The following is a 142,385-nucleotide window of genomic DNA, read 5'->3' on the forward strand; positions in this document are numbered from 1 at the left end:
CTTTTTCAGACAGTTTTTGTGCAGTTCAGAACAGCTCAGCCCCTTACTTGGACCCTCATTAGCCTGGCATCCCTCAACACCATGTTGTGCTGCAGGACTCACTAGTCAGAGGCAGACAGGGTCAGTGGAGTGCTGCTTTGCTAACTTTCAATAACAACCCTCTGGCCACTCCCCAAAACATTTAAGTCCTTCCCTTTGCAAAGGAAAACATGCTGCAGGGACATAAATAAAAACCAGTGGCAAATTTCAGCACTGAACTGCGCTATCAGTGCATGTTTGGGCACAAGCTAGCGACCACTGAAGTCAGCAGAAGTTTGGAAAGACAAAACACCTCCCACACAAAGGAGAGACAGAGGCAGCAGTCAGAGCTGCGAGGCAGATAAGCTGCCTGTCAGAACAGGCTTGGACTGTCCTAGCAGGAAGAAGAAGTCCAATGAGAGGGAAAGCTATTTGGGGAATGAATGAATAGTGAAGCTTCTTGTTGAAGCTTCGAAAAAAAAAAAAAAACACACACACACACAAACAAACAAAAAAATCCTTTCCCAAACATCTCTCAGCTTTCTGCCAAATGGATGCAGGGCCAAGACATGCAGGAGCCTGCGTGAACCTCTAGCACAGGATCACTTGAAGACAACAGCCTGGATGGGGGCAGAAGGAAGGTGATGAATGGCGGAGAGGATACAGACAGAGCTGATCCTTGCTCTGTGGGAGGAGAGGGCAGCTTTCTCTGGGCTCAGCACCCAGAAACCCTTCAAACTCACATCCAGTATCCTGCTTTGAACACCTTCAAGAGGATCCTGCCTGGTCTCTCAGGGGGTCCAACCCTGCACAGACTGATGCCTGCTCCAAACAGTCTGGAGTCAATCCTCCAGGCCATTTTAGAGCAAGAACCAAACTGCATCACTGGAACAGGGAAATAAAATGATGGGTGCAATTTAGAACCACATTTGGGGAAGGAAGGGGGGTGGGTGGAGGGAGGATTCTTACCCCAGACCCACAGTCACACACACCCCCCTGGACTCACATTTCAATTCAAAATCTCCCATACAAAAAAAAAAAAAAAAAAAAAAAAAAGCTGTGTTGCTAGGATGTCACATCCACAACCAAACCTCAGAGCTCAGCTCCTTGCTAGCACAGGGCTTTCACTCATGCCGTATCAGTGACCAGTGTCTCACCAACACACCCGTCTGGTCCCTCACACTTTGTGCAGGGTTTATCACAACTCACCTCTCAGGAGGAAAAAAAAAAAAAAAGAAAAGAAAAAACATGGGAAAACCACCAGCCAAACTCGAGCTGCAGAGGAAGGGACGAGGAAGAAAAAAATAATAAAAGCAAAACTCTGAATTACAAAGAATCTACCCTTGAGGCAATGATAGAAGATGAGAAGAGCAGAGTGCCTGAATGCAGAGATTTTCATTGCTACCAAAAGGCAGTGAGAAACTCAGCAAATGACTTTACATAAGACAGATATTTCTCCAGGGAAAGAAAGTAGGAAAATAAATAAATCTGTCTGGATTCCCCTTCTTCCACTCACACTTGGTTCCCTTACAGGCTATGTTTAATGCCCTACATGCTATCGGATTCCTTGTGCCACGGAGCAGCACTGACCATCTCTGCTGATCTCTGTAGTGCATTTGGTCTCCATTTCCAGCAGGCCCCAATGTTTAAGAGAAAGCCAGGACTCCAGCCTCCTGCTGGAGGACCCCAGCTTCACAGGAGCAGCTGCCAGGTGAGAATACCTCAAGTCCCAGCTGTTTGAAGCAATAAAAAGCAGCGGAGAAGCCAGGGAAGCAAATGAGGATGATGCAAAACGAGTGCAGTTTCAGCTACGAGCACCAACAACCAGAGCAGAACAGAAAGAAAGGGCAGGGAGCATTGGTGATCTCGTCTTGCACCATGTGCAGAAAGGGGGCTACACCACACGGGTCTGGGGGCGGCCACACAGCCCAGCAGCATCAGCAGTCTGGAGCTGTGCAGCCAGCCTGACTGTCTGCACCTGCCACATGATTAATTCCCAACCCCATAATTAATCCCCAACCCTTGACTGCGCCATCAAAGCCCAACCACAGCTTCCGTCCTGACCCGGCTCCCAGCCCAGCACTACTGCTGGGACACAGCCAACCGGGGGAGCGTGGAGGTGGCAGGAATGCGCCCACAGGTGCCACAAACTCACCCAGATCCACTGGAAGCAGCTCCTCGTCTCCGACCGCTCGTGCCAGCGCCATCGTGGGCTGATTACGGCTGCACCAAGGGCTGCCGCCAACCCCACAGGCAGAGGCATTCTGCAGCCACCAGCCCCTGAGAAATGATTTCTGGATGGACATGTTTCTCCCACACCTCCTTCACAAGATGCAGCTGCGTTTTTGTAGCCGCCACAGTGGCCACCAGCAAGCCTGCCAGGCCTTCCCAGGCCACCAGCCAGCTAGGGTTCCCCTACGTGCTACCTGAGGCAGTGAAACCACCAAGGGTATCAGTGCAGCTCCTGAGGTGTTTTGGAGAGGGAAGGGGTGAAAGCAGAGCCAAAACCAGATTATTAAAAGGAGACGGTGGCTACCGAGGCAATTCCCCCATGCTCCAAGCCCTCCCAGTCCAGGAAGAGGCCCTTGTCCCACCACCCTGGGGCTGCAGCGGCTGGCAGCCATGACAGGAGGGGTGGGCTGTGAAGGGGAAGCAACAAAAGCAAGAAAAAAATAAAGAAAAAAGCCCCTTCCCGAGTCAAGGGAGCACCACCACAGGGTCTGAGCCTGCAATGCACACCCAGCTGCAGCACCATGGGGGTTTAAGGCCAGGAAACACAGCCTCAGGCATATTTGCTGCTTTGTCACAGCGCTGGCCAAGCTGTATGTGCTTGGCCCACCCCAACAGGGCGGCCCCCAGCAGCTCCTGCCTGTCCGAGCCTCCTGGGTGCAACCCAACCACCAGCACACAGCATGAATGTCTCTCACAAGTGCTGCTTTTCCAGCAGCTGCCAGTAGAAGACCATCAGCTTCAACATCTTTTCTGAGCAGAATCCCTCCTTCTGGTCCACAACCTCCCTTCCTCCCCTGCAGTGGTCATAGCCTCCGCTAAAGTCCTCAACAGGAGACCTCATCTTTGCTGAGGAATCTTCTGAGCAGCGTCCCCCCACAACCATTGGTGCTGCAAACTATCTCCAGCTGTTTCCACCCTCAGACTGCCCACAGCCAGCCAAGTTTGCTTCAGGCAAGCCGTGTCCTCTCCATGAGGGTCAACCCACCAGAAGCAGCATGGAGGAGCAGGCAGGAACCTCCCACCAGAACAGGATGGCTCCTGCAGGCTGGGGAGGGAAAGCCATCAGCAACAGATGGACCAAAGGGGCAAGAAGATCCTCACACACCAAGCAAGTCAAATGACAGGCAACAAGAGAGGAATTTTGCAGCTTGAACAGAGGAACTCAAGGAAAGGACAAGGAGGCATGAAGGGCAGATCCAACTCTTCCCTACTTCTGGATATTTCACTACTGGCCCTCTTATCCCAAATTATATTTAATCAACCCAGCACTCAGATTTCAAGCATGATGAAAAGAAAGATCTGAGGAAGCACAGGAGCAAATGGCTTAAAATCAGAGGAAAGAAAAAAAAAAAAAAAAAAAAAAAACTTTCACACACTTTCTGAGCAGCCCAGACCATGACCATCACAGCCATGCCAGTCAGCTGGCAGGGTAAATACAGGGATGTGGTGATTAGCTGAACTATTTACATGCTCTTGCAACACTGCAAATAACCTGATTTGATCATACTAAGTTTTTTTTTTTTTTTTTTTTTAAAAAAAAACAAGCCACAAGTAACCAGGCTACCTTGAAAATGTGGGCACCCACATTCCGATGATGGCAGGAAGAGTCTGCTTTCCCACGTGCATCTCTGGGTGACATAACAGGAGGCAAGATCAGAAATGTGGAGTTAGACTTGCATCATGCCCTAAGTGCATTTGATGCCACACCAAGAAAGAACTGCCTAAGAGAGGGGTAAGAGTAGACACAAAAGGAAGAAAACTACAGTTAACCCCAAATCCCCTTTCTCCAAGCTCATGTCCTGCTTGCTGAGCTCCTGGTGCTGTCACCAGCCCTTCTGTGGTTGTTTGGGGCCACATCTTCCCCTGCCTATGCTCTGTCAGTGTCTATGACCATAGATAATCCTGACTACACTGCTTGGGGAACCTGCCTTTTAAAAAATACATATATAAAAAAAATAACAAAAAGAAGAATCCTCTCCCATTTCAGAAGATGCCAAACAGTTACCCTTGCATTCAGGATGTACCTGCTTTCCTTGCCCTTCTCTCTCTGGCTGAGGTGAGCAGCCAGCATCTGCCAAGCAGCACTGAAGGAGACAGGCTAGAATATGATGCACAACCTTTAGGTAACTACAGAAGTTCAGAGCTTTGGGCTTCTTCCCTGACTTGAAGCAGAGAGAGAAATTTTGTAAGCATCAACCTGTGGTCCCTGTAGCTGTTCAAGAGAAAGAAGTAAGACAAAGTGATGCATGAGGGAAAAAAAAAAACTCACATTTCCTAATGGCTCATGGCATCACACATGATGGCCCAGAGACAGCAGATCTAGCAGCCAGAGAAGGAGATTATCTGGTTTTGTAGAGCAGACTACCAGAAAGCATCTCAAAATCAGCTTGTCTGAATCAATGGGTTAACCAAGGAGCTTCTCCCTGCTGTGTGTGGGAAGCTTTAACTCCTTGCCAAATTCCACCAATCTGAACATAACCAGCTTTCTCACTCAGCCTGTGCTCCTACGCTCAGCTAACGCTCGTGCCCGCCTCTGCAAGGGAGTGTAGACAGACCCCACACTCTTTTCTCCTGTAAAGATTTCTCCAGCATTGACCCTTTCCTGATGTCAGTCATCTCCTCACTGAATTATCTTGACAGTACAGGACTTGGTTCTCTAAAAAGATCCTAAGGATCCCCCCCCTCCAAAAAAAAAAAAAAAAAAAAAAAAGCCAAGAAGCTCAGTGAAAAGACATTTGTAAAACAATAATGGCTGAGGACCAGCCAGGCTGGCTGCTCCCTGCTGTTGAGGCCGGAAGGCTTGGAAAATGTTCTTTTGGGCCCTGTAGGAAAGAGCACTTGCAGATGGCAAATGCTTTTCAGACAAGCCTTCTCCTTCCTTTGGCAACAAGGCTTTTAAGTGGAGCAGTGGTGGGATACAACAGACTTGCACCTCCCAGGATGAGGTGCTATGCAAGAGCTGCCTGCACACCAGCTCTTCTACCAAGGCCATTGCAAATAGTAGCTGTGCTGTTCCAGCCAGCTACAGCTCAGCTACTGCTCAAACATGCTCACAGAGCTAGTGCTAGCTGCTAATATCCTATTCCACACCTTAGCAGAAAATTGTAAAAGGAAATTAAGAGGGAAGCAAGTATAGCCATATACCTGACAAGCTGTTCCACACCTCTTCAGTGCACAACCAGCTTCCAGTGTTCCTTCATACCCTCCTCAAAAGCTACTCTACCATGTAATTACAGAAGAAAACCTAAAGGTCTTCTTTTCCCCACATAGCACAGCGATTTTTCATTTGTTGAGCCACAAACAGGCCTCTAAAATCAATATATAGATTCTCATCATGCAGCAGAGGAGTAAACAACCGAACTTTCACTCACCCACACACACCTTTGGCTCCTGCCTTTGACCATCTGCCCTGCTCTGCAATGGACCCCCCTCCACCTGCCAGCCTGAGCTCCTTGTGCAATTTCTGGGGCTCAGGCCCTAGGGTTAGGAGAACAAAAAGATGCAAGGTGCAAATGTGAGGTGTTGAATAGATAGTAATTTAATTTGCCACTTAGATAAGAACAAGGAATGCTGGAGGGGAAAAAAAAAAGATGGTTGTCCCCCCACCCCACCCCCTGGTGGGAGAGGGGACACCATCCAGCTTCACATCCAGCACCAGCCAGAGCACAGCTTGCCTGCCCATTTCCAGATGAGTTGCAAGGTGCTGATAACCTTTCCTAGTTGTCCTTAACAATGCAGTTGCACCAGCACCCAGGAAAAACCAATTGCCCTGATCACTGGCAGGGCCTGCTCAGCCCTGCCCTGCTGCCAGCAAAGCTGTGAGACCCAGAAATCACCAGGCAGCTACCCACAAGGCTACAACTTCTTGCCTTCCTACCAAAAGAAAATCTGCTATCACACCAGTTGTGGGCAAGGCTTTGCTGTGCCTTCACAGGCCACACTTAAACAGCAAACAAAAGTGTCTTTAGTTTATCTATTTATTTTTGGCACAGAGGAATGGCTGGGGTCAAAGCCGGTCCCTTTCTCAAGCTGTTCTTTGTTCTCTGGTTTATCCAATACCCCATCCCTCTCCTTGCCCTCCTACTTCCCCCTCTCCATTTTACCACAGGTCTTAAAAATTAAATTGCGCACGAAACCAAACACCGCACTTGAACACTGCCCAGCAAATGCTCCTCGTGGTCACAGAATACTAATCGACCATAAAAAAATGGATAAGAGAACAGCATGCCCTTATATGGGCAGAGGCTAGACAAGCATCTGACACAAACATCATTTTTAAAGAAAAAATAATATTTATTTGCAATATAAACAAAGTCCCAATATTGGATCAGTATATATAGGGTCACTAGTTTTCCTTCATAACTCAGAAAGCAGAACCATTCCTCACTAACAAGCTCTCATTTGTACTAATCAGAAGATGCATCTCTTTTTTTCCTTTAAAGAAGAAAGACTGCTAACAGCACAGGAAGCCTTTACAAACCAGTTTAGCTGTAATGCAATACAGATGCACTGTCAAAAAATCCCTGAAAAAGTAAATTCCTCCATGAGGTAAGATGCAATTAGGATATTCTCAATTTGCTCACTCACAACCGTACTTACACCCATTCTCCCTTCCAATGACCCATGATCCCAACATTGTTGCAAACAAAACCCATCAGACAAACAAAAAACATCCAGAAAACAAGAAAAGAAGCTCATTCCAACATTCTGGTAACATCTTTAACAAAAAGAACAGTTTCAGGATGTGACAGCGTCAAACATTCCTCCAGATGGAGACTTTTTTTTTTATTTTTTTTCTTTTTCTTGAAAAAAGTACAAAAACTGGATATTTAGAAAAATCCGTGGCTTTTTTCAGTTACATGAGTTAAAGTGGCCAGGGAGGGGGGAGAAAGGAGGGACTACATTGCAGCCAATAAAAAAAATCCAAATCCGTTCTGCCCTCCTCCCAGAAATTACCACTTCCTCCCCCTCCCGGCTCAGTATAAGGTGTTTGCCAAACACTAGCCAGAAATATAAACAAGTCTTCTCAGAATAGAAGGCACGGTATAAAGTTATTCGAAAGAGGAAGAAAAAAAAATCAGAACCTCTGTTGAAAGCTCCAATCATCTCAGAATTTGCCAGTTAATATATATATATATATATAAATTCTCTGTTACAACACTCTTGTCATCATTTCCACATCTCTCCACTCCCTTGCACGCTCCACACGTGATGATTCAGTCCCACCCTGCCATGCAACCCTCACTCCGCTCCAGGCTCTTGCCACGTTCCCCCACCCCGCACACGCACATGTGGGAAAGACTCGAGTGTGCACGAGGAATGCCAACATCACGACTCCTTTCTTTACTTGGGAAGCTGGAATGATTTCAGGCCAGCTGGATGACATTAAGTCAGTCAACAGGCAGCAGAGAATGAAGCTGGGCTCAGACATGCTTCTACCAACTCTATAGAGGCTACAAGAGTTTTACCACTGGCAACAGCAAACTGTTTTTGGCAGGGGTGGCATTAAAAAAAAAAAAAAAGCTTGCGGCTTAGTCACCTTGGCTGAATCAGTGCAGAGTTTGTGATTGTGAGTGCAGGAGTGGTGAAGGGGTTGCGTTTAAGCCCAACTGGCCTTCACACATAACAAAGCTTCCTACCAGATGCTAACAACAACAGCAGCAGCATGTATCTCTCTCTGGAGTACCCAGTAATATGCCAGGACATACCAAGGCTTCACATAGTGTGCAAAATGCATTTGGTCAATATAAACATTTGATTAAAAAAATAATAAATGATCAAACAAGAAACAGAATAAAATACTGGTTTTGCAACCTCGTCTGTACAAACAGTCAGGAACTTACACATTTAAAAAGAGTTTGAACCCAAAGCTCGAGTAAGATCTACCTTTCCTTTTTTTTTTTTAAATCAAAAAAAGTAAACTTGGGTTTTAAAACAGTCTCGGCCCAACACCTTTTGTTCAAGGTTTCCAAGTGCATAATCTCCTCACTTTCCACAGCAAGCTAACCCCGGTAGCTCTTCGCACGTGTGCATGCTCTGACAGTCCCAATGCACCCAGGAAAGCGGTTATTGCCGGTAACAGCTGCGTTCAAAACACTGTAACATCGCCCGTATTAAATAACCCCCTGTAAAAAGGCTACCTCTTCAAACCACTTTGATCAGGATACTACTGAACGGCATTAGCCTTCTTAAAGCAGCAATCGGGCACCTCTGCCCAGAGAAGCTAGTCCTTTCAGAGCTGCCTGGCAAGACGGATACTTTTTGTGAGAGTTGAAATGCTCAAGAGAAGCGATTCGATGCTTGAGTTCCCAACCAGACGGCGTCCCCTTCATGTGGACTCCAGAGTGTTGAGCTGGAACAGGTTGTGGTTGGTGGGGGTGGTGAAGTAGAGCTGTTCGCTGGGCGAGCGGTTGTCGCACGGGCTGTTGAGTCCCAGAGTTCTCTCAAAGTCCAGGAGCTGGCCCATGAAGTTAAAGTTTGGGGAGATGTTGGATTTTTTCCTTTTCACAAAGTCATAGGCATCGTTCAGGGACAAGTTGAGTTTTTGCATCAAGTAGGCAACCGTGACCGTTACGGACCGGCTGATGCCAGCGAGGCAGTGAACAAGGATCCCACACTTCTTGGAACGGGCCTCATCTGAAACAAGACAAGGGGAAGGGGAGGGGGGGGTCTATTATTCCGCACCAAAAACACACGGCTTTGGAGCAGGGCCAGGTGGCAGCTGCAGGCTCACAGGACCAGGATGACTGCCAGACCTGGATCCCCTGCTCCCAGTGACACCAGCTTACATCCCTCTGACACCACAGCCCTCCCCAGAGCACTCCCAAGGGATTCCCACCACGCAGCAATGCTGCACAGCCCCATTCAGCTGGGCAAGGCCATGTATCTCAGACGCTTAAGAAGCACAAATCAATCCTGGCAGCAGGCAGCACATCCCTTCCCCAGGGACCTTCAGTACCCTCCAAAGGCAGGCCAGGCTGCAGACAACAGCTCCAGCGAGATGCTGGGCACAGCACAGCCACCTCCACACCAGCTAGAACCAGGCTGCCTGGCACAAAAGGCTACAGCCTGACACCACGCAAGCAATTCTCCTTTGCTGTTCTAATCCTTCCACTAGAAAGTCATCCGAATGCAGTCAAAGTCAATTTAAGCAGTGTCTGAAGTGCAGGAACTTCCCTTATTGTGAAATTGTTCTTCAGGATGGAAAGAAGTGCACTTTACTACAAACAAACGCTTGTGTTGGAGGAGACTCTCAGAATGAATGGTAGCAGGGAGCAGGAATGCAGGCTGCACCAAGAAATGGCGAGAGAACAGCAATGAAATTCCCCCTCCCTGGCCAGTGATTGAAAAGCACAAACACACACACACACACACACTCATCGTCTCTCGCACAGCCAGAACAGCGTGAACCCTTTATGAATTGACATCTTGGTGCTGACAGAGGGACACGCTCTGAGCGTGCTGAATGCATGCAAGTACACGGCTCTGCTTACTTCTGGGCAGCCCTACTTGCGGGCCATCGTTTGGCTGAGAGCTTGGTGGGGAGGGAGAAAGAGGGTCCTTGGGCAAAGCCACACTGGTGAGAGACACACCGGCACCACCAACGTGGCAATGGGCAAAGAAGGTGCAGGCAAAGCAAAATCCAGACCAGAGCCACAACAGGTTTTCTGTCCCAGCCTCCAAAACCAGGCAAGAGCTTCCAGTGCAATGGGCAATCACCCAGCCCTCCCCCCGGTCTCTCCCCATTCAACATTCCCCCTCGAATTTCTGCCTTTCATCTGACTGCGTTTCTTGGAGTTTGGTTCTGGAGTGAGGTAATCCCTCCATTTCCTGCCATTAAACGGGAAGCACAAGTACAGCATTCACAGGGACACCTCCTGACCAGAGCAGACAGGCCCCAGCAGGGACCCCCCCATCTCACTCATTAGGTTTAGCAGCACGCTCTGTGCTGGAGGTGCAGACAGGTCCCTGCTGCCACACCACAGCAGCAGCTCCTGAGCAGAATCAGGATATCAGGGGACAGAAGGACCTAGCACTGCTCTGCCCCACTTCAGCCCTTACAGCACGGCCAGCAAGCACATGCAGAGGGATATGACACTGGGGACATCAAAGCAACATCAAAACTGCCAGCAGAGCTTTCAGTCTGAAGGCAAAGGTCCCCTTCACCCTTGCCAACATCAGTGCATCTTCAACCACATGCAAAGCCATGGAGCTTTTAATAATTACAGTACTAACAACTACCTGTGCCATTCACTCCCCTCAGATCAGAATGGATCAGGCTAGTGACTGTCACCAACACACAATGCAGCTCATGGGGAAGCGTACATCTCTATTCAGCCTGACAGATGCTTCCACCAGAAAATGAAGCAATTTTCCAAGCTAACGCTAGCCTCAGAGAGGGCATCTGCCCCTGTGCCCCTCTCCATGACCAGCCCAAGCTGTCTCAGGGGCTGCCTGCACAGCAGTTTTTCCAGCTGAGCTCTGCAGTGTAACTATAATCACTAACTCATTGACACTTACCTTAGCTTACCCCCCAGCTTTAACCACACTCAGGGCTAAGGAATTGCTGGCACCAGTCACGTTAACGTTGGCCCCTACTGGTGCCCACCATCAGAGCAGGCACCCAGAGCTCCCCACCACCTTAGCTCAGCCATCTCACACCGCTGCAAATCCCCACACAAGGGGAAAAGACACCAGGGCCGGTGTTTGTTACCACTTGCAGGTAAGTTGGCTGAGATGCTGAACGAGGGCCCAGCTTCAGAAGGGAAGGACTCCCCAAATGCAGCCTCTGCAGCGTGCTGCCTGGCTGCTCAGCTAACACCAATGCCACAGCCCGGAGAGGTGAGGCCAGAGACCAGCGACAGCCCTGGGAAGCTGTTTGCCACATTCCCAAACAGTGACTACAAAAAAAATAATAATTCTGCCAGCTACCTACCAATAAAAGCAATGGCCTCGGGAAAGAACTGCGAGAGGTTCTGGCTCCAGTGATCTGAGATGGGGATCTGCTTGTACTTGAACTCTCCGTCGTGCTCAAACATGTTTGGCAGGTTGGGAGTCACATTCAGGATGTATTTAATGCCATATTTGCCTAGGACATCCAAGTTGGTGGAATCTTTGGCGCAGCCCAGGTACAGGTAAGGTAGGATCTGGACTGGAAAGGCAGGCTGATTGTTGGGGATGGGACTCCCGTCCGACTCCGTGGCACTGCTGGGTTCTCTGTCGGATTCACCATCTGAGCAGTCAGAGCTTATCCGCAGCCCTCCCAGGCCAAGGACAGACGCTGGGGGGGAGTTGTTGGGTGAGGAGCTGTCAAGGTTCGTCTCACAGTGCTCCGAATACTCAGTCTGAAACTTGTTAAAGCCACCTGGGAAGGGGGAATGGAGAAAGGGAAGGAGAGGGGCAGAGAGAGAGAGAGAGAGAGAGAGAAAGATGTTTTAGCCTTCAACATGGGACATCCATCTATCCAAACACACACAAACACACACATTATTTACTAAGTCTCTGCCAGCAACTGGCTGCTATGCCTCCACCTACCCAAAAAGCAGCCCGAGAAAGGCATCTCCCTGCTCCTTCGCCTTCCCCAGCCGCCTGTTACTGGGCAAACGGGTCTCAAGCAAAGAAAGTTCCTTACTAAGTTTAACAAACACAGGCCAAATCTCAACTGCATCAAAAGAAACAAACATCCAAAAATAAAATAAATGGCAAGAGACGATCTCGCCTCATTTCGTTTCTTGAGATACGGGGCTAGGGCAGTTTAGGCAAGAGCTATTATGCCACCTAGGCAGAAAAGCACAGAAGTATCCACGTCTGAAGAGATAAAGCAAGAACAACAAGCAAATGCCCAGCTCAGGCACTAAAACCCCATAAAATAATTCACCTTCTAGCAGGGAAAAAAGCCATAAGTTTCACCAAAGAGCCATTCTCACACCTAATTTATCACTGCAAACGTGCTTTGTGACAGGGCAGCTCCACAGGTTCGTTCTTCACCCAACCCAAAGCAGGCTTGGGGAGGGATGGGACCTCTCAAGTACTTCCCTCCAGCTCCTCAGCTCAACATCTCGGGAAGGAAGGCAGGGAGAGCAGCAAAAACCTCACCAATCTGCCTCCTTCCAGGCAACATGAAGCCAGCACCCAGCCACCAGAATCTGACACTGACAAATGGTTTAATTAGAAAGGCCTCCTGGAAACTTTGTTAGTGGGTTCGGTGGTTGTGGCGGGGTCACCGAGCAGGACAGATAGCTCCTGCCACATCCATTCATGAAAAAAAGGCTTCTCCTCCTCCTCCTCCTCCCTCCCGCGCAGCCAGACAGCGCCGAGGAGCCATTTTGGAATTTTAATTGGAAACATTTCCCACCGAGGCTCCCGGAAAAAGGCAGAGGAAGGGGCTCGCCCCCAACCCCCCCGCCCGTTAGGGACAGCTCAGAGCAACTTCAAAGCTGCTCCCTCCTCCCCAGGAGGAGGATGAAGGGGAGAGAAACAAGAGGCGAAGGCAGAGGAGCAGCCGGGCTCGTTGGGAAGCTCAAAGCCAGGATGGGCAGGGGGCTTCACCCACCAGCACAGGCAGGGAGCAGAGGGAAAGGGGACACGGGGAAGGGGGTCAATCCCTATGCTTGGTGCCTGGGTCCCCCCCTCCCCATCACTTTCCAAGAAGCCTGGCGCAGGCGATGTGCAGCGGGGGCTCGTCCCCAAATCCCTGCCTATCTCCCTGCCCGCACCAGGGGCTCCCCCGGCTCCCATCCGAGGGGCTGTTCGGCAGCAGCAGCGTTTTTTTAAAGGGCTGCAAGTGGCAGCTTTCGCACCCTTCCCCCGCACAGCCGCCTCGGCTCCGCTGCTATTCCTGCCCCAACGCCGCCACCCAGCGACCGCCCCGGCAGCGCGGCTGCGGGCTCCGCTCAGCCCCACCGGGATGTTCCTAAAACGGTCCCAAAAATACCCCAAAACCGCAGGAAAGGGCTTGTTGGGGGGGGGAAGCACCCTGAGTACCCCAGCTCCTGCATCGCCCTATGGTGGGGGGAAGGAGGGCAGCCCCCCCCAGACAGGCTGCTGTTTCCAAGGAAAGTAAATGGGGGGTGCGGGCGGCTTTTTTTTTTGGGGGGGGGAGAGGAAATTTAAAGGATGGAGGCCCTTTCCGAAGGGGAGAGGCACCCGTGGGGAGCCGCGGGGGCTGCAGCGACACAGCCGGGGGCTGCTGGGCTCGGGGCAGGGGAGGCTGCGGGGAAGGCAGGGGGCTGCCACCGCTGTCGGGGGGGGGGAGAAGGCAGCGGGGCGCTGGCAGCCTCCCACCATTTTGTTCCGGGGATTAAAACGAGGGGAAAAACGGGGGGGGGATCGCTGCACCCGGCGGTGCGGGAGGGGATGCGGGAGCAGGGTCGGATGGGGCGAGGGGGCTGCGGGGCGAGGAGTGGAGGGGAGGGGGGGGTGGCAGCTCACCTTTCAGGTAATAGGCTTTGCAGCCGTCGTCGCGCAGCTTCTGGAGCAGCAGCCCCAGCACGGAGGTGGCGGCGCCGCCGTCCTGCCAGTCGGCGGTGGCCTCGTCGTAGAGCAGCACGGTGTCGGCCTTGCAGCGCTTGACGAAGCGCTCCTTGTCCTCGTGGTTGGGGATGATGGAGCGGATGGGCAGGTTGCCCTTCTTCAGGCGGCGCAGCATCAGCCCGGGGATGGCCAGGTTGATGGCGGTCTCGATGTGCGAGCTCTCGAACAGCTCGTGGGGGCGGCAGTCGAGCAGCAGCAGCGACCGGCCGCCTCCCGACTCCAGCTCCTCCTGCAGCCACTCGGCGCTCTTGCACGGCATCGCCGCAGCCATGGGCGCCCGCGGGGAGCTCCCCCAGACCTGCGTTTTCATGGGGCTCGGCGGCGGGCGGGCGGCCAGCGAGCGAGCGAGGGCCCGGCCCCCAGCGGCCACCCCCGCCGCGGCTCCCTGGGTTGTGCTGGGCTCGGCTCGGCTCGGCCCGGCCGTGTAGCTGCGCGCTGCCCGCGGCCCGGAGCACGGCGGCCCCGCTCTGCCCTAGGCGGCGCGCCCCATCCCGGCGGCCTCCCTTAAAGCGGGGCTCTCCGCCGGGCCCGCCGGGTCGTGCGGCGGGGGCGGCCCGAGGGGCGGGGCGGGGGCCGGCCCGGCACAGCGCGGCGCGCCACGCCCCGCCATGGCGCGCCGCGAGGGACACGCCCCTTTCCTCAGAGCCACGCCCCCGAAGCCCGCAGGAGCCAATGAGGGCGCGGCGGGGAGGGAGGCGGGCGGCCGTATATGGGCAGGGGCGGGGCTGCAAAGCGCGGGAAGGGGCGCGGGGGCCCGCGGGGTCCCGTGGGGTCCCGTGGGGTCCCCGCCATCCTCTGGGGGCAGCCTCCGGGGCTGCGCGCCCCAAATCCCCACGGGCATCAGCTGCTCCCAGCCCCGGACGGATAGACGGACAGACAGATGGATAGATGGATGGATGGATGGATGGATGGATGGATAGATAGATAGATAGATAGATAGATAGATAGATAGATAGATAGATAGATAGATAGATAGATAGATGAGCCTTTCCTTCGTGGCAATGGCTTCTCCTCGCTCTAGCCCCTTGCTCTAAGCCTTCCCAGAAAATCCTGCCGCAGAGGGAAGGGTTCTGGGTCTGCCCCAGCGCCAGGCTCAGGGACCCGGCTGGGTGAAAGTCAAGGCCTGGGATGTGCCTTGTGTAATGGGAAAGATGTCGTCCTGTAACACCCCCCTTCCCTGCACACGTGCACACAAACACGCATAAACAGCCCGAGTTGTAACAGGCTTTAAGGTGCTGTTGGAACGAAGCTGTGTGCCTAGGCAAAAAAATACGTGCTGGGTTGGATAAAGCACGCAGCCACAGCCTGTCTCCTTTTAGCCCGGTTGTTAAGTAGGGACCCTAACGGGATTGCAGAACCAACGCTGCGCTTGGGAACGTGCTGAACTTCGAGCACGTCGAGCATCCCGTTACAAAACTCTGCTTTCAGCAGGACCGTGCTCAGGGCCGTCCGTGGATTTCATCGCTATCAGCAAAATCAACGTCTGCTTCTACATTGCTTCTCTGTGACTCAAGTGTGTGCCTGAGAAAGCGGAACAGCTGAAGCTGTCCACTTCCCCTTGCCCAGTTTATTTTTACTGCTGGTTGCTGTGGGAAGCTATTGTGATTCAGTGTTGCAGTAGGAAGTTAGTAACGCCACTCTTGCAGCAAAGGATGTTGAGGTTCTTATGCAAGCCACAGTGAAAATAGCTGACCTTTCAGAACATTTCTCAAAGTACCCTCGATTCCTAAGTGGAACAGCAGTGGGCTGTGCAAAGAAGGCACATCTGGGGCTAAAGCCCTTGCTCAGCCTACTGGGTACGCTCAGTGCCATGAATTTTAGGGGGGCTCCTGGGCTCCCCTTTGGGAGGCAGCAGCAACAGCTGTGAAACCAGCAGGGATGCGCTTCACCTCCGTCCTGCGGTCACGTTAGTGAACACGTAAACCCCGAGCAGGACAGGTTCCAGGCACATCACCTGCAGAGACAAGACCAGATTTCTGGCCAGTGAAGGTGAGGGCCAGAGAACATCACCCAGCAGCAGCGTGGCATCCCTGCCTGCCCAGCCAGGAGCCGGGGGACATCGGGAGGGGGGCGATAGAGCCTGCCCCCCGGCTTCTCCCACCTTCCGTGGCAGGAGCACAGGTTACGGTGGGGTTATGGTGAACACAGCCCCGTGGGGGGGACAGGCCCGTGGCGGGGTCAGGGACGGGCAGGGCTGGCAGCTGGAGGCTGTGCCAGCCTGTCGGCTTGCTGCCCTCTTCAGTCAGCTGCTCCAAAATGCAGCGAAGCCAAAAGCGAGACGAAACTGAGTCATGGGGCTCTGGCCACGGGTCCCTGCGTCCCGTCCCCCACCTCCTCCTGGGGCATCTGCCCTGCAGAGGAGGGCAGAGAGCTCTGTGCCCACATCTGGTTTCCTGCAGAGACCAGAGGAGGCAGAGAGGACGCACGCAGCGGGGGCCAGGATGGAGCTTTTGGTGACGTTTGGTCTTGCTGTGCACGTGGCTTTGGTGCCAGCAAAGGTCGGCGTCTGCCCAGAAATGAGCAGCTTTTGGCTCAGCCCTGAAGGTCCCAAGTGCGTGGGGACGAGGACAACGCTGTGCAGTAACACGTCTTGGGTTTGGGGTGCTTTTGTCCTCATCCATTCTCTGCTCCCCTGCGATGCTGAGGCAGCCACCACCTCAGGTTCCTCACTCCCTCACCTCCTGAGCCTGGGGACTGGGTTTTGATGTCTTTTTTTCCACCCAGGGCTGTGTTTTGGTGTTTATTTTCCACCTGGGTCTTTGTCTTCTGTTGTAGAAACAAGGACCAAGAGTCATGGCAGGACAAGAGGTAACAGCACAGTCAGTAGGTTTTCCCACCTGTAGAGCAGAGATAGTGCCTCCCTCCCTGTCACCTCTGCGAGCACATTTAGCTGCTAGGGAAACAGGCAGGAGAGCTGGTTTGATGCCACCATCCTTAGCATCCTCCTTGCAGTGCTGAATTTCTTGGATTGAATCACTTTAAAAAAATAATATATATATATATATATATATATATATATATATATATATATATAAAATTTAACTTTGGTTCTCTTCACTGATCACTTAATTGACGTAGGAGTAAATCTGTCAGGGAAGGGCAGTTGTTGATTGTTTACACAATGTTTCATTATTGCATGTAAGAGGTTAACTCCTGCTAGAGAAATAGATGCATGGCTTTAACAGTCGAATTAAACAAATAAATAAATAAAATAAAAAAGCCCAAATTCGCTCTCTACTCCTGCACTAATTTGTGACTATTTTTATCAACACTAACGCTGAGCCAGGGTAAAAATACTCCCTAGAAAGTTTAGAATTTACATTTGTCTTCATATATATTCAGCAGAAATCTAGCTCCCCAGCCTCCGCACTGCCTAATCTGGATTCATTAGCTTCAGCCGCCCGCAAGAAAAATGTCAGATGACTTTGGCCTGGTGAAGCGCTGCACCCACAAGCGATCAGTGGGAGGATCTACGCGCTGCGACGCTTTCTGCAGCGAGCCCTCCCTGTGAGCCTGCGGGCAGCTCCCGGGGGTGGGAGCAGATTTCCCCTTCCTCGCACAGCCCTGCTTCTCCGCTGGGCTCCATCCTGCGTGGATGCTGAGCCCTGGCAAGTTCATTCTGCCGGTGTGAAGCTGCCTCGTGTCCAGCAGGACCAGGGTCGTGTTGCTCATGTGTAGTCGCCAGTGGAGATGCTGAGCCAGGATGCAGGGAGCTCAGGCTGATGAGTTGCTGGGTGCTGCCACTTTTCCTCTACAAGATGGGACAGCATCGTTTGTCCCTCTCTGGGAGGCACTTTTGCACTAGAGCTGGAGATTTTCATGTCGTGGTGTCTGTGGATTCTGGGCCAAAGACTCCACAATTGTTCTCTGGCATGTTGCTGCAGGAGAATCCACACGGCCAAATGTAAAAGGAGGCATGTGTGGCCTCACAGAGCCTTCGTAGTGCCCGGCCTCCACTTGTGTTCCTCCTTCTTCCGGATTAGCCTCAATCTCCATGGACCTCTGCTCCTGCTTCCCACCTGGCTCTTCTGACATCAACTTTGCCTCTTGTCAGACCTGGAAAGCACCGTCGAGGTTGAGAAAACCCCTCAAGAGCTGCAGTGAGCATCCACGTCCAGATTCCGGCCTTCTGAAGGAGGCTCAGGGTAGGAGGCTTCCCCTGAGGCTGGCTCCCACCTTTCCACCATGCAGATGTCTCCAGGTAGGTCCAGAAGCTCTGTGGCAGCCATGGAGGAGCAAAGCTGTGTGCAGAGTGTTGCAGGCTGTGGTGGACATCATCTTCTCTTTGCAGCAAAAATCAAGGCTCCAAGAACTCTGTCTGTTTTCTGTGATCAGCTCCTAGTGGTTGCACACACCCAGAAGGGCTGAGGCTGGAAGTCTCTCTGGAGAGCATCACAGCGAGGTCTGCTGGAGCAGGACCCCATCCCAGTTGGTTCCCAATATCTCCAAGAATGGAGACTCCACGCCCTCTCTGGGCAACCTGATGCAGTGTTTGACCACCCTCACAGTGAAAAAGTGTTTCCTTATGTTTAACCATTACATGCCATGCTCCAGTTTGTTCCCATTGCCTCCCATCTTTCCACTGGGCACCCGAGAATAGCCTGGCTCCATCTTCAGAGTTTGAGGAATCATCTGCGTTTTTACAGCAAAGGGTTTGCTTCCACCTGGGAGAAAAAAAAAAAATAAAAAAATCCAATCTGCAGAGCCACCACCTAATTTATCTGGAAATATCAGCCCAGTACTTGAGTACTTTTCACACTGCTTTGGCTGGGAGAGCTGTTTCAATGACAGCTTGGGAGGTCCCCACACTTTCTGTAAAATCCAGGAGAGAAAGGGACAAACAGCAGATGAGTCCCCACAGGCTCTGCCAGCCGTCAGGGCAACCTCTGATCCAACCAAACGGGGATAGCAGCAACAACGGCTTCCCTGCTCCCCTCCCTCTGCTTCCCAGGCTCCAGGCTCCTTCCAGAGAGAAAACTGGAGAAAATTTCAGATTCTCTACCCTTTTTAGCAGCAGGCTTTTAATGAACAGGTGTGAAAGCCACATGCCACCACCTTTATTACATCCTCCCTTGTGGAGGATATGTACCTATAGCTACATATCCCTATATATACCTATATACCTACATGACCCATTTCTAACCCTTTCTCACTTATATGCCAAAATAAAATCGTCCGTAGAGAACAGGAAGGCAGAGAAGAGCAAGCAGGGCAGTGACAGCAGGGCCCCTTGGTGTTTGTTCTCCACATGCCTCTGCTCTCACCCATTTGCACACCCAGAGCCTCCCAGCTCCACGGGCTCAGCATCCTCAGCCCTCCCTCCACACACGTCAGTTCCCTGGCTGTTTCTCCCAGTCAGCCAGGCTGGTTGCAAGAAGCGATTTCCTGCAGAGAAGTATTTCTGTTTCAAGGAGGCTAAGTGTGAGCTTCCTGATGTAGGTTTTTTACCAGAACCCATTGCGAAAGCAGCTCCACCACCCACTGGGCACTTCTTAAAATGAGCTCGGGCTCTCAGCTCTGCTTCTCCAGCTTGGCTCCCCAACCCCTGCTCATAGCATCACGGAATGGTTTGGATCAGGAGGGACCTTAAAGTCCATCTAACTCCAACCCCCTGCCATGGGCAGGGACTGCTCCCACCAGCCCAGGCTGCCAAAAACCCCATCCAGCCTGGCCTTGGGCACTGCCAGGGATGGGGCAGCCACAGCTCCCCTGGGCAGCCTGTGCCAGGGCCTCACGGCCCTCAGAGTAAATAATTCATTTGTAATATCGAATCTGAACCTACCCTCTTTTAGTTTAAAGCCATTACCCTTGTCCTATCACTATACCCCTGGCAGAGTCCCTCCCGAGCTTTCCTGTAGGCCCCTTTTGGCACTGGAAGGTGACTGTAAAGTGTCTCTGGAGCCTTCTCTTCCCCAGGCTGAACAACCCCAGGTCCCTCAGCCTGCCTTCACAGGAGAGGTGCTCCAGCCCCTTGTTCATCTTCGTGGCCTCCTCTGGACTTGCTCCCGTAGTTCTGTGTCCTTCTGATGCTGGGGGCCCCAGAGCAGAAGGCACGGCTCCAGGTGGGGGCTCACAAGAGTGGAGCAGAGGGGCGACCTAAGTAGGTCCTAAACCTGCATCTCCACACTGGAGCTCCATGGAGGTAACATCCCCTGTGGGGAAGTCAAGCATGTAACAGCCTCTCTTGACCAGGACAACAGCCAGACCTCCAGGAAGGACACACGAGCATGCCCTGCAGCAGACCTGTCCTTTGACCTTGCTGCGCCTACCCAGCTGCTGAGACCCAGCGAAGTTGTTCTGGCTGCAGCTCCTGCTCCTCCTCTGCCTGGCCTCATCACCCACTTGCTGCAAAGGAAGGGTCCACTATTTCCCCATATTTTCTCCAGGCCCCTTGTTGCAGCATTGAGCGATTTGTCTGTTTCATGACAGCCTGGAAGCTTTTCTGGAACTTCAGTCCAGACTATTCCTCCAGCAAGCAAAGCAGACAAGGCACTTGGTGGTGTTAGCAGGAGGAAACAATGCATAAGCAGTCATTGTTGAAGGCACTTGTTACATCTTGCCCAAGACACCGTGTGCATTATTGTGCCTGCTGACAGCATCTCTGGAGGGTTATTGAGGGCCTGGGCCTTGCTCTGGCACAGCTTGAAGGGACCGGCTTTGGTGGCCAAAGGGGATTTGGGGGAAATGTCCCCCTGTGGCCCTGTTGTCACATGCAGCTGCTATAGCTGGGACATCCCAGGGACACACACAGAGCCTGGGGGCAGGGAGAGCTCACATCATTTATTAGACCAAGGGATGGACCCGGGAGGAAAAGATGGGCTTTAAGACACACGCTCCCATCTGAGAATTACACAGTGGACCTCCAGCTTCCCCTTGACTCGCTTTTACAGCCCGTGATATGAATGTAAAATGAAGTGTGCACCGAGACACAACCCAGTTTTGAAAGGGGGCACACCCTGCCCTGCAGAGTTGTGACCAGAAGTGACAGCACAGCGAGCCCTCCTTCTGGAGGAGATGCAAGGTCTCCCCCACCCTGCCCATGCACCACGCTGACCAGGGAGGAGGGACACGGCCTGGGGACACACAGGCGTGTTGTGCCTGCGTGTCACCGTTTCCTCACTCCTGATTTGAACAGTGAGGCAACAGCAGGCAGAGAAAGAGGTGACCAGGCAACCTTTAAGCAAATACATCCTGGGGAATGAGCTTTACAGTGGAAGCAAGACATCTCTGGACAGTGAGGGGCAGGGAGGCCACCAGGCAAGACAGATGCTCTGAGGAGGTGCCTGCAGCACAACTAGAAGGCTGGGTGGGCACAAGGATGTAGAAACGAGCCCTGGTGAGAGCACAGCTCCTCCGGGTGGGCTGCTGCCAGGAGCTGGAGCTTCCAAGTGGCCAGAACCTTTCTTGGGAAAGCTCGGGAAAGCTTTGGCCTGGGTGGTGGCATTTCTCAGGGGAAACATTATTTCATTGGAAACCACGGGCATTCATGTCAAGTAAAAGCTATTGGAAAAGTGACATCGCACTGAAACAGAAAAAAAATCTCAGAGCCCAGACTTGTTGGGTGAAAGGTGTTGGAAATGCAAATTGTTAATTTAAAGAACTGGGACAGGAAGCAAGGGTGCCAGACTGAGCTGTTATCGGCTGCATCAGCTGCAAGTCTGGCTCACTATTTCAGAATAAAATTAGACTTGCAGTATATGACTTTAAATATTTAAATTACTTTCAGTAATTCATATGGTGACATTTAAACAAAGTACACCAAGCAAACAGCTCCCAGTGCTTAAAGGAAATGTTTGCAGGTAATAATATTTAATTTAAGGAGGAACAGCTGATATCAAGGCAGGATCTTAGCTCTGAATTCAACGTACATTCCTCTTTGAACCAAGAATTGGAGAATAAATCCCTGGGCCTGTGATTGCTTAGACACGTAGAGCAATGGGATTTGAGTGCTTCTGTTCCCAGAGGTGGCACTGGGCAGCACCATGCCAGGGGGCAAGGACCACCAGGCTCGGTACTGCCACCCTGCCTGCCCTCTGCCAGGCATGAGTCCACCCAGCTTCTTCTTGGGCTGTTCCCTGAGAGTTTATTTTAGGATCTAAAGGCTAAAGCCAGCCTGGGTACAAACAAGCAAAACTCAATGAAGTCAACTTAGGGGTTGAGTGCTGCTGCTGGTGCTCCCAGCCAATCTGGAGAGCTAAGCTGGGTCTATTACATCAGTCACACTGGATTTCATAACATTAGACATTTCAATGAGGGTGACTCATTCCCTTTTGAAGCGCATTGTATGTATGAGCAAAGATGATTAACTTTTGCTGAATGGTATGATTTCTGGGACGGGAACTGCTGTTAATTAGGAGCAGATCTCAGATGATCACAAACTCTGTTGTCATGGCCTACTTTGTATATTTCTCTCCATTCTCCTTTTTTTTTTTTTTTTTAATTTATTTATTTTTAAGCTCAGGATAAAGATTAAAGTGTCCTTCTCTGCTGTAAAGCAGCCAGGCATCCAAACAAGGCATCCGACATCTGCAGACAGGCATGGCCCAGGGCTGTCAGTCCCTGTGACCAAGCTTCAGCTACCTGCCCCCAAAATCTCTGCTTTCACATTAAAACCAACCAAAAACAAAACAAAACAAAACAAAACAAAATAAAATAAAATAAAATACCACCACAGGGCTTCCAAACATTGCGATAGAAGCAGATAAAGACAGTAAAAGAAACTTAAAAGGATCAGAGTCTAAAATACAAAGTTACCTTTCCCCACCCCTCCAATATTTTCATTCTCAGAAGAAACTGTTGGAGGGTTGTGTTAATCTCGTGCTTCTGACTGCTGAGTGGAGCCTTTGGGGGTAGCAACACAAGGGACCCTTTGGATAAAGAGCTTCCCAGGTTCACAGAGAAGAATCTTTTCAGCTGTAGTGGCTACAAAGAAGGATGGAGAGGTCCTCCTGACCCCACCGTGGGCATGTGCAGCCCCAGATAGTGCCTGGGGGCTGCAGAGGAGCAGCTAAGGACCCACGGATCCAACGTGGACCAGGCTGCTCAGTGGCATTCTGCCACCAGCTTGTGACTCCCAGTGTCCACGTTCTTATGACAAGGTCCCCTCAAGCCTCTGCCACCATCATCACCAGCTCTTGAGTGCTCTGGGATGCAGCAGGAGGAATAGCCACGAGGCTGGGGGTGCTGGGAGGGGACAGAGCCGAGCCTCTCTCCAGAACCGCTCTCTCCTGCCCAGACCTCCTGCCTCTTTTCTTCTCCTGAAAGAGAAAAAAACATTGAAACTGAGACAAAAGATGATTTCTTGGGTCAAAACGGAGTGGGCCTGGGCATTTTAATGCAAATAGGAGGTGAACAGCCCTAACCCTCACCATGCAACACTCCTTGCTGGCCCAACCACCATCCTTTCAGATGAAAGCTCATTCTCAAAGCAGGGACAAGCTGGTGTGGCAGAAGAACCCAAAAGGGCCATTTAATTCAGACCAGGAAACTGGAGCTGGCTGGGAAGAAGGAGAGGGTGCCTGCAAGCCCTGCAGGCCCCTACAGCATTCTGGTGCTCAGTGGTCACAACCGACTCAGGGGCTCCAGAGCACCGTCATTTTCTGCCTTTTCCAAAACACCAGTGTGAGGGAAGGACAAAGATTTCATGGACACATACTGCTTCCAAAGCGCCTACACCAGCACCTGGGGTATTTTGGAAACTGGGAGGTGTGGGAGCATCAGAAGCCTTGTTTCAGGCACGGTGGTGAACGAGGTGCATCGGATCAGAGACAGGGCTAGCTCCCCTCCAGCTCACAGGCGGACAGCACTTCAGCACACCGAGCCAATGGGGAATTCTTCTTGATTTTTTTTTTTTTTTTTGAGATAAAGTGGCATCTAGCAGTAGGAAAAAACTAATTTTGACTAAAATGGAGCCATTTGTAGTAGTGAGGCACTGCTGGCAGAGGGAAGGACTCCTGAAAACTTCAGGCACGAGCATGGGACACGCAATCCCTTGCCCGAACTGCGGATGAGCAGCGGAGGCTGAGACACGCAGCCCAAAAGGCTCCTCTGGAGGCTGACACAGATGGGGATTTTCCTTCAGAGGCTCCTTCCCTCTGCCTGAATGGGCAAAAAAACACTCATAGCTCAAATCCCCAACAAGCATCTGAGGAAGGGGCAGTGCTGGCACTGCCTTGGGTGCTCTTCCTCTCCTCCGAGTGCTTTTCCTGCTGGTGCTTCTAAAAATGTACGGCAGAGCAACTGTCTCTAAGGCAATTTCCATAACAATGGGTGCAGAAGAACAATCTATGCTGTTATTGTGCCTTGCTTGCTTACACACACGCGCACAAAGAGAAACAGGCACGCTGTAATTCCAGCAATCAACGAATTTTTAACCAGTTTGCTCCCAGTCACTGCTGGAAAGCCACCCAGGGGACTCACTGGCCGCTACCAAGCCAGGGGTTGCTGGCGGGGCTGGGGTGCCCGCACCACCTGAGGCTGGAGGTGTAAAAGCAGCTGGTGTCAAAGGAAGGAAACCACAGAGAGCATTTCCACATCGTCCCCACTGGTGTAGGTTCGTGGTGCTCCACGATGGCCCAGAGAAGTTGTGGATGTCCCGGCACTCCAAGTGTTCAAATGGGCACCTTGAGCAAGCACCTCTGCTGCACCCATTCTTTAAACGTGTTGTCTTACATAAAGGCCCCAAAATGCTACTGTTTTATCTCAATTCTGGGTGCACAGCCCTTGAAAAACCCGCCCAGGTTTGCCCCTTCCCAACACCTTTTTCACCTGACCTGCTAAAGCCAACATTTAGACCCTGCCTCTGGTTTAATCACTTGCATCCTGTGATTTCCAGCTTTGTTTAAATTTGTACAGAGCTCAACCTATTGTCAGACATACACTAATTTGCGTGTTTCTAATTATTTGTTTCCATCTTAAAACCTGTTTTTCGGCAGATTGCAGCTTTATTTTAATACATACTTGGCTAGAACTTGAAACACACACTGCCAGTAGCCCAGACACAAACAGGCCAGCATTGCACAGGAGAGGCTGGGAGAGAAATAAGACTGAGACAACTTGAATTAAAAGCCTGTTTATAAAAAATGAATTAAAAAAATGAATCTAGCAGCAGTCTTGCATCACAGAACATTCCAGTTTTATAATCCTCTGTTTCTGCCCCTCTAAATAAAATTAATCTCAGCCCTTTTGGAGAGAAACACATACTGGTGCGAGACATCTCCTCACACAAACACTTTGACCATCTCCATTTTATGTGATTAAAGCTCTTAAAAACAGTTTAATCCTTTTTTTACTCACATTCTTGGCTTTAAGAATGGGCTTGGAAGTGGGTGACCAAGCCAGGAACATTTCTTACCTGTTTTTCATGAATGCAGACATAAAAGCTCAGGCACAGTCCTCAGCCTCTCCATGCCGGAGCCATTCCCCTGGTGGCTCCACCAACAGTCGCTGCTGTCCCAGCACAGCCTGGCCACTTTATTTCTCCTTAACTTCCACTCCAGCCTTCACAGGGCACATGCTGCAGCTGAAAGCAAGCTGTGGTGCTAGCCCAAGGCAGCCAGCAATGCTGTAACATGCAGGATGACAAAACTGCATCTCCGGGACCCTTTTTTCCCCCCCATTATTATTATTATTATTATTATTATTATTATTATTATTATTATTATTGATTTTACTATCTGTAGCTCTTTCCCCTGTGCTAAAGGTTCTGGAGCCTCTGATCTAAAATGCAGAGTGACTCTGATGCAATAAAACTGAAAGAAAAAAAAAAATGTCATTTGCTGGCAAATGCTGACTTGTAGTGGGGGCCACATCCAGCATAAAGTGCTGATCCAGCCACACATCCATCACAGCAGCTGTTCTGGGAGAGCAGCAAGGGGGCTTCGATGCCTGCAGCAGGCCAGGGAGACCTCCTCAGCTCCTGAGCAGGTCCCAGGCACAACCGAAGCTGAAGCAGCTGCAGAAGGGTCCAGAACAGACCTTGCCTGCAGTCTCAGGGCTGAGCAAGGAGAGGTGCTGGGAGTTAGGTTAGCAGCCATGTGGGTGGCAGCACCAGAGGGTGGCCCTGCCAGGAGCGCTGACGGCTGCAGTGCTGCAGAATCACTTTTGCTGCTGTACACACGGGATTTTTGCAAGCACAGGGGAGCATCGCAACCTTCCCCAGTCTTTCCCAGCCCTGTTTACCATTTCATTAAGATGTGAAGACAACCACCAAAAAGGTGGTTGCAAAGCCCCTTGGTGCTTGCAGCAAGCGGCCAGGAGGAACCGCTAGAAGCAAGTGGCTTTTCTGTGCAAACGAGGTGGTCTGGGCCTTCAACGAGGAACTCAGGCATCCTGCTCATGGCACACAGAGGCCCGTCTGGAAGACTTGCAGCATCTCCAGACAGACACCAGCAGCATCCTCCCTCTTGCAGGTCTTGGGCTTCGCAGTCTTGGACTTTCCGTGGGTACCAAACACCCTCTGTCCACAGCATGGAGGATGCCTGGGAAAAGGCCTTTCACCGAGATGAATTTTGATGTGGACACCACGTTCAGCTACAGGGAGATCTGCTGGAGGTGGCCACTGCCTCTTGGTTGCAAACCGAGCATCTCATCCAGACGTGTCTGCCTCCACCTGCCAGCCAAGGCCAAGGGGCCATGGGGTTCATCACGTCATGGCCCTTCCCCACTTCTGCCTGAAGACACTTTTGGTGAGCTTCCACTCCTGTTTTGCTAAAAAGGAAAGAAAAAGGGAAGAGACTCACTTGATGTTAAGGAAATCTAACAGAGCATGCAGAAATCCAGCTGCTCAGGCACATGTGCTGCCTTCCTTCTGCTCTGTACCAGTGAGGCTGTGCCTTGTTTAGATCTGGCTCCATCTCTCACAGACTTGACCAACTGTCCCTCTGCCATGCCATCTTCACCAGTTTACCCCCGAACTGTTTGTTGACATCCTCAGTTTGGGGTGGGGGAGATGTTTTTTTGTTTTCCATGATGGGAAAAGCAGCACATGTCAAGAAAGCCAGGCAGAGGGGTCAGAAGATCGCTCGGTGAGTCACCATTTTCCTCAGCGACCACCCGTGTGTGCGGGCAGATGCACTTCCTAGAAATTACCGGGCTGTGGAGCAGGCCCGGCGCCTGTCTCGCTGACTCATTTGGCTTCCTCCCCGCTCCGGCATCACTCTTGCACGGCCTCCATCCCAGTGTCCTCCCCTCACCACTCCCCATGCCCGCAGCTGGGTTTTAGGCCATGAGCTGCTGAAGTTTTGTAAGAGCTTTGACTCGCGGCCAGGATCCAACAGGACACTTGCACAAGCAGCGTGTGCCCTGCTGGCACGGATCGTGGCCGTGCGTGAGGCAGAGCTGCAGCCACGGCTGCCCAAGGTGCCACGTCCCCAGGGCCCAAGGTCACTCCGAGCACAGCACTGGCCACCTCTAAAGCAAATGACTGTGTAAGAGAGTCCCCGAGAAGGAAAGGCTGAAAAATCCAGCAAGAGGCAGATGCTACAAGCAGAAAACACGAGAAGATGCAAAGAGACAACAGGGGGCACTTCCCTACCTGCGTTGTGTTAACACCCTGGTGTTTGGGCACTGCCTTTGAGACTGGCAGCCAGGCAATGAGGGATTTGCCCGACGCTTTCACCCATGGTTATGTCAGACATGAGACAGGTGAGTGACCCATGTCCTCTTGCACATGGTGGGGAGCCTTGGAGGCCAAGAAATGCTGTAGCCCTGAGGGTAGCCCTTGCTTCTCCCTGGAGCTCTTCTGCTCATGTCCTGGAGCCCATGGCAATGTACAGCCTCGCCACTGGCTCTGGGATGTGGATATGAACCTTTCTCACGCTAGAGGCAGATCTTACAGAGTTAAGAACGTTTTCTTGGCTTGCTTTACCAGTGGAAGAGCGACTTGCAGCAGAGCAGATGGATACAATTCTAATTTGAGTTTCACATGATTTATATAAATAGGCTGAGACAAGGCTGAGCATAGATGGCGCAGTCATCTGCCAGCTTCGTTCCCTTTACATAAAGACCCTCTCCTCCCTTCCCATTAGTCTCGCAAAGCACATCAGTAACATCTGGTTGCATTTGCAGCAAGCGGTCACCTCAGTCTGTGCCATCCTCCTGCAAAGTGCCCGGCTCACAAAACAGCCCCCTAGCCACCATGACTCCTCTCACCCCCCAAAATGCAGGGCAAGTTGTTGAGAACACCAGAGCCGTAAGCATCTCAGCTGTCTTGGCTCAGGAGAGCAGGGAGGGTCCGATCCATGCCGAGTCCTTCCCAGGCAGGGGGGACAGGAATGGGCCCCCCATCACTCACAGCAGAATGAATTCAGGCTGAGCTGCTCCCATCGCTGGGTACTGAGAGCAAGGGGACACTGGTGGCCCCACTGCCACCCTCAGGGAGATGACACAGCAGCTCCCTCCTCCTCGTCATCCTCCTCCTCACCAGTGCGTTGCAAAGGAGCTTCCATCAGATCCTGAAGAGGAACAAATCAAGAAGCACATCCTTGCTGGGCTTAATTTGGAACCCAACCTTGTCCCCACGCTGAGCAGGGGCTCCCAGTTATTACAAGAACTTAAATTGTGTAAAGTTTGGTGGCTGGCAAGAAGGAAGGAATCCCACTGCTGCCCCGCGATGTTTGGCTTTTATCAGCCAGCGAAAGCCCTCCCTGAAACTCTGCCCCATGACACCAACCATAGGAAACCCGGCTTTGCTGGTTTCCACTGCTTGTGGAACAAGTTGTGTTATTTGTATCCTGGTATCCTAGGAGCCTTAGTTTCTGTCCTGCGTTTAGTCCCTGGCTGAGAGGTATTTTCCAGGGTCAGCCTAGGAGGAGGGAGCAGGCTTTTAACCCCTTCAGTGCAATGAGCACATTCCCACATCAGGCTATTTCCATCCAACATGGGAAAAACTCCACCCTGGGATCAAGGTGCATGTAGAGAGATTCCTTGTCCTTGTGGAGTCCTTTATGGCAGTCTTTACCAGCCAGCCTGAGCCACATCAACTACCATTCCCACTCCTACATGGGTCCATTGTCTGAGATTTCCCTAATTACGGGCAGCAGAAAGAAGAAAGGAGCCCAGGAGAGCTGGAGATTCAAGTCAAAGAGTGGTGGGGTCCTTGGACATCCTGAGAGGAGATGCGAATGTGCTAAAGAGGAGATGGGGGCCAGGGAAGAGTCCATGGAGTGGTCCGTGGAGCCCCGTGCTGTCAGCCATCAAGCTGGGTGGTTTGCAGTGCGGGTCATGCATGGGCCTGAGAATCTGAAACCCAAACCTCTGCCAAGCCTGGAGATTGTTCCACTGCCCTGGGCAAGAAGAAGAAGCGGCAGGTTCACGGCTCTGCCTGCAGAACAGTTTGCCACCAGCTGTTAGGCAAGTCCTCCTGCATCTCTCCAGCACCCACGGCAGCAGCAGATGAGGAGCGCGTCATCTGGAAAATATTTGGGTCTTCTAACCCTAGCTGCCTTAGTGCTGAGGGCATGCGATGAAAAAAGGCTGGATCTACTGTCTGTCAAAACCATTTCCCATCACTGCAATATTTTTGAACAAAACATTCCAAAAAAGACCAAGGAGGAGGAGGCCCATAAAGCAGAGAAAATGACTCGGGGGATGCAGAGCAGTTTGTGGCTCTGGGTGCCCTGTGCCTGTGAGAGGAGTGTCAGGAGGAGAAATCCCTGGACTCAGAGTCTGGCATCCCCTCCTGTAGCACGGTGAGACGGGTGTGCTAACAGCAACGGTGAGGCACCAGGGGAAGTACTGATGCCCCCAGGACGTTATCCCACCACGCAGTACCTCTGTCTGAGAACCCAATACTGGTCTGAAAAGCAACCCTTCCACTGCCAGGACACCTCGGCTGAGGGGAGCTCAGCACCCAGGTCAGCTGCATGCATTTTCTTGCCCAAACAGCAAATAATTTGGAGCTGGGCTTGGAATCTGAAGAGTTGATGACCATTCATCAAGAGGTTTCAAAGAGACATTTTGTCAAAAAGGTGTGGGTTTTGAACTGATTTCAAAACTGGATTTGATTATTACTGGATTTAATTATTCCTGGATTTAATTTCAACTTTCATTTTTCCTAATCCTTGTAAAAAGCACCAACTCAGTAGTAATGGCAAAAACATTCCCTCAGAGAAGTTCGAATAGCTTGTAGCAAAGACACTTGAAAAAAATAAAATAAATAAATAAAAACCCTTTACTAGCTCCCAAGACCAAAGGGGGAAAAAAAAAAAAAAGAGAGAAAAAAGAAAAAAAAAAAGAAAAAGAAACATGTCCAGAAACATACCTATACAGGCAGTATTTTACTAAAATGTAAACCATCTTTTAACAGGGACACAATCCCTGAGGCTTTCCCTGGGTATTAATGATAAAGTGACGTTATTTCAGTCCCATGTACTAGAATTTCTTATGAATCAGAAAAAAATATTCCATGATTAAGCTGAAAGCCTTTATGAATAGCACAGCTAATTCCTGCCATGGATTACAAATCCCTGCTTCCCCTTTCCAAGCCCACGTTGAGTTAAGCGTGGATTTCAGGATGAAGAATTAAGCACAAACCCAGACCTCAATCCAGGCCAGCACAAAAGCTTGAATGGGGCATGAAGTGTCTTGCTTGAGCGAGGGACTTTCCTCACTGGGCACTCCTGGACTTTGCCTCTCCCTGGGGATGCAGGGGCATTGCCTCTGCTCTCCCGGTCCCACGCTGGGTGAAATCATTGCCACCACGGTGCTGTGCTGCCACAGCCATCTCCATTCACAACTCCCGTTCATTCACTCCAAAACATTCCCCTTGGCCAGATATTTATCGTTCTTGTATCATCCTCAAACTATTTTGCAGGGGTGGTAGGAGTGGCTTCTGGAAGACATTTGAGCACACATACACAAATACACGCTTGGGCTGCTGTGTGTTTGGACAAATAAATAAATGCGACTAAATAAAAAGAAACGTTTTTGCAGTAGGCTAGCTACCAGCAGGAAGCGCATCCCAGCCCTGCCAGAAAACAGTCCCTGCGGGGATTTCCGAGTGCGTCCAAAACCAGCTGGTCTGAGACCCACTGACGTGCATGGGTGAGGAATTCAAGAAAATAGTGAGTTCCTTAAAAAAAAAAAATCAAAAGAAAAGTCTTCTTACCTTCATAAACACTGTCTAAACCGCCTGAAAAGTGACACGGCTGCATGAGTCGAGCAATGCGGCCTGCGGGGTGCGTTGGAAGTGCCTGGGAAGGAGCCTGCAGCTCCCAGCACCTGGGGACCAGCAGAACCTGCAGGGCTGGAGCATCTTCATGTGTTCCTCACCATAACGCTGCCAGTAGTGCTTCTTCATCACCTTTGGCCGGGGACAAGAGCTTCTAAAACAAGATTTCAAACACTTACTTTTTTATATCATTTCATTGCATCACTGTGGAAAGCATGGAGTCTGCTCCTAGTTACACCAGCTTGGGCTTTGGGTTTTTCCTTTTAGATTTTTATTTATATATATATGTATATACACATATATACACACACAACCATACCCCATTGATAACACTTTGAGGAAGAACAACCTGCCTGGAAGCGCTTTTCCCAGTTCCGTGGCAGCCCTGGTGCGACGCTGGTGATGGCAGTGCTTTTCCAAGATGGAAAGGTGTCCTCAGATGCTTCGATGTCCAAAACAGCTGCTGGCGGAAGCTGGCATTCACGCTGCCTGCATGTGGCAACAAGCCATTTCTGTGTCAGGAGATGTTCTTGAGAAGGAGCTGAAGGATCAGCAGTGGTTGCTGCTCGGTGAGGTTTCATGGGGGTTTGAGAAGGAGCGAAGCTGTGGCTGATCTTGAGACAGAGAGGGAAAGCTCAGCTGGGGTGCCTGCAGACATCCTAACTGCTGCACAAGTCACCCCACGGGGAAGGGGATGCAGAGGCTGGCAGGGCAGATGTGCTCAATTCCCAGCCCTGATCCCTCTGCAACCAGCAGCTAAAGCTCCCATTTAACTTCAATGGGGCCAGGATTTGACCTGGATCTCAACTAAATCCACACCCATCAATGGATTTGCTTGGGATGTAATTCCCAGGATTAAAGGGACTTTGCCCTGCAGTGCCCTGCACCACGGCTCCCTCAGAGCTCAGCACCCACGCCCCACTGCTGGCCAATGCCAGCAAATCTATATGAGGTCCCCATTTTTAAACAGATGAGAGAGAGAGAATGAAAGAGAAAGAAAAAGAGAGAGAGGGAGAGAGAGAAAGAAAGGGTAAAGAAAAAGAAGAGGAGCATTTATTTCCCCTGCAGCTGTGCTCTCCCGGACAGAGGACTGCTGTGGCAGGACAATAACGCTTTATGTGCTGAGGTTAAGTTTTAGTTACTTGAAACTATCAGCTCTTGTGTTCGAATCATCTTACTACCTCCCCAGTCAAACACAGCTTCCCTGCTGGCAGGGATTCGGTCATGCTGTTAAAATCAGACACGAAGGGCAAGCGGGGCTGGATTTAAAGTGATCTGCTGGGAGCTGCCAAACCCAGCGTGCTGCTCACCCACAGGGCTGCCCAGCCCCTTCCCCAGTGCTTGAGAGGGAGGCACCTGAGATCTAGCTCTGGAGTTGGGCTTCCAACTCCCAGATATTCCCTCTGTTTCTGACAGTGATAGGCAAACACCTGGCGTCAGTTTTGGTCCTCTCCAAAATGCTGAAGACGTCTTCAGGTCCAGTGACACATCGCTGTAGACTTGTATTTTGCCTTACTTCAAACAAATCCTCTCTTGGTTATTGGCTCCCCCTCCCACAGGTCACAGAAAGCAGCATCTCATAAAATTATCCCTCCCAACATGCTCAGTGACCCACGCGGAAAGAAATGGTCCTAATCCCATCAGCCTGAGCTAGGCCCCAGCTCAGCGAGTTACTTAATATTTGGGCACACACCACAGTCAGTGGTGCTAAGCATGTGGTGAAGCCAACACACATTTTGGAGCTGACAAGCTGAAGACAGCAGATGTCGTGGCCTGAGGAGGTGCTACCAGGCTTTGCCAAATGTCACCTGGAGAGGCTTGGAGGTAACAAAGCCTTTGGGCAAGGATTTGCTCCTCCAAATGCCTGCTCTCACAAGGAGGGACAGGGCCACCAAACCGAACATGGGGGATGGGGATTTGTAGCCCAGCCTGGTCCTGTGCAAACAGGACCACAGAGACAAGGGGAACCCCTGTTCTGACATCTCATTACGCAGATGTGGAAGGCAATCTGTAGTGAAACAGGAGGAAAACAAGTTGCTTACACCATTTCATTGCGCCAAAAGCTGCTGCTGCTCCATCCAGCCTCACCCTGCCAGCTCCTCTTCCCTCTGCCCCAGCACAGACATGCTGCTGTGTCGGTGTCATGGTTACGGAGAAGAGAAGGTAAAAATCAATGATACCAAGCAACACCAAGCAACCAGACACTGGCTGTTGTCGGTGTCTTTTGTGGGAGATGGTCTCTCAGTCTCCTGGTCCTGGTGAGCTTCTTGTGGATGAGCATAACTGCTTCAGGCTGAAGCCCGGCTAACACCGTGCCAGCATCGAGTTTGTCTGTCTGTCCATCCCCTAGGTAGGATGCTGAGACTCATTAGCAACAAGGTGCACAGAATGAGCAGGCAGCACTGAAGGAAATGTGCTCACGAGCTGGGGGTACTCCACCCATCAAGGTACCACAGCTTGTCCCCCCACAGCTACCCCAAAGCCTGTGCTGGTCTAAATCACTCCTGAAACTTCACAGCATCAGCCAGCTGGATGTTTCTGTCAGCCAAAACCTGGGTGTCCCAGCATCCCCTACACCAATGCAGCATGGTGTGGGGCTGACACTGTGGACTGAAGCCCTGGAGTTGCTCCAGGTCTGCAAACATCTCCAAAAGGAAACTGTGGAGACCTGTATCTGATCCCTCCCCTCATGCCACTGCAGGATTTGTGCTCTTGAGGAACTGTGGAATAAAGATCTGGTGTGAAAGCAACCAACTAGCCTGCTGCTCTGCAGTCCTGACCACCAGAAGAGATGCTGCTGCATTACCAGTTCCAGCTCTCAGGACTTATACCATGTCCTCGGAAGGCAACACAGAAACCCAGCTGTGGGCAGCCTCCTCAGCTGCCTGCACGTGCAACCTCACCCTGTGCCTCCTTTTGGACTAAAAGGGATTTTCTCCTGCGCAGCTTCCTTCCCGATTGCTTGGGATCTCAGTCCTGGGTGCCCAGGAGAAAGTACAAGTCCAGAGGGTTTGAGCAGAACTTCCTCTTTTCCAGGCCTTTCCAAAGTCCAAGAGTCTCAGCAAACTGCAGCATTGTTTCAAGGCAGGCAGACACTCTGGGAATAGCCCAGACTTCATTTCACCTACCTCATTATTTTCCATCTCCCTTCTTCGAATAACTCCTCAGTAGCATGATGTAATGATCCAATGCATTTCCATCCAAGTCCCAGGCTACAGGGAAATTTGCACACAGGTATGTCAATGTTGCATTATGCAGCAAGAAGCAACAGGTCCCAGGAGCATCCCAGGGCCCCCAGATGCTACCACTGCACTTAACACCCGGTCTCCTGCCTTAACACCCGGTGAGCATTTGCCAACACTCGTCATTGGGTGGAGAAGCAGCTCAGGGACATGTCCCTTGGCAGGGCAGAAGTAGTGGAGCTACTTCTCTACTTCTGGAGAAGAGGAGGCTCAGGGGAGACCTCATTGCTCTCTACAGCTCCCTGAAAGGAAGGCGTGGGGAGCTGGGGGTTGGCCTCTTCTCACAGGTAACCAGTGATAGGACTAGAGGGAATGGCCTCAGGTTGTGCCAGGGGAGGTTCAGGTTGGAGATGAGGAGACATTTCTGCTCAGAAAGAGCAGTCAGGCACTGGGACGGGTTGCCCAGGGAGGTGGTGGAGTCACCGTCCCTGGGGGTGTTTAAGGAAAGGTTGAACGTGGTGCTTGGGGACATGGGTTAGTGGGTGACAGTAGTAGTAGGGTGATGGCTGGACCAGATGATCCTGGAGGTCTTTCCCAGCCTTAATGATTCTGTGATTCTATGATTATTATTTTCACAGATTATTGACCCTGACTTCAAGGAGCCATCTCTCATCTCAGGCACTGCAGGATGCCAGCGTGACCCTGGGTTTCCAGATGGCTGGCATGATGATCAGGACAGTGTGGATCAAAGCAAGGGAGGCAGCTGCCCTCTGCAGCCCCATCAGCCACACTGATCTGATGGGGCTAGTGAAATTAATTAATTAATTGCTTTCGTCCTTTGGTGTATGACAGACAGCTTACAAGAACCATCTGTTTTGCATTTCTCCTCCTTCCCAGTGTGAACAGAACATTTTAAAGCATTTTTGGTGTTCCAGCAGACACCTCTTCCCCTCCTATGGGACCACCCAAGCCACCGCTGCAGCCCTCCATCCGAACAGCACCGTGAGGCTCCTGGGTCTTCAGCAGCGACCGAAAGCTGTGTTAACAACAGAGCTGGCTGGCTCCTGCCTGAACAGCATTGCCTCAGTGTTTGCAAACACTGCCTGTAACGGGGTACGAAGATGAAGACACAATTGGCAGCGCTTGGCCTGGGCTCCCTTCCAGCAGCCCTCGCTGCAGGGAGGGGGTGGCCGATTCCCAGCACAGCTCTGTGAAGTCATCCCCTCCCGACGTGCCTCTTCCCTGACATCAGCTGAGGAAGGCAGACACAATAGTGGTCCTCTGCTACAAAACTGGCTTCGGAAGGTACCAGCAAACGCTGCCTCTGCTCAGCTGGCCTCCTGGGGAGCACCTGACACCAGGGCATGCAGCGGGATGCAAGGACCAGCAAGGCTGAGCACTGACAGGCAGCTGAGCAGAGTTTGTTCCCTGCTGGAAGCCAAATGGGGCTGAATATCTGCAGCCCAAAGGACAGTGGTGTTTCCATAGGGATGCCTGAGCATCCTTTGCTCCCAGTAAAGCAACACAGAGCTGGGTGACACTGGTGGGACAACGCCTGGGAAAGGCAAGAGGGACTCACCTGGTACAGCCCCGCTGCTGTTCTGCAGGCGCTCTCGTTGAGCTTGGCTTGGGAGCATCCTCATGCCTGCACCACAGATACCCTGGAGTTTGTGGGCTCAGCAAAGCTGCCATCCAGGGTCAAGGTCCCACAGTGGAGACTTGCACAGCCCAGAGACCTGCATGTGGATGCAGAAGCCTTCCTTTAAATGAGAGAGAGGTGGCATTCGTGATGAACATCTTCCAGAGGGGTTCTCCAGTCCCTTTGGCACCCAGCAAAACACCCAGACAGAGGGGAAGGCCTCTCCTGGGGGATGGTGGGACCCAGGGTGTGAGCCCTGGGAACTGGGGATGCTGCAGACCTCCTTGTCCACCCCAGCAGCTCCTGCTGTGGTTTTACTGGCTGCTGAGCAGAAGCAGTTCTTTGCCCCCAAAGAAAGTCTGCGCATTGCTTTACCTTATGGCCCTACATCTGCACGGGGCCCTTCGGAAATGTTTTATCCATCCAGTATCCCTCCTGCAAAAGTGTCCATCTGCACTCACCATCCTCCATAGTTTCCAGGTTTAATGTTTTAATTGAGGTGGGATGAATTATTTCAAAAGTGGCAATGGAACACATACAAAAAAGTGGAATTTCTCTTCCTTATTCCAGAAATCAGCACGAGGCACTTCATTCTTTACAAACCTCTTAAGAATTTAGCTGGAAAATGAAGCATTTGGCCTTTTCATCACTTCTCCCCCTTTTTTTCCTTTTCTTTATTTCAGTGACAAATTAAAAAAAAAAAAAGTTGAAATCATCGGAAAACATTTACAAAAAAGGAAGAAACTAAGTGTTTCATTTCTGAACAACAGAACGAGCAAGACATTTTAGTCTTTTTAGCATCTTCATGCTCTACTTTCTTATTTCCACAGCAGAAGGGGGAAACTTATTGGGGAAAAAAAAAAAAAAAAAAGCTGGATTGCAGAGACTCTGGCTCCTCATGCTCTAGAAAAGTTGCCAAAACTTACTGATACCTGAAGACTGTATATTAGCACTGGAACCAACCATATTGGTGGTGGAAATATTCAAGAAGTGATTTAAAAATAAGTAGTGTACCTCTTTGCGTTCACATTCATGCCACCAGGTTTCAGTAGCAGCTGAAACTCATCACGTGGGCTTATGATTCTCCAGTGTCAGATTTAGCTTCTCTCCTCCCCATCTCCAGCTAAGAGACAAGTGGCATTCCTTCAGGCTGGGGACCAAAGCTATGTCACTGACCGCAGCAAAGCTGCAAGTTGGTCATTTGGCTTCCAAACCCAGGAGAAAGTGCAACTTGTGAATAAACTTCCACTGAGCGACTTTCCATCGTGACCAAATCCGAGACAATTGCAGATCTGTTTGCAGATGCTCTGCCAACAAGGGAGGAGATGTTTGTGAGCGTGGCCATTTGTGTCTGGCTGGCTGTATTTATTTGGCTGGCCAGGGAAGCTTTGGAAGAAGGTCTCCTCACATGCCCTGGACCTATGGAGAGAACACATGTACCATGAAGGTTGTGTGTAGTAAAACATGCTTTAGAGATGTCCTTTAAGCAAGCCAAACACACCTAAACACCAAATGACTTTCAACCAAATTCCAGAGGTAACAGCACCAACTCTCATGCCAAAGCGGGGAGCAGACGGCCTCCTAATAAATGTGTCTCCTGCACGAATACTACACTTCCAGAGAAGGAATTTCATGCTTGGGTGGCAGACTGCTGAGAGCCAGCCAGGCTCCACTGGGCCAAGAGGATGCTCTGAACCTGCTGCAAGGGAGATGCTGCAGCTGCCCCCAGCATTTCACGGGCTGGGCAAGTTGGTGCACTACCCAAAAATGCACATGCAGGCTACAAACCGCTGTGGCATTTGCCAGTACCCTTGACTTTTTTTTTTTTTTTTTTTTTTTTTTAAAAACTCACTCACAAATCCTTCCGTGAAACCTCCCTTGAGCAGTGATACCCCACCACTGCATGCCCCAATTTCCAGCTCTCTCTGTAAGCCATCAGTCCCATCCTCCTCCTGTAATTATGCTGCCCAGGGACAGGTTAGTGCAGCTGCATGCTTCGCGCTGGGATGAGCCAGCTCTGCCAGCCCCATAGGAGCCAAGCGGGCAAGATTCCCTTGGCCAGGGCTCCCGCCACTCTCCCACGATGAGGTCTTCATTTGTTTCCATGAGCAGCCTCCTTTGATGTTACAGAGTGGGGAAAGACCAAAGAAACCTCGCTGAGATGCATTTGGTGCTCTCAGAAAGCAGCAACATCCCCTCGGTGTCCCCACTCCCACTTCAGGACAGCTCAGGTGCTCAGTCCTCCAAAAGTCACACAGCACCTAAATCCCACCAGTCTTCTGTATGATTTAGGTATTAAGTAGAAAGCATGCTTCCAAATCCCCTGCTGAATTATCCAGGGAGAGTCAAGTTGGACCACATCAGTCGATCAAGTCGGACCTGCCATCAAATACAACTACAAGCAGCAGTCCCATCACAGCCTCGCTTAGAAGAGGCTTCCAGAGATACCAAATGGACACCTTTGGACTGCAACACATGCTCCAGAGGAGGAGACATCAGGATGCTGCAAGGGCGTCATTTGCCAAGCCATGTAGCCCCTGGTACGTGCACAGAGCGCACAGGGTCCTTTGCTCCAAGGATCCTTAGGTCTACCACAAAAGAAGGTGGCACCCTGCTTGCCCAAGCAAAGACGTGGTGAAAGAGCAATGGAGGGAGAGCTGCACAGACCGGGATTTGCAGAGCAAATAAACCTTTCCTTTTTCCTCAAAGTCAGCTTGAAGGATGCTAATAACCCTGCTGAGGGTTAACAGAGCAGCTCTGGGCTGACCATGGCAAATGAATGATCATGGCTTTGTCTTCATCACTGGCCCAGGCAAAGCATAGTCCTGCCCAGCTCTCGCTCTCAGGAGCTCAAATTCAAGGGCTGTGCATGAGCTCTGCCTACAGCCTGGCTGCTCGCATTCTGCCCTTGAAAAGCGGCCATCCCAGGAGCAGACTCCAGGCTGAGACTGGATCCCACAGTAACCCTTAAAACCATTTCTAAGAAAACACACAAACAATGTTAATGCCCATAGGACAGGCAGAGACTTCAGAGACCTGCTCTGTAGCCCTTTTTGGACAATCACCCTTTAAATTTAGCTCCTAAGACAAGTTTGTAAGACATCTTAGCAGAGCAAAACAAGATCCCAAGATCCAATCTTACTCGAACCATCATCATTAGCACTTCTAGCACGGCACAAAACGCATCCCTAGCCACTGGAAAATCTGCTTTTCCCGAGCCAAAACTGGCTGCTCTGCCTGTTGTTTGTGCTCTTACCTCAGAAAACTTCTCTCCTGCCTGCACACACAGGGAAGCAGCTGCATGCTGCTGTTGCCATGAGAGCTGCAGTGCTCCGGGGTTGTGCTGTGGCACGGCTGGACACACACAGGAGGCAGTGCTGGGCACCCTGGGCAGTGCTGCAGGAGGACCCCCTTGGTCAAGTCACTAAAATAAAAATTAAACAGACAAATAATCAGCAGAAAAACCCTCTCAGGTGGGGGATGAGATGATTTCACAGCTGTCTGAGCGCTGGCACAGTACCAATGGCGCGTACCCCAGGAGGTTCAGTGACCACCTGATGTTTCTCTCAGTAGCAATGCAGCTCTAACTGTGTCATTATCAATGCACCTGCTTAATTGGCTCCACCAGAAAGTCATTAGTGTAAGGGTAAGTTAAGTGACAAATGTCCCCGGCTGTTTCTTGTTCACAAAACTATTCTCAAGCACTTGGTTCCTTCAAGGCTTTGGCCAGTGAAGGATCAGGAACCATCCAGCTTGGGAAGTGCAGCTTAACTCACGGCCTGCTAAGGGCTGCATGCAGGGGAAGGACAGGTCTACGCATGCCTGGGTTCTTCTCTTAACCCCACAGCATCCCTCAGAGTCGCTGTTGGCAGCAGGACGATGTGCCAAGATGCTTCCAGTTGGACCTATGAAGGCCGTGCTTATCTCCTCTGGCCTGTGCTCAAGCCCCATGCTGGGCAGGGCTGGAGAGAAGCCCAAAGGGGAGGCTTTGGCCCCCAGAGGCAGCAGGCCCGGTCCCACAGCCTGCCCCTGGAAGCACAGAAAGGCACGGCAGCACCACGCCGGGGCTCCAGGCCCCTCAGCCCTGGCAGGAGCTGGCCTGGAGGTGTGCCCGGCGCCACCTCACCGAGGTCGATTTCTCTGTCTGGGCAGGAGCGCTTTTAACAGCCCGTGCTGGAGCCAGCCAGTTATTTATCTCCCAGGCTGGGGTTTGGCAGGTAGAAAGCGTGGTGAAGGTAGATCCCACATCAAGCGCATGCCTCCTCACTGCTGCACCCAGCAGCTCGGGCTCCCAGACCACACGGCTGAGCACCCCGCTCGCAATTACAGATCTTCCACTTGCTTTGGCCCTTTCATCATCCAAGACATGCAATACCAAGCAAACCTGGCAACTGCTTCTCATTTGCCTTCAGAAGAGTTGAAAGAACCTGACCAGTATTTATAGCAGCAAATCGAGCTAGTAGTCCACCAGCTGCTTTGAAAAAATAAAATAACTGAGGCTTTTCTGAGCCTGGAACTATTTATTCATCAAATCGGATTCCACTCTTCAGTCTTCTGTATTTTTTCCTAAAATGCAGATTTTTCTTTATTTTGAGGTTTTCAGTATAAAAAGGTGGATGCAGAAAGGAAAGACAGGAGGAAACAGGAAAGAGGATAACAAAAAAAGGAACATTTTTTAAGCTACAGAAAATTTCAGCCAACAAAATTTACCCTCACCAAAAGCTGTACCAAGCTTCAAGACATCAAGAAAAAAAGAAAAAAAATAAATAAAAGAAAAAAAAGCTATGATGCACAAGGTTCCTTTTAACAGGCTCCTCCACAGAGACCCAGCAGGGGGAACAAATCCCCTCACCTCCTCCCCAGGAGGGCAGCGCCCCTCGGGCAGGGCAGGGCAGGGCAGGAGGGGCAGCAGCAGGCGCTCGGCTGATGCAAGCCTCCTGCCCAGAGGAACTTGCTCCTCGACAGAGCCCATCTGACAAAGCCTGTTGACCACAGGGCTGTGAGAAAAAGATGGAACCTGCAACTGAATTACCACATCTACTTTCGCCAGGGTTTGCCCATGAGTGAGTCACGGCGAGAAGAGGCTTTGAGTGTGGCCAGGACCTGGGCATATAGAAGCAGTGTTATTTGTATGTGCTTGCTTGAATTAGTAAGAGAGAAAAGCACACGATGCATCAATCCTACAAAATAAAGACTGCGCTGCAGAGGGCTGGCGTACCCAGAAGAGATTTCCTGGGAAACGATCTCATTCACTAATCACACACCCAGAGAGAAGACACAAAGTAAAGGACCGGCTGCGGCCAGCAAAGAGGTGGTGAGGTGTGGGATGTCCTGGGACACCCAAACCCCGCAGCAGTGGCTGGGGCTGAGCAGAGAGCTGGGGCCATCCCTGTGGGGATGGACAGTGCCTGACCCCGGTGGGGGCTGCTGGCAGAGCCAGGGGACCAGCTCTCGCTGGCAGAGCTCCTCCTGGGTCTTCACCCTCTTCCTCCAAGGCCCCAAAGCAGAAAACATCTGTCTTTGAAAAATCAGACAACGATGGATCATCCTCCTTTCCAACATCAAAAGCAACCATGATTACATCCTGCTCAATACCTCCCCTACACCATGTGCCAAGCTGCTTTGGCCCTCTCTTTGTGGCTGTGATGGGCACAAGGCTCCTTCTCCCTGTGCTGGGGACCCAATGCCCTGGGGCAAGAATTCCCCACTAGCACACAAGGGCACGCTCCTACAGCGCTGCCTGGCCTCAAACAGGGAGGAATATCCCTGCTAAACCAGAGATATTTTTTTTCCTGTATGGAGTCCTTTGGGACCACCACCAAAAGGGCTTGAGTCATGCAGGCGTTCTCCATTTCCCTGGTTACTTTGGCAATGAATACTTTGGTTGCTCCATTTGTGCATGCTCCATGTGTCACGGGTCACACCAGGACAAGCTCTCCTGTCTTGTCTTAAGCAAGTGATAAAGCAAAACCTGAGTGTCTGTCTTTCCCATAGAGGGAAGGGAAGAAAGCAACGAGGATGAAAGGACCACTTGAATGAGGATAGGTAAATTCACAAGAAGAGCACTGCTTCAGGGATCAAGTCCACAGGGAAAAAAACAAACCCAAAACTAAGAAAAAGGCTACAGAGCAGGTGTGGAAAACTGGGGAGGGGGAGAGAGCAGCAACCGCAGAGGGGAACATGTGGGGAAAGAGAAGAACCAGGCTGAGAGAGACACCAGGAAAGGTAAGGGACAAGCAGTGGAAACAGAGGGGACCATGTGATAAGTGGGGGCATCACGTCCAACACAGCTGGTAAATTGTTCACCGCTGACATTTCAGAGCTGTGCAGGGGTGCATGGTCACATCTCAAACCCCAGCAGGGGACACAACCGCTTCACTGCGCTTGTTCCCAGCACCAGAGCTCTGACTCCAGGCCAGGGCCCTTTCCCTGTTCCTGGAGATGCCCCCCGCAGGAGGCCCAGCCACCCACTGTCCTTCAAAAGGGACCTTCCCTTGCAGGGTCTACTAAAGCTCTCAGCAAGTATTAATCTTAACAGCGCTGTGCAGCCTTTAGTGATCTGCTAGTCACTGGGCTCCTGAAGGAGCTGAGGCCCCAGACTTCAGACAAACCAAAACTGATGTAGAAAAATTCCAGTGATGATTTCTGTGGTTCCCTGTACAGTCTAAACAGGCAGCCTGTGTGTGACAGGAAGGCAACTGTTTGTTTGGCTACCTGAAACTCGCTCCCTGGTTATCACCTCCATCAGTTCATATCAGGGCAGAAGGAAATCCTGGCGGGCAGGCTGGAATCGCTGGGGTCCGTGCCTTGCTTTTATCTTGCTGATGCTGGGCGTGATGCCACAGACTTGTGAGTGGCATCAAGTTCTTCCTGCATCCTTCCCAGAAATCCACAAGATGCCTTTGACGGGAAGGAGCTGGTGATGAACTGCTAAAGCCAGGGTCCCACAGGACCTCAGAACTCCTCCCTCCTCCCAGCAGCCGTTGTACCAGGCCCACAGCTAACAAAGATCATCCCCTACACAAGGGAACGTGTCAGAGGAGCCCATGGGAGAAGACAGGCCCCAGCACCCAAAATGCTGCTCTGCAGCAAGCGCATTTGGCTGTCCTCACAGCCTACTGGTGTGCTAGCAGAGAGCCCCTGGCTGAATCCTCTTCAGCTCCCTTGCCAGCCCCAGGGTCACAGCAGCCCGCAGTGCTCATGGTGTAGGGCCACATCCCTTGGAAGGGAAGGCCCCTGAAGCAGCGTGTCCTTTTGTCACCCAAGGCTGGAGCAGAAGCGTGCAGATGGCGTTGCCGAAGCAGGTAACGTCACAGCAAGGGTTTTGCCAAGCCAGGGTGCGTGGTTTAAAAGATCCTTCTCCTTCCTGACGATTTAGAAGTGAGTACTGATGTCCAATGGCTTGATCATTCGGTATTTATTGTCCCGTATCTTCATGGGTTTCAACAAAATACGAGCTGAGAAGCTTCCCACTGAAAAAATGCATCCTCAATTTCCACCTTCAGCGACAAAAATGTTCCCCAGTGCTTTCCGATGGGAAGCCTTCTGTTAGGCTTCAACAACTACAAAAGCATTTGGAATTTTTGGAAGGCTAAGAACAACCGATAAGAAAAAAATATTCAAAAAAAGAAAAAAGAAAGATGTAAGAAAGATGTATTCAAAAAAAGACAATTTTCTCTCTGTCATTAAAAATATCCTTTGATTTTTTTTTCCCAAATGTCAATTTTCTGACTTCTGATTGTGCATATTACACCTCACTTACAGTTCAAAATTAATTCAGACTAACAGTGACTGATTACTCCCCCTGCCCCAAAGCATTTCAATCAGATCTAGAGTCAGCTGGAAACTGAAGGCACTTTGTACAGCAAAGTTTCACAGTGCTCTTCTGTCCACACATGTCAAAATCTGGGGGAAATTAGGAAAGAAAACTAATCGGGGCAAGCAATAGTGTAACTATTTCCACCACATTACTAGCTCTCCTTTGCCCAGTGGGCTACGTGTCCTGGCACTGCCCACAACCCATCTGGGTCCAGGAAGAGGGAAATTTTTGTGCATAACCTGAACTTTTAACACTTCCTCAGGCGCCTTCCTGATGGAGGGGTATTTCATTTAACACCTGCAGCGGGTATGACACATTTCTGAGAGCTGTCATTTTTTTCATTGATCCAACAGTGCTCCTGGGCACGACTGGACGATCAATAACAGCAAAGTGTGAAGATCTTACTGCCAGGACACAACGTGAGCATGGAAAGATTGAATCTCAAGGACCCAGCTGAGGTGGTCAGGAGAAACTCCTGTTGTCCACTGCTCTCGTCTCACGTGCTCAGCATGAAAGCAGCAGCTTGAACCTGGTCTTTCAGGATATCATTGTCTTTAACCAAGTTCCTCGAGCACTTATCAGGCAATATTTCTTTCTGACCACCTCGGTTCCTGATGGAGCTTGCATGACCATGATGTGCACAGCACTCCTGCACCCAGGGAGCTGAGAGAAGATTTTATCCAGCTGTGTCATAATATTCAATGACAGAAACCTTGAGGGCTCTGAAACATGCCACTCAAAATGAGTTTATACAGAAATATTACGTGGGCTTTCAGCAAACCAGACATCTGTCCTGGACCAAGGCAGCTGGAGAGGACAGGCTCATTGCAGCGAAACCAGGCTCCTGTCACTGAGAGCTCAGGCCAGTTGAGTGTCTCCTAACACTGCAGATCACTTCCAGAAAACCAGGGCAAAGCCGAAGGGCCACACTCCTGTCCCGTTGTTCACCACATTCTTCCTGCCACGTTCTGCTCGGTGAAGTGAATCGTTGAAATTGTCAGGCCCAGAGGCTTTCCACAAACGTCATGCACCACAGACCAGCCATTGCAAGCTCGTCTTCACAGCCAGACATCTGCTGCTAACTTATTCACACCCCAGCAGTAAATTCATTTCTACTCAACCCCTAAAGCTTTGTTTGCAGAAGACCCAATTGAGGACATTTAGATAAGAGAGAGCATTTAGATAAGGGAAGCTATAACCACCTCCTGTTGAGGCCTTCCATGCAGCTCTATCTGCCTCCACAATCAGCACAGGGGCCTGATCTGAAGCTACCAAAGCCCTGTCCCTGCTCAGCCCTGGGTGCTCCAGCCACATCACGTGAAGACCCATCCCTCCACGCAGTCAGTGTTTGCAGAGCCCCACCGACCCCCGAGCACTGCACTCAAGACAGGAACCACAGCTGTGGGGCACAACGAAGGGCAGATACATATGCACAATGCTTGACCAACATCATCTGCTTTTGATTTGGAGTTCATAGTCCTGGGGCTGTTTTAGCAAACTAGTTCTTCCCTGTGGTGGATGAGCAAACACTTACCCATGAGCAAGTCAAAATCATGGAAAGTGTTGAGCACATACAATTTTTGTAGACTCCATTCCATGCACCTCCTAAATCCTCCTGCTCCCCAGTGGCCAGTCAGACCTCTTGGTCCTTCTCCCTCCTATTGCATGGGACTCTCCTCATGCCCTGAGGAGAGGGCATGACACCCCAAGACATGGTGAAAGAGAGGGTGTCACCCCAAGCGTCTTAGAGGAGGAAATAAAACTGCCTGAGCAATCCCCTTTGTGCAACTCAGGGCTGGAGGCGTAACACAACTAACCAGCGCTGATCCCGTCACAAGCACGTGGCTATCTCATCAGCGTATGCTGTCTGCGTTGGGTTTGAAAGGTGATTTCCCCACTGTGCGTTAGGCAACTCACTACACAGCAGAGCTCCAGTCACCAGCAGATTTAAAGAAATGCATGTTTGCGCCCTGTTTAGCAACAGCAAATGGTTCTCCTTTAAAACACTGCGCAGCACGAGGGGAAACCACACCAGCTGTTTACCAAACACCAGCTTCTCATTTGGCTCTTCTCCTTCCGCCACTGCTGATGCAGAATATAAAGGCAGAAACAACTCCATTGGGGTTTATAATAGATCAGGATCGGGACCATTTCCACAAGGCTTTGTTTCTTTTTGGCCTGATGTAGCAAAAGCCTGTCTACTTTCCCTTTTTGAAGGAAGGAAGGGTAGAGGAAGGCATAAATGCCTTTGGCTGTGTCCAGCAGCCTTCACACAGTGCCCTGCTCCTGCTCACTGGTACCTCCTCAGTGCTGGGACCTGAGCTTGCCTGCACTCAAGCAACCCGTACCAAAACTTGAGCAATTTTGTGATCAAGACTGTGAGCATACAGGATGTTGTTCTGCAGCCTCTGAGAACAGCTCACTCTCAGCAACCCCGATCTTGACCATCATTTCCGCCTCTTGGACAGAAGAGAGGAGAACATCACCCACATCCACAGCATGGACTACTTTGTAGCTTTCAGACACTCGCAGGTCTTTCAGAATTACCGCTGCTCAGGAGGTCCTGCTCACTCGGTTTTGACTTTTACACCAACACATTGATAGAAATATTATCCCTACCTATAGGAGGAAATGACCCAACTCAGCTCACCAGCTCCAGCTCAAGACAGGGAGTCCAGACCCAAACCAAACTCTCCCTGAAGCACCACATCTCCATCCATTGCCCAAACGCCATGGTGTCTTCCAGAAGGCAATTACAATAAGGATAGTACGGGATGGCATGGCCAAATGGAGTAAGAACACAGATGCCGATCTTGGCTCAGCCTTTCACCAGTTCATATGTTATAGCAGAGCTGCAAAAGTCAGCTGAGATTGTGGCAGAACAGCCAGATGGTCTGGTCATGCTGCACTTCCAGTGCCAGCAGCACCCATGCCAGCCAGCTTAAAGAAACTGTGGGTCTGTGCATCCAAGCTGGAGGCTGTAGTGTGACTGCATGCGGACAGAGCTGGGTTACATGGTCTTAAGCAAGTCACCGTACCTTCCAGAAAGTCAGGATCCCTGTCCATGAGGAGTGGTTTGGGTATTACCACTCCCACCTCACGGAGGCCCAGCTAAGACCTCCAAGACGTTAGCACAGCGCCACAATTACATGACACACTGCCTGTGTGATGCTATGTGATGCTGAGACACCTACCAGCAGGGTCGTGGGGAGCTCTGTGAAGGATCCCCAGCAGGAGGACTGGTTTCAGCACCATCCCAAACTTTTTGGGGTAGGCTGGCTCACTGGTGAGACCCACGTATCAGCACAAAAAGGCAGTACGTGGTCTTCCCTCCAGCCCTGCTTTGTCAGGCCCAGCCGCAGAGCCTGCAAGTCCACAAATGCACACAAAAGGGTGTGCTGAGAAACACAATTTAGCCAGGCTTGCCTCTCAGCAGAGGCCACAGCCCAGTACATAGAGGCAAACCAAACCCGAGCCCTGTGGACAAGCCCTACTGTTTCCCAGAACTGTTTTTTCTGACTTAACCTGGTTGTCGCACCAGAGGGTGGTGAGCTTTTGAGCACGTCATCACTCTGTGACATGGTAGCTCATCAATGGGCTATGCTGGCTGATTGAATTCGTCCCTGCTCAGGATAGGAACAAAGACCACAAAATTAAATACAGAACCTCCTGGGAACAGCACGCTTCTCTCCCACTTCGCTCAGCACCACCACATGTTGCTTAAAATGTGCCAGGACCCATCTGAACGCTATCAGCTGCAGGGACAACGTGCAATTTGTCCCGCAGGGACACGAAGCAGCTTTATGTCCAGCCAAGATGCAAATTCAAGGAAAGAAAAGGCTCAGAGGGAAAAAGGCATTGAAGTCCTCTAGCTCAACAGCTAGAAAGTCCCTAGCCAGAACTTCACTGCAGGCTCTGTGCAATGGGGATGGGTTAAGTCTCTTGCAAAAAAAAAAAAAAAAAAATCATTTAGATACGGGGGCTAGTTTCAATGAACCTCAGGGATTTCAGCTGATTTATTAGCTAACCCAATGCAGATAGACATAGACGGATTATAGCACTCATGGTCAGAGTGCCAAGGAATTGACTTCAGAAGAATCGATGTAAACATTTTTAAGACCAATTTCCATACAGCCTGAAAATGAGCAAGAAATAAAATAAAAAGTAACCTTTGTTAAATAGTCAAACCATATACAGTTTCTCACTGGATGAAACAAGGAGTGTTGGTGGGAAAGAGATCTTAGGAAAAGGTGTGGCCTATGCAGGGCACATATTAATGTAGTGCCTGAAAAAGGAGTGAAAGAGAGAGGAAGATGATTTCATTTTGTAAATACTAAAGACCAGACCAGTCATCCTGAGTGCCCGTCCTTGCTGCTCATCCTCAACACGTGTGCAGGGAGTCATGAAAAAGACTGCAAAGCCTCCAAAAGCTTCTCTGCAGGCTGGCTCAGACAACTCCTACAGACAGCTGTGCCATGCTCCTACAGCACGTCACAGCCCTAGCTCACATCTTCAAACCAGAAACTCTCCTGCTCTAGGCTGTATATAAACTTAGACCAACAAGATCCTTTCTCTTGGGTACACCACTCTCTGACTCCATCCTGCAGCAGAAAGGAGCTGGAAGGACCAGGAGCACCCTTTGTCCATCACCTTTGGCCAGTGCTGCAGTCTGGTGGGTCTGGAATCTTGTACACGTCCTGCATGGTCCCAAGAGCCACAGTTGAGCAGAGGAGCCTGGAGCTGTGCAGGCTACAACTCTCCACCAGCTAAAAACACAGCTCACCAAAACCCCATGGCACTTTATGGCTTGTGGAAAGCCAGGATAGCTTTCAGCTGCCATGGGATGCTTTCCCAGGGGGGAAAGCTGTTTGCCCTTTTTATGTTTTGCTCAATAATCAGCTCTGGGGACACACAGCATCTGCTGTTTGTGCCTCTCCCTTGCAGAACCCCCCTGGGGGTTATTAGCTCCATAATAAGTCTTGCTCTCTGCACCTATCTGCACTTCCCCACCCCACTGATTTATTTTTTTTTTCTGTGTTAGGAGATGAACATGCTTAGGGCAGGCAGCCTTTGCAGTCTGGTGATGGAAGTCTGGTGGTCAACAAGCCCACTCTGTCAAGGGCTGTCCCACTCTTACCTGCCTGTTCAGGGATCCTTCAGCTCCATCCTCTCCTCGCTGGTGTGACAGACGGTGAGGGTCAGCAATGCCTTTTGGTGGAGCCTTGCTGGAAGGAAAAGGAGAGAACTGAGTCCTGGTATTTGTCTTCATGAGCAAATCATGGCTTAGCTTGAGGATGGGATGGGACATTAAATACTGGGATAAGGATCATACTTAACACTTTTAAAGAGGTGTCTGACAAGGCCACAGCATGCGCCTACATTTACTTTGACAGCCAGGTACTCAAAGGTACGGTGCTGTCACGGCTGGGATGGTCTAAAGACCTAAGGCGACACCTCCTATTAAACCCAAGATAGGTTGAGAGGGGAAAAAAAGAGGGAGGCTTTTAGATATACAGACACCCTTGCTCAAAGACCAGGGGGTAAGCAGCACCTTTCAGAATGAAGGCAGGCTGAGAAGCAGCTCTCCTCCTCCAGCAGCCTTTTCCCAGCACAGTCCGAGCAGCAGGAGCAGCACTGGAGCTGCAACGTCTCCCCCAGAGCAGCTTTGGGCAGGGCGAGGGTCAGCTCTGACCAAGCCTGTGCAATGCCACAGTGAGTGAAAGGAAGGCGGCTTTAGCTGATATTCATTTAGCTTCCTGCTGCAAATTTCCCATCACTGCAAATTAGCGAGGTGTTTGCACCTAAAAGGCAGGCAAGCCTCTCACAGCCAGCACAACACTCTGTGGCCAGGGCAGCACTTGCTTGCAGGAAGGAGCAAAGGTGCTTTTTATTTAAAAAGAGCAGGGGGGAAGCTACTTTCCTGAACACTGGGGCCAGGATGGAAAGTCCAGATAACACAAACACAGGGAAAACTTGCCGCTGGCTCTCTCCTCCCAGTGGTGGAGCTGGGTGAGATGGTCGCATGCGATTTCAAGCTGCCTCCAAACGTCAAGAGGTGGAAGCGAGGGAAGGGAAACAGCCCCCAACCACCGTGCCAATTTTCATCGCTATTAAATATAATCATCTCTGCTCTCTTTAATCTTCGCTTCTCCTCTGAGACCTGGCAACAAAGGAAGCCTGGTAATGAGGCAGGGTAATTGTAGTGAAGAATGTAACCTCTGAGACAAGTTTGCTCAGAGCAAAGGGCAGGGAGCACAGGGAAACCCACCAGCCGCAGGGAAATGAAGCATCGCCACCTGACGGGTGAGAAAAAGGGAGCAGAGCCAGAGACCTGCTCACTTCGTTTCTTGAAATAAAGCAAGTGGATCCATTCCCAGCACAGGGATTGATTCAGCACCAACCTCAAGCCTTCCATCAAGAATTTCACTACCTTAAACGTTGCTGCATTTGTTAACAAGCGGGCAGCAAGGTTAGCAGTAGTGTAGGCAAAGCAGGCGGTTAATTGAGGCAACAAATTTTCAGAGGTGGCAAAAGAGCTGGCCACACACCAGAGCCCTGCAGAGCTGGTTGCTGTGGCCGAATCCTCACCCACAGCATGGGAACATCAAGTCATCTCTGAATTAGCCAGCATCGACCTCTGCTGCCTTTTGCCATGCTGGGGAGGTGATGGAGGTAACTGCAACCAGGCAATCGTTCCTGGGGATGTGGGCGCCGGAGGGGTTGTTGGCACAGAGCTCTGCAGCTCTGTCTGGAGATGCAATCAGGGAGAAATCCCGCAGTGGGGAGCAGCACTGAGCTGGGGTTTCCCCCAGGTGCTGCTCCCCACTCCACCCTCGTTACTTCTCTTCTACATTTCAAGTTGGAGTGGTTTATTACCCAGTGCCCAGATTCCTCAATTTACTACCTGATAGAAATATGGGGCAAGTTCATCCCCAAGCTCCTCCTGGTCCTGCAGAAGATGCCTCTATCTGCATCCTGAGCAGGTATTAAACCCACTCTATACACTGGCTGGCTCAGAAGCTGTTTCTTCTGGTGGTTTTGGTTCCTTTTTAAAAAAACAGAGCATGGTTAACAGCTGGCTCTTGCCAACACCAGCTCGTGACCGTGCCCAAGCCAAGCTGAAGTTTCAGACCCCTTCTCCAGCTCACAGCAGTGCAGCTGCAACAGCTGAGGGAAAGCCACGGCTGGGAAAGCTGACGGCCGGTTTGGGGCTCAAGACACTAAAGTTAAAGGGACCTGTGGCATCCCACCAGGCAAAAACAAGGGCTGTTGCAGGTGCATTAGGAAATTACAGCCTGGACAGTCACGGCTTAGATGAGCTTTGTTCCATCTTGTGCAGGGTGCTGTACAGGGTTGGCCCTCCAAAAATCAGATCAAGCAGCCCTATGGACCACTGCGAGTTCAATGCCACCAGCACAGCGCTGGCGAAAGGCATCTCAAGAATCTCCAGCATCCTCAGGAGCACCTCGTCTGGATCATGCCTCCCCTCTCCCACCTGGGCTGCCAAATTGAGAAGACCAATCCCATGGCCCATCCTATTCCTGCTGCTGCTTCCCTGCATGCCCCACAGGCACTCAGGTCAGAATTTCTGCTTCTGCCCCCATCCCCTGGGTTGCTGTCCAGGCACCGAGCTCACGGACAAACCACTCCTTTGTGCTCAGGTGAGCTCCTCTCTGGCACAGATGCTTGACTGATGGGGAAGGCCGTGCCAGCAGGCATGTTTTCATATTCTCATTAAGCACACCTTGCTCCAGACACTTTGCAGCAAATGTTCCTTTTTAAGGTCTATTGATTTCATAAATAATAGAGCAAAGGAAAGAAATACATCACGTAAAGACACAAGTCCAATAGCCTCTCCCTTAGGAAACCAACAGGATCTACAAAAAAAATTAAGCCAGCAGGCAGGCATTGATCTTTAAGCAGAAGATGAAGTAGCATTAAAGATATTTCTTAATCAACTTAGCAGCACGCAGGTGCAGCCGTATTCCAGCAGGTCACCTTGAGGGGTCTTGCTCTCCAGGCCTGCAGGCTTGTAGCCCTCATTTCTCACAAGAAAACGCTTCCCAGGAACCGGACTGAGACACTCGAACACCCTAAGCATGTTTGTCTTAACACAGAAAGTCAGCGGGGTGGGGAGAGGGCCGTGTGTGTGGACAATGAGGCTTAATACGGAGCTGAGAGCTCCCCTGTGGGGTTTTTGCTAGGGGGAGGCACAGACAGCTGTGGAAGCACCCGCAGCATTTTGTCACTGCTGCACTGCTCTCCCTGGGCTTGGGACTGAAGAGACCGACTCCATTACAAGTGCAGCTGGAGCTCTCCCAAACCCTGCCTCTCCGCCACGCACACGAGATCTTAGTCTGCCACTGGGGCCCATTTCAAGAGCTTTTGTTCCTGTACATCCCCCGCTCCCTATGGTTTTATTTTAGCCAGCTGCTCTCCAGCTGTGCCACCGCTGCTGGGGACCACAACCAGGGAGATACCTGGGGAGAAGAGTCTGAGCACGATGCTGCCATCTCCACCCCAGCCCTGTGCCTTGCTCCATCTCTGTATTATAAAATATTATAAAAACATCACCCTACCAGGGACTGCATCCACCAGTGTGAAAAGCCACAAAAACAGATAATGAACGGAGGAGGAGCTTTGCAAAGCTTCTCCAAGTTAAATGCAGCCTTTCCCTAAGACCTCAAAAGCAGAATCCAAATCCAATCGCCCTCTTGACCTGACTGCATTAGCTGAATTTGAAGCTGCCTTGGGGTTTGGTTTCTTAAACTCTGTCACCACCACCACCGGCAGATGCAAGAAGGACGAAATGCCACAGAAGTGAAACTGGTGCACAGCTGCAAAACCAAAGCCTGACCTCTCTTTCCCCACATCTATCCAAGGATCTGTGATTAAGCCAGATGAAACTTTCAACCGCAGCAGGAGCCAGCGGACCCCCGGGCTCTGCTGAGTTTCCTCTGCTCCTGGGCCACCGATTAGTAGGTGATGAGCTGTCACACACGTCTGCCTCAGCCACAATTAGTGCATGGGAACAGCATTCAGAGCTTGCACAACGGCACCGGCACCCCTATCTTGGCTGCACTGCCTGCTCGCAAGAGACCAGGGCAGTGTTAGTCCCTGATTCCTGGAGAAAGCTCTTACCTGGTGAGCCCAACGTGCAGCAAGAGCCTTCCCCGGCCACACGCCTGCATCAGAGGACACTGATAAAGGAAGACACGTCTATTGCCCCAGGACGAAAGCAACAACGTCCTCTGAAGCAACCACAGTCTTTCGGAGGAGATGGAAGGAAAAAGGATATTTCTAGGCTTTCACGGGATGAAAACCATCTGGCTGCTAACCCCTGAGGCAGCCTTCCTGACTGCACGGACCAAGCAGCTACACGTGGCAGAGTGGATTCACAGAAGGGGAGAAGCAACAACCACCCCCCCACCCTTATCACGTTACAAGGAGTTTCTCCTCCTTGCAGGACCTGATGGTGCTCAGCACCCTCAAAAGCTGAGAGGGCCCGCAAAATCTGCCTGTTTCAGCGGAGCAGGGAAGTTTCTCCTCCATTCAGACGATTTGCGTGTTTCAAGCACCAAAGGCTGGCTCTGACTTTCAGCTGGCCTGTGTAAAGGTGACAATGGAAACTTTGCCCAAAACAGTGTGTTTTTGTAGGCCCACACGAGGGGAAGTCTGGGTGGAACAGCTCCCAGACAGCTGCTACATAAATACTCATAGAGGGAGTGGATAAAGGGAAGTGAAGCAATTCAAGAGCTCCATCCAGGCAACTGCTCAGCTTAACCCTTTCATCAGCTGAAAGAGCAGCTGCCACCAACTGCACACGCTGCACAGCAGCAAGCTCTCAGAGTCAGTGGGATCAGCTTTTGTGCTACTACGTGTTGGGCATCTGCTGCAAAACCATCCCGATGGCTGTCTGAAAGCCTCACAGCACGCAGAACATGACCATATCCTCGGCTTGACGGGGGTCCAAAGGACAGCAGCAAGTTACTGGCTGTGTAGAAGATGCCTGCAGGGAGCAGAAATGGTGAAAAATAGACGTGACAGGTTTTTGGCACGGGGTCACCATACCCATTTAGCCTGTTTGGTGACAACATAGCAGTGAGGTTCCAGCTGTATTGGGGTATTGAGGGGGAAAGGCTGGAGTGAGGATAAAAACCTAGAGGTAGTCAGTGAGAAAAGACTTCCTCACAGATGGCAAATTAATGGTCTCAAAGAGTGGTCAACCAGGCTGTCTCAGCTGCTGCTAAACAGGCAATGAAATACCCTCTGCCAGAACATCCCCAGTTGTTCTTGGATTGAAGAATGATGTTTGCCTGCGATGGTGGTTCTCTTGCAGAGCTGGACAAAGATCCCAGCTTTCCCAGAGACACATGTAAAACTTCCAAAAGCAGGCCAAACCCAGTACACAGATGAGCATCAATAGGTGAACATTCTTCCCATCGCATTTCCTTCTCGAAGCTACCGCTGATCAGGTTGCACAATTTGAGAACTTGCACTGTACTGGGAGATGAACCATTTCTAAAAGCAAGGGAAGAAATGTAGCTCCACTTCCACATCACAAGCAAGAAACCTCTGCAAATGATTTGTTTTCCTCCCCTCCTAGTCACTTGCGTTTCAGGAAACATTTTGCTCAAGAGTAGATCTTCAAAGCCATGAGATAATAAGTGTTCCATACCAAAAGGCTGGCTAGTTTAAGCCTGGCTACTTTGATCATAGATGGATTTTATTTTCTAGTTAGTTGGCAGACACGTGTACTGTTATGCAGGCAGAGGATTCTCCTGGCCTTTTCACTTCCCAGCCAGAAGAGCCAATACCACAGTGCTCTGCTGCTTTTGCTTATTCAGTTATGAACTAAACTGCAGTATCTGTCCAATTCCAGCTCCCAGACAGGAAGGAAAGTGGGCAGTGCTTGAGGATTCTTACTTTTTCGCATATCACGGTTATGTTTAACATGCTCCATGCTCGTAGCAGCCAAAAAGCCATTTGCAGCAGCCTTCAGGCACAGCCTGCTTCCCCAGGGGGCCATTCTGGGCACAAAGAACCGTTGCTAAAAGTTGAGTGAGGTCATACATCTGGCAAATATAATGGCAACAAATTAAACTACTTTTTTAAGAACTTGGCTTCCAGTGTGCCTTGGAGATCCAAAACAAAAATCTTTAACTCTTTATAGCCTCCTCATGCAGAGCTCACCATAAGCAGTTTTCAAGGTAAGTTATATCCCTGCATTGTGTAGGAGTGATGTTGGACTAGATACGTACGTGCTCCTCCTTGCTCAGCTGATCCACTGCTCCCTGAGTGATCCGCTTCCCAAATCAACTGCTGTAGATGTTTCCAAGTCAAAAATCATGAGTGTAAAACCAAAGGTAGATTCAAACCTCCAGTATGGATGCTGTCCTGTCCTCACTGCATGAGAAACATGGTGCTTCATAGATGGAGTTGAGCATGGAACATAAGGACATGATGGCTCCTCAGACATTTCTGAGGTTGTTGCTCAATGTTAAAGGGTGAGAATTATAATTTAAAGTGTCGTGCTTTCTGCACCTTGCTTGCTTCTTAAGCAGTACCCTCTCTTTAAAAGTGCTGGTGCATTTTAAGTCCTGAAATCCCACTCAAGGTAAGAGGCTGTAATGAGGGGAAAGAGAGCACATTGCTGAGATGTTGCTGAGATGTGGGAAAACAAAATGATTGAGATGGAGAGAACTGTCAGAAGAAATTCCCTCCGTATTACCCCTCTTGCTACCTAAATCACATTAAGTTTGTTAGATTCCCTCTTCCAGCTCCCCATGCCCACCCACTGTGGGTTACTTTCACAAGAATAGATTGCATTGATCAAATGAGTGCTTTTATGAAGCTGAGTACAGAAAAGCAACCCTCACTGCATCTCATTAGCTTGCCCTTCAGCACCTGAGCATCTTCTATATTACAAGCACAATTATCTTTCAAATGGATTCACTCAGAACATCTGAAAGGAAAAAAGCATCTTTATCAAATGTGCCCAAGTCATTTGTATTGCATATAGTATTTTAGGGAGAATGGCAAATTGCTTCTGTGGTCTCTAAGACATTAGAGATTACAAATTAAAAGGAAAAGAAGTGAAGTTTGAAAACTGATGACTTGGAACAGCTTAAGTTCTCTTCTCCCCTCCCCACCCCCACCCCAAAAAGTCAGCCCACAACTCTGGGGATCAGACTGATAAAGTAGACTCTGACAACTCATTTTTGTCATTGCTTCAGTGGCAGAACGGCCTCCTTCTAGCAGAAAACTGGCCATGTGCACCTCTGAATCCCCTCCTTCCCACCCGTCCTGTCACGACATCAGTTCATTTCAATGAAAATGTCATCAGTCTCTCAACAGAAAGCCTCTGAAAGCTTATAGCAAGAGCATGGAAGAATTTCACTGAATTGATTCCATTAGCGTAATCTAAGAGAAAATAATAATTTATCAGAGTGGGAGCTTAGAGACAGAAAACAAACAGTCTGTGGTGGAGCAGAGAGAAACTCAGCTCTATAATCCACCCAATAAGCATGGAAATGAGAAAGCCCTCATCTTCCTGCAGATGAAAAAGAGTGAAATATTGTGGTGATGCCAACGAGGGGTTCTTAGAGAGGTGGAAAGTACCAGAATGGAAGGAGATCAGAGGCTTCCCAGTGATGACAAGGGAATGCAAACAGCTTCATCCAGATGGGACAAGAAGATTAACACCGTCCGGATTCATTACAGGCGGACACAGCCTCCAACAGGAACAGGTGCAAAAAAAAAAAAAAAAAAAAAAATCAGGCTTGGCCTTAAGACTTGCTAAGCCCTGTGTGAAATAAGAATGCCAGCCAGGTCTCCAGCAAGCATCTGAAATGCCCATGGCACATCTGGAGATGGAAGCACTGGCGAATGCTGTGCAAGTGGGACAGCCAAGGGCAGGGATTGAGGCAAATTCCCTCTTTTAAGAGGTCAGAAAGATGGTAAAGGAGGAGGGCTTCATTAACCCTGAAATGCTCATGTTCCCACAGCTCATTTCTTCAGGAATGTACGTAGTAGATTATTACGAGAAAGGAGATCTCCAGTGCATGTTAGCAGAAGAGGTGTTGGAGAACAGGATCTCCCAGAAGTCCAAATTCTTGTGCAGCTACATATTGAACACCTGCTAAAGCCTTGAAGTCTTAGAGGTGTGATGCGAGGAGCAGGGTGACAGCATAGGTGTGAGTGATGAGCTATTCGACTGCAAAAACATCTGCAAAATGATTGAAAATTAAAGGCAGTCCAGTGTGAGAAGAGGGCAGGTTTATGACTGCAGCAAGCATGCTGCTATTTGGTTGCTTTTTCTCTCCCTGCCTTTAATTTAAGTGGACAAATACAAAGCAAAAGCTGCTTGGCAATCCACTCTGCAATCTGATCTAGTAGAGCTAGGACCTTTCCTCCAGCCTCAGCTCAGCAAACCATTTTTCACGCGCTGCATGAGGGAGCAGGTTAAATCCTTCTACTGGAAAAGCCTCTGCACAAATCCAGGATCTGATCCACTTTGCCAGATTTGCCAGGCACCATTTGGGACTTGGTGGGACAGATCCTTGTGCAGGTGCGAGTTGCACTAGGATATCACATGCTTGCTCTGACCTGAGAACAGAGGTGAACTCCCACTGGCCAGGATATCCTGGGAGCTCTTGCAACATACAGCCAGCAACAAGCCTAATGGCCCAGGCCAGACATTTGACAACTCTAGGACGCTTAAACATTTTAAGGTTAACTCAGCAGCAGCTAAGGCAGAACAGATGCAGCCTTTCTAGCTAGTTGTTACAGAATCTGAAAAACACAAGAAATCACAATCATTGTCCACTCTTACAAATAAAATCTTCCTTTTATTCTAGTAAAGTAACAAAGTTTTGTATTTACAGATACAATAACTGTACATATCAATTAAAAATTGACTGAGCTCAAAATCGTTGAAGTCACACACAGTCTTTTAAGAACACAAACCACTGCAAACCTCCAAGAACCTCCATCTCTGCTCCTTTCTCACAAAATCAGTTCACTTTGTTCTGAATGATTTTCTGCTGGTTCTCCAGGCATTCCTTCAGCTTGTCCTCTGTAAGCGTCAGCCTCTGCTCCAGGATGGAAACTGTCTGCAAAACAAAAGGCAAGCTGCTGCTCAGCCACTCACAAAGACAAGCTATGTATGCCACTGTACTGTCGGTGGGTAATGAAATCCTAAATTCAAATGGGAGTATTTTGAGATATTTCATGACTGTAACTCCAGGATCAAGCAAGAAAACCCTCCCAGTGCAAGGCAGCACAGTCGGGTGATAGAAGGGAGTTAAAAACCAAAGTGGCAGCATCTACCTCAATATAATGCCCGAGTATTTGTGTAATCCAGTTACCTCACAAAGGGATTGTTAGAGCTTTCTCCTAGAGCTGAAGTCATCATGGACAGGATACACAGGAAGAACATTTTAACCACGTGGCAATAAAAGCCTCTGCTGAAAACCTTTTATTGATCGCTCCGAAGTAATCAGGGGGCCTACCTATGCAAACCACTTGCAGCTTCCAAAGGCACCAGAACGGCTGATAACAGGCAGTGATTGTATTTAATGCTTTAATACCCATAAACTTATCAGCAACAATCAATAGATTCATATTCTGAGCATTTTTACTGCATAAATAACATCCTCTTTCAAAAACAAAAGGATGTCCAGAACCTCAGACTTTAATATAGTAATTCAAATAAACTTGGACAACTGCTATTTGTATAGAAGTTATACATAGAAAGCCTTTTAATAGCACGTTTCATAAACACATCACTAAGTGCTTGACAAAGGAAAGCAGGTCTCTTTATCCTCATTTTACAGCTGGGGAAACTAAAGCACAAAGAAAGGAAGCAGCTTGGCTAAGGTCACTTGAGTGACCAGGAAAAATCTCCTGCAAAATGATTTGGGGAATGAGAAGAACGGTGGGGAGAGTAAGGAGAAAACACAGCCATAGTGAAAACACAACATCAAGCACTACTGCAAAACTGTTTCCCTCAGACACATCACAACACCACGTGTTAACAAAGTCAGGAAGGGTTCTGCATCATAGGATTTGCCCCAATGCATTTTTTTCACCCCCAAACACAGCTCAAAGCTTCTTTCTCCTACTTACACACCACTGACCCGTAAAGAGGCAGAATCATAAAATCATACAAAGGCCTGTGTTGGAAGGGACCTCAAAAATCACCCAGTTCCAACCCCACTGCCATGGGCAGGGACACCACCCACTAGATCAGGTTGCCCAGGGCCTCACTTAACCTGGTCTTAAACACCTCCAGGGATGGGGCATCCACAACCTCTCTGGGCAACCTGTTCCCGTGCCTTACCATCCTCCAAGGGAAAGATTTCCTCCATTTTAAACCATTCCCTTTTGTCCTATCATTATCTACACAAGAGTTCTTCTTCATCCCCTTGACCAGGTGGCCTGTAGCAGACCCCCCAGTAAAGGACAAGCTGTCCTTTATTAACTCTCACCCACCAGCTCTCAACCTTTACATGGCTGTTTCTCAAAGGCAACTCTTCAAAATCAATTCCTTCCCTAATGCAGAGGACACCATCCCCTCCCTTCCTTTCCTGTCTATCCCTTCTGACAGCCTGCAGCCCTCTCCCTGTGTCCCGTGTCCCCAGTGCTATGTCCCCAGTCACCTCCCACCACCGCCACCCCACAGGTGTGCCCCAAGAAGAGGAAGAGTCAACTCCTGCTGTGTAACACAGCCTTGCTACAACCACAAGCTCTGCCCGAAGGAACAAACCCTGCATTGCTTAGATATTCCCCTGGCCTATTCCCCTAGCATCATTTAGTTTTATCCTCCTCTATTTCTACCCCTTTGAGGTGCAAGAGCTGCTGTACACAGAGAGCCCGAAGAGAACTTGGGGAGGCACCAGGTGCAATCCCATAGCCAGCAGGAGACCTCCTGTCTGTTCAAAGGAGAGAGGATTTTATCTGATTTGAACCTAGCCATGGCTATTACCTACGGGCTGTCTTACAGATGTCAGGAGCACAGCAGGCTGAATGTCTACAGGGGTTTACAGCAAAGATCTCAGCCTGCAAACAACCAGACAGCGAATGGAAAGCAGCAGGGATCCTGGCTTCTCCATTTAGAAAAGGAGAACAAGTGACTCAAGGCTCAGTGATCATTCAAAATGTGGGGGGTAGGATTGCATTCAATTTCCTTTAAGAAAAAGATGTAATCAGGTGAATCACATCCTGCTCACACAACCCTGCAAGAAGCAAAGGCTCGCAGCTACTCCTCGCAGCTACTGCTACACGCAGCACGGGGAAACAAAGCACAGATAAAGTGGATTTCAGAAAATGTTGAATTTGAGAAAAAGCTGCAAGAAATATGCTCTCTGCTTATACTCGTATACAATTTCCATTTCAATAAATTTGCAGTGAGCATTTTTTGGAAACAAGTGGAAAAGGAGAAGTCAGGAGGGAAATTCAGTAAGTCCAAAGAATTTCAGAGCACAGTCCATTCGGGTTTGAAATACACAATGCCCAAAATACACGGGGCACCTGATGTCCTAGTAAGGTAAGGGAAAGTGCAAAGAAGCTATTACTATTATATTGTAGTTTACACACATACAAAAAGCTTCTTTATTCCCCATTGACAGAGTTTTACAAAGCTTCCAAGTTGCTATTCATAGGGCAAATCCTTGTTGGTACACAAATCAAACTGCTGCGTGATTTTGCTATTACTTTTCAAGAAGGTAACAAACCAACAACGACCCCAAGGAGGCACATGCCACCAGCCAGACTCGGTGAGGGTTCATCTGATGCAGGTTTGTGCTCATTCTGTTTCCCTACGGTAGGATCCCGGCTTCCCACAGTGTCAGAAGCCGATTACTTTTCTTCGCTGCATACCAGGAAATGTTCATGAGAAACTATGTAAAAAAAAAAAAAATTAAAAAAAAAATGCATTCTACTTACTTTAAGTTCTGGTGAATATTCAGCTCCATCCTCCCTCATCTGAGGGATCCAGCAGTCACATTTGCTTACATCATGACAAACTCCCCACGCCATTCCCTCAACGTTATTTTTACTCCCTCAACCCAGTAATACCAGAGATCCGTGATGCCAACCCAAATGCCAGACCTACTTACACTTTCAGTTTTCATCAGCATCTTTCCTTTAAGTCTTGTTAAACATTTCCTTGCCTGACCACGCAGTAGGGACAGTTTAACCACTGTTAGCCCTAAAGTGGAGGTTTTTGCAGAGCCCTAGGGTAATCCATCCAGTGTCTTTTGAGGACTCTTGTTGATAAGCAGAGCCTGGTGCTAATTGAATCCCAACAGACACCAGCTCAACAGCTGGATAATCCCATGCCCAGTCAGCCAAGGGATGTCCACAAGCAGCACGTAGGATTTTCGATGCCAGATTCTCACCAGCCTTGATCAAATAACAGCAGAGTGGACACAACATCGCCCCAGTTCATTACTGGGGATTGCAGGACCCCAAAAAACACTGATTTGCACAATGTTACTCAGATTGATAACAACAGAAGGAACACAGGCACACACAAGGACTGCAAAGCAGGTGTGCCTTGCCCATGTGCAGGCTAAATCTTACAGTTGAGCCTGGTCCTGTCATCATTAACCATTTCATAACATAAAACCCCTTTCTCTGCTGATCTGCCTTCTCCGAGAGGTAGTTTCCTAGCCTTACTTCAATAAAAAGATTGCTAAAATTTGCCCCATCCCTAATGTTAACGGTTTCACTAAAGCACGTGCTAAAAACTGTTCTGCAGGGCACTAACGTGTAATGTATCAAATAGCCCAAGGAAGAGCGTTAGTTCTGCCTCTTCAGATTTTTCTTCCCATATGACATGTTAATCTACAAAGACAGAATTTTCTTTCCAGTTTATCCAAAAAAAAAAAAAAAACAAACCTTCCTGCAAAAGAACAGTCAGTAAATGCAGAAATGTTACAATGGAAAAAATCTATCAATCTAATAACAAATGTAAATACAGGGATTTCTATCCACAAAGCACAAAGACACTGGAGTGACCACATCTCTGTATTAGGATTACATCATTATTTAATTCTCTTTGTACCATCTTATAATGATGTTAGCGGGATAACACAGTGCCCTGAACTTCTATGTGTATGGCAAGCATCAGTCAAAGTGGAAGAGGCTTTGTGCTGCTTATCCACACCAGCACTCCCATCAGGATGCTGTAAGGAGCTGCATTTATTCACCCCATTGGCAGCTAAAGCTAGGACGTTCAGAGCAGTGTCTGCTCAGTTTCTCCTTGCTCACAGTGGCACAGTCGTGTTTCAGTTCCTTCTCACAGACCATCTCCACTGCTGAAGCTCAGAAGTTCATTACAGTCCTAAGCCACTATCCAGTTAATAGGGACGAAAAGAAAAAAAGATATCTTGCAATATCTTTATAATTTCCCTGCAACAGCCTCTCCTTCCCCTCACCATAGGAGGACAAGCAGAGATGGAAGGCAATGCAGCAGGAGAGGGGATGGAATTCCACCAAGGGGATGGAATGGACAGCCCATGGGTTTGCAGAATGAAACTAATCAGGTCTGGCCTGGACCCGCAGGCTTAATTGCTCTGCCTTTTGTAACGTGCAAGGCACACACTGGTTTGGTTTTGAAGAGCTAATTGCCCAGCTATAACCTCCTGTGGGTTCCCTTGCTTTTCATAAGAAAGGTCATGTCAGTGCTCAACTCAGTCCCAAACTGGAGCAGAAGCACAGCAAGTAAATTCCATCACAAAAAAAGCTGCGTGGGCATCCAAGGGGCCAACAAAGTCCCTCCTTGGCAAGTGCCGACGAGTGGGTTCAGAGGTACCCATCTATACTTCCTCTAAACTAATCCAATGAGCAAATAAACTACCAGGTGAACGCTTTCTACCCAGGCAGCCACAGAAAACAAAACAAGACAAGCAAAAAAACAACCCTCCTTCCACAGACAATAGCTTAAAATACCAGACTTTAACAGTAAAAATGGGAGAATGTGCTCAGAAGTCACACTGAGGTTCAGGTGCAGACCCGTCCAGTGGGCAGTGACCTTTCCTCTTGCCAGCCCAAGCTTTGCCAGGACTTGCTGTCAGTCTCCCTTCCACCTCAGCAGCTGCACCTAGGGAAACTCAAAGGAGACCCCTGCTATTAGCAGGCAGCACTCTTCACGCACAAATTATAGCTTAACACAGCTTTGAGATGGGATCAGAACACCCAGTACCTCTGAATCATTTTCATCAAAAAGTGGTGGTTTAAACTAACCAAGGGAGAAAATCTCATATCTGAAGGTATAAGAATACACAAAACCTTCACTGGCAGTAACACTTCACACAGCAAACACACAAACACAGTGCTCTTTGAATGCCAGGACGTACCTTACACTACTGGTCAAAGTCTCCATCTCACAGATCCAGTGCACTATTAGCATTTCTCTAGAAATAATTTCACCTTAAAAATGATCAAATAAATACAATAAAGCACTTTTTCCATTCAAACTAAAACAAAATCTCCTACCCCAAAAACATTTTAAGTAAGTTCTGTAGCTTCTTACCTCCTTTCTTCTTTTGAATGCAAGCTCTAAAGTAAATTCTCACAAAGTCTGTTTGCATGAAGTATTTCACAGCAGCATGATTTAAGGATAGCACATTATTTCGGAATGAAGCAGTTTCATTCAGTCATTTAGTCTTCCCCCATCAATATTTCCTTAATGCATCTTCCTAAATTTTCACACTTTCTTTATAGCATGCTTCAATTCTGCAAACTTTTCTATCTGGTACCACAAAACACTTTGCCCCAGTGTGGCTAGCCAGGGCTATATTGGTTAGAGTTGCTGTACAACCATGGGTTATGAAATCCCAGAAGCAAATGGGATGGGGTTTTCTAAACCTGTGCTCCTTTCACCTCCCAGTACACTCCTTAAAGTAGATTGCAGAAGTGGCTTTGACAGCTATGCAACAGTCCCAGTATAGCAATACCAGTGTCATTGATTACAGTGCTCGTTCAAACCTTTCTCTCAGAAAAAAAACAACACATACACAGTACCTGAAAATTCTAGTCTCATCCACTTGGCCAGACCAAGCAGCAAAGTAGACAAGATACCACTACCGAAATATCACAGTGATCAAATGGCCCCTGGAATACAGAAAAATGGATATCCTTTGTATTAAATCAAGCCTAGACACCAAGATGAGGAGTCACAAGCTCTGCCAGCGTCCTCTGTGCAATGCAGGGACTCAAGGCATGCGTGTCAGCTGCAGCTGGGCCTTTCAACTTGCAGCCCTTTTACTAAGATGTCTCAGCACTGTTGCTTCAGGCTCGATGGTTGATAAGCCAAAGCTAAACTGATGGCACTTGCATTGGATGCTGCAAGTTTTGGGGAGGGAAGGGCTGCACTGCCTGCTCAGGTATGGGCACAGCCTCCCTGGTGCACAGCTCCCAGACCTCGGGGAGCCAACCAGCCAAAGGAGTCAGAAGACTTCATGTTTCACCATACAGTACGAAAATACAGCGAGTTAAGATGAGCTTTGATGAAATATCCGAGTAGGTACTACAAAAGTGACTGTACCATGCTTAGCAACTCCAAAAGGCTTAGAGGTCTCCCCAGCCACAAGGATGAGGGTGTGCTTCAAAGACATCCTATATACTTTCCCTGCCACCCAATTTAACTCTGAAAGGATGCAAATCACTCAGCTGAATTAAGCCAACTGCTGGTACCCAGTAGATAACCAACAACTTATATTAAGCGTATCAAAGGATACTTCTTCAAGGTCTGCTTGTGAAAAACGCAAATCATGGGAGATGTTGAGTGTTCCTGCCTGTTGAAGGCTAAGAGAAGGTGAAGGTCTGCGGGACATCCAGGGAGACAATCAGCATTTTTGAGAACCTGGCCTCTGGGCTAATACAGAAGTATCACTGGGAGTGTATTTAATTTAGGCAGTCTTAGAAAGCAGAAAAATCCTTAGAGATTTCTGTAACAAGCATATTTTGGACGTGAATTTCAGAACTTGGATGATACTATATAAGGACTGGCAAGAAACAGGGTACCTCATTTATTTTGAGTAAGAGATCATCAAAGCTACTGCATCTCCAAAAGATGGTTCTGCATCATAAGAAATAATCTCTATGCCCCTTAAATGAAGATTTAAAAATGAAGCTCATCTGGCATTTCACAGATTATTCATGTTGGAATGCTTGCTTTTCATTTTTAAAGATCACTTGGATTTCACACAATTTCTTTTGTAATAAAAACTGATTGTTATCTCATATTTGTTGGGATTTCTCATAGCCAGTGGGTATTCAGGCAGTGAAAGTAACTAATGAACCACGACATTTGTGCAAGGCACAGGTAGCAGCCTTTGTGATCCACAAATAAATTAATTTTTTTAAAAAGATTAATTTACTTATAACTGCTTGAAGTCATGTAAGGATTTATTTTATTAAACCCATTGTTTAATCTACTGTTGTGGTTTAACCCGGCCGGCAGCTAAGCACCACACAGCCGTTTGCTCACCCTCCCCCCTCCCTCTCTGGGATGGGGCAGAGAACCAGAAAGAAATGAAAGCCTGCGGGTTGAGATAAAGACAGTTTATTAGGACAGAAAAGAAAATATAATACTACTACTCCTAATGTGTACAAAACAAGTGATGCACGACACAACTGCTCACCACCTGCTGATCGATGCCCAGCCTATCCCCAAGCCGGTCCCCGCGCCAGTACCCCCACCCTGGTCAGCCCCCCCTATATATTGTTCAGCATGACATCAGGTGGTATGGAATACCCCTTTGGCCAGTTTGGGTCAGCTTTTTTTGTCCCCTCCCAGCTCCCGCTGCACCCCCAGCCTGCCCGCTGGCAGGACAGAGCAAGGAGCTGCAGAGTCCTTGTCCTGTTGCAAGCACTGCTCTGCAACAATTAACACTTCAGTGTGATATCAATATTATTCTCATCCCAAATCCCAAACACAGCACCCTACCAGCTATTAGGAGAAAAATTAACTCTATCCTAACCAAAACCAGGACATCTGCATTCAACATCTCACAGAAGAACGGGGCAATTTGTTCCTTACCAACAGGTTTTGAAGACCATATCCCCAGCTGTAAAATGTAAACTTGATTTTACTCATTTGCATTACAAACACTGCACACACATTTTGAGTTTTATTTAAAAAGCATCCCATTTCTCCTCCAAGTCGTTTTATTTTTTTTTTTTATACTAAATATCTTTTTAACAAAATATTTTTCTCCCCATCTCTGCAATCTCTTCTGGAAGAAGTGAGATAATCCTTTAATCTCACTGGAGCTAAACTGTCCTTCAGTTCTGGCTTGGATTACCTTTCAGATTTAGTAACTCTTCACATTTCACTGCGTTGTTTTCTCCCAGCTTCAATTCCAGATTAGCTTGGGATGGATTTGAAACTGTTTCCTGTGGGTAGATTACCACAGCTATTTATGAACTTTTATGGTAACCTCGTACATAGAATCATTTAGGTTGGAAAAGGCCCTTAAGATCACCAAGTCCAGCCATCAACCTAACACTACTAAGTCCACCATGTCCCGTACACAATGTCCACAACTCTCTCAGATGGAGAGCATGGAATGCTTCATGTGGAACAGACACTTTCCTTCTTCCCACGTGAAGAACAGTGGCTTTTTCCTCAGTGCTCACTGCACACCTGTGCTAGGGCTTATCAGAGTGAATGGAGCAACCACAGGTGTCTGGAGTGAGGGCAAGACTATACAAACTCTTTATGATAACCATTGGGAATACAAATCTTCCACTGCAGCTAAAATGCTTAACTCACAGATGATCATCTTTCATCACAGCAGTTCAGCTGCAAATGCAGGAAATACATTTTAGATAGCACATCAAATAATACCTGCTCATAATACCCACTCCATTTTAGTTTCAGTCAAAAATCACTTTTCTACTCCAGAACATTAAGGATAGATTATCCTTAATCCAGAAAAATTATTGATCATGTGCTACTCCCCTGAAAAAGGCAAAGATTGCTTTATTTACACATGAAATATGGCTACAAACCATGTTTAGAAAAAAGTACGAAGAGGCTGTCAGGTTACATTAGACCACTTTCTTACTTAAACCACAAAAAGGCTTGACAGACTTGCAGTGAGAAGAGGAAAGCTTCATCGCATCAAAGACCTGTTTAAAGAAGGCTGTCAAAGCCCTCATGAGTAAAATCACAGCATGAAGTTCATAATGTAAAAAGAAAGCTTCATAAATCTAAGGGGGACATGTCTATTAGCTATACCATTTACTGCTAGATGTGGTATGCAACAGCCACTAGTTTCTTTAGTCCTTACTAGAGGAAGTTGTATCAGAAGTGCCAACTGAAGGAGCAAGTCAGTTCGAGTGCATCCCACTGCACAGGACTTAATGCTTCTACAGCCTCAGCATTTCTACCTTCAATTGGTGTCTGGCAGGAAGAGACCTCTTAATAGAATAAAAACGATCCTGCTGTAACCAAGTACATGACACTCCACTTCATCTAGAAATCTATTGTCAGCAGAGGGAAGGTGTTGGTAATTGGTGAGCAGCAGACAATGCAGCTTCAAGCGCGCAGCTCAGTACAAAGCTGTGCGCTGGGTAGCGATGACAGCGTCCAGCTGATTTCTTACTATCACCTCTTTCAGCAGAAAATTAAAAAAAAAAAAAACACACAGCATTTTTTCTCCTTCCCACTTTTTACATTATACCCAGGTTAGCACGGCAAACCTTGACATGAGAGCTAAGGAAGTGTTAGAAAAATGATAGATTAATTTTATATTTACATTATTTCCCTGAGTAGCTTATCAGAACTTTAAGTTTCCTCCATGGTATGTCTCCACATTATGTTAACGCAGTGTTGGAAACTACGATGAGCACAGAGAGTGCAAGAAGTCGAGGTGGTACATTAGAAATACACCCAAGCTCCCATGGAGCTAACAAATTAGAAATTCCTGGAAAACCTGTAGACAGCTTCTGGAAATGGTGTGTCTGTCCCTTCTCTATAGCTAAGAAAACAACATAAACAATTTGGTCCTGCTTATGCCATTAGAGTTGTCTTTAAGGAAGCAATACACAGGAATTACATAACAATGATTTCTAACAGAGCACCAGGAGACTTCTGATACAGTCTCAGCCTTTCTTGAAGAAGGGAAAAATGCTGATGCCTGTATTATGTTATTTATTCATGAAAGCTTTTAGTCATGTATTTATGAAAGCTTTTTTTTTTTTTTTTTTTTTTTTTTAAGAAGTAGTGGTGTCCTTCTTTCATTGAAAGATGTCTGCAACTCCGAAGTTCTTGTATAAGAAACACCCAACATTAATTTGAATCTGCAGGAAGCAGCACCCAGTTATGCTTTGGCAGAAATGCCTAGGAAAGATAACCAGACAGGTATCACCAGCTTCTGTTTCCATCTCACTCAGACCAGAGCTAGCTAGCAGATTGCTGTTAGTCCACCTGGTCAACATCTAATGGCATGGAAGAGGTAGTAATGATGCTCTGCTGGACCTGTGCTCCCTTCTGTGTTATAACCCATCAGCACGGTGTGCCCACAAGGGAAAAAACTAAGTCCAGATACACCAGCAGTTGCTCTCCAGTTACCTTCCATTTCTTTGCCCTGCTAACTGCCTGTATCCCCCCTCTCATGAATCTCATCTCCTAGTACAGGGATAAGGAATTCTTCCATGTTCATTTGCACAAGCTTGACAGTTTTGTGTTAACTTGTTTCACTTCTAAATACTAAAATGAAAATGAAGCAGTGCAAAACCATTTCAACAACGCATCAGGAACATCTACTTGCACACATGCATGGTATTAATATAAACTACAACATACAATAACTAGAACCAATGGGAAATTAAGTACTGTACAATGGCAAAAAGATACAGGTAAAAGGTTGCTGAAAGCAGTTACTCAAGGCAGGGTGTTTTTTTTAAAACTATATTTTCAGGCCTATTTCCAATTTTATTCTAAAACCTACTAATTTATTCCTCCCCCAGTGATCTCAGTTTCTCTTCTTTTTGCTAGGTTTAAAACAATGTTTGGATTTTTTTTTTTTAAACGGTTACACAATACCTTCTAGAGATGTTTGCATTGCTTGTATCTAGTTTAAATCCCACATACACTGTTTACTGCAATATTTGCCTCCTCTAAACACCTATGGAAGTTGAAAAGGAGCCAATACACATCCATCATCAGAACTGTGAATCTGATTTATGTAATGAAAGATAAAGATCGCATTCCAAACTTACTAAGGAGACAAAAACAAAAACAAAATATTTTGTGTATACACTTGGTTGCGTTTTAATAACAAACATGCGGGTCTAATGTCATAGAAGATTTTTTTTCCCCCTCTAGTGTTCTAAGGATTCTGAAGTTCTAAAGACTACAGAGAAGTGCTTTCTTGCATTTCTACCAAATGAATTTTAAATATCTTGTGGTTTTCACTCTATACTATTTTAGACTGTCTGTAGTCCTGGAATGCTTTATATCCCTAACTCAACCCTACTTCAAACCCCTGTTGAGCTCTCCAGTCCGTCATCTTACACTTTTTTTTTTTTGATAATATGTACTTCTCTCAAGAGAAGAGAGCTCACTCAAACCAGTAATCAGTGTGTTCAATACACAGTGTTCAAGATCTGCTTGTTCTTCCCTAGAAACAACACTCAAACTCACAGAAAAGCCCTCCCACACAGATTTTTTCCTGATAACCACCATGGTGTCATCTACATATCGCTGGTGTTTACTATCCCATGCCTTCTCCCTGCTTCTCACATTCCTCAAAAATACACAATGAAATTAAATCCTAGCTCAGAAATAAATATTTCCTAACGCAAGCAATGAAGAACAATTTGGTTAAACAAACAAACACAACCAAAAATACATCTCTGTCCTCAAATTCTTATTAAACAAACATATGCTGTGATGGATCACCGTTACCAGTTGGTGTTGTTCAAGCATTACTTAGGGTCTCTGTAGAAGTATATGGTAATGCTTCTGCAAGGGATTAGTTGTTCGTTACTTGTGGGTGAGAAGCATGTTTGTGAGAAGGGCACAGAAGGGCCCAGATGTATAGATGGGAGGAGAATACTGCAGAAATTGGACTCTGTAGGTGAATGTTGGGTGAGGGAAAGGAGAAGGATCTGAACAGTTTGCCTATAGACTGCAATGTAACAGGAGAAGGACAAGAGGCTGATTACTCACCAAGACAGAGTCCTACTGCCTGCTATTTTAGCCACACCTTCAGGCGTTACCTTGGATAAACCTTGGCTTAGGATAAGGTACTACAGCTAGCTCAGTTAGCTCTCTGCTAGACTGCAGTGCAAAGGAATGAGGGGAAGAGCAGGGCCTGAGTTGGAAGCTGATGGGAGGGAACGGATGGTGTCATGCTGATAAGCAGATAGAGAGATTTATCGTTAAACTGCTAAAAAGCAGGATAAGTGTAGCTAGTCCAAAATCTCTATGAAGCTGTTGCAAAATATTCCCATTTTCATTACAAAACCAAGCAGCAAACCATACCTGAGTCAGAACATCCAGCTGTCCCATGATATGCTCCAAGGTAGTTGCAAGACTGCTGTCCTGTTGCTGCTCGTGGTTCCTACCAGAATCCTGAGTTTTAGTTTTCTTAAGGTGAACACCGCAATCCATTTCTGAAAGCTAGAAAAATAAACAGACAATCTGCTATTGCAACGCAAACTGCTGGAGAAGGGTTTCTGTTTTATGAATGGTAAAGAACAATTTATGTTGGGAGACTGTCAAGAACAAACAGTTGCATTTCTCTCTTGCCCTTTTAATAGCACAGACTCTGTTAAAAAAGGAAAAGCTGCTGTGGAACCATCACTCTCCACAGTCTGGAGGGGTGTGTGTGTTGTTGTTGTTATTTTTTTTTAAAGCCTTCATCAGGAAAGGCAAAGCTTACACAACAATCTTGGAACAATACTGCTAGGTTTAAGATATATGTGTGCAAAAAGCTTTGTCACGTTCATGTGCTCCACACACATAGACTGTACAGGTAAATGGAGACTTACAGGAGCCATGTGAAGTACTACCTCCAAATTACAGAATGAAGCAAGCTACTCTGACAGGAGTCAAAGTTATTTCACCCCAACAGCGTAAGGAGAAAAGGGCTTAGTGTACCACACTAAAGGCTCTCTCCATCTTTGTTAGCTGCAGGAAGGAAAGGATGCAATACTGCAGTTAAGTTCACCATGATCCAATATGCATTGCAACACACAGTTTTGATTTAATGCTTATAATTTTATTTACATCTTGAACTGGTTCTCCCTCCTTAATGAGGTTAAGAACAAGGTTACTTTGAAGTTTCAATTTCAACTGTTTTAGTTATGCAAGCCTGAATATTTCATTCCAAATAAAATTTTAAAACACATAAATTGCTAGAGAATTTATTCTTCTTTCCTTTCCAAATGAACAAACACTATTTGCATTACTTACTTCATTATCATCAGTAGAAGTTGAGTTTATCTAAACAAGTTAGCCAACTGATTAAGCAACTGCAGACTTATATTTCCTAATTTACACTAACAGACATGACTTGAATCTAAAGCCAAGATTGCAGCACTCAGAACGTAGTTCACCATGGCCCAGTGCCTGGTGCCGTTCCATCCCACGGGCGGAACTTCCCAACTTACTGCTCACGTAAATGTCTGGAGCTTGCAAATCAACAAAAAGCATGGAGTTCTGGAAGACTGAAAATGGGCTCTAGGAGTAGCTTCGTCTCTTCTCTGCTATGAAGGCATTTCTGATTAGCACTGTATTTAACTATTTATTTCTGCATTTGATGCAACAAGACCTGAGACCATCTCACATTACTGCAGTAGGAGTATCCTTAGATAAAAATATATGGAGGGTCTACAGGACCACGGTTCTCCATGAAAAAGCAGGAAGCTCACTCTTTTCCCTTAAGACTGGTTGGGAAGGGAAGTTCAGGCAGAACATACTCCCTGTGCAACAGGACACACAGATTGCTTGCAGCAATTCGTATTTGCCACAGCCCTTGGCCAACACAGGTCACACTGTGCAGGCCTGGCACAGGAGCCACACTCGAACTACTTGTGTGCTGCAGGTTGCCCCAGAGCCACATGTTGGTCACCAATGAACTAATTTGATCGAGTAAAACATGCTTTTGCACATACGAGATAAAGCCAGCTTCACAAGGCTGCAATTTGCTGTGTACATTTAAGAGCAAAACAAGAAAATGCAGTTGATCAACAGCGAATTAGCACTGAATAGCGTGTTTTCTTGTTATGCTAAGACTGGCCATTATGTTTTGATGGTATAACTTTAGGCCAGCCAATCATGGCACAGCAGAAATTTCAGCAAGCTAACACCACATGCAACCTGCACTTAAAAAGCCCAAATGATGATGAGCCATCCACTTCAAAACCCATTAGAACAAGCTGACTCACAGAAGCAGAAAAAGGACTGTAACAACATATTTTCTGCTCTAGCTTTAAAGCGTATGTCAGACAGCTTTTCGTAAAAAGCTGCTGGGTTGAACTCAGCTGATATTCTCTTTGCTACAGTACGCAGTACAGACTTTAAGAGCATGGCATATTTGCAAGGGCAGCATTGCATAGATATTCCCACACCTTAGGCTGTGAGGTACAAGTGATCCTCATCAGGTCAAGCTGAAGCCAGGAGCAGCAGCAGCTCCGTGTCACATACACCACGTTCTGCAGATCCGCTCACAGCCTATGCACCACCACTGGGAAAAGCCCAGCAAGCCACCTCCATGAAGCTTGCATGGGTTCCTGGAGGCACTCAGTGGTGGCAACACTCCTCCAAAACAGAATCTACACGTAAAACATGTGACAGGATGGTGTACTGCCCCATTTCGAACACAACAGCTGCTTGAGAGCTTACAGACCTTTGTGATCAAGAAGATAACTTGTAGGTAGCATCTTCAGCCGTGAAGTTTCGAGCCTGTGCATGCCCCTAAAGCAGGGATGCATTCAGCCAACAACAAAAAAACAAAAAGCTATGTCAATGGGTCATAGAGAGTGACTCCCAAAAAGGAGGCTTTCAACTGACGAAGGTCTTTGCATACTCAGTTCTAACATCCTACCCTGCCACAGCAGGTGCAAGAACCAAGTATCCAACATCCACACCTACAGACACCACTTTGAATTGCTGCCCACAAGGAGTCAGGCAGAGAAACCGAAAGCAGCTTGCTCCAGCCTCTTACTCATCCCACCCGCTTGGATGGCATGAAGCTGCAACCCAAATCTGGAATCCGGCCAAGCAGGCCTCTCAGAAAAGGGTCCTGTAGACACTACTCAACAAAGGTTAAGAATCTGCCCACCGCGGGCACGTCCAGCACAAGGTGATCTCATTACAAATGCCTGCAAACCCTCAGCTGGCCACATATGAAAACACCACAAGCCTTAAATGCAGCCCACAACACACAGAGCAGCAGCAGGACAACAGCACAGGATGGGCTGACAGCCAGCCAGGCCAAGGTGGATGCAGCACGCACTGCCTCCTCTCAACTCAAAGGCACTGCACTTTCCCTTTCATGGGTGAAGCCAGAGCATTTGCATCCATCTGGATCAGCCTCCATACAAGTCACTGGACTAATTTCAACTCACCTTTTTAAGAGCCTAAACACAAATATGTACTTGTAGGAACGCTACCCAAAGCGTAACAGAAACCTTGTGAACTAGGGGGAGCAGTGATATTGTGCAGCCTTCCTACCATGACTTTGAGAAGAAAAGCTGGTTTTTAATCCCTTCCAAATTTCCATGCCAAATTACCCTTTCCTTTAAGTGAATAAAAGCTTTTCCTGCATAAGCAGCACAACCGGGACTTCACAGAGCAGATGCTGAGGTGTTTATGTATCCTAAAACCAAGCAGACCTCCAGAATTAAGCTTGATATTAATTTCAGAAAGTTGCCAAACATTTATAAGAACTAAAACAAAATCTTCTTCGTTAAAAAAAAAAAAGGAAAGAGACTGTTCAATGGTCAGAGCAACATGTTATCTCCCACAAACACCTACCTTCACTTCTGTGGTAGGTCAAACACAGCAGTGGCACTGGTTGGAGCTGCAGTAAAACAACGATGCTGCCTCTGTAGAACTGAATGTATAGCCTCCAAATGTGACAGTGGTGAGCATCATTGTGTGGTCTTTCAAAACCCTGCCCTCACGTTTTAATAACAACCACAAATATAAATAACAGCGTATATGGATAATATATAATAACAACATCTATAGATGTGTAAGTAATACATATAATTTGAAGGGAATATATATATTCAAAGGGAATTTTACACCCAGGTGAGGAAAAACTTAAGCGCCTCCAGGCTAAAACTACTTTCAATTTGATAAAAAAGGATTAAATCAACCCTATTACTGACCACAAAAATGGACAAAGAACCCTTCACATGCCAAGGTACAGCTCCCCTAAACTTAATAGGGATCTAAACCCTGCGGCGAGCCAGCCACTACTGATTTAAATTCAAACCAGCTTTAAAAATGATGTGGAAGAAGGGACAAACCACTTAGGTGGAATATAGGAACACTGTCAGAGAATGCAGGGATGTAATAAGGAAGGCCAAAATTAAATTTAGCAAGAGACATCAAGGACAACACGAAGGGCTTCTTCAAATGCATCAGCAGCAAAAGGAGGACTGAGGAAAATGTGGGTGCGCTGCTAAACGAGGTGGGTGCCTTGGTGACGGCAGAGACAGAGACAGCGCAGTCACTGAATGCCTTCTTTGGCTCAGTCTTCACTAAGGCCAGACCCACGCACTACCAAACCTGGAAACAAGAGAGAAAGCCTGGAGAGAGGAAGACTCTCCCCTGGTTGAAGAGGATTGGGTTAGAGGTTATTTAGGCAAGCCAGACACCCAGAGATCTATGGGCCCCAATGGGATGTACCCAAGGGTGCTGAGGGAGCTGGCACGTGTTATTGCTAAGCCACTCTCTATCATCCTCAAAAGGTCTTGGAGAAAGGAGAGGTGCCTGAGGACTGGAAGAAAGCCAATGTCATGCCACTGTCTTCAAGAACGGCAACAACAAAGAACCAGAAAACTACAGGCCAGTCAGCCTCACCTCCATTCCTGGAAATTTGAAGGCACAGCTCATCCTTGAGGCCATCTCTAAGCATGTGGAAGAAAAGAAGGTGATCAGGAGCAGTCAACACGGATTCATCAAGGGGAAGTCGTGTTTAATCAACCTGATAGCTTTCTATGACGAGATGACTGGCTGGACAGATGAGGGGAGAGCAGTAGATGTTGTCTACCTTGACTTCAGCAAGGCTTTCAACACTGTCTCCCATAACATCCTCCTGGGCAAGCTCTGGAAGCGTGGGTTCCATGAGTGGACATGGGCTGGATCGAGATCTGTCTTGATGGCAGAGCTCAGAGGGTTGTGCTCAACAGTGCTGAGTCTAGGTTTGGAGGCCTGTAGCTAGGAGTGTCTCCCAGGGGTCAGCACTGGCCAGTGGGATCCTAGCCTCTATGGCCTCCATGGACCTCCTAGGTCCATTCCAACCTTAACCATTCTGTGAAAAAGAATTGCAATAAATACAGAAAGAGCCCTGCAATATGCACTGCCTTCCCAACAGTCTCAGTGCTGACAAGCATCACATCAGCGCACGGATGCTTGTGCTCCCCTCCGCCTCACACACGAGGTGAAGTGCCACCTGAGTGCTGCAGACAGGCCCCAGAAACAGTGACACTGCCACAGAGGTTTTATCTATTTTGGTCTGAGGTCAAGCGCGCATTTTATTCAGTGCAACCAAACAAATGTATTTGCCATTAAATATCTTATTACAACATCTGCTTATTAAGCACTGGGGGCATAGCAAGAAGCAGCTGAACATTAGAGGAAGAATGGATAAGCAGTTTCAGAATACAATACAGCTCTCAGTGACAAAGGGAAAACAGAAGTGATTTATTTATAGCAACCACTTAAAGACAGCACAGTGCAACTACTTGGGGGAAAGGGAAAATTAATCAGCCTTCATTCCAGACATCTCTTGCTGAACCTTTCATGAAAACTGTTCTGGCTAAACAGCACTGCAGCCAGTTATTGTAATGTTGATTGGGGTGTAGGGGACGTGTTAACTATAGAATACGTGTGCATCAGTAGTAAAACTGCTGTAGACAAATTTTAAAATGCCACTTTGCTTTCTAAATGGTGATATTTAGAAAATACCCCCTCTTCTCTCCACTGGAAGGGAATAACTGAGTGGAGGGAAGGAATGGGTTCAGCTTCACCTCTAGTCCTTTAAATCAACTTCTACAGTGCATCTACTGTTTTGTTTTTAAACAGAGTATGATGTGACAGAATTAATTTTTAAATATCTTGGAAGATGGCATTGCCTTTAAGTAAAACATCCATTGAATCTGTTATTCACTAAGTGCAATTATATTCTTACATTTTAGCTGAAAAAAAATCCCCAAGAAGCAGCAGAGAATCGGGGGGGGGAAGGTGGTGCATACTGTTTATTTGGACTCCAATTCTGCTAATCCAAATGAGAAAGAAGTACCATTAAAGTCTTCTATTTTAAGGACTCATTTTCACCCACAGGTGAATGATATTTTAAATATATTCCCACAGAGCAACAGTGACATCCAGTGGAAACATTAGTTTCAAGTTTCCAGGGAGGTCAGATGGAGTACACTACCCTGGATCAGAGAACTCATTAAAAACTGAGAGGCAACCTCATTTCTGCCTGCTAGGTATAAAATACCACTGATTGAAAACAGTTCTCTGAGCACAGACATTTTCTAGACTGGAAAGCATCCCCTTTTCAATGTAGCACTGAAATTTCTGGTGCAATCACATTCTTTGATACTAGCACTACTCTACCTCTATGCTCCAGACCAGCATAGAGTAACAGCTAGGAGACAAATTCTATCAGTTTTGTCAAACAACTCACAGGATCACAGGTTATTCTTGCTCACCTCTTGTCTCAACACTCAGTTCTGAGAGCAGAAGGGGACAAAGGAGAGAGGAAGGGAAGGAATAAAGAGAAGGGAGGTGAGAAGTACATTACTTCCCTTTTATTTTTTTGCGCATTTTTAAGGTGAAAAATGATGTAGACGGGAACCTTCTCCACACTGGTGTTCGTAAAAATACCAAGTGAAAACATTAAAGCTTGGCACACCTACCGTAATGACCATGTTTTTTCACAGGCCAATAAATATTATACCTGTGATAAACCCCAAGAAACATCTTTACCTCTTTAGATCCCAAGGCACTCTTGTACTCGTCTGCCTAATCAGACCTCTTGCAGAGACAGACACATGGTATAAGGTTTGTGTATTTTAAATGAAGCAGCTTCTTCCCATCCAGCTCCGCTAACTATGGTGCCAAGAAGGAAAAAGAACATGGGTTACAAGTCCTTTGAGGTAACTTCCAGTAACAAGCGTCCACGCCAATTTGCCAAAAGCATCGGAGCTATGTGCTGTCCATGCACTGCAGGAGGTCTGTGCTGAGCACCGCTGCTCCACGTGCCGTCTGAGAGCAGGCTCGTGTTTTCGGAGCTACACATTCTTCGTGTCATTCAAGAAAGGATGGGACCCAAATATAAACAGGAGAAACATTGGGAAGAACTTTAACTCAATTTTGGGTGATTGTTCTCTGGCTCTTTTTAAGGTTGCTTTGGGAAAAGCTCCCCCAAAAAAACACTGCTAAATACTGAAGCAAAGTGTTTATCCTCTGCCGTAGGTTATCCAGCTACAGGTATTTTTACATCAAAGGCAACAGGCTCCAAGGCCAAACGCAGAACACACACAGTGTTCTCATGAAGTAGTAGCTCTCTGCAGTAGTTTCTCCTTTCTAACAAGGTATGTATGGATACGTTGCACAATGTATTACCGTGCCTATGTTACCTATGTATAAATTTGCCTGTTACGTGTATATATATATTTATGTGTACACATACAGAAACGTACCTCCCCCCTATACATTTATATATATATATATACATATATGTATGCATATAAAACCAACATGCCCATTTGGAACTTCAGTTGCTTGAAGTTGGGAGTTTAGTAGAGAAGTCTGAGGTCTTATAAACGTTTAAAGCTCGAGCCATCTTCATCCATCTCTCTAAGCTGACACAGAACAGCAGCTTGGAAAAATACATAAATCTTGCCTCTGTCTCTTTGCTTTGAATTATGACTCAAACATTAAAATAAGCCACATACAGCAGCAGCCTAAGTGGGTGAATTTACATTAATTAACCTGAGATGGTGCTGAACTAAAAAGGCAATTTTTATTCTGACCAATAATGACATGTCAGGACGTGCCTTATTGTTCAAGAGTTTTAAAGAACAAATCTATTCACTGCAAGACAACAAAAAGTATAATTTGATCTCATTTCTGTGAAAAGTCTCGTTAAACCAGAACACTAAGGGTAACAGCTGTAGCAGCATGGCTGCTCCCATCCACTACTGGGCAGAACTGTTGCAGGTTGTTGCCATCATTCAGATCCTCTTGGAAAACCAATCTGAGGGCGCTAATATCTTGTTTTTTCTTCTTAACCAAGACCTTCCTCAAGACAAGATGAACGAACTCTGATAAACAGCCTGAAGTATAAAAAATGTTAAAACACAAAAATGGAGAAGAACATGAGCTTTCATTTGTTTTCCTGCACACTATTCCCTGTTTACATTGACCAGATGAAGGGAAAAGCAAAACACAAGTGTTTCAAGGGGAAAAGAGCAACATAAAGGCAAAACCCTCCAGCTTGAGAAGAAACAGTTTCACACAGCAGCAGCAGCAACAAACCAAAACAGTATGAGAGGGCTAACAATTAACAGAAGCTTCCTGGAATACCTTCTGTGAAGAAGCTCTGCTGTTACCTGCTGGTGAAGCACACAGTGATATAGATGAGTAAGAGAACTTATTTTACTCTGATGCAACTTCACAGTCAACCTAAGATGCAGAAAATCAGAGCTAAGCAGTGAGGCTCCAAAAAGAGCACGGAAAACCAATGCAGCTATCCAGCTCTGCTCGGGTAAATTCAGGCCTCCTCCTATGAACGAACCTGGTACTGCTGCTAGATGTAAATCTTTCATGAATTAGAGTTGGACTCTACAGCTCACTTGGATCAAGTCTTTTCAAAAATGAAACCGAGGGGTTAAAGTTCTTCCCAATGGTTTTCCTATTTGTATTTCTATTCCAATAGTGGCTTGATTCAACAGAGAACCACTACTTTGGCATTGAGATTTTTGCTGACGTTATTATCCAGGAGCAATGTTAGGCTAGCCAGTTGAACATCATCTGTCCAAAAAAAAAAAGCTTAATTATTCCATCCTAAATTCCAGAAAGTCTCTTCATACCTACTAACAAAACTCTAGGGCAAGTACAGCCTGTTCAGGACAGGCCACAGTAGAGACCATCTTTGTCCATACCAGAAAGAATGGTGTGGAAAAACGAGAAAACGAGAAACCTTTTGAGCCTATGTCTACTCAAAAAAACATGAGAAGGTCACAGATTTAATACGCTTCCATGAGCAGGCTCCATTCAACAAAAAGTGAAAGAAGAGTGAAAATTAGTCAGCTATAAGAAATCATCTGCAACTGCACCACTTGTGAAGGATGCAGGGAAGAGCTCCTTAATATCCTGGGATTAGTTGTAGTAAGACTCCTGTAGTAAGACTCCCTATCAAGCTTCTGCTTGGACAGCTGAGCAGTGTAGAAAGCAGTGGAAACTTATCTTGAGAAGTCATCACTGTCGTTCTTTTAAGTAAATAATCTATCTCCATATTCCAAGAGGAAGACAACAATATAGCAGGCTAAAGCTTCCTGGAGTAGAAAAACATCCAGGGAGAAACAAGGTGACAAGAAGATCAGGAAAAATAAAATAATTAAAAAAAAATCAATTTACAGGCCACATTTAATCTGAAGGATGATCCCTTGCTGTTGAAGATAGGATTCCTCTCTTACAAATCAGAAGAATAAGGATATAAATAGGAAGAGGTGGAGGAGATGCAAACAGAAACACATTCACATGCAATTGCACAGAGCTCCAGCCGCGCCTTCCCAGGAGGGAATTTCACAGCAAATAAATAAATAAATGTACAGAAGTATTTGTAAGTATTAAAGGATGTCAAAATTAGAGATAGTTACTGATTTGGAAGCCAAAAGGTCAAAAGAAGAAAAACCACATCTGTCCCCTGAGTAATTCAGGAGGAATTTATTTACACAATGAATGACTGTGTGACAGACCAAACTGCTGCAGCCAGTGTGGAGACCATGGGCTGAGCACCAAAGGCACCCAAGGTCACCAAACGCAGAAGGGAACAAGCAAATAAGAGGTGGAGAAGGGTTAGGAAGTTCAGCTATAGGCCTCAGAGAGCTGACTGATGATCAATGATCAGATCATTGTTTTCACACATTTTTCTTTAAGAAAATTTATGACTTACCACCACTGTCAGATCTCAGGCTTTTGTAGCAATTTCTTGTCAAACAAAAAATTACCTCCCAGGGATCATAAACAATATTGAAGATACATGAAAGTCTGTGTAGTTAGCAAAATAAGGGCACATCTCCTCTTTCTTCAGGCTGAAGTTAATTGTAGTTGATAATTACTCAGGCTTTAGTTTGTTCAGGAAAGACTTTCCAGTCAAAATGCAGGAGAGGCACACTGAAATGACAGTCTCTGTACAAAGTCTCACGCACTACAACAAGGAATTTGTCTCCCATCTGTTTTGGAAAAATATACATTGAGGAACTAAGCATAATCCAATGCCTCATGGAAAAAAAGAAATTTAAATCCAGAAGTGTAGAAAAAGGGCTAAATGTCTATCATCTTAACCAAAAGGCATATTTGAAGAGCCATGGGCTACTTATCGTTTGTTTAGAAGTCCTTTCTGCTGAAGCACTGCTCTTCCCAATCTTCACTAAGTCTGCTATGTCATTAGCCTTTGAATTTGGTAGCTCTGCAATAGAGCACCATCTATTTTCTAAGAAGCTATGTATATAGAACATCTGTGCATGTGAGCTTTTAAAAAAAAAAAAAAGATTTCCTGGCAGGGGAGTGACAAAGGACAATTTTGCCTCTCTGCCCACATGACTTTGGTCTCCCAAACTGTCCAAGCAAAGGACTACTCCCGTGGGCAGTTCTCAGCATCATGCTGGGAGCTGTGAACTAAGCTGTGTTTTCTGAGCAAGGGTAGCTCTGACACTTGCTGGCTTTGGCATTTGACCTTATCCTACAGCTTATCTCCAAACCAAAACGCTTACACATGTAAAACTTTTCTCAGGAAAACTAACACTGCATCCACGTACAGCGTATCTTTGGGTTTTATGGCTGCAGAACTCACAACCGAGGTGGCAAGAGAAACACCTCCCATCACCACCTGTATGTTCTGCCATGCTGGTTACCTCTCACCAGCCACACACAGCACTCGCAGACTGCCTTTTGGACATCCGAAGTCCTCCTTCCCCCATTAAAGACTGCTTTGCCTCTGAGGTTCTACAACCTGAACAACTCTTGGAGTATTTTTCTTCAAAAAGTTTGATGCAATGGCAAAAGGGTCAGAGGCTGAGGTGGAAAGTCTCCTCAGCAGTCCCTCTTTGCCTTGTAGTACTTGGCACAAGGACTTACAATCATAGAAGGCATGTTTGTATTTATATTTAAGATCAAAAAAAGAATCTCTCCATCAATTACTATTTCCTATTTTCCACAACATCACGTTAAAAACAACGTTTACCAACTTAGCTCATGCATTTTTTTTTATCCATCAATTTCAGTGGAGTGTACAAATTTAGATAAATACCCAAGCACTTTCTAAGTGCCCATGTGACATCAACTGTTCAGCATTCGTTCGTAACACTTTACCATACATAGTCTTCTTGGAATTAGTCAAACAATAGCAGCAAATCTGTCACATAATGAAACAAATGTTAATGTATACTCGTGTTGGCTGTAACTGCACGTGCAAAGCTTTGTATGAAGCTTCCCTTGTATCTGAGGGGAAAAAAACACCACCACCAAAAACCCAAAATAAAACATTTATCCACCCTCTCCAAAAAGAGCAAATAGTAGGATTAAGTAAATATTTCCATAACGTACCAGATTTTAGAGTCCTTTGATCTGATCCTGCACAATTCTTCATACAGACAGACCCTTATGCTCAGAGTTTGTGACCCCAGGACAATCGTAAGAGCCCACATATATGAAACTACAGGCAACAATCTATGCCTCTTATTCTGACTTTCCTTTAGGTCCTCACTGCTCAATACTTTGGATTAAAACATAAATTTATTTGTACTTAGATTCCAGCTCAAAGCAAACACGTAAATCAAGACACGGGACTATAAGACTTTGTTTCCTCCCATGAGCTTCATGCAGAGCTCATCAGGAGTGCTCACCCTTAACTTAGGTTTTCAAGGCAGTTAGGCAACACTTTGTAGCAGCAATTATTAGTTTATATCTTGGCAGCAAGCATTCCAGGGATATCATAACTCTGATCTAACATATAGAATCTCTCACATCTGTACTAACATATATTTACTATTTACCTATTTACTATTTACCTCCGACAGCTTTAGTGTTCTTTATATCACATTTTAGTGTTTATTGTTTTACACCACAGCCATAACTATAATTCCTGCCCATCATGGCCTTCTTTCATTTGCAATAGCCCGTGCACAGAGTATTTTTACTTTCAAAGCAAGCTGCATCTCCCAAGCCTCATGTATTTACAGAAAACACAAGCAGGTGGGCAGAGCAACTTTGAAGTTCACACCTATTGCTGCAAACAAGCCCAATACCCTGATTCATAATGAACTTTAACCAACTGCCTGAGAAACTAGCATCTTCTAAAGGCTTCAGTCTCCACCTGCATATTGAAATGAAGAGTGTTTTAGAGCAAGTTTGTTTTCAAGCTCACCAACCCTGACAGGATTTTTCATGCCTCTTTTATCCCACAGGTTGTTTAGGATTCTTTTTTTTCTCCCTATCCATCTCAATGACTAGTTTCTGTATCTGCATTCAGTTATTCGTTCTTAGTGCTTGCATGCTAGTCTGACTCTCCCCACAAGAAAATGAATACAAAACAATGTTTTTATATAGCCGCTGCTTTGGTTAGTATTCATGCTTTCACAATACTTCAGGAAAAAAATAAAGTTACACCATACAAGAAAGCATAAGCTCTTTTTTTGAGAACTATCATCCTTGCCTTAAGGAAAAGGTGAAAACAGACTCAGATGTGTCAAAAACAATGTTCATATATTTTAGGGGTACAGAAAATGAATAACAACCTACATGCTTTTGGCATGTAACTACATTTAAAAGAACATCTGCAAAATCTCAGGCTTATTCCAGAAGCAGAATCTCGGTACACTAACACAGCAGTAGAGAAGAATAAAGCAGTTTCCCTTTCCATCGAAGGAAAGGATGACCTCAGTATGAAATTAAAAACTACAGGTTGCTGTTTTAAGTCTTTTTGATGGGGGAGAAGCGGGAGAAATAATACTGACCTCAGCTACACAAAATGCATCAAAATAATTACTTCATAACTTAAAAAGGCAGCATTTGGCTCAAAATAGAAAGGAAGCACTTTTAAAGCTGAATATATAGTGAAATACAAGTCTTGCACTAAGCTGTAGCAGTACTCTTCAAAAACAGCCCAGCATAACACATTTCTACAAGAAAAAATAGAAGACCTTCACTTGAAAGAAAAGAATTAGGCTGCCGTGAGTGGACAATTTCTTACAGAGTCAAAATTTCCATGTTCAGGTTACATTTACATTCCTCAGAATAATAAGCAGAGCTATTTTTGGAGAGATTAGCTTCTTTTTTAATAGCTAAGAACATTTCGTATCAATCTGAAATTTAAACTTAGGATATTCAAAACAAGCTCGCAGACTACATTGTTTACCCTTCCTCTAACTTTTAGCAATAACTGTGTTAATATTCAAGCACTGCATTCTTAAGAACCTACAATTCAAGAGCACTGAGCACAAGTCATATTTTGCATTTCCATTCTCATCGAGCACAGTGAGCCATTCATTAGCACAGACCAGATGCAGGCTCTGCTTCTGCATGTTGCGATTGCTCTGGAAACAATACAGCCAACACCACCAAAAGTTTCACTACTTTGGCATCACAGACCACAGTGCAACATGAGACAAGCACAGGAACTTCACTCCTTTAGAGCAGCTCAAAGCAGCACCACACTTTCAAAGCAGAGCAACGCTCCCAACCATTTCATGAGAGTCTGTCAAAGGTTTTAATTTAAAGTCCCTATAGATGCTCACAGCTAACCCAGCAGGTCTACTGGGAGCCTCATTTATGTTGTTCAGACTGAAAGGTAACACCACATTTGGCCAAGACGTAAATAGGAGGGAAGAATCCCACTCTCAGTTTGAACTTAGAGAAGTTGCCCGTAACACAGTAACTTTCCTACATCTTTTATATTCCAGTACTACCACTGGAAACAGCTGCTCCCACACTGCATGCCCAAGCCAAAGGGCTCATTTGGGTGGCTCACTCCTCTGAAGTAATTCAGGTCCCCAGATCAAAGCACATCTCTTCCATGTGATTCAGCATGGATTCACTTTGCCCTCTGTAAAAACACAGCACCTGGTTCAAACCCTCAAAGATTTTGCGGTGTCCTGCTTCCCATGGGCACAGAGTGCAAGTGGAGAAAACCCTGGCCAGCTACCACCACGTGGCATGGACTCACCTGTCGGTAGCACACAAGGGGTCCCATCAGCATCCATCAGAGGTTTTGGCAGGTAAACCCTCTTCTCACAGGGAAACAGTTTTGTCGGAGGGACCAACATTCAAGGGGGTGAGTCACTGTTCAGTGGTTTAGTTCAACAGCTACTTTCAATACATATCACATCATCTGCTGAGAGGTTCTATACCAATGACTAAGCTTTAGAAGAGATCAGGCATTTCCTATCCCCCTGTGTTAAATTACTACTGGATAATATGCACTGGTAATACCAGCAGTACAAATGGGGGTAAAGTTACCATCACCTCATGTTAGAGGACACCTCGTCTACACTGTTTATGTCACTACTTTTAATATCACGAACTGAAAAAGCACTTCTTCCATAAAGGCTCTCTCTTCTACACTTTAACACAGAATTATATTACGCCAAGTATCTTAAATTAAAACTGACAGAGTTCAAAGTTAGTCCAGTTCAATGAGCTAATAAACAAAGAGGTCATTGGACTGTTAGTTTCATAGCCTGCATAACTTAAAAGTTAGGACACTGGAGAAGACAAAGAGAAAGATATCAGTCTTATCCAAAGCTAGACAGGATTATTGTGGACTTTCCATCTCCTTCCATGACTTATCCTGACCTTTCTGTCCTTCCCAATTTTTATTGCTTCTCTTGACAAAGCACATCATGAGGCATCAGGTTCAGAGCTATATAGCAAGTTACACACAAACCTTGTTTGTCAAAATATCATGGCTATTCCAACACCTCCAGCAACGGATTGAGGTTCTATCAAGTAAAAACACTATTATATTTAAGAGAGAACATAGTTTAGTAGCCCAGAAAAGGGTATCTAAATTGATAAAATTACAGATACTGCCACGGAGCAAGAGATGACTGTTAGAAGCTCAGCTTTCAATTAAGGCATACCACATAAGCATAAACCTACTGATTCACAACCCACTTTTAAGCTTCCAACCCATGTTGAACCAGACGTACTAAAATTGTCACAGTAATAACATATTTCAGAATCCTGCAGTAATACTTGAACATACCAAAAAAATCCAAAGATTTTTAAGACAATACAAAAACTCAAGTGTGTTTTGAATGCATTTCACAATGTGCAAAAATCAGAACTTGGGATGGCAGCAACTTCAAAGGGTTAATCTTGTAATAGATATCTAACAAGGTGTGTAACATCAATGCTACACTTAGATCAGCGCATCATTCTGAATTATTCAGCTGATGAATTCATCCATTAGGTACAGTCAGAACTCAAATGTCTCTTCACATGTGGTTCAGGGAACGGATGTGAACCGATGTCTCCAAATAGGCAGGAACAAAGCTCTAATACAACGTGTCACCTATTTCTCCTGTGCATTACGTCTCTCCGCAGAGGTTTCTTTAGTCTTTGTTAGCTCTCAATGAAAAGATATTCTGAACATCTATTTTCAGCTTGCTTGCTTTCTGCTTTTACCTGTTACACCCGTGCTTTTCATGTTTTTTATTTTTTGGGGGTGGGTGGGCAAGGAGAGATGGAGGTGTATAACATTGTCCAAGCCTACCACACATTCCTAAATGCAGTCTGCTAATAAAAATGCATATGTATGCACTAAATTTATTTCTCTCTATATGTAATATTCCTGTGAGGTAAGTATAGCTAAATAAACCAGAAACAACACCAAACTGGGAAATAACAGACATCTTACAACTCAAATTAATACCAAGGAAAAAGACAGCTCTGTAGCTCAAGCATCTGAAATCAAGTCACATGGTTTTCAAGTTGTAGGAAATGTTCCAGAAAGGAACCTTATGGAATTTCTGCATGCTGACCTACCAGACTGTGATAGGTCCCATCCACACTAGAGCCAGACTTCTGTGTTTTCAGCACTTCACCATAGTCTGCTGCATCAAAATTGGTCTTCCATACCATCACCTGCAGAAGAAAGGCAAGTGGCTAAGTTGTGTCTATTAAAACTTTTAACCCGCATTAGCTTACAGGTCAATTTTGTCAACTCGTCAGAGAAGAAAAGGCAGCTACACACCAGGCTTACCTAAGAAAGCTTTGCCATCAATCAAGTTAAAGAGCTGCTATTTGTAAACATGCTACTGAATAGAGCTGTACTGAATAGAGCTTAATTCTCAGTGGGAAAGTGATCTCTTCCAACATTCCAAGAGTCAGGAACATCATGAAAACAGAGCTACCTAGATAACTTCAAAGCAACATCTTGATGAAAAGGAAAGATTAGTACTTTGAGATTAACGTTAGAGATCTTGAGCTGGTTTGTCAGCTAAATACCAAAATTAAATCTGACTTAAAGGCACCTTTTCTTCATAACGCAGTATTTATTTCAGAAGAGATGAGGAGTTACCGGGCTTTTAATACAAAAAAAAAAAAAAAAAAAAAAAAACACTTCAACATATCAAGAGCAACTCTATGGAGTAAAATCCTTACCAATGACACTCTGTAAGTCGAAAAAGTTTAAGAGCATCAATCAACTATTTCAGAAGTCTGAAAGACATCTATGAATCTGATCAGTTCATTTTGGTTACCAGAAACATATGTGTTTATGCTTCACTTGCAAAATTTCATTCCCGCCTTCTGTGAAGTGTAAAAAGACTTTTTTGTACTTGCACAGTGAACCAGTAAGGCCATTCAACTGCGTAAAAGGAAAACATGATGCTGTTATTGGACAAACCATCTCTTGACAGCTTTACAGGTCAGTGAACTGAAGTGGTCAGCTAGTTGGACCGGATGAACTTTGAAGGTCCCTTCCAACTGAACTATTCTACTCTATTCAGTAAACATGCCTTTTCAGATGGGCTACATGTTGTTTATGAAGGGATTTAGACATTTTCTCTCTGACCTCTAGAGATGTTCTTGATTATTGTCATTAGTTCTCATATTTCTCCAGAAAGCTAGTGTTCGATGAGATCTATTCCAGAGAAAAGTCTTATACACAAAGACTAATGCTGTTTTTAATACATACATGTATGTGAAAGTTCTTTCTCCATGCACAAAAGGAAGCATTGCCTACATTTTCACATATAAACCCGAGAGGAAAGAGGCAATTCCTTCACAAAAGCTAGGTCCAGGAAAGCCAACATTCCCAATACATGCACTCAGCAATACACACAACCTTGAGCTGTGATGGTACTGATGGCCAAAAATGTCAGTAACATGAACACACACCATAAATATACCTTTACAAAACAGCTTCTAGGGAAGCTTTGCTATTTAGTCTCTCAATTAACAATACAAGGAGATGCTTTGCGGAGAAAGAATTAACCTCATTTGCAATGGCCATTACTCTGTGTAACAAAATCCCAACCGAATGAAAGATAAACAGGACCCAATTAAAAAAAGAAAAAAAAAGTCTAAAGAAATTTACACAGTAGAAAAGTATAGGCTAACACATCCTCTCAAGATAAAAATAAACAAAACATTCTTGGCTATGACTAGAAATCAACAACAAAAATAGAATTTCTAACAAATTTTCTATAGAAAATAAATAACAATGAATTACAGTGTAACTGCAGCTTCCAACATCACACTAGGGCTCTTTCAGGAGAAAGAAACAAGAGCAGAAAATGCATACTTATTCCTTGTGTTAGATAAGCACTTCAAGAGCAAACCTTAATAGAGTAAACACTATGTAATTTTATAGGAAAAAAAAAAAAAAACAAACACTAGAAATGTCTCTCTTGAGATAGCCTGTTTAAAATCTTTTTAAGAAAAAGAAAGGTGTTATTAAAGAAACAGGATGGTAAGCTATGCCACCTATCTTAGCATAAAATGGAGTTAAAATGCAGTAGATCACGTAACTGTCATGAACTACAGGCCTAGGACTGGTTTAGTTTCTTCCTGGATAGTATGCTGAAAACATACGTTAAAAAAAATGCAACTCATTTCAGCATGGTCTGGATGTATTGGATATGTTTTTGCTTTCTCCCAGGGAACAGAAAAGAAAACCCTGGAGCTTTTAAACCAATGTGAATCAGGATTATAATCCAAAAGCAGAAGCAAAAGGAAGAGACAACTGCTATGTCCACAAAAGCACTTTACAGCAGCATGACACACCTAGACAATCCCAGAGCACAAATGAAGCTCAGAGAAAAGTCCAGCTCTGACTCAGAAAGCCGTGTAACTGCAGCATCAGCACAGCTTTGCACCAGCTCCTCCCACCACCAGAAAGACTTGCAGCCTACGTTCATGTCCAATCAGACTCAAAGCCATCTGGGGAGATGGCTTAGCCACAGCCTCTGAAATAAAACTGAAAGGACATTTTTAAGGGAGGAGAACCCTGAGGAACATGAAATACAACCCCTTGCCCTGTAGATCAATGGGCTCTGGGAGAGCATTCAGGGAAGCATCACCTCATTTCCTCAGATAGAAAACTCTGTGCTTAATATTTTTCACTTTCTTTTTCTCTTCTAAATACCATTTTTCCTCTCTTTGAAAGCAGTAAGATGCCTAAAACACAGTAACAGGGCACATAACTATCATACAAAAACAGTGACATACCTGTTCGTCAGAACCTCCAGAGGCAAAGAAGTCTCCCGCTCTTGAAAATGCTACACAGGTGGCTGGACCCTGTGAATAAGTTTAAAAGAAGTGTTTAAAAAAAAAAAGTGGGAAAAAAAAAAAAAAAGTGTTACAAGCTCTATTTACTATACCTTTATAAAGTATTTCTCTTTTAATATCAGCAGGCTAAAGACCAAGTTTCAACTGCTCTTCTCTGTCAGGTAAACAGCCCACAATTAATGTGCTGAGCTTGCTGGCACTTATTGTTCCCCGTATTTTTGCCTGCAGTTTAAGATACTCACTCTTCAATACCAATAGCACTGAGACAGAGCGAGGAACAAGCCAAGTTTTACAGCTTCAGCCTTTCCCTTGTTCCTCTCAGTCATCCTCTTCCCTTTAGAATTAGCATTTCCTAATGCTCCTGTTCATCTTTTAAGAATTGGTGAAACTGAGTTTTGTTAAGCACAGACACCCAAAGGAAAGGTTCTAAGTAGAAAAGGAGGTTTACAAACACAGACACACACAGCTCTGCATCAAATGGTGCACTGATAGACTGAGAAGAAAAATACTCCAGCTACTGACAGTTCTGAGCATCACAAAACATAAGCCATTCCTCATAAAAACACAAGGTTTTTTAGAAATTGGAACCTGAAAGATGGAGTTACCACTCCCCAAACTGCCAAGCCTTCAGAGTTTGTTTTCCAAGCTCCTCTTCACACCATGATTATTAGAAACATGAATGAAAAACCAACTAAACCAAGATTTCCACATAACCATACAGCTCCAGGGACCAGAACATCAAGAACTACCACAAAATCTTCAAGACCCTGACAGCACAAGACAACATATTTCACAGACCACTGTGTGCAATAGAATTGCCTTGGAAAAATCACATCTTTTCTCTGCACACTTTCCCAACAGCCTGTCTTTGAAAAATACGCAGCTGCCACTAAGGGACAGCATAACACGACTGATTAATAGGTGGGATGAGATGCAAGAGATGAAAGACAATCAGTTCTATCATGAAGGAAAGGGATGTTTTCCTTCTCTTTGTTAGTTTTTTGGTTTTAGTCATCACCTGCTCTCCTATGTATTTATAGGATATTCCATGCAAGCTACTCACTACAGAAGACCCAAGACTTAAAGCTCTTGTCATTCCACTACGATGTAATTTCACAACATGCCTGACATGCTATCAGCCAAACCAATCACTTTGCATCAATTAATTTGGCCAAGGCTAGAGGCATTTCAAATCAAGGAATCTGTACAAGCAGAATAACCGAATGCACAAGACTCACAGCAGAATCCAATTCATCTTGGAGACTTGGTTGTCAAAAATCCACGAAGTACAAGATCATGGTTCTCAGCACAGGAGGAAGAAAAAGGCACGGTTTTCTGAGGAGCACTGGAAAGAAGAATATGGGGCAGAAGAGTGGCAGACAGAGCAGCGCAGCAGCATGAACAGGTACCTGCAGCACCACTGGAGAATGCAAGAAGCAGGCGGGCACTCCTTACACACAGTTGTTTGCCATTTTTAAGGGATGAGCTATGATCTATGCAGGCTTATGAGAGTTGTCATGCTGTTAAGTGAAATATAGAAGGCTGGCTTAAAACAGCTTTTCTCCTAATAGTTTTAGAGAACAGATGCAAGAATGAATGCATCCAGGATCACTGTCATACAGCACAGGCACTGGCATTTTGAAGAAGCCTTGCACTTAAAAAAAAAGTCATTTCTGAGAGACTTTAAATGGTACTGACTGCTAAAGCACTACTTGAGCAAAAGCATGCATCTCACACCATGCATTTATTTTAATGCATTTTCAACCTTTAAGCAAGCATGAAATGAAGGAGGAAGCACACAGGAAGGCTGAGGCAGGCATCTTCTGACATGCAGCTAAACAGAGCTGGGAAATCGATAAGTTTGTTTGAGCACAGGCACCACAAAGTATTCTGGTTAGAATAAACTGGCAAGGATCCAGACAGGAGGTTTTATGTCAACTGCTAAACCCACTGTCTTGCAGACTGTTCTAAGCTTCTCCTCACTCTACATCAAGTTACAAGGATGAACTGTTCTAATAAGAGTTCACATCTTCCCAAAGGGCATTGCACAGGAATCCCAGATCCAGCTTATTTCTGATTTCCCTTTATTCTTTACTTAAAAAAAAAAAAAAAAAAAATACTAAGAAGAACAAATGCATCACTATAAATCCTGAAGTTTGACAAATACGTAATGATTACATTCAGGACAAATGCCCAACTGTCATTGCAACGTCTGCCCTACAGTCCACTGTGCTTTCAAATGTGCTGGCACAAGATAATGCCAGTAATACTGTGTCTCAATGTGTTCGTGCCTGGTGTGAAGAGTTTTAGCCTCCTTAAAAAGCCACTAAGGTAATTCTATATTGTCATTTCACCTCAAGTAATTTCAAAAAGTTCTTGAAGCCTTCCATTAGGAAGATCTCGTTCTGGAGACATCTTGCCAGAATTGATTTTGTAGCAGCAATTTCAAAGTGCATGCACAATCATTAGTGTAACCAATGCTGTCTTGGATGATCAAGCTTAAATACTGCAGGTATTTCCAGCAAGAGACTGCCATCACTCAGCCAAGACGAAACTTGCTTCTGGTGCCTTCTCCCACCCACTTCCTCCAACCATTCAGCTCTCTGACCACACCAGGAATGCAGAATCTCTAAAGTAAGTGGAAAAACGAGAGGCGAGGAAGCAGAACAAGGACATAGCCAGAGAACTGCACAGGGGTCAATACTGCTCAAAGATAAAGTTTTTTGAATGAAGTGGGAAATGTAGCAGAAGGGAACAATTTATGCTGTTGGTGCACTGTCAGGGTATCATACGCTGTGTTTTAAAGAATTGGCCCCTGGAAATAAAGAAGTTGAGCTCTAACTAATAAACCAGAAAGGGTCAGGAGGGAAAGAAACCATTCAAGACCTTGCCTAAGACAAAATGTTCAGGAACAGGACAAAGTGTAGAACACTGGAAAAAAAAGTAGTATATTTGTGAATTGTTTTTTAATCAGTCTACCTATTTCAGTGCATTTAGTCAAAATTTTGCACAATAAAAATCACATCAAAACAGGCACTGAACTGACTCCAAAGTCATGCCATTCTGAAGGGGGGGTTAAAAAAAAGAAAAAAGGAAGTAGAGCAGAACACATTCCTCCCAAAATAGAAACTGATATCAAAGGCTGAATGTGCCTTTCTAAGTTGAAAGAAGAGGAACAAACAAGTCGATAGACACAACACCCTCTCCAGATTTGCTGACATAAACTACGTGAAAAGTCTTTTTGATACAAGTACTTGCAGCAATCCCCCCAGATATAACAGGTTTGCTATAGCAACATGCAAATAATAATTTGCCAAATATTTAAACTGTTAAATACTCTTTTAAATCAACTTTTTAAACAAACGTGAAAAAGTCACGCATAGTAAAAAAGCCAGTGATTAGGCATAGCCCAGCTTGCATTCATTCCAGGTAAGCATGGAGGAGATACAGTATAGTTGTGATGCAGTCCTGGACAACAGGTACGTGGCTGGAGACTGAAGAATTTAAAGCTTACTTCAGATTTTTTTTCCTTTAAACTTACTGTCTGCATTAAAAATGACAAAAAGCAGCAGTTGCATATTCCTCTAGGCAACCTGTAGGAAGAATTTTAGGTTTATTTCCCATGCAGCTAGAACATGTGGGGTGCAACCTTCTCGTAATGCCCTTAAGGTTTAGGAGCTCCCATTGCTGATACCAAGACACCAAGGCAGCAGTAGAAAACATTTTTATTTTGTCCTCAGGACACCAACAACATGAAAACTGTCAGCTTTTTGTGCACCTCAGAGTTTGAAATAATAGATTTTGGTGATACTGGGAGAGAACTGAAGGAAGCCTGAGGAAAAGTACAAAGAGCAAAAAGTCATTCACTGGAATTGTTGAGTGGGAAGAACATCACCACCAATCAATATTCAACTCATCTCCTCCAGTAAGGGAGCAGCACCAGGAAGGGTAGAGACAAACCCCAGGGAGCCTTGAAAGGAACAAACATCTCACACAATGGATGCAGCAGAGAAACCTGGAAACACACACTCTTACATGGAAAAAAAAAAAAAGAAAGAAGAAAAAAAGAGAAAGCCATACAAAAGGAATGATAACGGGATCAAACCTAGTCCTTTGCAGACAAGATCCCAATGAACAAGATTTGGGCAAGATGAGACAGCCATAGCATGGTAGCTGAAGCTCCAGGTGCCATCCTACTTTCAGCTGCCTCCATTGGTATGAAAGGGCAGGCACAGCATCTTACACAATCTAATTTATGTGCAGACCACCCCCAAGAGACAGCAAGTACTTTTTCTTTTCCCACCTTTGTGTTCTCCCATTTCCTACAGATCGGGGCTAATGATCACATGTCATTTATTGCTCTAGCAATCCATCTTGACCAGCTTATGCAAAACAAAGTGCAGCTTTGAGAAAAGATACTCTGAATTATTCTGAATGGCTTTAATGTAGTCTGCCTGCATTGTCTAAAGGGATGGTATCAGAACGCAGGACACAGATTACAGCTCTGAATGACTGGCAGGATGATGGTAGCATCTGTAACAATTGACAAAAGCATGACAAGACACACCAGGACGAGCATCCCTGAAAACAAAAGCTTTCAAAAAGTGAAGCTAAATAACAGATCACTAAAGAAATACTGAAGAAAGAGGCCAGGAGTTTGGTTTGGAGAAATGGAAATAAGCGTGGAGCAGAGAGTCATACCTACATGCAGAACACAGGTAAATGGGTACACACAATCACAGAAAAAGCGCTCTTGAAAGCTTTTCCTCCCCAGTAGAACCAGTAAAGGAAAGGGGACACATGACTTCAAGAACAGCAGGGCCAACACTATCAATTTAAGTCAAAAGAGGACAGACTTCTGAGCTTCAGCTATGAGCAGAGCTAAGATTTTGGCTTTAGAGTAACAAGGAAAAAGAGCCAGGCTGGAACAGGTCCAGGATTAAACCAGAGGAAAGAAATTTAATGATGCATGTTCTTCAAGATGAAAGGAATAGCAGAGAGGTGGTTGGAGAGACAAGTGGGGTCAACAATGCTGGCAGAATTATTTAATCTTGTTATTATTTTTTTAATCTGGGAGAAAATAATGCATACCAGACAAGAGCCAGATAGATTAAGGGAGATGCCAAGAGTGGGTACAAGGCATAACTGGGGGAAGTGAGTAACTTAATTCAAGGAGAGCTGCTTCTCCAGCTGCCACAGGGAAAAGAGGGAATGTACTACCCAGTACATTCATTCAAACTCTCTTGGAACAAATGAACTAATGCAATGAGGAAAAAGGAGATGTGAATGGTGCTGAGGTCTGAGGAGCAGATCAGAGGCAGCTAAATGCATGCTGGAATCCCAGGCATGAGATAATCAGTTCAAGGAATGAAAAATAAACAGGGCAGTCATTGCCACTGCTCACATTGCTTTCAACAGCTCTACAGCACGGGAGAAAGATGGCAAACAGATGGACCTGCAAAGGACAATGGGTAGAGGAGCAGGAGATGGAAAAAGTGATCAGGACAACTAGGAAAACACCAGGAATGGGTGAGAAAACAGATAAATGCATTTGAGCATCAAACAGCATAGAGGGTCCAAGATGAAATGTTGACCATCTTATTGGTGTCATCAGCAGAGATCAGAGAAGAGAGTTCATTGAAGGCTGATTCAAATTAACAGGCCTTCTAGTAAGGAGAGAGCACTGAGCAAAAACCTCATGTTTAATGATAAACTTGCATGCAGCAAGGAACACCCAGCTATGAAGACCCATGGAAAAGGTGAAAGATGGGTCTGGAGAAGAAAGCTGAATTCAGGTAGGAAGGCAGAGCCAGGAAGAAGCAGAAGGGGCAGTAAAGGTAATAAAAGGTGACATCTAACACAGGTATTTCACAGCCTGGTACAGGATGCAATACATATCCTGCAGAAGAAGCATCAGACAGGAAAATTCAAATCTTAAAGAGATGAGCTAGGGAAAAAATGGAGAAAAAAAGTTATAAAAGCCAGGGATGCTTGTTGTCTTTTACAAACAGCATGGATATCCCAAAGACAACATGGAGAGAGGAGATGGTAATATATACTGGCAAATCAGGAGGTGCAGAGCAGAGCTGAGTATTGTCCCCAAGTGGGTACAGGGTGGCAAAAGATAGGGGGCATGGAAAGAATCTGCATTCCACACACTAAGAACAAGAGAGGGAAAAAAAAAGTTTAGCTACAGAAAGGTGGATTCCTGGAAACTGCACAACGATGGTGACAGCACAAAGGAGAGAAAGGGAGAGGGAAAGAGAATTAAGGAGAAAAGGACAAAGGATGGAGGTGGTAATGGCAATGAGAGCCTTCCTCCATCACAAGTTAGGTGTGCTACAGCTTAGCACGGGGAAAAACAGTCCTGCTTCCCCAACGTACTGGGGCCTTGGAATTGCATCTCCAGCAGCTTTTCATTTCCTGAAAGCTTCAGCTAAAAAAACAAAACAAAACAAAACCACCTGCTCAGAAGATCTTGCCCTTAAGTTAACCAGCAAAGCAGAGAGCACTTATGCCACCCAGGTAGGTAGAATGCAGCTACTTCATGGTCCAAGTTAAGGTTGCTCGGAGAACTGTAACTTTGCGTTTTCTGGCTTCCTATTTATAAATACAACCATGCAGATGTTTTCTAAATATTTACCAAGAACTTCCATCCATTCCACTACAGAAGTCGTCTGGAAAAGCTCCAATCAAACCATCCCAAAAGGCAGACAGCACCGTATACATACTTGCTTTTTTCCAGCAACTATCCAGAGGTGACTTACACCCCCCAAACATTCTGCTCCTCCACGATGATTCAGTACCAGAGGTGGACTTACATACCAACCCCGTGCCTCATCTGTATGGGCTTAGGCAATAGTACTTCACAGCCCCAAGCACTCCAGAACTAAAATATGCAGCACAGTTCAGAATGATATTCCACAGCTGCAAGATGTCAGCTCCAAGCTGCAAGCTCCCATCTCTAATGATCCTTCTGCTACACCACGGCCAGCCCCATTACAATTTTAAAAGACAGCAATGTAAACTTGGCAATCCTCCCTGTGTAAACTACGGCTAATCAGCTGGTAACAAAATCCTGGCGCTCCAGCAGTTGCGTCAGAGTATGTCTAAAGAACCTTAAGACTTTTTCCTTCAAGTGTCCGCTTGCATGCAGCCTTCCCAGAACAACATAACAGCAGTCAGCTGTCAGAATAAGAACTAAGGACCAACACAGTCACCCACACAAAGTCACAACTCAAGAATGTCTTCAGAACAGGCTGTTCATTTGGTGACTAACCCACAACCCTCGCTTAAAAAGGCAAATCTACTTAATGACCAGAAAAATCCACCCCCACTTCATTTTTAGCCACTTTCAGATACTGGCAGAAATCACGGTGAGCCTGGAGGAAAAAGCCCTGAGTATCACATAGCCCCCAGTTATATGCCAGAGGAGCAGCCAGCAGAGGAATCTACCCCAGTAGCTTCTGATGAAAGCACTGCACGTTGTCCCCGCGGGTTGGTTACTGTGAACAAAGCAAAGTTTATCACAAGCTTTAAGTGGAAAAGATTTATCTATAAAATTAGGCATTAAAACCCCCACAGCAATACAGCACATATCAGCAGAGTGAATGCCAGCCCACAGGGCAATGCCAGGACTGGTTCTATACCCACCTCACCTTAATGTAATACCCTGAAAGAAGACCAGAAAGCACTGCCAGCCACTTTTATAACTCTACTTGTTTCCAGACTAACAGAGATATAATCCTAAAATGGCAACAACCCCTCAGCTGGGCTGCTGTCACAGTGCTTCCAATGTCAGCTTGGTAACATCTGGCACTCTCTCCTGGTTATCTCACTGATAGGAAACAATGTGGGGAACAAGAATGAGCTTTAACCCTACATCTGAACAGACAACTCAATAAACTGTTATTTTGCAGAAGTGCTGAGTTCAGTAGAGCATCAGTCTAAAGGGATTTCCTACTGCCTAATTCTGAACACTTTCATCACCAAAATCGATTTCAGATTCTCAAAGCAATTTTTTGTGCAACTGCACTCTGTGAGAGGTTTAGAAGGGAGGAAGGAATGGAAAGCAGGTTCAGCCTCTAACCAAACAATAACCAGCCACATCACTTTCTAAGAGAAGAATTAAAGGTATCAAGATCCACTGTCCCTCCAGACTTATCCTTTTCCAGAAAGCTACCTCCTAAGCACTTGCATAACCAACTAATGCAAGGGACAAATATGAAAATGAGATTAGGACAACAGGTAAAAGCCTTGCAGCCCTGTCTACACAGTCTAGTTTTGAAAATAAGAAAGTTTTATGCAGATGAGGCTTATGTGTTGGGATACTCAGTATTTATTATCTTCTTTGTATCTTTGTCTCATTCTTTTGAGCATTTAAACCCTTTGGTCAGTTTTATCAGATCTTGTCTTGAAGTAGAGTTTTAAGTATGAGACTGTTACTTTTACTCATTAAGATCATGAAAAAGAAGAGAAGTTTACTAATACACTGTAAGAGAGAAGTTCAAGAACAACTTCAACTTTTTTTTAGGTATCAGACAATGCAATCACTAAACATGAAGCCACAAGAAGCCAGAATTAGCAATTTTGCAACTTACACATATGCCATTATTGACCAGAACCATGCCTCCAACAGCTTGAGGCTGTGATTTTCCCCAGCTAGTACTGATGGCTCAAAACAGCCTCAATAATAACAGAGGGACAGGTAGATTAGGAATGTCTCTTCTTTGTCCCTTTAGAAAGGGAATCTTTAAAACAGGTTTGCTTTTTCATGACTTTGAGCCCCACTTAATATGGGCAATGAAATTAGGTTATTTATTTCCATTTACCATTTTAAAAGAGAGCTCCAAGCATTCATATAATAAACCTAACAAGCAACACATCCAGCAGCATAATACTAATAGGCCAATCAGTTAAACTTACCCAGCCAGCAGCATTTATCACCTTCAATTATTTAATTCAGTCAACTACCAAAATGGAAACGTGTGCCCAAATAACATCCCAAAATGCATCTCCTCCATGTTACCACTACTGTTTGCAAGTGTCCTGTCAGACAAACAGCATTTATGTTCACACACATCAGAAGGCCAAGTGCTGTTTGCACCTCTTTAGAGAAGGAGACAGTCTGAGTACAGAGACTACACGACAGGGTTAGAGTCTGGAGCACAGCACTGATGTGTCCCTTCAGTCTTAGGCTTGCATCCTCAGTGTTGAAGCTCCCTGTCTCGTTTCCTTATCCTCTCCACTCCTGCCTTATCTCCTTTCCTCCCCATATGCCTTCCCTCCGAAACACTGACCTCAAAAGGTTTTCATTATTATCACCGTTATTATTTTAATAAGCAAGGAAGTTTTCAAAAGATTTTTGGATATGAAGGATGAAATCTAAGGCTCGAGCACAGATTTGCTCAGTACATTGTGGGTTTGTATGTCACTGTATGAAAGGCTTTTCCTCACCTGGTGACCATGAAGAGTATACAGAAGTCTTCCTTCCAGCAAGTCCAGAATTTTAAGAGTTGAATCATTGGAAGCAGTAACCAGGTAATTTCCAGAGGGGTGAAAGGAAAGACTGTTTACCACAGCATTGTGCACTAAGGATAGAAAAAATGTACACAAATAATCACCCAGACCAGTTTACATAAGCCCAAGGCAAAAGAATAAAATAAAGTACAAACACATTCCAATTTTCTGTTACAAAGTTTAACAGGAAAATTATCATGGGGGAAACATGCCACAAAAATCTTCAAAGCAGTGGAGAACAAGGGCAGTATTCAAATTCTTGTAGAGATAGGTATAACTTTGCTGAAATGAGAAAGGAAGCTTTCCAATTCTTCTAAAAGATGTAAGACTACAAAAGCTTCAAGTGTAGCCCTAAAATGTAACTACGTGCACAAGTGAACTATATGATTTTGTGACAGAGAATGCTAAAGAAAATGCTCTAGGAGGACAGTCAAACTACACTTTTATATTCAATAGAACATTAAACATCTATCACATGTAGGACTTCCCCACTCCCCCCTAAAAAAACACCTTTCACAAAATAAGCTATTGTGCTTATTTATCTGTAAGAACATGCAGTACTTCACATATGCATGGCTTATGTGACATAGAACAGTAAAGCTATGCTTCAAGAGCATTTTAACTCTCCATTTGTTCTTAATTATACTGAACGCCCTCCAAATGTTCCATCTTGAATCTACTACTACTAACGCAGCCTCCCTTGACAAGCCCCACACTAAACTTATGTTTTCTTAAGTCAGGTCTACTTTTCATATCCAAACTGCCTGCTAAAGATACTCACCCAAAATACAATTTTAAAGACACTAGCACCACCTATTCCCCCCTTCCCCTGCATAGAACATATCTACTTTTCAAACTCTCAAACACTAGATACTTCAGCTTCAGTTCTTAGGAAATATCCTCCCAGATAGTTTAAAAAAAAAAAGGAAACAAACAAAAAACCTTAACTCAACACATGTAACTTCTCATCAGTTATTCCTGAAGGTGAATATTGCCTGTAACAGGTCTCCCAGTATCCCTCCCACCCTTATATAGGAGAAAAATTACATATTGAGCTTTTTATCCTTAAAGAGCACTTAAACACACTCCTTTGAAAATTTTATTCTGAGTAATTTATAACATTGCTCAGCCCTTTACTGTCTATATTCAGATGCAGGCAAGTTCATATTTTGTCAAGTAAAGCAAGTCCTAAAAGGAATCACACCAGAAACTGATCAAGATAAAGATACAACCTCTAAGCTCCAGACAGTGAATTAAGTATTTCTGGCTTTGCCAAAAAACTTTTCACAATGGCAAGAACTCACACAGGCTGTGGCCATGTAAGCAGTCGCAGCTTCTGTGCCCAGGCAGTTCTTGGCTGCCATCAGCTCAGAGAAAACTTCATCTTCCTTCCACCAAACCAAAATTTCATTTATTCAAAATTCAGAATTTCATTTATTTCACCGATAGACCAGGCACAGCATGAGGAAGAGTCTCCCACTGCCACAAACCTGCCCTTCCACCAGCCAAGCCCTAGAAAACTAACGGCCAGGTAAGGGACTGCTACTGGGCTCAGGCGTTACCTGCACAGGTCAGCTGCTGAAAATTGAGTCATGCCAACCTACTGAGGGGCTGAACATAACTGTCTTGAGCCTTGCAATACAGTCACTGGCTGCACAGAAGCAGTGACACCTCAGTAACCAGCAGGCAGAAAAAAAAAGGAAAAAGGCATGTACTTGAGACAGCCACAGTCCCAGAGACTGATGCCCATCGCCCAGCTCTGTCTGAAGTGTAGACACAGGTCAATTGCTCTTTTGAAACAGCAGTGACAAAGCAGGTTAAAGCTGTTTCCGCAGCCACAAGTTGTGTGCAGGGCATCTCACTTGCATAGGAAGCAAAATCTTTAGGGAATAAATACTGACCATTTTAACTATGTGGTTATTTGCTGTACAAAAATAGTTAGCATCAACTAGAGGAGCGAATAAAGCATCGTCTACTCTCCTATACAGTAAATGGGACCAGAGATCCTTTACTTTGCTAAAAAAAACACACCATACAAGGAGTTTTACAGTTTGCATTCTACTTCCAACTTCCCTTTACAAATGTTACAGTAGGAACAAGCTCTGCTAACGGGAGCAACATAGCTAAAAGACATCAGTTTTAGAAAACAACCAAGCTGTAACATGCAAGAGCCAGTGGCAGGGACACTTATCTACTAACTCCTCAAAGCAATTTCATCTTTAAAATGGATTCCCTTGAAATCAGGCAGTGTGAGCCCATACAGAGGCAAGAGATGCCCTCTAGTGGGACAGCCACAAAACTAAATCAGATTCAGCCAGCAGGCATGTGCATAAAACCTTACAGGGCAGAGTCTACAAACACATCTCCATTCCATGTTACAAATGCACCAGCTTGAAGCCGCAAGTGCATCAAGTGCCTGCATACAACTACCACTGCCGATTTAGATTTCTTTGGCTTTTATGGCTATTTCTAGCTCAAAATTTAGTACATGATTAGAACTTACGCTGTAGCTGTTAAAAACAACGCAGCAGGAAAAAATCGCTTCAATAGCAAGAGTGTCAGACTAAAATACAGAAAGGGTGGGTTATAGGGGAAATATACAATTCCAAGACAGAAATAAACCTGGCAGTCAAACCTGAACCACATTAGACTTGGAAAATTTAATAGCAGTAAGTGGAAAGCAAGAAGAGGTCATTACTGAGCCAAGCTATGCTGTGGCTGGAAACATGCACAGCAGATCTTGCCACTGCTGAGAAGCTGATAAAGTAGGTTGAAGGGCAGTCTGACACTATGTGGGTGTTTGAATATGGCACCTATTTTAGCAGCAAGACTTCAGAAAGGCACTTCCAAGTATTGATAAAGGTCACAAGTTAACAATACTTACTACACAAAGAATCACACTTTAGCATTCACAGAATCACAGAATGGCCAAGGTTTGGAAGGGACCTCCGAAGATCATCTAGTCCAAACCCCTGCTGAGCAGGATCACCTAAAGCACATTGTACAGGATGGCAGCCAGACGGGTTTTGAAGATCTCCAGAGAAGGAGACTCCACAGCCTCTCTGGGCACCCTTTCCTGGTGTTCTGTCACCCTCCCAGTAAAGAATTGCCCTCTCATATTCAGCTGGAACCTCCTGTGCTTCAGTTTGTGCCCGTCGCTTCTCGTCCTGTCACTGGGCACAACCAAAAAGAGACCGGCTCCAGCGTCTTGACACCCTCCCCTCAGATACTGCTACACATGGATGAGGTCTCCCCTCAGTCTCCTCTTCTCCAAGCTAAACACGCCCAGCTCTCTCCGCCTGTCCTTGTACGACACCTGCTCCAGTCCTCTCATCATCTTCGTAGCCCTCCTCTGGGCTCACTCCAGTAGTTCTGTGTCCCTCTTGTCCTGGGGAGCCCAGAACTGCACACAGTGCTCCAGGTGGGGCCTCACCAGGGCAGAGCAGAGGGGGAAGACTACCTCTCTTGACCTGTTGGCAACACTGGTGGCCTTGGCCACAAGGGCACGTTGCTGGCTCACGGTCAGCCTGCTGTCCACCAAGACTCCCAGGTCCCTCTCTGCCCTCAGAGAGGGCCCCAGCCTCTCCTGGTGCTTGGGATTATTCCTTCCCCAGGTGCAGGACCCTGCACTTGCCCTTATTGAACTTGATGAGGTTCCTCCTGGCCCGACCCTGCAGCCTGTCGAGGTCCCTCTGCATGGCAGCACAGCTCTCTGCGGTATCAGCCACTCTTCCCAGCTTCGTGTCGTCAGCAAACTTGCTGAGGGTGCACTCCGTCCACTGTCCAGGTCATTGCTGCATAAGTTGAACAATAGTGGAGCCAGTACTGACCCCTGGGGGACACAGCTAACTACAGGCCTTCAGCTAGACTCCGCGCCACTGAGCACAACCCTCTGGGCTCTGCCATCCAGCCCATTATCAATCCACCTCATGGATTCATTGCTGGTATGTGGCCAGTACAAGGTACAATTACAATGACTTGAAACAACAGTCCTCAAAAGGCTTTATGTCCTCTACATTTGTTAATTTCCACTACATTTGTTAATTATCAGAACCAGAAGTGATTGTCCGTAAGAATAACTGAATAAATAAAATAAAAATAATGTTACATGAGAGTTCAAGAAACTGAAGCAGGTTTAAAGTTGAAAGAGTTCAACACCCATTTGACCTGACTTTACAGGGGCAATACACTTGAGAGGACAACCTTCAGTTCAGAAGCCAGGATACGATCATATTCCTTATTCCTGTGTCTGCATTTTTTTTTTTAACCCAAGAAGAGAACTGTTTCAATAATGGTGGTGTCGCTATCAGTGCTTAAAGGTTTGATTAGATGACCATAATGGTTTCCATCTATGTGCAAAGAACAGCCCACTACACAGGGCAAAATTACTAAAGGATTCCAAAATGTGCAGACTGTTCCTAATCCTCACCAACTTCTTTTTGCAAAGCTTTTAGGTACTCTTTCACGGAATCCAGAGGACTTTCACAATGTTAGTGACTTCTCTGCAAATTGTCCGTGTTTGCTCTGAGATGAGTAACTCCCACTACTCTTATGCACAAGACGAGTCTGTCTTACACAGGTCACTGAAGGAACACAAGAAGGAGCACCCTGCTCCTTAAGCCACGATAACACTTTCTCTGCCTTTCTATTGTAATGGAAACTGAGGAGCCTTCACTGAAAGACTATGCAAATTCTTTCATTGACCTGTGAGTAAAGGGATACATAGACAAAAGCACTTTGAACAACAATCAGTTAAATAAAGTCAGGAGGTCCAACTGTTTCAATTTAAAGTTCAGTTTTTGCCTTTTAATTTGTGAAGTTAACAGAAATCAACTGCAAAAATATTTTACTATTTTGCCTTTTCTGCCTGGCATTCACCTGTGAGGCTGTAGCAGCAGGAACTGACGCTATCTGGCGTGGATTGCAGAAAGAACAGAATACTGAGCTCCAGTCCCCTGTTTTTGATCTGCTTGACTATTGCGTGCCAGAAGTGGTCCTCACAAAAGCTAACAAAATTAAGTTCGATGCACTATTTGTATTGACGACAGTGCTTCAGAACGTATGGATTGCTGAGCTTGCAGGAATCGGAAAGGACCTACTTTCCCTACTAATGGCCACACTGATCAGTTTGACAGGAACAGGCAATAGGAGGAGATGCCATTTTGAAAGTAAGGATTAAAAAACAACAAAAAACTAGACTCCTAAATATAAAGCTACTCCAAGGACAAACTAGCCTGTTAAAGGTGTAACAAGGTCAAAAACAACTCTGGAAGATGAAAACCAAAAGGAGATACCGGAGAAGGAACTGTAAACATGTATCATGGTCTAGAACTGCAATGTATTGATTTTCATTTTCCTTCTTTTGTTAACTTTCCATAATTTTCTCATGAAAAACTTAAATTTTTGCTTTGCTGGAATGCACTGGATTTCTCTCACAGACTTACTTGATGGCAAAGGCCACATTCTTTCTACTGCACTTTATTTCCTCAAGAACAGTAAATAAAAGCCAAGTGGAATTGCAAGTAACACCTATGCACACCTACAATATGAGACAATTTCAGTTCTGGGGCTTTTTTGCCTTTTTTTATGGTGGGCAGAAAAGGAAAAATCAGAACAGAGGCATCTCTCATCAATTTGCAGGAATCAGTCTTGGAGCTAATACAAAGCAAAGCATGAGGTTTGGTGAAGAAAGGCTTCCCTGGGTACAGCTAAGCCAATGCCCTTCTGGAAAAACAGCAGGTGAGGAGAGAGAATGCTGGGGCTTCAGAGCAATCCATATTAAAACATGGAATGGTCAGGTTTTTCAAAGATCTTAACTTGCCTTGATAATGTTGAAGAAGTCTATTCATCCTAACATCCCACACCTTCACTGTGTTATCTGTACCAGCTGCAGCAATGCATGTACCACTGGGATGAAAATCCACATGATTCACAAACCTGTAAATTGCAGTTAAATCCAACTGTTTATATTTAATTCTTGCTGAAGATCAGAAAGGTATTTTCAAGAAGAGAAACTATATCGTGATGCACTGAACATTAAAGAAAGGAGAAAATGTAAAAATTCATACTGGCAAACTTCTCTCAAGACCTTACTTATAACCCCAAGCAGACTGCAGGACCATATCTAAGCACACCTGTCTTCAAAGTTTTGCATAACATCTGTGTGTAGGAGCTGTAGATACAAGCCTCTGGAAATTTGATGGATCCAGTTGTGGAATATTTTAAAGTGTAAAGGTCTGCATAACACATGCCCTTTACTAAATTAACAGGATTTCTAGATTGGCATATGCAAGAATGGAACACAGATTCTCCCCCCCTGCCCTTTATTATTCTTAACTAATTTTGAGATACAACTTACTGAATTTACTACTGTGCTTACTGAACTTACTAGAAAAAAATAATGCTGCCTGAATTTGTCTTAATATAATTGTTTGTTACCTGGAAAGAACATAAATTTGTACTTGAATTTTCAATACAGCAAGAAGCTAGGCAGAGTCCCACCTCAGTACTCTAAAGACTCATTTTGTATTTCTGGACAAATTAACTTTTGCTGCAGCTCAACATTTTGTATGAAAAAAAATCCCTGATTCCACAACTGAATAGAACAGGGGTTTTTTTGAGCAACTCTTTGGCATTCTGAGGATGAAAGAAAGCACAAAAGTACCAATTCGCCAGCACACTTTTACTTTAATGGTATTCTGAGTTGAAGAAGTAAATTAAAAAAAAAAAAAAAAACAAAAACAAACAAACAAACAAAAAAAAACACTTGACAAGTCTGGAAGAAAACAATAATTTAAAGATCTTCAAAAATAAGTTTCTCTGTTCTTATTATTTAAGGCCTGACATACTGGACAGTTATTGAAACATAACCCTTCATGTTCCAACCTGGACAATGTATAACAAGATCAAAGCAATTCTGGAAGCTTTTTGCACCTTGTCTGCTGCTTGCTGTTTTTGAAATAGGTGCTAATCATTTTTTAAGGAGGTAGAAATGATTGCGAGGACAAGAATCTCTGACTGCTGTGACAAAAACAGGTGTACAGTCACCACACACCCCAATTGAGCCATCACTACAGGGCTGGTCCCTGTGCCCTGGCAGTTACTTACCCCCCATGCTCACAGAAGGAATGTATACATTCTCTGCTGGTTTTATCCCACAGCTTGACAGTCTTATCATCACTGGCTGATACAATCAAGCGTCCATCTGGAGAGAATCTAGGAAAAGAGTAACAGCAATTAAGAAGTGTCCCCACACAAAAAGTACACACGGTCAACTGGATTTGGCCAGCTGTCAGGGCACATCCATAAACACACCTGACTCTTCAAGAAGTCACACAGACATCAATGAGACTAAAAACACAGCTGTGACAGGTTGAGAAAAAAGGCAACCCATAATTCCCCAAACCGTCCCTAATTCCATAAGCGTGTAAAATAATCCTCAGGAAAGTCTCCAGTCTGACTTAAGATCTCCTGTCCTACCTGTTTTAATTGAAGAGTATCTCAAGTTGTTTCTTTACCCCAATTCAAAACAACTCCTACATTTGCCACAAGTATTAACAGCAATGTGATTACTCCCACTGGAGCAGCTCTTAGAGGAGAAGCTTCATCATTCTAATGCCTCAGGTGAATGTACATCATTCAGCTAAAAATTTCATTACAAGAGAACCAAGATCAATGTACCTCTTTCAGAGGCGTAAATATTACAGGATCAGAACTTGAGTTTCTAACTGGAAAACATTACATATACCAGAAAAATATTCCTTCTATTGTACTGTGGGCATCTGTAATTCTGTCAGTCACTGTCACGATCACTTTCATGAACTCTAATGCAAGAATCACCTTTAGAGACATTGGCTTTATCCTTAGCACTATATCCATAAAAATTCTTCAGAACAACAGAGATGGATCGTGGAAAACTGAATTTTTGAGACAGTTATAAGGAAATAATGTATTTATAATGGCAACCCTTTCAGCGTTTTCTGTACTTGCTTGTTATTTACAGGAACTATAAAGATACCATTAGCTGATCCTCGCGAATGTCTACAATGAATAACCTGACATACTAAAATGCTTGTAGATGATTATCTTTATGTACTTGGAATGTTCTCCTTAACCAAATGATGGAAGGAGAACGCTTGATCATTTTTGAATAGAGGCATGACAAGTAACTAAGCTGCAGTAACTATAATCTCTCATTTTGCCTTCTTTAGTAACTTCAAGATGCAAAAGGCAGGTAGAAGTGAAACATGGAACTAAGCAATAAAGCCTCTGCTTGACAAAGGTTATTAAAGAAATATAAAATGGGTACACAACTGCTATCTAAGGCATTTCTCTGCATGTTACCAATTTTTCTCTGCACGCTACCAATTTATTTCAGTCACTGGACACATATGAATCATCCTAAATAGTTACACAAGACCATGATGCTCAACCTCTACCTTGAAGGATAAATTACCATCACTATTTGCCAGAAAGTCACTTACCTGGCACAGCGAACCCAGTTTATGTGCTGACTAAGTGAGAACAGAAACTTCTGCCTGTGAACTGTCCACACTTTGACTGTTTTGTCATCAGAAGCTGTAACCAAGGACTGGCCATCGCTGGAGAAATGAACGCTTCTCACAGTTGCTGTATGAGCCCTGAACACGGTAGATTCACCTTTGCTACACAGAAGGAAAGGACACTTTAGAACTGCACAACATGACAGCAAAGACATTGCATACCTGAGAACATGAAGCTTCTGTATGGCTATGCAGTGCTATTAACCATTATTTCAGGTCAAGGGGGAGTGGTTTTCAACTAAAAGAGGGGAGATTTAGATTAAACATCAGGAGGAAATTCTTCACGCAGAGGGTGGTGAGGCACCAGCACAGGCTGCCCAGAGAAGCTGTGGATGCCCCATCCCTGGAGGTATTCAAGACCAGGCTGGAAGAGGCCTGGGCAACCTGATCTAGTGGGTGGTGTCCCTGCTCATGGCAGGAGGGATGGAATTAGATGGTCTTTAAGGTCCCTTCCAATCCATTAGGATCACAGAATCCTTTCTATGATTTCTATGAGAACTGTGTATGCTGACATTAGGGAGAGATCATTGACCAACCGCAGACAAATTCATGAGCTGAACAGAACACAAAGCTAAAATCAGTTTTCTACCTCAATACTGTAACCCCATCCAACTTGAAACAACTTACATGGCCTAGAAAGGGGCAAGGATGCTGTTAATTTGTGCAACTATTTAAAACGTTTACAGAAACATCACTATAGATGAAGAGGCTGAGATTCTGTACTGTTACTAATTCCCTCACTGCAATGCAGATGAGAAGAAAGGTGCCTTCACAGTTCACATAGACAGTGCCAAGAAGGCAGCAACCACCTCACATCTGTTACTGCAGTGGCCCATGCTCCAGCTGACAGCTCTGGATGTAGCATCACAGGAGAAACAACAGGAGTAAATGCAGAATGCCTGACATTGGACAACACTGAGTAATGCTACTATTAACGCAGTCAGGCTGGACAAAAGACAAGGTATCACTAATTCCTCCAGAGTTTCCAAATAAATGAAAGAGGTATTTTTCTGGCAAACAAACATGAGGCAGAGTGCAACATATTTCAGATCCAATAGGAATATTTTGGACCAAGAGTCCCGCATGTGCACAATATATACTGTGCTACAAAGAGTGCAATATTCACAAACAGAAGAGGATGGAGAGACATATTTTACTCTCTTTTCCTTCGGTATCTAATAGCCTAGCTTTGTACTGTGGCTTCAGGAAAACTGCATTCTGTTGCTATACGCTGAGTTCCATAGCACTACTGAAGCCAAAAAGGTAGAAAGTCAAAATCCTATATGCCTTCCAGAAACATTCTCTCCCTTTTCAGAAAAGTCAGAGCTCCCAAGTTTTATTTGATCCTTATTTACCAGGAGGCAAAGAACAGCAATGGTTATTTCTTTATGAAGTTTTCTTTTTGTTTAAAACCACAAAACATCTCCAGATCTGATAAAATCTCATAGCAGAAACATGAAACTGTAAAATTCTGTCAACATGACTTATCAAAAAAAAACAAATCCCAAACAAATCAATACAGCAGGGTAGCATTAACTCAATAATGTATCACCCTTGAAAGGGACTACAAGGTTTCCAATTCTTTGGAAACTAGCTCCTGACCCACAAATAGGTGATGCTATAGCTTTTCCTTCCCCTTTAATGACCCTTACAGTTACAAACCTGACTCAACCTGGACGCCTCTTGCTTTAGTTGTGTCTAAAGCAGGTAAATTGACAAAGAACACCAAGAAAGCACAGATTAAATCTACCATGTACCAAAGTATTTCACAACTGGTGTAACAATAGTTTCCTTTCCATGCTGTCCCTTTTCTGACATGACAACCACAGATAAAGTTTAGACCACAGAGATCACATCCCTAAACAACTGAGATAGCATCACTGAAGTTCACTTCTCCCATTACATCCCAGTCCTTTCTATTTATATGTTAGTTTCTGAGAAATTCAACAAGCTTGCGCTAATTGTCCTTCTGGGAGATTTCAACTTCCCAGACATGAAGTAGGACTATCATAGTGCTGCAACAAGCAAGTCTGGGAAATTTCCTAAAGCATGCTGAAGATAATTTCCCATCCAAGGCCTGACTGAGCCAACTGGGAAAGGTGCCCTCATGGATCTGTTGTTTGAGAACAGAGAAGGCCTTTGGGGGAGATGAAATGGTAGGTAGCTGTCTTGGTCACGGTGATCATGAAATAATTGAATTCAAAAATGTTGGTGTAATTAGGAAAAGAGATCAGCAGAATTGCTGCCCTGGATTTAAGACCACAAACTTGAAGCTACTCAGGGAGCTAGTTAGCAAGCTAGTAACCTTTACCCTGCTCACAGAAAAGGTATCTCCATCACCAGACCACAGCTTGTGTCTAAACATCTTGCTTAACACTGGCAGAGGAGCAAAGGATCGATTTGCTAGAAGAGACAGACAGGTGGGGGGAAGGAAAAAAATCTAACAGCTCACCACTGATGGGTAACATTAATGACTTGTTATATTAACATAGGAAAATAATACTGATTTTAAGCTTTGTAAGGGACTTCAGTTTCATTTCCAATGCCATTTCAAGACTGAAATACCTCTCCTCTGTCCATGTTGCTCCATAAAATGGTTCTTTCTTCAGGCCTAGAGCTGAAAAATTGCACTCAAGAAGCAGGGAAAAACCCTAAGTCATAGTTAAACATAAAGAGAGACATGGTGGTAAGAAATACTTACACACTGGGAACCCACAAACGGACTGTTTTGTCTCTGGATCCTGAAGCTACTAGGTGGCCAGAAGGGGAAAACTGAACACACATCACCGCATCTTTGTGGCCCACAAAGCGATAGGCTCTCATCTGAGGTCTCATACTCCAGATCATCAGACACGAGTCCATCGAGCCACTTGCTGAATTGAAAAGAAAATGAAAAATAATTTGCATTAATTCTCCTCCAGTTACAATGAAACCACCTTTCACACACAGTTCACCATCACAGCTTCCAACAGTCTTGGGCACACCATCCTTTAAATTTCACTGATGTATTGCATACTCTGTATTTCATTAGCAATTCATACAAAGTCATGCATTGGCTTGCAAACACATGCCAGCATTGCCTTAGCAAAGAGAAAAAATACTAGATGGCAAGTCTCAGAAACCACGACAGTAAAAATAGCCCTTCAAAACAGTTTAATGCCTAAATAATAGAAAACTTTGTAGGTTTTCCACAGGCTAGGACAGAGTATATGTCTTAGCCTGCCAACAAACCCAAGCTGCATCTATCTCTTCCCAAGCAGGACATATCTGCAGGGAGATCTCAGGATATTCCTAAAAAAATATCAATTTGATGCTAGGTTCTGATATGGATGTAACGTAATTACAAGAAGATTCCAGGTCATTAGCATTAAGGCAAACAACAAATAGCTTTTGCTGGAAATGTCCTTTCACTTCACAGTCATTCCAACTGCAACAAAAAGACAACGTTTACCTGCAATTGATCCAGGATTAATACATGCCTCTTTCATACAGAATCATGTCCCTTAAAGGGAAACAAAAAACCTTACAAAAACAACAGTTGAACTCATAAAGATTCAGGCAAAACCTTTTCTTAGGGATACTAAGGTTTAAGGGTGGACAATTGTGTAAAAGTAAATTGAGCATACAGCCTAGTATCAAAAGATTAAAACTTTAATCATGGTTTTATTAAGTCATTGCCTAGCAAAAATATTAAGTTGAAATAACACATCTTTTCCAGGACTAATATAAAAAATATACGGCAAATAATGCTCTGACATCTCAATTAAGCATTTTAATCGGATACTCCTTGGGACTGGTTAGCAATAACTATCCTAACCAGACTGGGCAAACAATCTAATGGAGTAAAAAGACCTTAGTCCTTTAGGTTTGGCAGGCTGATTTGGGGCAGCAAAGGGAGGGAGGGAGGGAGGCAGGGAGGGAGGAAAATCTCTCAATAGTCAAGTACACCACTGACCCAACAGTATCTAAAAAAGAAAAATCCTTAGAATTCCTTCCCTTTCTAACCTGATCTCATTTACTAAAAAATATCAAGAGTAACTCTTTCACAGTTGGATGAGGCAAAGGCTCAAGCACTACTTCTGGAAAGATGGTGAAAAGCAACACTAAGTTACATTCAGAGCATCATTACTAAACAAAGATCTGCACTGACTAGATAAAGTTTTAGGGAAATGCAAATAGAATCAGAGAGGGGAGAAGAGAACAGCAGAAGGATGGTCCAAGATGGGTTTGAGTAATTTTCATTTTCTTGTAACCTCCCAAGTGCTCTGCATGTTGCAAGGTCCAGAACAGGATTATTACAAGTAGCCCACAGCTACAGATTGCTAACACCTAACAGCTTGCTGTATTTCTATTTACTCATGTCTGCTGTGCCCACTGCCTAGCAGGTGCATTGTCTCAAGCAATCATTTCTGACATATCTTCTCCGTGAGTCAAAGCACTGTTCTCACAGATGGACCAACAGCTTCATCAAGAGCCAAAACCCCTATCAGTTCCTACTGAAAGCATACACAGTGAGTTACTGAATAGCAGGTAGGAAACAAGCCTTGACGTAAACACAGGCAAGTGTCTAAATAGGAGAAATAAAAGACGGAGGAGGAAAGATACTTGTGCAGGGAAAAAAAAAAAAAAAAAAAAGAAATAAGGTTTTACTTTATGTTCACTGCATTGTAAAACAAAGCATCTGCACAATGGTAGGCAACAGCAGATGATCCTAAAGCTCTAGTAGGATGCACACAACTTATCACCACCATGGTTCAACTACAGAATTTTTAAAGGCACATGTAAATACTCATCCTAAAACTCCCACAAATCTCTTCATCACAAAACTAAGTAATTTTAATGCTCAGGACCTCCAAGGCTCTCCTCACACAGCTGAAGGAGAGAAACTCTCTCATTACTGGGCCATGAGAACACAGAGCGTATTTACCCAGTTGTTTCTTATTGAGGCTGAAGTCCACGCTAGTGACAGCATCTCTGTGGCCTTTGAAGTGTCTCTCCAGGGACGGATCTTCCTAGAAGACAATAACGTTCAGACACGATAGATGAAGCATCTTCACACAACAAAACCGTTTTATTTCCATGACAGGCTAGCCAAGCTCCACATCCACCCCATTAAAGCCTGCCAGAGGTATGAACATTTTGCAATGCAAAACACACAAACGCTGTGCTCCCCCGGCACCCCCCGCCCCCAAAGTCCAGGAATCCCCCCCCTGAACCCAGCCCCAGCCCGGCGCGGCCCTAGGGACTCTCCCCGCCCTCCACCGCGATGCCTCCGGCCGGATCCCGAGCCCCCGGCCCCGGCCCCGGCCCCTCACCGGCCCGGCCGCCGCCATGCCGCCCGTTCGCGCCCCGTAGCAACGGCGCCGCCGGCAGCAAGGCGCCGGGACGAGCGCCGCCGGGCGGCCGGGAGGGCGGCGAGGCCCTCGGCCTTTCCTCCGGTTCCGTGTTCCTGAGGTGATGCCTGCTCCCCCCTGGGCCTGCTCGAAGAGAAAAAGCCCAGAGAAAAAGCCCCGAAGGCCGCCTGGCAGCCTCAGCAGGAGCAGTGGCGAGCAAGCACCCAGTCACCCAGTCACAAGCACCCAGCCACGCGAGCCCTGCACGGGCTCCAGGTGCCCCTCCGGCACGGCATGGCACCGCCAAATGTTTGCTTGACGGTGTGCTGAGAGGCAAAACTGCACATAATTCTCTTCTCAGTGTTTTACAGACTCATTTTTTAGGCTGTCCAATGTGACAGCCCTCCCTCCTGACCATCCAGGCCAGCAGTGTTGACAGTGTGCCTGCTCCGCTTCATCGCTTCTGCTTCACTCATAAACAAAGAGCATTTGCTCGCTCAGGGGCCATATAAGTTAAAGCTGTTTCTTTGTTGTCTTTTTGTTCCGTTTTGTTTGTTTAATTGGGGGAGGAGCGGAGGAAAGCTTCTTTACTGAGACTCCCATATTAAGACTCCCACAACAGGGCGAAAGAAGCATTGATTTAGCAGAATAGGTTAACTTGTCAATTAAAAAAAAGAAAAAAAGGAAAAAAAAAAAAAAAAAGGATGGAGATCGATAGAGGAATGAATTGCTAAATACAAACTTAAGTGGCGCAGGAATGGCTGCTGCTGACGGGAATGTGGACGATTTTATTATAAGATGCAACGCAGACTTTTTCAATGACAAAACCTTTTTTGAGAGGAACACCCCTTCTTTCACATTCCAAAATCCTCACGCTTGTTGAGGAGTCCTGAATTTTAGGGTCCAAAGCCTCCTTATCGGGTCCAAGCACGTATATGGAGGGAGCAAAGAATCACTGTAGGATCCAGACCCTGAGCTGCAGAGTCCAAAGGCCCAGGTTTCGGCTCCAAAGCCTGACCTGGAGGTACAAGTTCCCCTTTGCTGCCCTCACCCTTTTCCCCCAGCCACCCTCGGATCTTTCACCAGTCCAAGCCTCATTATTAGGACCCACTGTGGGTTCTTTTTAGCCTCCAAATCCCTATTTTCAGGGTCAAGAACCTCCACATGGTATCCAAAGTCATCTTCTGATTGCCTAAACCCTCCATTTTCAGGACCAGGGACACCATTTAAAGGACCAAGTGCTTTTGGTCAGACCCCTGACACCTGCTTCTGGATCCAAAGCTAGATTTTCCTTGCTTCAAGCCACACTCTTACTAACCAGACAGCCATTTTTAGAGCACAATGCCCTATATTAGGGTCCACACTTTCATTCTACGGTACAAAGCGGCCCTTTTAGATGGTGAGGCCTTATTTGAGAGGAACAGCCCTACTTTCAAATTCCCAAATCCTCATCCTAGGAGCCAAGGAGCCCTCCACAGCGCAGTGCAGCCAGTGGGGATGCAACGGGCTTGTTATCACCTACACCCTCCGTTTTTGGATGCAGGCATTTTTTTCAGACCTCAGCATCACATGTTAGGGCAAAAGCCTCTTCCTGGAGCTCCAAAGCCTTGTTTGAAAGGATAACCCCTCCTTGTCAGTGGCTTTTTCTTGCTTCCACGTCAATGTCGTGGACCAGGCGGCCACTTCCAAGGAACAGTTCCCCGTGTTTAGGGTCCCCGATGTTATTCTCATTTCGTCTGCCCACTGCAGGGCCCAGGCAGCGTCTCCGGAACCGGGAGCAGGGCCTCTGGGGCGGGGGCTCTGGGGCGGGTCCCATCCCAACGGACACAACGGACCTGGTTCCGTGCAGCAGCGACGGCTTGGAGTGCTCCCAGGTGCTCCAGGTGCGAAGCAAAGGCACAAAGCACGGGCACCTTGCCCCAGAAAGCCAGCGCAGGAGCCAGGGCTGAGGAGCAGGTGGGGCAGCGCTGCCAGGGCTGCGCAGCGGGGCCGGCCCCAAGGGGCCTGGGTCGGCAGTGGGGCTGGGGGCAGCCCCGGGCAGGGGGACCTCCCTCCAGGACAGGGGCTGGCGTCTGCAGGCCCCTGGGGACAGGACCCCCGCGGGGCTCTGGGGCCACCCGCGGGCAAGAGGAGGGGGCCTGGGGCCGGTGGCAGCGCTGGCACTTTGTGGCATCCCTCCCTCCCTCCCCCGCGACAGGAGCAGGAGCCACATTCCCTCCTGAGCGCTCCCGGCAGGATGTCGGGGAGACCCCCCTGCTCCCCGCGAGCGGCCTGGCTGGAGGAGGCTGGGGCCTCCCCGGCCTCCAGGCCCCAGCCGCAGCCCTGTGAGGAGACCGAGGTGCAGCCACTGCAGGCGCCCTCTGGCTCCGGCGTGGGCCCTTCTGCCTCGGCCGTGGCGCATCAGGAGCAAGAGGACGCCCTGAGCTTCCTCCGCGCTTGCTGCAGCCGCAGACCCAAGGTACCGCTCGCTCGCTCGCTCGCTTTTGTGCCGCGGCTGCTGGCCTCCTGCGGGCAGCCCCTGCTGGGCTCCCCTGACCCGCTCGCTCGTCTCTCCCCTGCGCGGCTCAGCGAGAGGCGCAGAAGCTGAGGTTTCTGGCCTCCGTCTGCGACGCCTGCCAAGCCGCCGTCGCGGACCCCCGCACGTGGGACGCGCTGTATTTCTGCCAGCTGGAGGTGGCGCAGAGCATCGAGGTGAGGGGACGCCCTGCCCTCTGGCCGGGTGCTGGGCACGGCCCTTCCCGCTGCAGGGGCCAGCGGGGAGCCCCGGGAGCCGTCTGGGACGGGGCAGCCATCCTGGAGGCTGTAGGCCAGCCCCTGGAGCCGCTCGCTGGCCAGGGGACGCTGCCCTGTGCCATCCGTCGCGCTGTGCCCTGCAGGCGCTGCTGCAGGAGGAGCCCAGCGACCGCCTGGACACGGAGGTGCGGCAGAAAGCCATGCTCGCCATCGCCGCCATGAGGTACCTGGGCCAGCGCGGGCTTGGCCGCCACTCCCGGCCAGGGGCCCCGAGTGGGGCACAGGGTGCCGCACAGGGGGCGTTCCTCACCTCTGCCCCCCTCCCCTTGCAGCACAGCACGGCTGCTGCCGCAGGACATGACCGACGGCCTCCTGCACGCCTGCTTCTGCAGGGTCTTCCACCTCCCTGGCCACGAGGACGGGACGGACACGGACACGGACACGTCTCTCTACTCCAGCGTATGCACGGGCCGGGCTCTGGGGCTGCCACTGCTCCGCGTTCGGGCGCCCCGAGCCCTGGCCTCCTCTTTGCAGACCGTGGAAGCCCTGGACAGGCTGCTGCAGGCGCTGGTGAGCAGCGCCGGCGCCCGCGGCCTCCTGGAGCTGCAGAACATCTTGAAGGTGGGGCTGGGCAAAGGCTGGGCTTCAGCAGGACGGGGACACGGCCACCCGCCTGGCCAGCGCAGCGGGGGGACAACGGGAAGGAGCAGTGCCCCGTGCTGCGGGCACACCAGCAGCTTTTCTCCCCCCAGCTCCTGCTGCCCTTCACCCAGCAGCAGCCGGAGGCCGTGGAGGAGAGGGCCATGGCGCGGATCGCCAGGCTGGCCGCCTTCCTCACCAGCTGCTCCTTGCCCCAGGTAGGGAGCCCCTGCTGCAGGCAGCCCCGGCGCCCCCGGCCTCGCTCCACGGCCGCGGCTCTCCCCACCTCCAGGCTTGCGCAGAGCCGGGGCTGGGGCTGGGGCCCTGCCGCCCCGCTCAGCCGTGGTCCCGCGCTGCCTCTCTCCCCAGGTCAGCTCCTGCAAAGCAGGAGCCACAGTGCCGAGGCATCATCACCCCGAGAAGCACCGCTTCGCCATGCTGGGGAGGCTGGTGGGGTACCTCCTCCTGTGCTGCACCTGCGAGAACGAGGGAAAAAGCCACGAGGCAGCGGAGGCTGTGCGCCACCTCTGCCTCTTCATCACGCAGCAAAGAAGTGAGAGGAGCCGCGTCGGGCCGGGTCCCTCCACACACGGGCACGCCGGCACAGCCAGGCCAGCACCAGGCCGCCTGGGCCCCTCTCCTCAGCAGGAGAGACCCGAGCGAGCGAGCGAGCCCGGCTGCCTTGCCGCGGGCTGACGAGCCGTTCCCCCTGCCCTGAGCGCGAGAGCCCGGGCCCTCCCTGGCCGCGCTGCCCCCGGCTCTGCTCTGGCATGCCCCCTTCCTGCCAGGGAGGCTTGTGCCCGAGCCCCCGGCTGCCACTGCCAGGTCCCCAGCCCCCCCGCCGACAGACCCTGTGTCCGCTTTTCTCCAGGCACAAGGCTGTGGGACCAGGATGCCGAGCAGCCGCAGGGCTGGCAGAGCTGGCGAGCTCGGCTGTCCTTGCGGCTCTCCGAAGACAGCAACAGCAACAGGATGCTCATGGTGAGAAGCGCCAGCCCCGAGCCCCGAGCCCCGAGCCCCAAGCCCCGGAGGAGAGCCCGGCCCTGCGACGTCAGCAAGAGGACCGGCGCCGTCCCCGACAAAGCCCGGTCCCCACGGGGCCCGCACGCGGCCGCACCCCAGCCGTCGCCCAGCCCCTGCTCCCAGCTCTCCTGGGGCGCTGGGAGCAGCAGGGCTGAGCGGGGCCGTCGCAGCCCTCGGGGTGGCTGACGTGCTGCCCTTCCTCCCACAGATCTTCATGAAGTACCTGCAGCCCTCGGAGCGCCTGGGCGTCTTCCTCGCCGCCGTCGAGAGCATGAGAGCCCCGAGTCCCCACAGCACCGAGCTGGCTGCCCACATGGTGGACGTGCTGGTGGCAGAGACCGACTTCCATTCGGGACAGGTGGGTGCCCGCCAGCACCCCCGGCCACGGCCACGGCTCCAGCCTCCAGAGCTCCTGCCCTGGTGCCGGCCCGGTCTCAGCCGTGTCCCCCCGGCAGGTGCTCCACATCGTGTGGGCCATCTACAGAAGCCTGCCGTCCGTCAGAGCCGCGCTGGCCCTTCAGAGCCTGGACAGGGCCCTGCTGCTGCTGGCCAGCAAGCGCCCCAGGGAGACGGTTGCCAGCCTGCTGCAGTGCTCGCCGACCTGCACCAGGTACGGGGCCCAGCAGGGCTCCTCTCGCACACCCCCAAAGCCGTCAGCCGGGCCGGGGGCCGGGGGCGGCCCTGCTGACAGCCCGGGGGTCCCTCCCGCAGCGTCGCCGTCACCATGTGGAGGGCGACGGTGTCTGAGCCCCCAGGCACAGAGAGGGTGCTGCGGGAGCTGCTCCGCATCCTCATGAACCAGTCTGGCTGCAAGACATCCACCTCCACCGAGGACCACCCGCGCGTCCTGGCCCTGGCCGTGAGTTCCTCGCTTGCCCGTCTGCGTCTGCGTCTGCGTCGGGCCGGGGCAGGGGCAGGGGCAGGGGCAGGGGCAGGGGCCCCGCTCCCCTCCCCTGGCCCCTGCCAGCCTTCTCCGCACCCTGGGGCACCAGCCTGGGGGGCTCCGTCCTCCTCTGTCCCTCCCTGCCCACGCCTCCGCCTCCGGGTGCTTCCTGCAGGCAGCAAGGCCCCTCCACGAGATCCTCCTGCTGCCTACCAGCCGGGGGGAGGCCAACGCCATTTTCCCCCAGCTCTTCCTGGCCCTCCTCTTCCAAGTGTCCTTCACCACGGAGCTGACGCTGCAGGAGGTGCAGGTCTTCTGGAAGAAGCACCCGCAGGACCTGCTCACTCCCGTCAGGTGCCACAGCCCCGGCCCCTGCTGCTCAGAGGAGCCCAGGGCTGGGGCTCCCGGCGTGACCCGGGCCCTTCTCTGCCTGCAGGTCCACGGTGCAGGCCCTGAAAGCGCTGCTCCGCAGCGTGGGCCTGGGGAGCCAGGTGCTGGCCATCGAGGCGCAGGGCGGCTGGGCCGCGCTTCTCAGCGCCGAGAGCCACCTCTGGGGCGTGCAGGTGGTGGCCAGGTGAGAGCCCCTCGTCGGCACCATCCCAGCCCTGGAGGTGACAGGGGCTTCTCGGAGGAAGTGCTGCCACAGCACGGGTGCCCGTGGCCGCTGGGGCGGTGCCAAAAGAGAGCGGTGCAAAGCCAGGAGAGCTGGGCCCGCCCGGCTCGGGGCTGACGGCGCCTGCTTGCCGTTCTCCCTGCCAGGGAAATGAAGGAGTTGCCCAGGAGCCTGCGCGCCACCATCATCCACCAGCTGGTCGAGCTGCTCCGCATGGAGGCCTCCTCCTGGGAGACGGTGGCCATGGTCATCCTCAGCGAGGTGAGCAGGGGCAGCGGGAGCAGCGAGCCCACGTGGGCCTCGGGGCCAGGCTTGGCCGTGCCCTGGCATTCCTGCCCTGGCATTCCTGCTGCTGAGCCGGCACTGCGCCCCACGTCCTTTTCAGCTGCTGGAGTGCACAGAGCTCGGCGACGAGCTGGACTGCGTCGTGAGCCTCTTTGCCAGCTACCTGCGGAGCCCGTGCCTGGGCATGCAGAGCCTGGTGCTCAGGGCGATCCTGGGGCTCACCGAGAGGCCGGCCACGGTGAGCGGGGGCAGCCGGCAACGCCACGAGTGCCGCGGCTCGGGCTGGGCTGGCCCCGGGCTCTTGTGGCTCGGCACCTCGCCAGGCAGCGGGGAGGGGAAGGGGCGCTGGGCGGGCTGGGAGAGTGTTGTCGCCCAGGGGGCAGTCATTGCTTTCCCCAAAGGAAGGTGTTTTGTTCACACAGGCGAGGCGAGCGCTCGTCCTGCTGCCGAGCATCACGGAGCAGCTGCAGGGTGCAGACAGCGACACCCGCGCTGTCGCTCTGCCCGTGCTCAGCACCATGCTGCGGCTCCTGGAGGGGAGGACGCTCAGCCTCACGGCTCTGGAGCTGGCCGGCAAGCTCCCAGCCCTCTTTGGCGACGTAAGGCTGCGTCCCCATGGCTGCGTCCCTGGGACAGCCCGATTCCCAGCCCGGGGCACTGCGAGCCCTTGGGCAGGCTCGTTTTGGAGCGCTTCTGGGGGCTCGGGGCCTTTGCCCCCAGCGGGACCGATGTCCCCCTCTCGCCCTCCCCAGGAGTCAAGCACGGTGCGGCTTCTCTCTATTCGCCTCTTCCTCGACACGCTGGGCTTGGTGGAGGGCAGCAAAGAGAAGCTGCAGCAGGTGGCACACAGGAGCCTGCTCCCGCTGTCCTTCCACCTGCACGACCAGGACGAGAGCGTGGCCGAGGTGGGCATTTTCGGGGGAGGGCGATGCCGACTGCCCTGCCCTGCCCTGCCCTGCCCTGGGGGCCCCCGAGCACCAGGGGTGCTGCAGCTGCTGGCAGCGTTAGTCTCCACTGAGGCCCCCTCCCTGCGGAGGGGCTGCGGGGGGGGGAGCAGGGTCTTCTGCCCAGGCTCTGCTGCCATCTCAGCTGTTCTGCAGGCCTCCCGGGAAGCCCTCCTTGGTGTCGCGCGCGTCCTGCGCTGGAGGCAGCTGGCGCACCTGGCCGAGACGCTGCAGAGCTGGGAGATCGGCGAGTGCCTGGTACGCACAGTTCTGCACCCGGGGCCGGGGCCGGGGCCGGGGCCGGGGCCGGGGCCGCCCTGCGCTGAGCCCGCGCCCTTCCCTCTGCAGCTGGCCAGGAGGAGCAGCGCAGCAGAGGAGTACCTGACCCAGAGCCTGCCCTACCTGCAGAGCCCGCAGGAGCCCCTGCGGCGGGAGGCTGTGAGGTTCACTGGTGAGCCGCGAGCCTGGGGTCCCCCGTCCCTGTGCCTTCGTGCTGCGCCCCGGGGAGCAGCCGGGGGCGCTGACAGGCCGTGTGTCCCCAGGGCTCGTGGGGAGGCACCTGCTGGATCAGCGCCAGGACATCTGCCAAGGTGAGCCAGGGAGGGGGATGGCAGGAGCCTGGCCCCTGCTCCCTCCTGGCTGTGCGGAGAGCTGGGGGCAACGTCGGCGGGGGGCCGGGCGCTCTGCGGGTGCAGGGCCGTCACCTCGCCTCTCCTTCTCTGTTCTCTCAGCCCTGCGAGGCTTGGCAAACGACCCCTGCAAGTCGGTCTCGTCGCTGGCGATTCAGACGGGGCTGATCCTGCAAGCACCATGGCCACGCTCGCGCTTCAGCTTTCGGCAGCTGTGCTCCAGGCTGCAGAAGGCGTGGAGGAGGCGACGCTCTTCCCCGGCAGGCAGCTGAGCGTGCTGGAAAGCTCCCGGCATCTCCTCCTGCCTGCGGCGCAGCCCCGCTCCCCGGGCACGTTCCCTCCACTTCTCCGGCCTTCTGCGTGCCGGGGGCACGCCCGAAGCAGCTCCCGAAGCCCATGAACAACAGGGCTTCAGCCGGCGCCTCTCCAGCAGCGAGCCTGCTCCAAGACCCCCGCTTCGGCCTGGGACACTGCCAGGGATGGCACAGCCGCAGCTCCACTGGGCCACCCTGAGCGCCCTGAGCGCGGAAAGTGGCCTCCTCCTCCTCGTTGCCATCAGAGCTGGCCAGCAGCATCCTCAGCTACACGCAGGCTGTGCCTCCCCAGCCCCGGGGGCGCCGTGCAGCCCTCCCTGGAGCGCAGCTCTGCGCACACGCCCCACGCCTGGGGGCCTCGCTATTTGCCCTCTCTCTGGCCTTTCGCGCGGTCTCCCCCATTTTCTTCCCTTCCCTTCCCTTCCCTTCCCTTCCCTTCCCTTCCCTTCCCTTCCCTTCCCTTCCCTTCCCTTCCCTTCCCTTCCCTTCCCTTCCCTTTCCTGCCCTGCCCTGCCCTGCCCCTCCCTGCCCCTCCCTGCCCTGCCCTGCCCTGCCCCTCCCTGCCCTGCCCTGCCCTGCCTTTCCCGTCCCTTCATTTTTTTCCTCCCTCTCCCTTTTCCCTTTAATTAAACTTTTTGTATCTCAACCCTCGAGCTCCATGTGTCTGTCGTATTTTCTCCCCCTGCCTCTTGCAGCAGGGGCAGGGAGAGAGCGGCCGTGCTGGAACTCGGCTGCCCACCTGAGGAAAACCAGCACCCTGTTGGGACAGCAGGGGCGTGCTGGAGTGCTGCCTTTCTCCACTTCACCATTTGCCCGGAGGAAGGATCTGCCCCCTCTGACTCTGGCCAGCACTGAGCGTCCTTTTGGGATGCTGCCAGGCTGCACCAGGACAGCCAGGCGCTGTAGCACTGGGGAGAGAGTCTCCAAGTGCCTTCCCTCCAGAGGCCAGCTCTTCTGAAGCACAGCGGCCGAGAGCAGTTTCAAACCAGTAGGGGGAAACCAAAACCACTGCTTTGTGTCCCAAAGAAGAGGCTCTGAGCACAGAACCAGAGGCCTTGGGTCTGAAAAAATAAAAATTAATTAACTTATTAATTAATTAATAGAAAAGAGTAAAAGAAAAAAAGAAAAGGAAGAAAAGAAAGAACAGGAAAAAAGGTGGTGGATCCTAAAAGGCTTCTTTGGTCCCTCAAAGCCTCTGAGCTGGATGGTCCCAAACCCCAGTTTTAAAGTCCAAAGCCTCACTACTTTGAGGACCACCCCTTGTTTAGGATCCAAAGGATCTTCATTATTTGGCCCCCGTGTTTCCTTGTTTGCCTGCCACAGCCTTATTTTCAGGGTCCAGCACCTCCACTTGGGATCCAAAGTCGTCTTTTGATCTCCTAACCCCTCAGAATTGAGCCCCAGGCTCTACGTTCTAGTGAACAAATCTTGCTTTTCAGGGCCCTGCAACTCCATGCTGATCCAAAGGTGACTTTTGATGGCTTACCTCCTCAGTTTTCAAGCCCAGGCCATCATTTTTAGGGCACAATGCCTTACTTTGGTGTCTCCCAGTTTCATTTTAGGCTGCAAAGCTGCCTTTATAGGGCGCAGTACCTTAGCTGGCAGGAACCCTCTTTCATTTTTAGTTTCAAAATGTTCATTCGAAGGGCCAAGGCCTGAGGTTTTGGGCCCAAAGCCTCCTTTTCGGGTCCAAACACCCATCTGGAGGGAGCAAAGCATCGCTCTTGGATCCAGAGTGAGGAGGGCAGGCTGTGCTGTCTGACATTTTTAGGCCCCGGCCTCACATGTTAGGGCAAAAGCCTCTTCCTTGGGCTCAAAAGCCTGGATTGAAAGGGTAACCTCTACTTATTCCTGGCCTTTTCTTGCTTACACATCAATCTTAGAGACCAGGCTGCCACTTCCAAGGAACAATTCCCTATTTTTAGGATCCACAATTCTATGATAAGATGCAATGCGGCCTTCTTAGATGGCGAGGCCTCCCTCCTATAGCCCCTTAACCTAGCTTCTGGATCCAATGTCAGATTTTTCTTGCTTCCAGCCACACTCTTACGGACCAGGCTGCCCATTTTAGGGCAACATGCCCAATTTCTAGGGTCCACACTTTGATCGTAAGGTGCAAAGCGGCCCTTTTAGATGCCGAGGCCTTATTTGAGAGGAAAACCCCTCATTCCATATTCCCGAATCCTCATGCTAGGAGCTGAGGCCTGAATTTTAGGGTCCAAAGCCTCCTTTGCGGGTCCAAACACCTATCTGGAGGAAACAAAGCAGCAGTTCAGGATCCAGACCCTGAGCTGCAGAGTCCAAAGGCCCAGGTTTTGGCTCCAAAGCCTGACTTGGAGATACAAGACACACCCTCTCCTCCTCCCTGCCTCTTGCCTCCTCCCCTCATGAAATTTTAACAGTCCAAAACCTCATTATTAGGGCCCCATGCTTGTTTATTACACCCCAAATCCCTATTTTCTAGGTCAAGAACCTCTACATGGCATCCAGACTCTTCTTCTGATTGCCTTAACTTTCCGTTTAAGGGCCAGGCTGCTCCTTTTAAGTGACCGAGTGCTTTTGGTCAGGGCCCTGACTCCTGCTTCTGGATCCAAAGCTAGATTTTCCTTGCTTCCAGCCACACTCTTATGGACCAGGCTGCCATTTTTAGGGCACAATGCCTAATTTTAGGGTTCACACTTTCACTGGAATGTGCAAAGCGGCCCTTTTAGATGGTGAAGCCTTATTTGAGAGGAACACCTCTGCTTTCAAATTCCCATCTGGAGGGAGCAAAGCATCACTCTTGGATCCAGACAGAGGAGTGAGGGCCGCACTGTCCATCATTTTTAGGCCCCAGCATCACATATTAGGGCAGAAAGCCTCTTCCTTGGACTCTAAAGCCTCGTTTGAAAGGATAATTCCTCCTTTTTAGTGGCTTTTTCTTGCTTACATCCACAGTCTTACGGACCTGGCTGCCATTTTCAAGGAACAACTTCCTAGTTTTAGGTCCACAATTTTATTCTTAGGTCCACTATTTTATTAGGGAGCGTCTCCGGAACGGGGAGCAGGGCCTCTGGGGCAGAAGAAGAACGGCACACAGGGGTTTCCACATCACGCTGCCCAGCCATGCCAGAACCTGCCCCCAAAACACCCGCTGGGACTTGCCCGTAGCGCTGCTCAGGCCCCTGGAGCTCTGCGGGAAGGAGATCCTGCAGCCAACCCCTTGTTGTGTGACTGGGGATCCAGCACCTAGTCTGGGGGCTGCTGCTGAGGAATTTCCCTGTGTGGCAGGCCTCGCCGCAGGGCTGAACGTACCCATGACTTGCGGAAAACGGTCTCCACCATCAGGAAGTTGTACAGTAGGTACGTTTATTCAGCGCTGGGCAGCACGGGGGGGAGTCCCACCAAAGTCGTGCGCACCTGACGCGGCAACTTGCCATGGTTCCATGCAGTAAAGAGTTACCTATGCATGAAGTTTCACACCACGCCTATACTTATTCGTAACCTGTCCCCGCTTGGTATTAAAACTAGTTGCAAGGAGTCATTTCCATCAACTCCTCCCATCTGCACTTTCACAGTGTAGTCTGGTGGTCGTGGGATGAAGATTGATGACTCTTCCTCATCACCGCTAGCTGACCTTTTGTCTCTGCGCAGACTCAGTTGCTCCTTGGCCCTTGTCCACCCGCAGGACCAGTTTCTTAAGACAGGCTCACACTCTTCTGAGGAGACTGCCCTTGGGAAAGGGGCCCAAGGCTTCTTGCTTTAATTAACTTGAGCATCCTAGTTTCATGCTATCACTCCCTCTCTGCTTGATAAGATTCCCCTAACTTCCTCTCTCAGTTCCCCCTTTTCTCCAAGTTAGAAAGGAATGTACTAAGAAGTTAGTGACTTCTTGTGTGTTCCTAACTCCCTCTCTCAGCCATCCAACCCGCAGGGCTCAGGACTTGTTGATGCTCTAAGGAAACGCCTGAGGAGACAGAGAGCTGTGTGTCCAGCCCACAGGGCGCCGGACAGCAGGCTGGCCAGGACAAGGAGACAAAGAACAGGCAGCCAAACAGCGTGAAAGAAGCAGGAAAGCTGGAGGAAGAGGTTCTGCCTCTGTTGTGCCGCTGGGTGGAAAGCGGCTCTGAAAAGGGACAGCCTCATTCGCAGCTGCTCGGAAGAGAGCCCCAGCTGGTGTCTGGAATGCTCTGGTGTCCCCAAGGCTGCCAGCACTGGGAACAGCCTGTTTCTGGCGGTGCCTCCCCTTTCCTGGTCTCGCAGAGAAAGGGAAGCCCATGCAGGACCACGCAGGGAAGGCCTGCAATGCCATGGGAGGGACTGCGTGCTGGAGCAGGGCAAGAGAGCGGGGACAAGCGGCAGAAGAGGCTGGAGACGGGGGAAAGGTGTCCGCAGGTTGCTCGTAGCTTCTCCCTCCCCTGGCCACTTAGCGCGAGGCGAAGCACAGCCTGGACACTGGCGATTCGGGTGCAGAGCTTTATTCGGAGAAGGCATGCCGCTCGGCAAAGCTGCCGGACGGCTGCCAGTCCTCACCCCCCCGCTGCCCCGCACGCCGGGGGGGCCGCCCCCAGCCCTGGCAGGAGGGCCGGGACGGTGGTGGGGGCCGGGGGGGTGGTATCCACGGGGGCTGGAGGGCGCTGGGCCGGTCGCGCTGCAGCCGGCTGGGGTGCGCTCGGCCAGGCCCGGGTGGCGGCCGCTGGCGCTGGGCCCGTCTCGGTGCCCGGGCTTCCGAGGCTGCGGAGAGGCGCCTGCGGAGAGAGGAGGCTGGGCAGCACCCGGCGGCCGCGCCGCAGCACCTCACCGGCGGTGCTGCAAGGCCAGCGGCAGCCGGCCGACGGGGAGCTGGGGCGAGAGACGGCCGCTCACTGCTGTCTTCTCCTCCGCAGCCGGATGAGCCCGCAGCACAGAAGCGTGCCGAAGAGCAGGGAGCCCACGATTGCCGCCGCGCTCACGAGGCAGTGCTTGCGCACGGCGGCACCGGCCGAGGCACTCGCGCTCCTCTCGCCAGCCACACCTGGAGGAACAGCTCTGGGCCTTAGCGCGTCCTCGCGCTGCTGGGCAGCCTGCGGGAGCTCTGGCAGTGCCGAGACGGTCGCTCTCCCGCTGCCAGCCTCTCCGGGAAGAAGCTGCCTTGCTTGCAGCAGAAGGCGCCGCCGCCATGCTCGCTAGGCGGCTCCCGCTTACGGGCTGCTCAGTACCTGGACTCTCTGGAAAGAACTGGAACACCCCGGTGTGGCGGGCTTCTCCGGGCTCCGAGAGCACTGCCAAGAAGGAGAGAAAGGGAAAGCCTCAGCACGGCTCGGGCACAGAGGATGCCGAAGGACGGGCGGGCGGACGGGCGGACGGAGAGGCTCCCTCTGCGAGTCCGTGCAGCCCCCTGGGCCGCAGGTCGCAGGAGGGGTCCCGCTCGCTGCTGCGGTGCTGCTTTGGGCCCCTGGGGACTTGGGCAAGCTGCGGGGCTCAGGTGCTGCGGGAGGTACGCTCCGCTACGGGCCACGGGCTGCAACTGGCTGCGGTGGGAGGCAGGCGATCCCCACCCACAGGCACAGAGGCCCGCCAGCATCTCTGGCACACTGCTGGCGCTGCGCTCCGCGCGCCAGAGCCCACAGCCCTCCTCCAGAGCGCTGCCAGGCTCCTTTGGCAGCACCTGCTCTGTGCTAAGCGTGCCACCGGCCGGCAATTACCTGGCGGGACGGTCGCTGGCGCTGCCTCTGGCGCTCCCTCCGAGCCTGGCAGCGTGTTTCCCCTGGGAAGCGCCTCCTTCTGCACAGCCTCTCCGTCCGCCCCTTCGGAAAGAAAGCGGCCCAGTTGCACGGGGAGCGACCGCTCCTCAGCAGGAGGATGCTTCTAGCTGCAGCAGGCGATGCTTCTCAGCATGCCCGCGGCTGTAGCCAGCCCCTCAGGCTTCCCCGTGCAGCACACCCACCCTGTGCTCCCTCCAGTTCCTGCAGGATTTCCTGCAGGATTGCCGAGGTCCTCTGGGAGCTTTGGCCTCTTTTCGCTTGCTGCCTTGCTCTTCGAGGACCCAGCGGGGAAGCTGGAGAGCCGTCGCCTACAGCCACACCTGCAAGCAAACACAGAAGAGAGCAGCTCCCACCAAACAGGGCGGGATGCTTCTTCCCATCGCGCAGCTCCCCCAGGGGATTGCTGCACGGCCCTGGGCTCTCCCTCCCGCCCAGGAGCCTCTTGCAAACAGGCAGCAGGGGCCTGCAGTGCCAGCGTGCCGGGACAAAACGAAGCGTGCGTGCAGCTGCCCAGAGAAGGGCCTCCCCAGAGCTCAGCCCAGGCTCGAAACTCAAGCCCACCGTGCCCGCTGGCTCTGCAGCACGCATGGGGGCGGAGCGGCTGGCAAAGACAGCTTGGCAAGGCAAAGCGCCCCAGGCGTGTCACCGAGCCTGAGCCCTTCCCTCTCTGCTCTCCTGCGGGGCTGAGGCCAAGGAAGGCCTCCAGGAAGGTCCATTGCACGCGGGCAGCAAACAACAAGGGAAATGCTCGCTCCTCCCTCCCGCCGACTTACTTGTGGGATCGCCCTGGGGCACGAGGACAGGACCATGCTCGGACGTCCCGGACAAATCACCTACAGGCACAGAGCAAAACCGTTCCCAGTGCGTGCTGGGAGCTCCTTCTGCCCCAGCGCCCTGCGGTGGGTGACAGAGGGGCCGGGGCACCCAGGAGCAGGGCCCAGGAGCAGGGCGAGCTGGGGGAAAAACACTCGTCCCCGCTTCTTGTGGAGAAGAGCCCACTGGCCAGGGAGAGGCTGCAGCACTGCTCAGCTGGCGCAGAAAGCCACCAACAAAGCCCAAGGAAAGCAAGAGCGACACCGCAGCCCACGTACCTGTGGGGTGCCACCCAGTCTCGGGAGCAGGATTCCACGGGGCAGCTGCAACAGCACGGCCTGCGGGCACAGATGGGGGCCAGGACAGATGGGGTGAGGAGGGCTTCCACTGCGTGCTGCAACCAAGTCTGCCCTCGCGAAGCCCCCGCAGGGAGCGGACGACCCCTCGGAAGGGGGTGGTCTGCCTGCGCAGGACCTCCCGCAGGACTCGCCCGCGGACCAGTGCTGCTGCTTTGGAGGCAGGGGACGGGGACAACTTACCGCTGGGCTGCCCCTGGAGCCCCACTCCAGGACCCAGCTGAGGAGCTGGGGAAGCGCTGCCGAGCGCATCGTCACCTGGAAGCAAGCAGAGAGCAGACACGTTCCCCTTGCCCGCTGTGCCCCCGAGCACCCTGCAGTGACGGAGGGGCCGGGGCACGGGGCGAGGTGCCCGAGGCTGCGGCGGGGCTCAGGGACCTCCCGACGGAGGGGAAGGCTGGAGCCGGGGCAGCGCGGCGCATGGCTCGGCTCACAGGGGCCCCGGGGGGGCTCAGCCCAGGCTTCGGCCCCCAGCCCCTCCGGCGACTCGCCCGCGTCCGGCCCTGCCGCTGCCCCCGGCGCTGGCGCCCACCTGCTCCCAGCGCTCGCCTTGGCATAGCCCAGGCATCGCGGGCACACAGGCCTGCCAGCACGAGGAGGAGGAGGAGGAGGCGGCTGGGGGCCGCAGCCCCCCACATCCGCCCCATGCTGCCACCGCCGCGTGAGTGCCGCCGTTGGGGCCGGCGCAGAGAGGTGCCCGTGGCCTGGCACAGCGTCACAGCGCGGCGCTGTGACCTCATGGCCGCACCCTGCTGGCACAGGGGCTGCATGCATGGGGCTGGGGCTGCGTGGCATCAGCCACAGCCGCAGCTCCACTGGGCCACCCGCCCTCAGCGCGGAAAGTGGCCTCCTCCTCCTCGTTGCCATCAGAGCTGGCCAGCAGCATCCTCAGCATCCCAGAGACCTTGGGTCTGAACAATTAAAAATAAATAAATAAATAAATAGAATAAATAGAATAAATAGAAACCTGTTTTATAGTCCAAAGCCTCACTACTTTGAGGACCACCCCTTGTTTAGGATCCAAAGGATCTTCATTATTTGGCCCCCGTGTTTCCTTGTTTGCCTGCCACAGCCTTATTTTCAGGGTCCAGCACCTCCACTTGGGATCCAAAGTCGTCTTTTGATCTCCTGACCCCTCAGAATTGAGCCCCAGGCTCTACGTTCTAGTGAACAAATCTTGCTTTTCAGGGCCCTGCAACTCCATGCTGATCCAAAGGTGACTTTTGATGGCTTACCTCCTCAGTTTTCAAGCCCAGGCCATCATTTTTAGGGCACAATGCCTTACTTTGGTGTCTCACAGTTTCATTTTAGGCTGCAAAGATGCCTTTATAGGGCGCGGTACCTTAGCTGACAGGAACCCTCTTTCATTTTTAGTTTCAAAATGTTCATTCGAAGGGCCAAGGCCTGAGGTTTTGGGCCCAAAGCCTCCTTTTTGGGTCCAAACACCCATCTGGAGGGAGCAAAGCATCGCTCTTGGATCTAGACAGAGGAGGGCAGGCTGTGCTGTCTGACATTTTTAGGCCCCGGCCTCACATGTTAGGGCAAAAGCCTCTTCCTTGGGCTCAAAAGCCTCTTCCTTGGGCTCAAAAGCCTGGATTGAAAGGGTAACCTCTACTTTTTTTCTGGCCTTTTCTTGCTTACACATCAATCTTAGAGACCAGGCTGCCACTTCCAAGGAACAATTCCCTATTTTTAGGATCCACAATTCTATGATAAGATGCAACGCGGCCTTCTTAGATGGCGAGGCCTCCCCCTGTAGCCCCTTAACCTAGCTTCTGGATCCAATGTCAGATTTTCCTTGCTTCCAGCCACACTCTTATGGACCAGGCTGCCCGTTTTAGGGCAACATGCCTAATTTTAGGGTTCACACTTTCATTGGAATGGGTAAAGCAGCCCTTTTAGATGGTGAGGCCTTATTTGAGAGGAGCACCTCTGCTTTCAAATTCCCATCTGGAGGGAGCAAAGCATCACTCTTGGATCCAGACAGAGGAGTGAGGGCCGCACTGTCCATCATTTTTAGGCCCCAGCATCACATATTAGGGCAGAAAGCCTCTGCCTTGGCCTTGAAAGTCTTGTCTGAAAGGATAACCCCTCCTTTTTAGTGGCTTTTTCATGCTTGCACATTAATCTTACAGACCAGGCTGCCACTTACAAGGAACAAACCTAAAATTTTTAGGGTCACAATTTTATTATCACCTTATTATTGGCACATCAGGGCCCAGGGACCATCTCTGGAACCGGGAGCAGGGCCTCTGTGTCAGGTCCTGTCCCAGCGGACACAACGGACCTGGTTCCCTGCAATGCGGACTTCTTCGACGGCGAGGCCTTATTGGAGAGGAACAGCCCTCCTTTGAAATTCCCAAATCCTCATGCTAGGAGATGAGGCCTGAATGTTAGAGTTCAAAGCCTCCTCTTTGGGTCCAAACACCCATATGGAGGGAGCAAAGCAGCACTTTAGGATCCAGACAGAGGAGGTCGGGCTGTGCTGTCCATGATTTTTAGGCCCCAGAGTCACATGTTAGGGCAAAAAGCATCCTCCTTGTGCTCAAAAGCCCTTTTTAGAGAATGAACCCTCCTTTTCAGTGCCAGGATCATCATTTGCTGAGTCAAGGCCTGTCTGTCAGGTCCCAAAGGCTCAACCTGAGAGCCCAAAGCCTCTTTTTTAGCACCCAGAGCCTTCTCCTTGGGACTCAAAGCCTCAGGCTGGGGTACAAAGTCTCATTTTCTGGGTTCAAAGCTCCATTTTGTCTCTAAGATTGATGTGTAAGCAACAAAAAACCAGGAGAGGTTATCCTTTCAATCAAGGCTTTTGAGCCCAAGGAAGAGGCTTTTGCCCTAACATGTGAGGCCGGGGCCTAAAAATGTCAGACAGCACAGCCTGCCCTCCTCTGTCTAGATCCAAGAGCGATGCTTTGCTCCCTCCAGATGGGTGTTTGGACCCGAAAGGAGGCTTTGGGCCCAAAACCTCAGGCCTTGGCCCTTCGAATGAACATTTTGAAACTAAAAATGAAAGAGGGTTCCTGTCAGCTAAGGTACCGCGCCCTATAAAGGCATCTTTGCAGCCTAAAATGAAACTGTGAGACACCAAAGTAAGGCATTGTGCCCTAAAAATGATGGCCTGGGCTTGAAAACTGAGGAGGTAAGCCATCAAAAGTCACCTTTGGATCAGCATGGAGTTGCAGGGCCCTGAAAAGCAAGATTTGTTCACTAGAACGTAGAGCCTGGGGCTCAATTCTGAGGGGTCAGGAGATCAAAAGACGACTTTGGATCCCAAGTGGAGGTGCTGGACCCTGACAATAAGGCTGTGGCAGGCAAACAAGGAAACACGGGGGCCTAATAATGAAGATCCTTTGGATCCTAAACGAGGGGTGGTCCTCAAAGTAGTGAGGCTTTGGACTATAAAACAGGTTTCTATTTATTCTATTTATTCTATTTATTTATTTATTTATTTTTAATTGTTCAGACCCAAGGTCTCTGGGATGCTGAGGATGCTGCTGGCCAGCTCTGATGGCAACGAGGAGGAGGAGGCCACTTTCCGCGCTGAGGGCAGGTGGCCCAGTGGAGCTGCGGCTGTGGCTGATGCCACGCAGCCCCAGCCCCATGCATGCAGCCCCTGTGCCAGCAGGGTGCGGCCATGAGGTCACAGCGCCGCGCTGTGACGCTGTGCCAGGCCACGGGCACCTCTCTGCGCCGGCCCCAACGGCGGCACTCACGCGGCGGTGGCAGCATGGGGCGGATGTGGGGGGCTGCGGCCCCCAGCCGCCTCCTCCTCCTCCTCCTCGTGCTGGCAGGCCTGTGTGCCCGCGATGCCTGGGCTATGCCAAGGCGAGCGCTGGGAGCAGGTGGGCGCCAGCGCCGGGGGCAGCGGCAGGGCCGGACGCGGGCGAGTCGCCGGAGGGGCTGGGGGCCGAAGCCTGGGCTGAGCCCCCCCGGGGCCCCTGTGAGCCGAGCCATGCGCCGCGCTGCCCCGGCTCCAGCCTTCCCCTCCGTCGGGAGGTCCCTGAGCCCCGCCGCAGCCTCGGGCACCTCGCCCCGTGCCCCGGCCCCTCCGTCACTGCAGGGTGCTCGGGGGCACAGCGGGCAAGGGGAACGTGTCTGCTCTCTGCTTGCTTCCAGGTGACGATGCGCTCGGCAGCGCTTCCCCAGCTCCTCAGCTGGGTCCTGGAGTGGGGCTCCAGGGGCAGCCCAGCGGTAAGTTGTCCCCGTCCCCTGCCTCCAAAGCAGCAGCACTGGTCTGCGGGCGAGTCCTGCGGGAGGTCCTGCGCAGGCAGACCACCCCCTTCCGAGGGGTCGTCCGCTCCCTGCGGGGGCTTTGCGAGGGCAGACTTGGTTGCAGCACGCAGTGGAAGCCCTCCTCACCCCATCTGTCCTGGCCCCCATCTGTGCCCGCAGGCCGTGCTGTTGCAGCTGCCCCGTGGAATCCTGCTCCCGAGACTGGGTGGCACCCCACAGGTACGTGGGCTGCGGTGTCGCTCTTGCTTTCCTTGGGCTTTGTTGGTGGCTTTCTGCGCCAGCTGAGCGGTGCTGCAGCCTCTCCCTGGCCAGTGGGCTCTTCTCCACAAGAAGCGGGGACGAGTGTTTTTCCCCCAGCTCGCCCTGCTCCTGGGCCCTGCTCCTGGGTGCCCCGGCCCCTCTGTCACCCACCGCAGGGCGCTGGGGCAGAAGGAGCTCCCAGCACGCACTGGGAACGGTTTTGCTCTGTGCCTGTAGGTGATTTGTCCGGGACGTCCGAGCATGGTCCTGTCCTCGTGCCCCAGGGCGATCCCACAAGTAAGTCGGCGGGAGGGAGGAGCGAGCATTTCCCTTGTTGTTTGCTGCCCGCGTGCAATGGACCTTCCTGGAGGCCTTCCTTGGCCTCAGCCCCGCAGGAGAGCAGAGAGGGAAGGGCTCAGGCTCGGTGACACGCCTGGGGCGCTTTGCCTTGCCAAGCTGTCTTTGCCAGCCGCTCCGCCCCCATGCGTGCTGCAGAGCCAGCGGGCACGGTGGGCTTGAGTTTCGAGCCTGGGCTGAGCTCTGGGGAGGCCCTTCTCTGGGCAGCTGCACGCACGCTTCGTTTTGTCCCGGCACGCTGGCACTGCAGGCCCCTGCTGCCTGTTTGCAAGAGGCTCCTGGGCGGGAGGGAGAGCCCAGGGCCGTGCAGCAATCCCCTGGGGGAGCTGCGCGATGGGAAGAAGCATCCCGCCCTGTTTGGTGGGAGCTGCTCTCTTCTGTGTTTGCTTGCAGGTGTGGCTGTAGGCGACGGCTCTCCAGCTTCCCCGCTGGGTCCTCGAAGAGCAAGGCAGCAAGCGAAAAGAGGCCAAAGCTCCCAGAGGACCTCGGCAATCCTGCAGGAAATCCTGCAGGAACTGGAGGGAGCACAGGGTGGGTGTGCTGCACGGGGAAGCCTGAGGGGCTGGCTACAGCCGCGGGCATGCTGAGAAGCATCGCCTGCTGCAGCTAGAAGCATCCTCCTGCTGAGGAGCGGTCGCTCCCCGTGCAACTGGGCCGCTTTCTTTCCGAAGGGGCGGACGGAGAGGCTGTGCAGAAGGAGGCGCTTCCCAGGGGAAACACGCTGCCAGGCTCGGAGGGAGCGCCAGAGGCAGCGCCAGCGACCGTCCCGCCAGGTAATTGCCGGCCGGTGGCACGCTTAGCACAGAGCAGGTGCTGCCAAAGGAGCCTGGCAGCGCTCTGGAGGAGGGCTGTGGGCTCTGGCGCGCGGAGCGCAGCGCCAGCAGTGTGCCAGAGATGCTGGCGGGCCTCTGTGCCTGTGGGTGGGGATCGCCTGCCTCCCACCGCAGCCAGTTGCAGCCCGTGGCCCGTAGCGGAGCGTACCTCCCGCAGCACCTGAGCCCCGCAGCTTGCCCAAGTCCCCAGGGGCCCAAAGCAGCACCGCAGCAGCGAGCGGGACCCCTCCTGCGACCTGCGGCCCAGGGGGCTGCACGGACTCGCAGAGGGAGCCTCTCCGTCCGCCCGTCCGCCCGCCCGTCCTTCGGCATCCTCTGTGCCCGAGCCGTGCTGAGGCTTTCCCTTTCTCTCCTTCTTGGCAGTGCTCTCGGAGCCCGGAGAAGCCCGCCACACCGGGGTGTTCCAGTTCTTTCCAGAGAGTCCAGGTACTGAGCAGCCCGTAAGCGGGAGCCGCCTAGCGAGCATGGCGGCGGCGCCTTCTGCTGCAAGCAAGGCAGCTTCTTCCCGGAGAGGCTGGCAGCGGGAGAGCGACCGTCTCGGCACTGCCAGAGCTCCCGCAGGCTGCCCAGCAGCGCGAGGACGCGCTAAGGCCCAGAGCTGTTCCTCCAGGTGTGGCTGGCGAGAGGAGCGCGAGTGCCTCGGCCGGTGCCGCCGTGCGCAAGCACTGCCTCGTGAGCGCGGCGGCAATCGTGGGCTCCCTGCTCTTCGGCACGCTTCTGTGCTGCGGGCTCATCCGGCTGCGGAGGAGAAGACAGCAGTGAGCGGCCGTCTCTCGCCCCAGCTCCCCGTCGGCCGGCTGCCGCTGGCCTTGCAGCACCGCCGGTGAGGTGCTGCGGCGCGGCCGCCGGGTGCTGCCCAGCCTCCTCTCTCCGCAGGCGCCTCTCCGCAGCCTCGGAAGCCCGGGCACCGAGACGGGCCCAGCGCCAGCGGCCGCCACCCGGGCCTGGCCGAGCGCACCCCAGCCGGCTGCAGCGCGACCGGCCCAGCGCCCTCCAGCCCCCGTGGATACCACCCCCCCGGCCCCCACCACCGTCCCGGCCCTCCTGCCAGGGCTGGGGGCGGCCCCCCCGGCGTGCGGGGCAGCGGGGGGGTGAGGACTGGCAGCCGTCCGGCAGCTTTGCCGAGCGGCATGCCTTCTCCGAATAAAGCTCTGCACCCGAATCGCCAGTGTCCAGGCTGTGCTTCGCCTCGCGCTAAGTGGCCAGGGGAGGGAGAAGCTACGAGCAACCTGCGGACACCTTTCCCCCGTCTCCAGCCTCTTCTGCCGCTTGTCCCCGCTCTCTTGCCCTGCTCCAGCACGCAGTCCCTCCCATGGCATTGCAGGCCTTCCCTGCGTGGTCCTGCATGGGCTTCCCTTTCTCTGCGAGACCAGGAAAGGGGAGGCACCGCCAGAAACAGGCTGTTCCCAGTGCTGGCAGCCTTGGGGACACCAGAGCATTCCAGACACCAGCTGGGGCTCTCTTCCGAGCAGCTGCGAACGAGGCTGTCCCTTTTCAGAGCCGCTTTCCACCCAGCGGCACAACAGAGGCAGAACCTCTTCCTCCAGCTTTCCTGCTTCTTTCACGCTGTTTGGCTGCCTGTTCTTTGTCTCCTTGTCCTGGCCAGCCTGCTGTCCGGCGCCCTGTGGGCTGGACACACAGCTCTCTGTCTCCTCAGGCGTTTCCTTAGAGCATCAACAAGTCCTGAGCCCTGCGGGTTGGATGGCTGAGAGACGGAGTTAGGAACACACAAGAAGTCACTAACTTCTTAGTACATTCCTTTCTAACTTGGAGAAAAGGGGGAACTGAGAGAGGAAGTTAGGGGAATCTTATCAAGCAGAGAGGGAGTGATAGCATGAAACTAGGATGCTCAAGTTAATTAAAGCAAGAAGCCTTGGGCCCCTTTCCCAAGGGCAGTCTCCTCAGAAGAGTGTGAGCCTGTCTTAAGAAACTGGTCCTGCGGGTGGACAAGGGCCAAGGAGCAACTGAGTCTGCGCAGAGACAAGAGGTCAACTAGCGGTGACGAGGAAGAGTCATCAATCTTCATCCCACGACCACCAGACTACACTGTGAAAGTGCAGATGGGAGGAGTTGATGGAAATGACTCCTTGGAACTAGTTTTAATACCAAGCGGGGACAGGTTACGAATAAGTATAGGCGTGGTGTGAAACTTCATGCATAGGTAACTCTTTACTGCATGGAACCATGGCAAGTTGCCGCGTCAGGTGCGCACGACTTTGGTGGGACTCCCCCCCGTGCTGCCCAGCGCTGAATAAACGTACCTACTGTACAACTTCCTGATGGTGGAGACCGTTTTCCGCAAGTCATGGGTACGTTCAGCCCTGCGGCGAGGCCTGCCACACAGGGAAATTCCTCAGCAGCAGCCCCCAGACTAGGTGCTGGATCCCCAGTCACACAACAAGGGGTTGGCTGCAGGATCTCCTTCCCGCAGAGCTCCAGGGGCCTGAGCAGCGCTACGGGCAAGTCCCAGCGGGTGTTTTGGGGGCAGGTTCTGGCATGGCTGGGCAGCGTGATGTGGAAACCCCTGTGTGCCATTCTTCTTCTGCCCCAGAGGCCCTGCTCCCCGTTCCGGAGACGCTCCCTAATAAAATAGTGGACCTAAGAATAAAATTGTGGACCTAAAACTAGGAAGTTGTTCCTTGAAAATGGCAGCCAGGTCCGTAAGACTGTGGATGTAAGCAAGAAAAAGCCACTAAAAAGGAGGAATTATCCTTTCAAACAAGGCTTTAGAGTCCAAGGAAGAGGCTTTCTGCCCTAATATGTGATGCTGGGGCCTAAAAATGATGGACAGTGCAGCCCTCACTCCTCTGTCTGGATCCAAGAGTGATGCTTTGCTCCCTCCAGATGGGAATTTGAAAGCAGAGGTGTTCCTCTCAAATAAGGCTTCACCATCTAAAAGGGCCGCTTTGCACATTCCAGTGAAAGTGTGAACCCTAAAATTAGGCATTGTGCCCTAAAAATGGCAGCCTGGTCCATAAGAGTGTGGCTGGAAGCAAGGAAAATCTAGCTTTGGATCCAGAAGCAGGAGTCAGGGCCCTGACCAAAAGCACTCGGTCACTTAAAAGGAGCAGCCTGGCCCTTAAACGGAAAGTTAAGGCAATCAGAAGAAGAGTCTGGATGCCATGTAGAGGTTCTTGACCTAGAAAATAGGGATTTGGGGTGTAATAAACAAGCATGGGGCCCTAATAATGAGGTTTTGGACTGTTAAAATTTCATGAGGGGAGGAGGCAAGAGGCAGGGAGGAGGAGAGGGTGTGTCTTGTATCTCCAAGTCAGGCTTTGGAGCCAAAACCTGGGCCTTTGGACTCTGCAGCTCAGGGTCTGGATCCTGAACTGCTGCTTTGTTTCCTCCAGATAGGTGTTTGGACCCGCAAAGGAGGCTTTGGACCCTAAAATTCAGGCCTCAGCTCCTAGCATGAGGATTCGGGAATATGGAATGAGGGGTTTTCCTCTCAAATAAGGCCTCGGCATCTAAAAGGGCCGCTTTGCACCTTACGATCAAAGTGTGGACCCTAGAAATTGGGCATGTTGCCCTAAAATGGGCAGCCTGGTCCGTAAGAGTGTGGCTGGAAGCAAGAAAAATCTGACATTGGATCCAGAAGCTAGGTTAAGGGGCTATAGGAGGGAGGCCTCGCCATCTAAGAAGGCCGCATTGCATCTTATCATAGAATTGTGGATCCTAAAAATAGGGAATTGTTCCTTGGAAGTGGCAGCCTGGTCTCTAAGATTGATGTGTAAGCAAGAAAAGGCCAGGAATAAGTAGAGGTTACCCTTTCAATCCAGGCTTTTGAGCCCAAGGAAGAGGCTTTTGCCCTAACATGTGAGGCCGGGGCCTAAAAATGTCAGACAGCACAGCCTGCCCTCCTCACTCTGGATCCAAGAGCGATGCTTTGCTCCCTCCAGATGGGTGTTTGGACCCGAAAAGGAGGCTTTGGGCCCAAAACCTCAGGCCTTGGCCCTTCGAATGAACATTCTGAAACTAAAAATGAAAGAGGGTTCCTGTCAGCTAAGGTACTGCACCCTATAAAGGCAGCTTTGCAGCCTAAAATGAAACTGTGAGACACCAAAGTAAGGCATTGTGCCCTAAAAATGATGGCCTGGGCTTGAAAACTGAGGAGGTAAGCCATCAAAAGTCACCTTTGGATCAGCATGGAGTTGCAGGGCCCTGAAAAGCAAGATTTGTTCACTAGAACGTAGAGCCTGGGGCTCAATTCTGAGGGGTCAGGAGATCAAAAGACGACTTTGGATCCCAAGTGGAGGTGCTGGACCCTGACAATAAGGCTGTGGCAGGCAAACAAGGAAACACGGGGGCCAAATAATGAAGATCCTTTGGATCCTAAACGAGGGGTGGACCTCAAAGTAGTGAGGCTTTGGACTTTAAAACTGGGGTTTGGGACCATCCAGCCCAGAGGCTTTGAGGGACCAAAGAAGCCTTTTAGGATCCACCACCTTTTTTCCTGTTCTTTCTTTTCTTCCTTTTCTTTTTTTCTTTTACTCTTTTCTATTACTTAATTAATTAGTTAATTAATTTTTATTTTTTCAGACCCAAGGCCTCTGGTTCTGTGCTCAGAGCCTCTTCTTTGGGACACAAAGCAGTGGTTTTGGTTTCCCCCTACTGGTTTGAAACTGCTCTCGGCCGCTGTGCTTCAGAAGAGCTGGCCTCTGGAGGGAAGGCACTTGGAGACTCTCTCCCCAGTGCTACAGCGCCTGGCTGTCCTGGTGCAGCCTGGCAGCATCCCAAAAGGACGCTCAGTGCTGGCCAGAGTCAGAGGGGGCAGATCCTTCCTCCGGGCAAATGGTGAAGTGGAGAAAGGCAGCACTCCAGCACGCCCCTGCTGTCCCAACAGGGTGCTGGTTTTCCTCAGGTGGGCAGCCGAGTTCCAGCGCGGCCGCTCTCTCCCTGCCCCTCCTGCAAGAGGCAGGGGGAGAAAATACGACAGACACATGGAGCTCGAGGGTTGAGATACAAAGAGTTTAATTAAAGGGAAAAGGGAGAGGGAGGAAAAAAATGAAGGGACGGGAAGGGCAGGGCAGGGCAGGGAGGGGCAGGGCAGGGCAGGGAGGGGCAGGGCAGGGCAGGGCAAGGAAGGGAAGGGAAGGGAAGGGAAGGGAAGGGAAGGGAAGGGAAGGGAAGGGAAGGAAAGGGAAGGGAAGGGAAGGGAAGGGAAGGGAAGGGAAGGGAAGGGAAGGGAAGGGAAGGGAAGGGAAGGGAAGGGAAGGGAAGGGAAGGGAAGGGAAGGGAAGGGAAGGGAAGGGAAGGGAAGGGAAGGGAAGGGAAGGGAAGGGAAGGGAAGGGAAGGGAAGGGAAGGGAAGGGAAGAAAATGGGGGAGACCGCGCGAAAGGCCAGAGAGAGGGCAAAGAGCGAGGCCCCCAGGCGTGGGGCGTGTGCGCAGAGCTGCGCTCCAGGGAGGGCTGCACGGCGCCCCCGGGGCTGGGGAGGCACAGCCTGCGTGTAGCTGAGGATGCTGCTGGCCAGCTCTGATGGCAACGAGGAGGAGGAGGCCACTTTCCGCGCTCAGGGCGCTCAGGGTGGCCCAGTGGAGCTGCGGCTGTGCCATCCCTGGCAGTGTCCCAGGCCGAAGCGGGGGTCTTGGAGCAGGCTCGCTGCTGGAGAGGCGCCGGCTGAAGCCCTGTTGTTCATGGGCTTCGGGAGCTGCTTCGGGCGTGCCCCCGGCACGCAGAAGGCCGGAGAAGTGGAGGGAACGTGCCCGGGGAGCGGGGCTGCGCCGCAGGCAGGAGGAGATGCCGGGAGCTTTCCAGCACGCTCAGCTGCCTGCCGGGGAAGAGCGTCGCCTCCTCCACGCCTTCTGCAGCCTGGAGCACAGCTGCCGAAAGCTGAAGCGCGAGCGTGGCCATGGTGCTTGCAGGATCAGCCCCGTCTGAATCGCCAGCGACGAGACCGACTTGCAGGGGTCGTTTGCCAAGCCTCGCAGGGCTGAGAGAACAGAGAAGGAGAGGCGAGGTGACGGCCCTGCACCCGCAGAGCGCCCGGCCCCCCGCCGACGTTGCCCCCAGCTCTCCGCACAGCCAGGAGGGAGCAGGGGCCAGGCTCCTGCCATCCCCCTCCCTGGCTCACCTTGGCAGATGTCCTGGCGCTGATCCAGCAGGTGCCTCCCCACGAGCCCTGGGGACACACGGCCTGTCAGCGCCCCCGGCTGCTCCCCGGGGCGCAGCACGAAGGCACAGGGACGGGGGACCCCAGGCTCGCGGCTCACCAGTGAACCTCACAGCCTCCCGCCGCAGGGGCTCCTGCGGGCTCTGCAGGTAGGGCAGGCTCTGGGTCAGGTACTCCTCTGCTGCGCTGCTCCTCCTGGCCAGCTGCAGAGGGAAGGGCGCGGGCTCAGCGCAGGGCGGCCCCGGCCCCGGCCCCGGCCCCGGCCCCGGCCCCGGGTGCAGAACTGTGCGTACCAGGCACTCGCCGATCTCCCAGCTCTGCAGCGTCTCGGCCAGGTGCGCCAGCTGCCTCCAGCGCAGGACGCGCGCGACACCAAGGAGGGCTTCCCGGGAGGCCTGCAGAACAGCTGAGATGGCAGCAGAGCCTGGGCAGAAGACCCTGCTCCCCCCCCCGCAGCCCCTCCGCAGGGAGGGGGCCTCAGTGGAGACTAACGCTGCCAGCAGCTGCAGCACCCCTGGTGCTCGGGGGCCCCCAGGGCAGGGCAGGGCAGGGCAGGGCAGTCGGCATCGCCCTCCCCCGAAAATGCCCACCTCGGCCACGCTCTCGTCCTGGTCGTGCAGGTGGAAGGACAGCGGGAGCAGGCTCCTGTGTGCCACCTGCTGCAGCTTCTCTTTGCTGCCCTCCACCAAGCCCAGCGTGTCGAGGAAGAGGCGAATAGAGAGAAGCCGCACCGTGCTTGACTCCTGGGGAGGGCGAGAGGGGGACATCGGTCCCGCTGGGGGCAAAGGCCCCGAGCCCCCAGAAGCGCTCCAAAACGAGCCTGCCCAAGGGCTCGCAGTGCCCCGGGCTGGGAAGCGGGCAGGGAGAGCCCACAGCGGGCTGTCCCAGGGACGCAGCCATGGGGACGCAGCCTTACGTCGCCAAAGAGGGCTGGGAGCTTGCCGGCCAGCTCCAGAGCCGTGAGGCTGAGCGTCCTCCCCTCCAGGAGCCGCAGCATGGTGCTGAGCACGGGCAGAGCGACAGCGCGGGTGTCGCTGTCTGCACCCTGCAGCTGCTCCGTGATGCTCGGCAGCAGGACGAGCGCTCGCCTCGCCTGTGTGAACAAAACACCTTCCTTTGGGGAAAGCAATGACTGCCCCCTGGGCGACAACACTCTCCCAGCCCGCCCAGCGCCCCTTCCCCTCCCCGCTGCCTGGCGAGGTGCCGAGCCACAAGAGCCCGGGGCCAGCCCAGCCCGAGCCGCGGCACTCGTGGCGTTGCCGGCTGCCCCCGCTCACCGTGGCCGGCCTCTCGGTGAGCCCCAGGATCGCCCTGAGCACCAGGCTCTGCATGCCCAGGCACGGGCTCCGCAGGTAGCTGGCAAAGAGGCTCACGACGCAGTCCAGCTCGTCGCCGAGCTCTGTGCACTCCAGCAGCTGAAAAGGACGTGGGGCGCAGTGCCGGCTCAGCAGCAGGAATGCCAGGGCAGGAATGCCAGGGCACGGCCAAGCCTGGCCCCGAGGCCCACGTGGGCTCGCTGCTCCCGCTGCCCCTGCTCACCTCGCTGAGGATGACCATGGCCACCGTCTCCCAGGAGGAGGCCTCCATGCGGAGCAGCTCGACCAGCTGGTGGATGATGGTGGCGCGCAGGCTCCTGGGCAACTCCTTCATTTCCCTGGCAGGGAGAACGGCAAGCAGGCGCCGTCAGCCCCGAGCCGGGCGGGCCCAGCTCTCCTGGCTTTGCACCGCTCTCTTTTGGCACCGCCCCAGCGGCCACGGGCACCCGTGCTGTGGCAGCACTTCCTCCGAGAAGCCCCTGTCACCTCCAGGGCTGGGATGGTGCCGACGAGGGGCTCTCACCTGGCCACCACCTGCACGCCCCAGAGGTGGCTCTCGGCGCTGAGAAGCGCGGCCCAGCCGCCCTGCGCCTCGATGGCCAGCACCTGGCTCCCCAGGCCCACGCTGCGGAGCAGCGCTTTCAGGGCCTGCACCGTGGACCTGCAGGCAGAGAAGGGCCCGGGTCACGCCGGGAGCCCCAGCCCTGGGCTCCTCTGAGCAGCAGGGGCCGGGGCTGTGGCACCTGACGGGAGTGAGCAGGTCCTGCGGGTGCTTCTTCCAGAAGACCTGCACCTCCTGCAGCGTCAGCTCCGTGGTGAAGGACACTTGGAAGAGGAGGGCCAGGAAGAGCTGGGGGAAAATGGCGTTGGCCTCCCCCCGGCTGGTAGGCAGCAGGAGGATCTCGTGGAGGGGCCTTGCTGCCTGCAGGAAGCACCCGGAGGCGGAGGCGTGGGCAGGGAGGGACAGAGGAGGACGGAGTCCCCCAGGCTGGTGCCCCAGGGTGCGGAGAAGGCTGGCAGGGGCCAGGGGAGGGGAGCGGGGCCCCTGCCCCTGCCCCTGCCCCTGCCCCTGCCCGACGGAGACGCAGACGCAGACGGGCAAGCGAGGAACTCACGGCCAGGGCCAGGACGCGCGGGTGGTCCTCGGTGGAGGTGGATGTCTTGCAGCCAGACTGGTTCATGAGGATGCGGAGCAGCTCCCGCAGCACCCTCTCTGTGCCTGGGGGCTCAGACACCGTCGCCCTCCACATGGTGACGGCGACGCTGCGGGAGGGACCCCCGGGCTGTCAGCAGGGCCGCCCCCGGCCCCCGGCCCGGCTGACGGCTTTGGGGGTGTGCGAGAGGAGCCCTGCTGGGCCCCGTACCTGGTGCAGGTCGGCGAGCACTGCAGCAGGCTGGCAACCGTCTCCCTGGGGCGCTTGCTGGCCAGCAGCAGCAGGGCCCTGTCCAGGCTCTGAAGGGCCAGCGCGGCTCTGACGGACGGCAGGCTTCTGTAGATGGCCCACACGATGTGGAGCACCTGCCGGGGGGACACGGCTGAGACCGGGCCGGCACCAGGGCAGGAGCTCTGGAGGCTGGAGCCGTGGCCGTGGCCGGGGGTGCTGGCGGGCACCCACCTGTCCCGAATGGAAGTCGGTCTCTGCCACCAGCACGTCCACCATGTGGGCAGCCAGCTCGGTGCTGTGGGGACTCGGGGCTCTCATGCTCTCGACGGCGGCGAGGAAGACGCCCAGGCGCTCCGAGGGCTGCAGGTACTTCATGAAGATCTGTGGGAGGAAGGGCAGCACGTCAGCCACCCCGAGGGCTGCGACGGCCCCGCTCAGCCCTGCTGCTCCCAGCGCCCCAGGAGAGCTGGGAGCAGGGGCTGGGCGACGGCTGGGGTGCGGCCGCGTGCGGGCCCCGTGGGGACCGGGCTTTGTCGGGGACGGCGCCGGTCCTCTTGCTGACGTCGCAGGGCCGGGCTCTCCTCCGGGGCTTGGGGCTCGGGGCTCGGGGCTCGGGGCTGGCGCTTCTCACCATGAGCATCCTGTTGCTGTTGCTGTCTTCGGAGAGCCGCAAGGACAGCCGAGCTCGCCAGCTCTGCCAGCCCTGCGGCTGCTCGG

The 142,385-nt window shown here is 49.6% G+C and overlaps 2 protein-coding genes and 2 long non-coding RNA genes across 4 annotated transcripts; 1 reads left to right on the forward strand and 3 right to left on the reverse strand.

Moving 5' to 3' along the window:
* Positions 1 to 7,280: 7,280 nt before the first annotated feature.
* DUSP7 (dual specificity phosphatase 7) lies at positions 7,281 to 14,287 on the reverse strand. The gene is made up of 3 exons (XM_082767872.1): positions 13,681 to 14,287; positions 11,186 to 11,614; positions 7,281 to 8,886 (listed from the first exon to the last, which is right to left on the reverse strand). Exons 1-3 carry the CDS (start codon positions 14,090 to 14,092, stop codon positions 8,579 to 8,581), a joined length of 1,149 nt encoding a protein of 382 aa, XP_082623998.1. The 5' UTR covers positions 14,093 to 14,287; the 3' UTR covers positions 7,281 to 8,578.
* A 43,135-nt stretch (positions 14,288 to 57,422) lies between these two features.
* POC1A (POC1 centriolar protein A) lies at positions 57,423 to 112,321 on the reverse strand. Its single transcript, XM_082767799.1, has 11 exons — positions 112,217 to 112,321; positions 111,829 to 111,913; positions 109,603 to 109,774; positions 106,824 to 107,003; positions 105,448 to 105,555; positions 104,162 to 104,277; positions 98,278 to 98,411; positions 88,762 to 88,830; positions 86,074 to 86,172; positions 70,099 to 70,236; positions 57,423 to 57,706 (listed from the first exon to the last, which is right to left on the reverse strand). Exons 1-11 carry the CDS (start codon positions 112,232 to 112,234, stop codon positions 57,608 to 57,610), a joined length of 1,218 nt encoding a protein of 405 aa, XP_082623925.1. The 5' UTR covers positions 112,235 to 112,321; the 3' UTR covers positions 57,423 to 57,607.
* Positions 112,322 to 119,583: 7,262 nt separating this feature from the next.
* Positions 119,584 to 119,914, forward strand: LOC309881707. The gene is made up of 3 exons (XR_014318173.1): positions 119,584 to 119,612; positions 119,703 to 119,805; positions 119,897 to 119,914. It is a non-coding gene; the product is annotated as an uncharacterized lncRNA (long non-coding RNA).
* Positions 119,915 to 138,958: 19,044 nt separating this feature from the next.
* On the reverse strand, positions 138,959 to 139,289 carry LOC309881628. The gene is made up of 3 exons (XR_014318164.1): positions 139,261 to 139,289; positions 139,068 to 139,170; positions 138,959 to 138,976 (listed from the first exon to the last, which is right to left on the reverse strand). It is a non-coding gene; the product is annotated as an uncharacterized lncRNA (long non-coding RNA).
* Positions 139,290 to 142,385: the final 3,096 nt, after the last annotated feature.

Source organism: Aythya marila (genome assembly GCF_965140915.1).
Source record: "Aythya marila genome assembly, chromosome: 10".
NCBI classification, from domain to species: Eukaryota; Metazoa; Chordata; class Aves; order Anseriformes; family Anatidae; genus Aythya; species Aythya marila.

Excerpts from the sequence above, each read along its gene's own strand:
- DUSP7 (XM_082767872.1), bottom strand. The coding sequence starts at position 14,092 with ATGAAAACGCAGGTCTGGGGGAGCTCCCCGCGGGCGCCCATGGCTGCG. Across the intron at positions 11,615-13,680 it reads CAAAGCCTATTACCTGAAAG|GTGGCTTTAACAAGTTTCAG; the intron begins GTGAGCTGCCAC and ends CCCCCTTCCCAG. Across the intron at positions 8,887-11,185 it reads CGAGGCCATTGCTTTTATTG|ATGAGGCCCGTTCCAAGAAG; the intron begins GTAGGTAGCTGG and ends GTCTTGTTTCAG.
- POC1A (XM_082767799.1), bottom strand. Across the intron at positions 88,831-98,277 it reads ATACTCTTCATGGTCACCAG|GGTCCAGCCACCTGTGTAGC; the intron begins GTGAGGAAAAGC and ends ACTTATTCACAG. Across the intron at positions 86,173-88,761 it reads CTGGAGGTTCTGACGAACAG|GTGATGGTATGGAAGACCAA; the intron begins GTATGTCACTGT and ends TTTCTTCTGCAG.